Here is a 140979-nt window from a genome sequence, read left to right as displayed (position 1 = left end):
TTAAATCTAGAATTGGCTTCCTATTTCGCAACAAAGCATCCTTCACTCATGCTGCCAAACATACCCTTGTAAAATTGACCATCCTACCAATCCTCGACTTTGGCGATGTCATTTACAAAATAGCCTCCAATACCCTACTCAACAAATTGGATGCAGTCTATCACAGTGCTATCCGTTTTGTCACCAAAGCCCCATATACTACCCACCATTGCGACCTGTACGCTCTCGTTGGCTGGCCCTCGCTTCATACTCGTCGCCAAACCCACTGGCTCCATGTCATCTACAAGACCCTGCTAGGTAAAGTCCCCCTTATCTCAGCTCGCTGGTCACCATAGCATCTCCCACCTGTAGCACACGCTCCAGCAGGTATATCTCTCTAGTCACCCCCAAAACAAATTCTTTCTTTGGCCGCCTCTCCTTCCAGTTCTCTGCTGCCAATGACTGGAACGAACTACAAAAATCTCTTAAATTGGAAACACTTATCTCCCTCACTAGCTTTAAGCACCAACTGTCAGAGCATCTTACAGATTACTGCACCTGTACATAGCCCACCTATAATTTAGCCCAAACAACTACCTCTTTCCCAACTGTATTTAATTTATTTATTTATTTTGCTCCTTTGCACCCCATTATTTTTATTTCTACTTTGCACATTCTTCCATTGCAAAACTACCATTCCAGTGTTTTACTTGCTATATTGTATTTACTTTGCCACCATGGCCTTTTTTGCCTTTACCTCCCTTCTCACCTAATTTGCTCACATTGTATATAGACTTGTTTTTTTTTTATTTTTATTTTTTACTGTATTATTGACTGTATGTTTGTTTTACTCCATGTGTAACTCTGTGTCGTTGTATGTGTCGAACTGCTTTGCTTTATCTTGGCCAGGTCGCAATTGTAAATGAGAACTTGTTCTCAACTTGCTTACCTGGTTAAATAAAGGTGAAATAAATAAATAAAATAAAAAAGGATTGATGGATTATTTTAAATCCGATATTGGACAATAAACAGATATGGCTTATTAACCTATACGGTCCAAATAATGATGATCCAAGTTTCTTTGAAAATATATATAAGAATTGATCAAGACAAGCAACACTAGACTATATTATTATGGTGGGAGATTTTAATACGGTCTTAAATATCTCTATGGGACCGGAAAGGAAATCACACTACAAACTATCACCCTCAGGCACTTAAGGAAATCATGAATGTCATGGATATATTGGAATTAGTGGATATATGGAGACTTAAATACCCTGACCTAGTGAGATATACATGGCGGAGGCTTAATCAAGCTCGTCGCCTTGACTACTTTCTTATGTCATTCTCTCTGGCACCAAAAGTTTAAAAAGTGTTGATAGGGGACAGAATGCGGTCGGATCATCACATAATTGGCATATATATTACTATTACAGAATTTACACGTGGGCGAGGATATTGGAAATTTAATCAAAGCCTACTAGATTATAAATTGTTTAGAACTAGGACAGAAGAATTTAAAACTGAATTTCAGACATAACATAGGTAACGCAGATCTCCTTATTGTATGGGACACTTTTAAATGTGCCTTTAGAGGCCATGCAATTCAGTATTCATATATAAAACAAAAGTAGTTTAGATCAAAAGAGTCCATATTAACAAAGGAAATTGAAGGACTAACAGTACAGTAAGATAGCAATAAAAACGGTACTATAGAGGCACAGAATAAGTTAGAGGAAAAACACAAATACATGGAGGAACTTATTCAAGAAAGATCCAGTGTAATATATTATAAAAATAAAGCGAACTGGGTGGAATATGTGGAAAAATGCACCAAATTCTTTTTCAATCTTCAATACAACAAAATGTATTGAAACTTGTTACAAATGATGGAGTCACGTATGATTCACCGATTTATATTTTGAAAGAGGAAGTAATGTACTTTAAGAATATGTTTTCGTTTCAGGCTCCTCCATCTCCACTAACTGAAACTAATTGTATGGATATTTTTCCTAATAATAATGTAAAATTAACATCTGTACAGAAACTCATGTGAAGGCCAAATTATGGAGGAGGAACTTCTTGATGCAATTAAAGCCTTTAAGGATGGGAAAACTCCAGGGCTGGATGGCATACCAGTGGAAGTATACAAAACTTGTTTTGATATACTCAGAGGACCATTATTAGCATGTTTTAACCACTCCTATATAAATGGTAAATTATCAGACACGCAACAAGAAGGTCTGATATCATTATTATTGAGACAGGACCCAAGTGGTATATATAAAGATCCAGTCCATTTAAAAAATTGGAGACCTCTGTCACGGTTTTCTAATGGTGAAGGAGAGTCGGACCAAACTGCAGCGTGTCGATTGCGATCCATGTTTATTAAATAAACGTAAAACACGACTAAACACGAACACTACAAAACAATAAACAAAACGAAAACCGAAAACAGCCTATACATGTGTCAACTAACAAGGACATCAAGACACTCAGGACAATCACCCACAATACAACCAAAGAATATGGCTGCCTAAATATGGTTCCCAATCAGAGACAACGATAAACACCTGCCTCTAATTGAGAACCACTTCAGACAGCCATAGACTTTCCTAGAACACCCCACTAAGCTACAATCCCACTAAGCTACACACCACATACAAAAACCCATGTCACACCCTGGCCTGACCAAATACATGAAGAAAAACACAAAATACTTCGACCAGGGCGTGACAGAACCCCCCCCCCCTAAGGTGCGGACTCCCGAACGCACCTCAAATCAATAGGGAGGGTCCGGGTGGGTATCTGTCCATGGTGGCGGCTCCGGCGCGGGACGTGGACCCCACTCAGTTAATGTCTTAGTCCCCTCTCCTTGCGTCCCTGGATAGTCCAACCTCGCCACCAACCATGGCCTAGTAGTCCTCACCCAGAACCCCACTAGCCTGAGGAGCAGATCGGGACTGAGGTGAAGCTCGGGACTGAGGGGAAGCTCGGGAGTAAAATGAAGCTCGGGAGTAAAATGAAGCTCGGGAGTAAAATGAAGCTCGGGAGTAAAAGGAAGCTCGGGAGTAAAAGGAAGCTCGGGAGTAAAAGGAAGCTCGGGAGTAAAAGGAAGCTCGGGAGTAAAAGGAAGCTCGGGAGTAAAAGGAAGCTCATGCAGGTTGATGGATCTACCAGATCCTGGCTGACTGGCAGATCCTGGCCGACTGACAGATCCTGGCTGACTGGCAGTTCTGGCAGATCCCGGCTGACTGGCAGATCTGGAAGAGCCTGGTTGACTGGCAGATCTGGAAGAATCTGGCAGTTCTGGCAGATCCCGGCTGACTGGCAGATCTGGAAGAGTCTGGCTGACTGGCAGATCTGGAAGAATCTGGCTGACTGGCAGATCTGGAAGAGCCTGGTTGACTGGCAGATCTGGAAGATTCTGGCTGACTGGCAGATCTGGAAGATTCTGGCTGACTGGCAGATCTGGAAGAATCTGGCTGACTGGCAGATCTGGAAGAGCCTGGTTGACTGGCAGTTCTGGCAGATCCCGGCTGACTGGCAGATCTGGAAGAGTCTGGCTGACTGGCAGATCTGGAAGAGCCTGGTTGACTGGCAGATCTGGAAGAGTCTGGCTGACTGGCAGATCTGGAAGAATCTGACTGACCCATGCTGACTGGCGGCTCTGACTGCTCCATGCTGACTGGCGGATCTGGCTGCTCCATGTAGGCTGACAGCTCTGGCGGCTTCTTACAGACTAGCAGCTCTGGCGGCTCCTTGCAGACTGGCAGCTCCTTGCAGACTGGCAGCTCCTTGAAGACTGGCAGCTCCTTGCAGACTGGCAGCTCCTTGCAGACTGGCAGCTCCTTGGCAGCTCCTTGCAGACTGGCAGCTCCTTGCAGACTGGCAGCTCTGGCTGCTTCATGCAGACTGACAGCTCTGACTGCTCCATGCAGGCTGACAGCTCTGACTGCTCCATGCAGGCTGACAGCTCTGACTGCTCCATGCAGGCTGACAGCTCTGACTGCTCCATGCAGGCTGACAGCTCTGGCTGCACTGAACAGACAGGAGACTCCGGTAGCGCATGAGAGGAGAAAGGCTCCGACAGCGCTGGAGAGGCGGGAGACTCCGACAGCGCAGGAGAGGCGAGGCGCACTGTAGGCCTGATGCGTGGTGCTGGCACTGGTGGTACTGGGCCGAGGACACGCACAGGAAGCCTGGTGCAGGGAGCTGCTACCTGAGGGCTGGGGTGTGGAGGTGGTACTGGATAGACCGGACCGTGCAGGCGCACTGGAGCTCTTGAGCACTGAGCCTGCCCAACCTTACCTGGTTGAATACTCTCGGTCGCCCTGCCAGTGCAGCGAGGTGGAATAGCCCGCACTGGGCTGTGTAGGCGAACCGGAGACACTGAGCGCAAGGCTGGTGCCATGTAAGCCGGCTCAAGGAGACGCACTGGGGACCAGATGCGTAGAGCCAGCTTCATGGCATTTGGCTTGACGCTCAATCTAGCCCAGCCGTACTCCCTGTAAGCCCCCCAAGACATTTTTGTGGGGCTGATTCCCGGGCTTCCATCCACGTCGCCGTGCTGCCTCCTCTTACCAGCGCCTCTCCGCTTTTGCCGCCTCTAGTTCCTCCTTGGGGCGGCGATATTCCCCTGGTTTAGCCCAGGGTCCTCTCCCGTCGAGGATTTCCTCCCATGTCCAGAAATCCTTATTGCGCTTCTCTTTGGGCTGCTCCTGCCTGTTGACACGCTGCTTGGTCCTGTGGTGAGTGATTCTGTCACGGTTTTCTAATGGTGAAGGAGAGTCGGACCAAACTGCAGCGTGTCGATTGCGATCCATGTTTATTAAACAAACGTAAAACACGACTAAACACGAACACTACAAAACAATAAACGAAACGAAAACAGCCTATACATGTGTCAACTAACATCTAACAAGGACATCAAGACACTCAGGACAATCACCCACAATACAACCAAAGAATATGGCTGCCTAAATATGGTTCCCAATCAGAGACAACGATAAACACCTGCCTCTGATTAAGAACCACTTCAGACAGCCATAGACTTTCCTAGAACACCCCACTAAGCTACAATCCCACTAAGCTACACACCACATACAAAAACCCATGTCACACCCTGGCCTGACCAAATACATGACGAAAAACACAAAATACTTCGACCAGGGCGTGACAACCTCTTACACTTCAGTGTTGTGATGCAAAAATCCTAGCAAAATGGTTGGCACATAGAATTTAAAAAGTATTGTCAGATATTATTCATCCACCTTAAAAACTAAGGTGTCATTCATGTTGATGTATGTTGATGAATCATGTTTTCTTTTAAAACCACAATTAGAATCTCTCCACGGCCTCATTGAGGATCTAGAGACTTTTTCTATCGGAGATTTGGACATACTCGGTATACAAATCCCAAAAGAAAGAAATTATCTCACTCCAATACATTTTTATAGAAAGTTTGCAAAAAATAGATACAATCTTGCTACCATGGAAAGGAAAATACCTGTCTATTTGTGGAAAAATCACCCTGATAAACTCTTTAGTCATATCACAGTTGACCTATTTGCTTATGGTTTTGTGTACACCTAGTGACCTGCTTTTTAATTTTATGAACAAAAAATATTCCATTTGATTTGGAATGGCAAGCCAGACAAAATTAAAAGGGTCTATTTATATAACGAATATGAATTCGGAGGGCAGAAATGATTAAATATTAAAGCATTAGACCTCTCACTAAAGGCATCAGTCATACAAAAGTTACACTTAAATCCAAACGGGTTCTCTAGTAAATTGGTACGAATGTCTCATCCTATGTTCAGGAAAGGCCTTTTCCCCTTTATTCAGATTACACCTGCTCACTTTCGGTTGTTTGAAAAGGAAATCATCTCCAAAATATCGTTATTTTTTAAACAAGCCTTAGAAAGTTGGTTGCAATTTCAGTTTAATGCACCTGAAAAGACAGAACAAATAATACAACAAATATGGTGGTTAAACTCAAATATACTTATTGATAAAAAACATTTTTTTCGAACATTTATTTTCAAAAGGTATAATTTTAGTGAATGATATCATAAATAGGACTGGTGGAGTTATGTCACACATGCAGCTAACACAGACATATGGAAATGTCTGCTCTACCCAAAATTACCACCAACTAATTGCAGCATTACCACAAAAATGGAAGAGGGAAGTAGAAGGGGGAAAAGGAACTTGTATGTCGGCCCTGTATTAAAGAACATAAATGGTTAAATAAAAGTGTGATAATTAAAAACATATACCAATTTCATTTGGGGACCAAAAAACTGACAGCTGTGACATATAAATTGCAAAATAGTTTGGAAGAGATTTTCGATATACCCATTCCATGGCACATGGTTTATGAATTGATACGCAAAACAATGCCGGATTCAAAACTTCAATTTTTTTTTCAATTTAAATTTCTATACAAAATTCTTGCAACCAAAATAATGTTATGTATATGGGGGATACAATCTTCCCAGCTCTGCTGTGAGGAGGCAGACTCATTAGATAATTTATTTGGTTATTGTCCATATGTTGCTAGTTTTTGGTCACAGGTCTAGGAATGGCTGAAGAATTGTAACATTTGCCTAGAACTAACGCTGCAGATAGCAATACTGGGTGATTTGAAAAGCAATAGTCAATCAATCAATAATATAATCATTATTTTAGCAAAAATGTTTATTTTTAATTTACAATATGTAGAAGCTATGATAATAGAAAGGTTCAGTACTTATGGCAAGCATCACAGCACAGTTGAAAAATATATGGCAAATAGAAATCCAAAATGGATGGTGTTGAGAGATAGATGGGAGATGGGAGGGGTTGAATGGAGCTGAAGGATTGGACTAATAACAAGATAACCAATGTAAAAACTTACGGGGTCTGTAAAATGTATATAGGTTCAGGAATGTTGTGAAATAGCAGAGTTACAAATAGAAATCAAACTGGATGGACATCAGAAAAAGAGGAAGGACTAAAAACAAACTAAATATAAACAGAGCATGTTACAATCCCTGATGTCTCTCTGGAAGGAGATTCTCGACCTGAGCGTGTCTAATTTATTATCCAGAAAATGAACATTAGCAAGTAATACACTAGGGAGCAGTGGATGGTGTGTGCGCCTCCTGAGTCGGACTAGAAGTCCACTCTGAACACCTCTTCTCCGCCGGGCGGTGTTTTGGATTGGATCAGCCTCTGGAATCAGTTAAATTCCCCTGGGGGTACGAACAAAGGATACAATTTGGGAAAGTCGTATTCCCGGTGGTAATGCTGGTGAGTTACCGTCGCTCTGATATCCAAAAGTTATTTCCAGCTGTATGTAATAACACAAACATTTCCTGGTGTCACGACTTCGTCACCGTCCTACTAGCCACTACCGATCCCTTTTCGTGTATCTGTTGGTTTTGTCTGATTGGTTGCACCTGTGTGTTGTTTAGTTAATTACTGTCTGTATATAATGTAGGTTGTCCCACCCTTGTTTTGTGCGGGATTGTTTATGTTGTCATTCATTTTCGTCTATCGGTGTTTTTGTGTTTCTTGTTCTCGGTTAGTCTGTTATCCTGTGTTGGATAATTTCACCCTGTGTGTATTTGGGTTGACCGTGTTTGTTTTGTTCACCGGAGAATAAAACTTTATATCGCTATCTGCTCTCTGCGCCTGATTCCACCCACCTTGATTAGACGTGACAGAATCCCGCAACACCATGGAATCAGCAGGAGCAGCAGCGTCTCCTCTCCCATCGATGGAAGAGAGGGTCCTCCATCATACCAGCGTGCTTCACCGGATTGGTTCTGCTATGGACCAAATGATGGAGAGAATGGATTGATGGGAGAGGAGTGGCCTCCCCACCTCATCTCTAGCAACCCCTTCTCCAGCTCCTCCTGTTTCTGCGACCACATCTGGCTCTGGGGCTCTTCAGCTGACACTCCCACGGGAGTTTGACGGATCGGCGGCTGGGTGCCAGGGTTTCCTCCTTCAGCTGGAACTATACCTGGCTACCGTGCGTCCTGCTCCCTCTGGAGAGGAGAGCGTGTGCGCCCTCGTCTCCTGCTTGACTGGGCGAGCCTCGAGTGGGCCAACGCAGTGTGGAATGGTCCGGACTCGGCTAAGGATAATTACCCAGAGTTCACCCGCCGATTCCGAGCTGTTTTGACCATCCACCCGAGGGTCGGGCGGCGGGTGAACGGCTGTTTCACCTGCGTCAGGAGACGAGGAGCATACAGGATTTTGCCCTAGAGTTTAGGACTTTGGCAGCAGGAGCAGGATGGAACGACAGGGCCTTGATTGATCATTTTAGATGTAGTCTCAGTGAGGACGTCCGCAGGGAGCTGGCATGTCGGGACACCACATTCACACTGGATGGACTTATCGATCTGGCTATCCGTCTCGACAACCTGCTGGCTGCTCGCGGGCGTTCGGATCAGGTCCTGTCGTTTCCAATCCCCAGCCCTCCTGTTCCTATCCCTATGGAATTAGGAGGTACGGCTTCAAGGGGGACCGGAGGAGGAGTGTCCTCCTGCACCAGTTGTGGTCGACGAGGGCACACGTCCGACCGGTGCTGGAGGAACTCGTCTAGGAGTCGGGAGGACAGGCGGAACACTGCTCGATCACCCCAGGTGCGTAAGCACCAAACTCATTCAGAGCTTCCTGTCGGTCATGTGTTTGTATTGATTTCTTTCCCTGGGTTTTCCCCCTCTCTACAGCATAAGGCACTAGTCGATTCAGGCGCAGCTGGGAATTTTATGGATCGTGGGCTTGCGTTAAGGCTAGGGATTCCCCTGGTGTCGTTAGATCGACCTTTCCCCGTGCACTCCTTAGATAGCCGACCATTAGGGTCAGGAGTAATTAGGGAGGCTACGGTGCCACTGGACATGGTAACGCAGGGTGATCATAAGGAGCAGATTAGCCTGTTCCTTATAGATTCACCTGCGTTTCCAGTGGTGTTGGGGGTTCCCTGGTTAGCTCAACACAACCCGGTGATTTTCTGGCGACAGGGGGCTCTTAAGGGGTGGTCAGAGGAGTGTTCAGGTAGGTGTATAGGAGTTGCCGTTGGTGCGACTACGGTGGAGAGTCCAGACCAAGTTTCCACCGTGCGCATTCCCTCTGAATATGCCGATTTGGCTATCGCCTTCAGTAAAGGGAGGCGACCCAATTACCACCTCATCGTAGAGAGGACTGCGCGATAAACCTTCTGGAAAACGCTGCACTTCCTAGGAGTCACGTGTATCCATTGTCCCAGGAGGAGACAGTTGCGATGGAAACATATGTTTCGAATCACTGGGACAGGGGTACATTCAGCCCTCCATATCACCCGTCTCCTCAAGCTTCTTTTTGTGAAGAAGAAGGATGGAGGTCTGCGTCCGTGTATTGATTATAGAGGTCTAAATTCCATACAGTGGGGTTTAGTTACCCACTACCTCTCATCGCTACGGCAATGGAATCATTTCACGGGGCGCGATTCTTCACAAAACTGGACCTGAGGAGCGCGTATAATCTGGTACGTATCCGGGGAGGAGATGAGTGGAAAACCGCATTTAGTACTACTTCTGGTCATTATGAGTACTGCGTCATGCCATACGGGTTGAAGAATGCTCCAGCCGTTTTCCAATCCTTCGTAGATGAGATTCTCCGAGACCTGCTCGGGCAGGGAGTGGTAGTGTACATTGATGACATCTTGATCTATTCTGCCACACGCGCGGAGCATGTGTCTCTGGTGCGTAAGGTACTTGGGCGACTACTGGAGCATGACCTGTATTGCAAGGCAGAGAAATGTGAGTTTTTCAAACAGTCCGTTTCCTTCCTGGGGTATCGTATTTCCACCTCCGGGGTGGTGATGGAGGACGATCGCGTTACAGCCGTGCGTAATTGGCCGACTCCGACCACGGTGAAAGAAGTGCAGCGCTTTTTAGGGTTTGCCAATTACTACCGGAGGTTTAGCCGGGGTTTTGGTCAGGTGGCTGCTCCCATCACCTCACTGCTGAAGGGAGGACCGGTGCGCTTGCGCTGGTCAGCAGAGGCGGGCAGAGCTTTCAGTCGTCTGAAGGAGCTGTTCACCAATGCGCCCGTGTTGGCGCATCCAGACCCCTCTTTAGCGTTCATGCGTCCGAGGCTGGGGAGCGAAACTATGATGTGGGGGACCGGGAGTTGTTAGCTGTAGTCAAGGCTCTGAAGGTGTGGAGACATTGGCTTGAGGGGTCTAAATACCCCTTTCTCATCTGGACTGACCATCGTAATCTCGAGTACATCCGGGCAGCTAAGAGACTAAATCCACGTCAGGCTAGATGGGCCATGTTTTTTACTAGGTTCCAGTTTACCCTCACATATCGGCCAGGCTCCCAAAACACCAAAGCTGACGCACTGTCTCGCCTCTATGATACCGAGGAACGGTCAGTAGAGCCAACTCCCATCATTCCACCGTCATGTCTCGTGGCACCGGTGGTATGGGAGGTGGATGCTGAGATAGAGAGGGCCTCACGGTCAGAACCGGCTCCTCCTAACTGTCAGTAGGGACCAAGTACGTGCCGAGGTGGTCCGGGACAAGCTGATTAGGTGGGCTCATACTCTTCCCTCCTCGGGTCATCCTGGTATTAAGAGGACAGTGCAGAGTCTGAGAGGGAGATACTGGTGGCCCACACTGGCTAAAGACGTGAGATTTTATGTCTCCTCCTGCTCAGTGTGTGCTCAGAGCAAGGCTCCTCGGCACCTACCTAGAGGAAATTACAACCCCTCCCCGTTCCACAACGGCCGTGGACACATTTATCGGTGGATTTTCTTACCGACTTTCCCCCGTCCCAAGGAAGTACTACGATCCTGGTCGTTGTGGATCGGTTTTCTAAGTCCTGTCGTCTCATTCCGTTGTCCGGTCTTCCTACGGCCCTGCAGACTGCTGAGGCTTTGTTTACCCATGTCTTCCGGCACTATGGGGTGCCTGAGGACATCGTCTCTGATCGGGGTCCCCAATTCACGTCCAGAGTGTGGAGGGCGTTTATGGAGAGACTGGGGGTCTCGGTTAGCTTAACCTCAGGTTTTCCCCCCTAGAGTAATGGGCAGGTGGAGCGCGTTAACCAGGATGTGGGCAGGTTTCTGCGGTCCTATTGCCGGGACCGGCCTGGTGAGTGGGCTAGGTATGTTCCATGGGCCGAACTAGCCCAGAACTCCTTACGCCACTCCTCTACTAACTTGTCTCCTTTTGAGTGTGTGTTAGGTTACCAGCCGGTCCTGGCTCCATGGCATCAGAGTCAGACCGAGGCTCCTGCGGTGGAGGAATGGGTACAGCGCTCCAAGGACACCTGGAAAGCCGTTCAGGACTCATTACGGTTAGCGGGAGAACGGCAGAAGAGGAGCGCTGACCAACACCGCAGTGAGACCCCCATGTTTGCACCGGGGGACAGGGTCTGGCTCTCGACCTGAAACCTGTCTCTCCGCCTGCCCTGTCGGAAGCTGGGGCCGCAGTGTGTTGGGCCGTTCAAAGTCCTGAGGAGAATAAACGAGGTGTGTTATAGGTTACAACTTCCTAGGTATTACCGTATTAACCCCTCGTTTCATGTGTCTCTCCTCAGGCCGGTGGTGGCTGGTCCCCTGCAAGAAGGTGAGGTGTCTGAGGTCCCTCCGCCCCCTCTGGACATCGAGGGCCCCGGCGTATACAGTTCGAGGCATTCTGGATTCGAGACGCCGGGTGGGGGCCTACAGTACCTCGTGGACTGGGAGGGGTAAGGCCCGGAGGAGAGATGCTGGGTTCCGGTGAGGGACATTTTGGACCCTTCTCTCCTGATAGATTTCCGCCTCCACCCGGATCGCCCAGCACCTCGTCCTCCGGGTCGTCCTCGAGGGGGGCACTGTCACGACTTCCGCCGAGGTTGGCTCTCCTGCCCGTTCGGGCGGTGCTCGGCGGTTGTCGTCACCGTCCTACTAGCCACTACCGATCCCTTTTCGTGTATCTGTTGGTTTTGTCTGATTGGTTGCACCTGTGTGTTGTTTAGTTAATTAGTGTCTGTATATAATGTAGGTTGTCCCACCCTTGTTTTGTGCGGGATTGTTTATGTTGTCATTCATTTTCGTCTATCGGTGTTTTTGTGTTTCTTGTTCTCCGGTTAGTCTGTTATCCTGTGTTGGATAATTTCACCCTGTGTGTATTTGGGTTGACCGTGTTTGTCTTGTTCACCGGAGAATAAAACTTTATATCGCTATCTGCTCTCTGCGCCTGATTCCACCCACCTTGATTAGACGTGACACCTGGGCTAATAATATAAGAAATAACACACAAAAAGCAAAATACTGCAAAGTTGCTTGGGAACTAGAAGCAGAACTGCCCTATCTGTCAGGCGTCATCTTGCCTATCAACTGTTCAGAGGAGACTGCGTGAATCAGGCCTTTATGGTCGAATTACTGCAAAGAAACCACAACTAAAGGACACCAATAAGAAGAAGAGAGTTGCTTGGGCCAAGAAAAAATAGCAAAAGACATTAGACCAGTGGAAATCTGTCCTTAGGTCTGATGAGTCCACATTTTAGATTTTTGGTTCCAACTGGCGTGTCTTTGTGAGACGCAGAGTAGGTGAACAGATCATCTCCGCATGTGTAGTTCCCACCGTGAAGCATGGAGGATGAGGTGTGATGGTGCTTTGCTGGTGACACTGTCTGTGATTTATTTAGAATTCAAGGCACAGTTAACCAATATGGCTACCACAGCATTCTGCAGTGATACGCCATCACATCTGGTTTGTTCTTAGTGGGACTATCATTTGTTTTTCAACAGGACAATGAACCAAAACACACCTCCAGGCTGTGTAAGGGCTAGAAGGAGAGTGCTGCATCAGTGCTGCATCAGATGACCTAGCCTCCACAATCAGCCGACCTCAACCCATTTGAGATGGTTTGGGATGATTTGTAGTCAACGAGTGCTCAGCATATGTGGAACTCCTTCAAGACTGTTGTAAAAGCATTCCTCATGAAGCTGGTTGAGAGAATGCCAAGAGTGTGCAAAGCTGTCATCAAGGCAAAGGGTGGCTACTTTGAAGAATCTCAAATATAAAATATATTTGTTTAACACTTTGTTGGTTACTACATTATTTCATAGTGTCTTATTTCATAGTTTTGATGTCTTCACTATTATTCTACAATGTAGAAAGAGTCAAAATAAAGAAAACCCCTTGAATGAGTAGGTGTGTCCAAACTTTTGACTGGTACTGTATATAGTGAGAACACCCTGTATCATTTGTATGTGTGTGTTCATTGGCTTAGTTCGCAGTCCTGTATTCAGACATAGATCCCCATAAAGCAATCAGGCTTGTTATTGTTGGACCAAAACAGACCAGTCTATTCTCATGACCTGGCCCAAACTGGCTAGCTACTACAGTACCAAGGAAAGATCAACTGTAACAAACACCATAGTCAAGCTGATAAGAGCCTGTACGATAACAGGCTTAGAAAGGTGGAGAAGACTCTCCTGTCCTGACCCAGCGTCACTGGGGTAAGGTATACAGACTTCTGCAACCTGATTGGCTGAACGCAATATGCAACATCTGGGACTAACATTCTTAGCCACTTTGGCATGGTGGTAGAAAATAGTGTTTCATAAAGAAAGCAGTTTCCCCGTTTTTTTCTGCCTTCTCGCCATTAAATCAAATTACGGAGGAAATCGATGCCTTTGCAGCCTGAATGGAGAATGTTTCATGTAAGAACCGGTCCACCAGGGATACAAGTGTATATAACCGGCTTCATACAATGCCTTTGGACGGTGAGATGAAACCACTCAATATCGCCATCTGCCAGGCTTTGGGCTAAACTCTGTGGCTGTGACAGCTAGTGAGGACCCTGTCTGTCTCTATTAATGCAAGTTCTACTACACTAACTTAGTGGATACATGTCAGTCACACAGTCACTATAACATAAAGTCCACTTCCATCAACATGTCAGTCACACAGTCACTATAACATAAAGTCCACTTCCATCAACATGTCAGTTTATTCAAATAATCATTTCAATGTTGTTCATGTGTCAGATAATGACAAATTACAATAACTGGCAGTGCTTCACTCCAAAATGATTAAGACATATTCTATAAAGATTTATTTCAAATGTTAGAAATAGAACAGGACAACTGGACTAGCAGTTCTGGAGCTATATGAAAAATACAACTAACAAATCTGAAACATATCTGCTTTACGAAACAAATCACATTAATTGGTTGTCATCTGGCCATGCTAGAAAATATGGAATAAATGGCACTTTCTAACTATAAATTCTGCTTACTCTTACCCACACCCTAACCCCTGTTTGACTAAATCATGCAATTGCTCAACAGTTCTTCTGTATTAGCCAATTGTTTCCTTTCTGGCATGGTTATCTAGTGACTACTGCAGAAATGCCCTGACCGCTAATTCGGATTGGCCCACTGCCATCAGAGTAAAACCAAAATCAGGTGAGGAGGAATTTCCTCTTTCTGAGGTGTGGGGACTTGGTTGCCTTGGTGATGGCATTCATGAGCAGTCTGGAGAGGCAAATAGGGAGTCCTGGGAGAAGGAGGAGGAAGGGCAGGACTTCTGCAAGACAGAGGAAGAGGAAGGCTTCCCCTCAAGACAGCGTGTCTGCGACAGCATCACTAGCTGGGTTCACAGTCAAAGAGAGAAGTTATGAAAACAACAATATCAAAAAGCCTGCAACATGCAAAGAGTTACAATATAAAAATGATTGTTTCTAACTAACTTAACTCTCAGTCTAAGATCCTGTGGACACCTGAAGGCCAATCATGTTCATTTTATCCCAATGGGACAACCTGGTTAATATGAGATATGGGGTTGTCTGAGTGAACCTGCATTATTAAGTGTCAAACTCACCTGTATCTGAACACATGCAGTTCTCTGGTCTGCTGGCAGGGAGCAGCATTGGTCCACTAAGTTCTGGACAGGGAGAGCCACAGGGAAGCTGAGAGAGCAGATTGCAAGATCATCTCAGTATACTACATCTTTGTTTTACTCGATAATCAAACCAAATCAGTCAAAGGGCTTTGTTAGACAGATATGTACACATGTCCCTGGATTAAACTAGCTGCTGTAATAAGATACTTGTGAAAGTTATTGTATACTATTGTTTTTAAACCTTTGGTAATGTTTTTTGATAAAATCCAAATCTGGAATTTTAATGTCATTAACCACATTTCCATCCACAGTTTTATTGCAAGTAAGGACATACCGTATCAAATAAAACCACAACAACTGTAATGGAAACAGGAATTTTTGTAAAATTGTATAAATACTGACAGATAATTTGTTCGTTTGACATGGTGGGATCTTTTCGTCTGTAAAATGAGTTATGTGAGAAATGGCGATGGAAATTCCTTTATGCGCAACTATTGATATAATAACCATCATATCCACGTAAACTTGCAGTCACTCGATAATATGGTGTGTGGTCCTTCCACTACGACTCAGGAAACGATGCAGTTTATTAGGCTACAGATGAAATAAGTTATGATGAACTTCACAGGGTGGTGAAGATGCACAGTGATGCTCCTTTCCAGTAAATATTGAAGGTTTTATTCTGGTGACATTATGATTGATGCTTGACTGCCATTTGAAAAATGTAAATATTGGTCGCTGTTATCCATAATAAATCTCATCATGTAGACTAGCTTACCCACACTGTATCTGCTAGTTGTTGGCTCGAGCGAATGTGCCAAGACCAGAGTTGGCACATTTACTATTTATAACAACCGTTTCTGTGACAAATCTATCAGGAAAGTTGGAAATATGATGGAAACACACTGATCTTGTCACACCCTGACCATAGTTTGCTTTGTATGTTTCTATGTTTTGTTTGGTCAGGGTGTGATCTGAGTGGGCATTCTATGTTGTGTGTCTAGTTTGTCTGTTTCTGTGTTTGGCCTGATATGGTTCTCAATCAGAGGCAGGTGTTAGTCATTGTCTCTGATTGGGAACCATATTTAGGTAGCCTGTTTGGTGTTGGGTTTTGTGGGTGATTGTTCCTGTCTCTGTGTTTGCACCAGATAGGGCTGTTTTGGTTTTTCACGTTTCTTGTTTTGTTAGTTTGTTCATGTTTAGTTGCTTTATTAAAGAACCATGAATAGTAACCACGCTGCGTATTCGTCCGCCTCTCCATCAACTCAAGAAAACCGTTACAGATCTTTAGATTTTTATTCAGAAAAATGAAGAAAAAATACATTTTGTGTGCACTACAAAAAGCACTATACAAGTCAGTTTGGTGGAAACACACCACTTGTGGGTAAATGCGCAAATTTAAAATCTGTCGCCAGTCGGATGGAAACAGCTACAGTCACCATCTACTACAGTGAAATGTACCCTTTCTGAAAGGTCTGGTTCTGTCACCCAGAAAGATAAACAATCGGGCTGGGCAGCATAAAAATGTGACTGAGGAGGAAAAAGGTTAAATTAAACACACACACACACACACACACACAATAAACCTAAACAAACCCTTACTTCTTGATGATCTTGTATGTTTCACAGATGTGTCCGAGGTTGTGGGTCTGTGGTGCGTCAGAGGCAGAGTCAAGCTTTTGTTCATAGTCTGGATGAGGGGCGAGGAGGAGAAACAGGTATACCTGTCCTCACCTTCTCCCACATCACAACAGGAGGAGTTGTGAGGCCTCTCCTTCTGCTCTTCCTCACAGAACCTGTCAAGCACCTCACGCCACTAAGAGAGATGTGGAGAGATGTTCTGTAAGCACTTGAATTGATCAACACTTGAACTGTACACACACACACACACACACACACACACACACACACACACACACACACACACACACACACACACACACACACTCCTTACCTTTCCCTCAGCACACACACACACTCCTTACCTTTCCCTCAGCACAGGGTAGCACATTCTCCAGTCCCTTACAGCAGTGTGTGAACCCTCTCTCCAGGCGGTTCATGGCCTTTGATTGGCGGGCCAGCCAGCCAAAGCCTGTACGTGGCAGGCACTTGGTGGTGGAGAGGGGTCGGCTGTTGTGTAGGCAGCAGACCAATCCGATGTTGTCGAAAGTGGGGCGTCCAGGGGGGAAGCTGATGTCAGAGTCTCTGGGAGTAGCTTGGGGGCTCTTCTTGTGCTTCTCCCCTCTGACAGCACATGGACCAGACTGGGACCTGGGAGGAAAGGACACAATACATGTAGTCATTAGTTTCCAGGGCTGTAGCGGTCATGACATTTTGTCAGCCTGTGATTGTCATGCAAATGACTGCCAGTCTCATGGTAATTGACGTTAATTAACATCAACACGTTTAGCATCTCCTGGCTTACACACACAGTTTACAAGCCACTGATGCAGACCTTTGGAACATCTACATTTTAAGATGTCTAATAAATCCATTTAATATAGCCTACACCATCACAATAAATCCATTATTTATTTTAGACAGGTTTAAAAAAACATGATATGATGAAAATGTAGTCTATTTCAGAAGAACAGAATAGCATAATCTGAGTTGTCCTGAATAAAATAGAAAGGATATTTTCTCCAAATGATTTGAGGGAGTGAACACATGCTGCTATTCTGTGTTGAGCGGTTAACAAAGAAACAGGTCCTCCTGTATGCTTAATGTTTTGTTGTTAATGCATCTTTAGTTGTGATATACAGTACCAGTCAAAGGTTTGGACACACCTACTCATTCAGGGTTTTTCTTTAGTTTTTTTTTTTTACTATTTTCTACATTATAGAATAATAGTGAAGACAGCAAAACTATGAAATACCACATATGGAATCATGCAGTAACCAAAAAAGTGTTAAGCAAATCAAAATATATTTGATATTCTTCAAAGTAGCCACCCTATGCCTTGATTACAGCTTTGCACATTCTTAGCATTCTCTCAGCCAGCTTCATGAGGTTGTCATCTGGAATGCATTTAAATTAACAGGTGTGCCTTGATGCGTTTGAGCCAATCAGTTGTGTTGTGACAAGGTAGGGGTGGTATACAGAAGATAGCCATATTTGGTAAAAGGCCAAGTCCATATTATGACAAGAACAGCTCATATAAGCAAAGAGAAACAACAGTCCATCATTACTTTAAGACATGAAGGCCAATCAATCTGGAACATTTCAAGAACTTTAAAAGTTTCTTCAAGTGCAGTCGCAAAAGCCATCAAGCGCTATGATGAAACTGGCTCTCATGAGGACCGCCACAGGAAAGGAAGACCCAGAGTTACCTCTGCTGTAGATGATATGTTCATTAGAGTTACCAGCCTCAGAAATTGCAGCCCAAATAAATGCTTCACAGAGTTCTAGTAACAGACACATCTGAACATCAACTGTTCAGTGGAGACTCCTGAATCAGGTATTCATGGTCGAATTGCTGCAAATAAACCACTACTAAAGGACACCAATAAGAAGAAGAGACTTGATGGGCCAAGGAACACAAGACATGGACATTAGACCGGTGAAAATCTGTCCTTTGGTCTGATGAGTCCAAATTTGAGATTTTGGTTCCAACCGCCGTGTCGTTGTGAGACACAGAGTAGGTGAACGGATAATCTCTGCATTTGTGGTTCCTACCGTGACGCATGGAGAATGTGGTGTGACGGTGTGGGGGTGCTTTGCTGGTGACACTGTCAGTGATGTTTTTAGAATTCAAGGCACACTTAACCAGCATGGCTACCACAGCATTCTGTGGCGATCCGCCATCCCACCTGGATGGCGTACAGGACAATGACCCAAAACACACCTCCAGGCTGTGTAAGGGCTGTTTGACCAAGAAGGAAATTGATGGAGTGCTGCATTAGATGACCTGGCCTCCACAATCAGCCGACCTCAACCCAACTGAGATGGTTTGAGATGATTTGGACCGCAGAGTGAAGGAAAAGCAGCCAAATAAGTGCTCAGCATATGTGGGAACTCCTTCAAGACTGTTTTAAAGCGTTCCTAATGAAGCTAGTTGAGAGAATGCCAAGAGTGTGCAAAGCTGTCATCAATGCAAAGGGTGGCTACTTTGAAGAATCTCAAATATAAAATATATTTTGATTTATTTAACACTTTGTTGTTTACTACATGATTCCATATGTGTTATTTCATAGTTGAGATTTTTTTTTCTCACTATTATTCTACAATGTAGAAAATAGTCAAATAAAAAATTAAGACCCTGGAATGAGTAGGTGTCCAAACCTTTGACTGGCTATATGTTTTGATACATTCTAAGGCTGCATGATGTGACTAATGATGATTTGAATAAGAAAATACATGAAAGTTATGTGCTCTGCTCTGTTTCTTCCACAGGCTGCACACACTTCATCAGTCTCTCATTCACAATTTGACAAGCACTTGATCATATTCTCACCCATCAGACTATTCTCAATTTAATCTGGTGTGTACATGTAGCCTACCAATATGTGTGAAATTACTTTTGATTAGAATGCTCCACAAAACAAATGCATGTAATCCGTAGCCTGCACTTCATTAGTGAATAGCGAATGGAGGTTATGTGCACTTACTGTATGTTTTTAAAATGCAAGCATAGGCAGCGCATCCTGAAGGCTAGGATAAGCTTTTGCGAAAGTAAATTGAATTAAATTGCCAAAATTATATAGCCTAATTAGCCTACTCCTGTCTATACAGAAATACATTAAATCACTCAAAATAGGCTACTAAAGCATGATTTGGCCACAGAGGATATTTATTTTTGTGGATTGTTTTAAATAGACTTGCCTACAGTTGGAAGGAAAGGCAACGTGCAATTTGGGCAGATTATTGTTGAGTTGCGACTATCTGTGAAAGTAGAGGCCAAGCCAGGCATATCGCAATATTTCAAAATACAATTGCGGGAAAACATTTTGGACAGAAAATGGTTATCGCTGTAAAGAGAAGACAATGAAAGGACTAATCTGTCTTTTAGTTATCAAAATTCTCAATTAAACAAACAACAGAATAGAATTATACAACAGAATTATTGGCACCAGCCAGAGCAACAGCAATATCCTTGGTGAGTGCACATAGCGCATATTCACAATTTTTCAGTAATACTTTAAAGTTTGTTTTTGGACAATAATTTCCTCCTCCGACTTACGGTCCCTCTCCTTGTTCGTTGGTCCCTCTCCTTGTTCAGTGTCCAAACTATGGAACACTGGGAGAGACAGGGAGTTCTTCCAGCACCTCCACCAGCACAACCACCCCTTCCAGGGGTCTCCTCTGAGCGCCCCTCTCCCTCCTGGTCCCAGTGGGATTCGTCTCTCCCTTCCCCAGGAATAGGATAGAAAGGCTGCGAACTGCCAGGGACATTCCCAGCATAAGGCACTCGTCGATTGAGGCGCGGTTGGGAATTTTATTGATAGAGCGTTAGCCTATAGTTTAGGGATCCCCATTGTTTCCGTGGCTGTGCCTTTCCCGTTCACGCCTTAGATAATCGACCATTAGGGTCAGGGTTGATTAAGGAGGTCACCACTCCTTTGGGCATGGTGACGCAGGGGGGTCACAAGGAGAGAATTAGTATCTTCCTTATTGACTCTCCTGCATTTCCCATGGTGCTGGGCCTACTCTGGTTAGCTTGTCATAACCCCACAGTTTCTTGGCCGCAGAGGGCTCTCACGGGGTGGTCGCGAGAGTGCTCAGGTAGGTGTTTAGGGGTTTCCGTTGGTGCTAGTACGGTGGAGAGTGTGGTGGTGTATATTGATGACATTTTGATATTCCCTTCTCGTAGGCCTATTACATGGACAATGTCGTTTTTAATTGATATTTTTGTCACTGTCAGCAGAATAGACTACCCTTTAATTTGTCCTATTCAAAAAAGATTTTGATAATGTCTCCAGTCATATATAAAGTGTAGTAGAATGGCATGGAATGTGCTAATACATGGCACCAGCCTTACGCATGGTGTCCCCGGTTCGCCAGCACAGTCCAGTGCGGGCTATTCCACCTCGCCGCACTGGCCTGGCTACGGGAAGCATTCAACCAGGTAAGGTTGGGAAGGCTCGGTGCTCAAGAGCTCCAGTGCGCCTGCACGGTCCGGTCTACCCAGTGCCACCTCCACTCACCAGCCCTCCGGTGGCAGCCCCCCGCACCACGCTGTCTCTCTGTCTTCTCCCTACAGGTGCTCCCGCCTGTCCAGCACTGCCAGAGCCTTCCTCCTGCCCAGCGCTGTCAAAGTCTCCCGTCTGTCCTGAGCCGCCAGAGTCTCCCGTCTGTCCTGAGCCGCCAGAGTCTCCCGTCTGTCCTGAGCTGCCAGAGTCTCCCGTCTGTCCTGAGCCGCCAGTCTCCCGTCTGTCCTGAGCCACCAGAGCCGTCAGCCAGCCAGGAGCCACAAGAGCTGTCAGTCAGGCAGGAGCCGCCAGAGCCGTCAGCCAGCCAGGAGCCGCCAGAGTCGCCAGCCAGCCAGGAGCCGCCAGATCTGTCAGTCAGGCAGGCGATGCCAGAATCGCCCTTCACTCCAGAGCTGCCGGAGTCTCCCGCCTGTCCGGCCCTGCCGGAGTCTCCCGTCCATTCGGGACCCATGGCTAGGGTCCCCAGTCGGAGGTCGGCGGCGAGGGTCGCCGCTCATAAGAGGCCACTGGGGCAGTTCAGGAGGCGGAAAAAAACTGTGGTGAAGTGGGGTCCACGTCCCGCGCCAGAGCCGCCACCGCGGACAGATGCCCACCCAGACCCTCCCCTATAGGTTCAGGTTTTGCGGCCGGAGTCCGCACCTTTGGGGGGGTACTGTCACGTTCTGACCTTTATTTCCTTTGTTTTGTCTTTATTTAGTATGGTCAGGGCGTGAGTTGGGGTGGGAAGTCTATGTGTGTTTTTCTATGTTAGGGTTTTGAGTTCAGCCTAGTATGGTTCTCAATCAGAGGCAGGTGTCGTTAGTTGTCTCTGATTGAGAATCATACTTAGGTATCCTGGGTTTCACTTTTGGTTTGTGGGTGTTTGTTTCCGTGTGAGTGTTTGTTGCCTCACGGTACTGTTTCAGTTTTCGTTCATGTTCACGTTTATTGTTTTATATTTCATAGTGTTCAGTTTATATCTTAAAATAAACGTTATGGACACTTCCACGCTGCGCATTGGTCCTCCGATCCTTCTCGCTTCTCCTCCTCTTCTGAGGAGGAGGAATGCCGTTACAGTTTCATTGAGTTGTAAGATAGTACTTTTGCACATATAACACACTGTGGCTGAGGTAAGGCACTACTCCCAGTATACACTACTGTTCAAAAGTTTGGGGTCACTTAAATGTCCTTGTTTTTGAAAGAAAGCACATTTCTGTCCATTAAAATAACATAAAATGTATCAGAAATACAGTGTAGACATTGTTATTAGCCTTCATTTATCAGAACAAGAATATACTGATGAGTTTCAGAAGAAAGTTTTGTTTCTGGTCATTTTGAGCCTGTAATCGAACCCACAAATGCTGATGCTCCAGATACTCAACTAGTCTAAAGAATGCCAGTTTTATTGCTTCTTTAATCAGGACAACAGTTTTCAGCTGTGCTAACATAATTTCAAAAGGGTTTTCTAATGATCAATTAGCCTTTTTTAATTATACATTTGGATTAGCTAACACAACGTGCCATTGGAACATAGGAGTGATGGTTGCTGATAATGGGCCTCTGTATGCCTATGTAGACATTCCATGAAAGACCAGCCATTTCCAGCGACAATAGTTATTTACAACATTAACAATGTCTGCACTGTATTTCTGAAAATGTTTATGTTATTTTAATTGACAAAACAATGAGCTTTTCTTTCAAAACCCAGGATAATTCTAAGTGACCAAAACTTTTTAATGGTAGTGTACGTGAACCCCAAATCAATGTAGTCGTATTTGCACCTCTACGATGGTCCAATATCCCTGTCTGTTGTTCGGTGCTTTCCTGGGTAAGGGGCAGTAGCTCTTCGGCTGCATCAGATTCACAACTGTCAGTGTCCATGCTAGCTGGGCTAACAACAAATGTAGAATTACTGATGCTAGCATTGGATGTGCTCGTGGAAGCTGAACAACTTGTGTCGTCTGTCACGTCCTGACCTTAGTTCCTTTTTTATGTCTCTATTTTAGTTTGGTGAGGGCGTGAGTTGGGGTGGGCATTCTATGTTTTGTTCTGTGTGTTAGATTTCTATGTGTTTTGCCTGGTATGGCTCCCAATCAGAGGCAGCTGTAAATCGTTGTCTCTGATTGAGAACCATACTTAGGCAGCCTGTTTTCCCACTATGGGTTGTGGGTAGTTGTTTTCTGTCTTGTGTTTCTGCACCTGACAGGACTGTTTCGTTTTCGTTCATTCTCTTTGTTATTTTGTTTTGTGTTCAGTTTAAATAAAAATAACATGAACACTTACCACGCTGTGCTGTGGTCCACACCTCCTTCATACGACGACCGTTACATCATCGACAGGTGCAGGTGTAGTACTGTTGGTATGTGTCTCTATGGTCGCGGGCCTTACTTCTTTTGAACCATTTTTGAGCAAACGGAATGAGCAGAAGCTACGTTTGGCTATATACGGACCATTGGTGGAATTCCCGCAAGAGAGTAACGGTTAATGTGATTGGATGTTAATTATTTGACTAGGCTACCTGTATTTGACATTGTGTTATTTCGCTGAACAATAGATGGTTTAATTTTATTTTTGGCAGTGAAACGAGGCTACTAAGGCGAGAACAAACAACTCAACCAAATGTATAGCCCCGTTGGAAAATATAAAACGGACTGTTTGAAAATGTGGGAAGCTTTTTGGGAAATTCCATGCTATATACGCTCAGCCATGCGTTATTAGCCTAAATTATGACCATCAATCTACTCATCACATTTCCAATAGTAGGCTATTTTACATAAGAAACAGCATTATGCTTTATTATAAAGGTGCATTTTTATAGTGAAAAATATCTTCCTGAAATATGAAACTCACACACTGCCTATGTATGCCAGTTAGGCTACACCGGTTGTAAAGCAGATTAATGTGCTTAATTTTAAGAATTGAGACATAAATATATCAGCACAAGAAAGATGGGATCCTCTTTTATATAATGACCAGTCAAAACTCTGTTTTCACACGCAACTGCGCACTGACTGAGTTTATAAGAACACATGTTTCACTAGGCTCTGTAGGCTATGTGCTCTCTTGTGTCCCAGGGTTCTAAGTATGTAGGCTATGTGGTCTCTTACCGTGTCCCAGGGTTCTAGGTCTGTAGGCTATGTGGTCTCTAACCGTGTCCCAGGGGTTCTAGGTCTGTAGGCTATGTGGTCTCTTACCATGTCCCAGGGGTTCTAGGTCTGTAGGCTATGTGGTCTCTTACCGTGTCCCAGGGTTCTAGGCCTGTAGGCTATGTGGTCACTTACCGCGTCCCAGGGGTTCTAGGTCTGTAGGCTATGTGGTCTCTTAACGTGTCCCAGGGTTCTAGGCCTGCAGGCTGCGTTTGGAGTTATTTGGCCAGGTTAGTTATGATACAAACCTTGTCAGAACATATAGGCCTATGGGCTAGGCTACATGACATGCGCGACTATGATTTGAAAAAGTTGCACAAAAAAAAGCATGCGCTGTTTCTTGCCTTATGCACATACTGGGCACGATTAACATATTATAATATTGTCACCCATTAGACTAGTTCAATCTTGCCTTTACATATACTAAATAGGGATGCTCGATATATTGTGAACATATCGGAATCGGATGATATTAGCTAAAAATGCCAACATCGGTATCAGCCGATGTCTAGTTTAACGCCAAACGTGCAAAACCGATGTCAAAGCAGGCGTGCACACCTATATAACGAAGGTACATGACATAATGACGCCACGTAAAAGTTTGCACTATTTGTGCAACACAGCATTCCTAAACTAGCCCACAATGTATGCTGTGTGGATCGAGCAGTCAACAAGTAAAAATGTCAGCAAGACAACTCAAAGGTGAAATCCATTAAAGCCAAGATAATGGGATTCATTGCCCTTGACAATCAACCGTTCTCTGTCGTTGGTAATGTTGGCTTTTGCCAACTGGTCGAGCACCAGTTAACACTACCAAGTGCGCTATTTTTCTGACGTTGCCCTACCAGAGTTACACAGTAATCTCATCACTGCTATTATCTTGACGACATACATACTATGGAACGCCGCTTGAGTCTTTGCGTGTCAAAAAAATATATAGTAGCATTGTCAAAGCTGTACAAAAAAGTCTGCAAACAAGCAAACACTGGTCACGAACGATGTGTTTACAATACTGCATTGGTAATAAAGCATAATTTGTTCGACCGCAACTTCTGGGGTAGCTAGCTTTAGCTTGGTACATAGCTAGCACCAATTCAACCAGCCTGAACACAATGACCAGTAAAAACTGCTGTCATTTTCATTATTCTTAGCAATGATTTAGGAATCCTTGTAAGTATTAGCTAGGTTGACACATGTTGTTCGCCTATTGCAATTGAACATTAACATTAATCAAATAAGAAATGTCTTATAAATTAGGGTTATTTTAGATGCCACCTAGCTATATAGTTAGCTAGGTATCTATATAGTTAGCTAGGTATCTATATAGTTAGCTAGGTATCTATATAGTTACCTAGGTATCTATATAGTTAGCTAGGTATCTATAGCTACCGAAACAGATTATGTTGTGTTATTTGACACGTCAAATAGAGTCATTAGACGTGTATCTTTTTGACACGCAAAGACCCAAACGGCGTTCCATAGAAATCCTGGTTGAGATTGAAACGACTGAACATATTAACAACGAAACAGCACAGCAAATAAGTGAAAGAAATAGGTTTTGATTATGTTTTACTGGTAGTGGGGACAGACATAAATGCCAACAAAATAACATTTTGGTCAGTGTGGGGTGTGTGTAACCTTTATTTAACTAGGCAAGTCAGTTAAGAAAGAATTCTTATTTACAATGACGGCCTGGACAACGCAGGGCCAATTGTGCGCCGCCCTATGGGACTCCCAATCACGGCCGGATATGATACAGCCTGGATTCGAACTATGGACTGTAGAGACAGTCTTGCACTGAGGTTTTTTTGGGCAAGGAAAATATTGAATATCGCTATCTGCCAAAAATGTAATATCGGTATCGGTTTTTTTTTTTGGGCAAGGAAAATATTGAATATCGGTATCGGCCAAAAATGTAATATCGGTGCATCACTAGTACTAAATATTATATGTATGAAATTAGTTTGGATTATTATCATGCAGCTATCAGAATAGGGGCAGGGGGAAGAATAAATGTAATACATACTCTATGAAGATGGTGCCGAAGAACATGGCTGATGTTTTACTTTCTCCCGACCAATTGTGCTTTTTTGTTCGTTTTTTTGCAGTTTGAGTAACTTGTTTTTTTTACTCATTGTGTACATGATGTTGCTGCTACCATCTCTTATGACCAAAAATAACTTCTGGACAGAACAGCGATTACTCACCACGGACTGGAATAAACTTTTCCTTTAATGAGTCCGACGAAAGGATATCTTGCTTTCATTGGAACAGGACCAGATCCCGGCTATTGTGTGAAGAAAAGACGCAGGAAAAGGTGCTGCAGATCGGGCATCTTTCTGAGAATCAGTAGGCGGCGAGTAAACTCACACTGCCATCTGTTCTTCTTGCTAACGTGCAATCATTGGAAAATATAATGGATAACCTACAATTAAGATTATCCTACCAAGGGGACATTAAAAGCTGTAACATCTTATGTTTCACGAGACGTGGCTGAATGACAATATGGACAATATAGAGCTAGCGGGATTTTCCATGCACCGGCAGAACAGAGACGTTACCTCTGGTAAGACGAGGGGTGAGGGTGTGTGTCTAATAACAGCTGGTGCGCGATGTCTAATATTAAAGGAGTCTCGAGGTATTGCTCTCCTGAGGTAGAGTACCTTATGATAAGCTGTAGACCACACTATCTACCAAGAGAGTTCTCATCTATATTATACGTAACTGTCTACTTAACACCACAGAACGAAGCTGGCACTAAGACCGCTCTCAACCAACTCTATAAGGCCATAAGCAAAGAAGAAAATGCTCACCCAGAAGCGGTGCTCCTTGTGGCCGGGGACTTTAATGCAGGCAAACTTAAATCAGTTTTACCAAATTTTTAACATGACACGTGCAACCAGAGAAAAAAAAGTCCTAGACCACCTTTGCTTCACACACAGAGATGCATACAAAGCTCTCTTCCACCCTCCATTTGGCAAATCTGACCATAATTCTATCCTCCTGAGTCCTGCTTACAAGCAAAAACTAAAGCAGGAAGTACCAGTGACTCACTCAGGACTGTTTTGCTAGCACAGACTGGAATATGTCCTATGGTCCTTTGCTGTTGATCTGGGATTGACATAATAAACGGCTCTCTATCCACCGGATGTGTACCAAACTCACTAAAAGTGGCAGTAATAAAGCTTCTCTTGAAAAAGCCAAACCTTGACCCAGAAAAAATAAAAATAATAATCGGCTTACATCGAATCTTCCATTCCTCTCAAAATGTTTAGAAAAGGCTGTTGCGCAGCAACTCACTGCCTTCCTGAAGACAAACAATGTATACGAAATGCTTCAGTCTGGTTTTAGCACTGAGACTGCACTTGTGAAGGTGGTAAATTACCTTGTAACCTCTTGCTCCTACCTGGCACGCTGGCGTCCCATCTAGAGATCTGGAAATGCAAATACGCTACGCTAAATGCTAATAGTACTAGTTAAAACTCAAACGTTCATTAAAATACACATGCAGGGTATTGAATTAAAGCTACACTCGTTGTGAATCCAGGCAACAAGTCAGATTTTTAAAATGCTTTTTCGGCGAAATCATGAGAAGCTATTATCTGATAGCATGTAACACCCCAAAAGACCCGCAATGGACGTAAACAAAATAATTAGCATAGTCGGCGCTACACAAACCGCACAATAAAATATAAAACATTCATTACCTTTGACCATCTTCTTTGTTGGCACTCCTAGATGTCCCATAATCACTATTGGGTCTTTTTTTCGATTAAATCGGTCCATATATAGCCTAGATATCGATCTATGAAGACTGTGTGATAAACGGAAAAAAATAGCGTCTTATAACGTAACGTCATTTTTTTAAATTAAAAAAGTCGACGATAAACTTTCACAAAACACTTCGAAATACTTTTGTAATGCAACTTTAGGTATTAGTAAACGTTAATAAGCGATCAAATTAATCACAAGACGAAGTATATTCTATAGCTGTCCGTCTGAAAATACTGTCCGGGTAAATCTCAACCAAAATATCCGGTCCGAGACCTGAAGAACTGGGCTGCCTTGCATCTGTTTGACCAAGAAACAAAGAGTAGGCAAATGACAAGACTCTAGACATCGTGTGGAAGCTGTAGGTATTGCAACCTCAGCCCCATTAAATGTGGTTCACCTTTATCAATGGGTTCAAGTCGCGCAGGGATATATTTTTCCATTTTCAGTGATAAGATTTTCCTGCACTTTTCGATGAAAATGCACGTTCTGTTATAGTCACAGCCGTGATTTAACCAGTTTTATAAACGTCTGAGTGTTTTCTATCCACACATACTAATCATATGCATATACTATATTCCTGGCATGAGTAGCAGGGCGCTGAAATGTTGCGCGATTTTTAACAGAATGTTTGAAAAAGTAGGGGTAGGAGTAACAGGGTAATGGCATCAGACCAAAGCTCTGCATCTGTCCTCGTTCTCCTAGACCGTAGTGCTGCTTTTGATACCATCGATCACCACATTCTTTTGGAGAGATTGGGGAAACCCAAATTGGTCTACATGGACAAGTTCTGGCCTGGTTTAGATCTTATCTGTCGGAAAGATATCAGTTTGTCTCTGTGAATGGTTTGTCCTCTGACAAATCAACTGTAAATGTCGGTGTTCCTCAAGGTTCTGTTTTAGGACCACTATTGTTTTCACTATATATTTTACCTCTTGGGGATGTCATTCGAAAACATAATGTTAACTTTCACTGCTATGCGGATGACTTACAGCTTCACATTTCAATGAAACATGGTGAAGTCCCAAAATTGCCCTCGCTAGAAGCCTGTGTTTCAGACATAAGGAAGTGGATGGCTGCAAAATTTCTACTTGGACAAAACAGATATGCTTGTTCTAGGTCCCAAGAAACAAAGAGATCTTCTCTTGAATCTGACAATTAATCTTAATGGTTGTACAGTCGTCTCAAATAAAACTGTGAAGGACCTCGGCGTTACTCTGGACCCTGATCTCTCTTTTGACGAACATATCAAGACTGTTTCAAGGACAGCTTTTTTCCATCTACGTAACATTGCAAAAATCTGAAACTTTCTGTCCAAAAATGATGCAGAAAAATGTATCCATGCTTTTGTTACTTCTAGGTTAGACTACTGCAATGCTCTACTTTCCAGCTACCCGGATAAAGCACTAAATAAACTTCAGTTAGTGCTAAATACGGCTGCTAGAATTGGATCATATTACTCCAGTGCTAGCCTCCCTACACTGGCATCCTGTCAAGGCAAGGGCTGATTTCAAGGTTTTACTGCTAACCTACAAAGCATTACATGGGCTTGCTCCTACCTATATCTCTGATTTGGTCCTGCCGTACATACCTACACGTACGTTACGGTCACAAGACGCAGGCCTCCTAATTGTCCCTAGAATTTCTAAGCAAACAGCTGGAGGCAGGGCTTTCTCCTATAGAGCTCCATTTTTATGGAATGGTCTGCCTACCCATGTGAGAGATGCAAACTCTGTCTCAACCTTTAAGTCTTTACTGAAGACTCATCTCTTCAGTGGGTACTGTGATTGAGTGTAGTCTGGCCCAGGAGTGTGAAGGTGAACGGAAAGGCTCTGGAGCAATGAACCGCCCTTGCTGTCTCTGCCTGGCCGGTTTCCCTCTATCCACTGAGATTCTCTGCCTCTAACCCTATTACAGGGGCTGAGTCACTGGCTTACTGGTGCTCTTTCATGCCGTCCATAGCAGGGGTGCGTCACTTGAGTGGGTTGAGTCACTGATGTGATCTTCCTGTCTGGGTTGCCCCCCTTGGGTTGTGCCGTGGCGGAGATCTTTGTGGGCTATACTCGGCCTTGTCTCAGGATGGTAAGTTGGTGGTTGAATGTATCCCTCTAGTGGTGTGGGGGCTGTGCTTTGGCAAAGTGGGTGGGGTTATATACTTCCTGTTTGGCCCTGTCCGGGGTATCATTGGATGGGGCCACAGTGTCTCCTGACCCCTCCTGTCTCAGCCTCCAGTATTTATGCTGCAGTAGTAAGTGTCGGGGCTAGGGTCAGTTTGTTATATCTGGAGTACTTCTCAGTCTTATCCGGTGTCCTGTGTGAATTTAAGTATACTCTCTCTAATTCTCTCTTTCTCTCTTTCTTTCCCTCTCTCGGAGGACCTGAGCCCTAGGACCATGCCTCAGGACTACCTGGCATGATGACTCCTTGCTGTCCCCAGTCCACCTGGCCGTGCTGCTGCTCCATTTTCAACTGTTCTGCCTGCAGCTATAGAATCCTGACCTGTTCACCGGACGTGCTACCTGTCCCAGACCTATTATTTGACCATGCTGGTCATTTATGAACATTTGAACATCTTGGCCATGTTCTGTTATAATCTCCACCCGGCACAGCCAGAAGAGGACTGGCCACCCCTCATAGCCTGGTTCCTCTCTAGGTTTCTTCCTAGGTTTTGGCCTTTCTCGGGAGTTTTCCTAGCCAACGTGCTTCAACACCTGCATTGCTTGCTGTTTGGGGTTTTAGGCTGGATTTCTGTACAGCACTTTGAGATATCAGCTGATGTACGAAGGGCTATATAAATCCATTTGATTTGATTTGCACTTTTTGCACCAAAATACGTGCACCAAAATCTCTAGGAGACAGATCGCGTCTCCTTCCTGAGCAGTATGATGGCTGCGTGGTCCCATGGTGTTTATACTTGCGTACTATTGTTTGTACAGATGAACATGGTACCTTCAAGTGTTTGGAAATTGCTCTCAAGGATGAACCAGACTTGTGGAGGTCTCCATTTTTTTTCTGAGTTCTTGGCTGATTTCTTTGGATTTTCCCATGATGTCAAGCAAAGAGGCACTGAGTTTGAAGGTAGGCCTTGAAATACATCCACAGGTACACCTCCAATTGACATAAATGATGTCAATTAGCCTATCAGAAGCTTCTAAAGCCATGACATCATTTTCTGGAATTTTCCAAGCTGTTTAAAGGCACAGTCAACTTAGTGTATGTAAACTTCTGACCAACTGGAATTGTGATACAGTGAAATAATCTGTCTGTAAACAATTGTTGGAAAAATTACTTGTGTCATGCACAAAAGTAGATGTCCTAACCGACTTGCCCAAACTATAGTTTGTTAACAATACATTTGTGGAGTGGTTGAAATTAGTTTTAATGACTCCAACCTAAGTGTATGTAAACTTCCGACTTCAACTGTACATGCACAAATTACCTCAACTAACCTGTACCCCCACACACTGACTTAGTACGGTGCCCTGGTACATAACCTCATTATTGTTATTCTTATTGTGTTACCTTTTATTATTACTTTTTATTTTAGTCTATATGGTAAATATTTTTGAACTGCACTGTTGGTTAAGGGCTTGTAAGTAAGCATTTCAAAGTAAAGTCTACACTTGTTGTATTCTGCGCATGTGACAAATATAGTTTGATTTGATGTAAATACACTTAAATAGCAAATAGAGGGCGCATTTCCTATGGTTAATATTCATGCAGCCAAGTAGGCTATACTCCTGTTGTAAAAGCGAAGCAATGTGCTTAATATTAGGAACGTTGATAAATAAATATAGTTGGCTTAGCCTATAGAAAGCTGATGGGATCCTCTTTTTAAAAGAGGCCCAAAAAATTCCCACAATTGATTAGCCTATAGAACTGTTGCGCAACATGAGCTCATGGGCACTCATGAAGTGTTTGATTCGATTTTCGATTTACATTTCTATTGATGTCAGAGTGATTAGAGAGACAGTACGGTGCTGAGTACCAGCACATTAGCAACTGACTGTTAGCAAGTTTGGTACTCTACTAATGATCATCAGCACCATCAGAGCGCAGTTTTGGAGAAGCCTAGTTACCGTTAAACAGTCACGTGGAATTTGACTGCGCTCATGAATTTGACTGCGCTCACGCCACCAGTGTGGCGGTAATACCGTCACCATAACAGCCCTGCCCTAAAACTAAAGTAAACCTCTCTCCCTCCCTTACTTGTGACAAGTGTTGGGGTTAAAGGTGAAGCCAGGTTCAGGTATGGGGGTGGTCGGCAGGTAGGTGGGGTCTGGGTTTTCCCTATGGAAACAGCTCAGTCTGGCCTCGCCCTCCTTCTGGCAGCAGGGGTGTTGGAGTATCTTCAATCCGGACTCCTCAGTACAGAATGTGGACAGGGTCTGTTCCCACTGTAAGTGACATATACAAACATCAATTCACACATGAAAAATAGAGATAAAAGAAGTCCTAAAATAGTGAAGATACAACTTTAGTGGGCCTGACTCATGAATGCCTTCCCCTCTACACAGCTACACAGCTATAGAGATAGACTCAAGGCTAATCTGTTGTGTCTGTATGGGCTTTCCTTCTACTGAGTCTCATCTTCCCTGGGCATCCTCTGTCCTCATCACTACTGCATCTGTGCACCTAGAAGGTGGTTCTGTTGGTACACTAGGAGTGAATGGACCTAAACAGAACTGAACGCAACACAACACGAAAGGACAGAATCCAATGTTGCCGCAGAAACACTCACCGCCTGTGTAACGCAGCACAGCGTCACTTCCTGGACCTGCTGTGTCCCGTTCCCATGGCAACATGCGCTGTACCAGGACTCTACCCGGTTGACTGCTGCAGCTCGACGACTAAAGTGGCCTCCGCCGTTGCGGGGGAGGGAGTAGGAAGGGTACCGCGGACGATGGCTGCTATGGAGACAGATGGCCTGGAGGTTTTTATGGGAGGGCCGGCCGGGGGGGAAGAGGACACTGGGGTAGGACTGCCCAACCGAGCGAGGCACAGCCATTGGCCGAACTCCAGGTGTAAAGTCTGTGTCCGGGTACTCGGTGATCACCCCTGGAAGACAAATATACACACAGCACTGTGAGGGCATTGAAACACACACACACACACACACACACACACACACACACACACACACACACACACACACACACACACACACACACACACACACACACACACACACACACACACTACATGTCACACTAACTTTGCAGGAAATCCTCTCTGTCAAAGGAGGCCTGTCTCTGTAACATGTCAGGAAGGGATCTGTTATCTGTGGAAGGGATGAGAGAATGTAAACACACACGCCCACACGTACTAGTTAATAAATAAGCCATAGCACTCTGACCATGTGATGTCAGTACTGTTGTTTTCCACTTAGATTTGTGGAAATCATGAAATCAGAATACTTAAAGCTAATATGTAACTTTTTGGGTGACCCAATTCACATAGAAATGTGACTTATAGATCTGTTATTCTCATTGACAGCAAGTCTAAGAAGTGGAAGATCTGTTATAAGTGTACTATTTATATGATTCCCATTTCTTAAGTTACATTTTTGCCTCTGGTTTTGTATACCAGCTTCAAACAGCTAAAAATACAAATATTTTTGCCTATTGAAAATGTATTTCATAGCGGTTTAGATGGTACAATGATTCTCAACACTATACATTGCTTGTTTTGTCACAAACTGAAATGAGGCTAACTATTTGAATTGTATCAAGCAGGAAATTACGGAGCAACTTCTGCATATTGCACCTTTAATTAACATGGTGTGAATTCTCTAGTCTAGATGTTTGTTACACCTAGAATAATAGTTATACTGTTAGTAGACTTGGACAAAGTTGTTCTACACTAAACTGGTGGAATGGAATGTATCACGTCCAACAAATAATGTTTTTCTTCATGATCTTGATAGGGCATAAAAATGGCCTCTTCTGTGCACTTCTAACAGACCATGCACAAACAGAAGGGGAGCCATAAACACATACCAGGACATAAAACAAGGACAGAAAGAACTGATGACTACATGCAAAAACCTTGTAAGCTACAAACCTTCAGACGAGCACACCAGCACTAATGCACACCAGCACGCTAGAGCCCAAGACCAACCCATTTTGAGTACTGATACTGGAGTTATCCTTGTCCTCTTTCACTGGACTGTTTCAACTCCCTCTGTTTTGCCCTCTTTCACCCCCCACTCTCTTTCCCTGTGTTTAGCAAAGTTGTTCCAAAGCCACGCCAAGTTCAGGAAACGACTTGACAAACGACAGCTGGAATCCCTTCTTTTCAAACCGTTATGTCCTTATGGAGTGGTATGAAACAGAGAATGAGTGTGTGAGAGCTGTGAGAGAGCATAAATACATGTATGGTTGTTCTGTGATTGGAGGGAAAAGAGGGAGGTATTTTCCCACCATTAGTCAGCAGTGCTATGTATTCATGGATGGAAGCCAGTCTTCCCCCCCAATATTGGCCAATAACAAAATAAATAATTGTCCTTCATTTCGCAAGAGGTTGAATGTATCCTCACACTGTGGAAAGCAACTGATTGTGCAAAACAGCGCCTCTCTGTATGTGTAATATCGAATGCAAGGGAAGCTAGCAAGCATTTGGTCTCCCTTGATAAACACTTATAAAATAATAGCCAATCAGTGTTGAACTAAACCTAGTGAGCTCAACTGTGAATGGTCCTGGCACACCCAAAAAAGTGTCAAGGAAGCCAGTTTGGATTTGGCTGCAGTCCAATCACATCACATCATGTCATATCCAGAAACAATTTGAATCTTGTTGTGTTGTTGTCCTCCAGTGACTAGCTAGCTAAAATTGTCCTAAATTAGCCATGGATGAAGATAGGGATTTGGGCTTGTGGTTTTACTTAATTCTCCATACTGGCCAATGATTATGACAGCGATTCTGATCCAACCATAAAATGTATAGTGTCTCTTGCCTGAGAGGATGGAAGTTCAATACGTAGCCAGATGTAGAAGGCTAATGTTAACCAGCTGGCTCATTATTTCCCATGAGAGCAAGTTAGGCTAGCGAGCAAGCATTTTGCCAGGTAGCCTAGGACAACAAAAACTAAAAGCATGTACTGTATGACAGAGTCATAGAACGTTTCGTCCACATGAAAGGGAGGAGGCGTTGCTAGAAATGTGACTTATAGATCTGTTATTCTCATTGGACAGTGCAGTTAGATTAACAAGAATTTAAGCCTTCTGCCAATATCAAATATGTCTCGCATTAGCCTACGTTAGCTAAACCGGTTCATACACATATACAGTGGGGCAAAAAAGTATTTAGTCAGCCACCAATTGTGCAAGTTCTCCGACTTAAAAAGATGAGAGAGGCCTGTAATTTTCATCAAAGGTACACTTCAACTATGACAGACAAAATGAGGAAACAAAATCCAGAAAATCACATTGTAGGATTTTTTTATGAATTTATTTGCTAATTATGGTGGAAAATAAGTATTGGGTAGTCTATGAATCAAACACACACACCGTTGAGGACGGCTCAAAGCAGGAATGTCTTTGTGTTTTATCATAGATGTATCGTTAATACATGTACATTCTACCAGTGTGCAGCTGCATGCACTGAGCTCTCTCCCTTCCTAGCATGCAATTAAACATCCTATTTTGTACAATGGGAAAACAGACAATACAGGAACACCAGTCATTTTTTAAATCATATCAGCAGTTTATTGGAATCCTTTTCAATGGGAATCACCATGGTAACAATTAGGAGACAAACTAACAGAGAGAATGTTAAAGCAACAAATATAAGACAAATACCTAAGACAACAACATAGCAAGGCAGCAACACATGACAACACAGTATGGTAGCAACACAACATAACAACAACATGGTAGCAACACTACATGGTAGCAACACAAAACATGGTACAAACATTATTGGGCACAGACAACAGCACAAAGGGCAAGAAGGTAGAGACAACAATACATCACGCAAAGCAGTCACAACTCTCAGTAAGAGTGTCCATGACTGAGTCTTTGAATGAAGAGATTGAGAATAAACTGTCCCGTTTGAGTGTTTGTTGCAGCTCATTGCAGTGGCTAGCTAGAGCAAACTGAAAAGAGGAGCAACCCAGGGATGTGTGTGCTTTGGGGACCTTTAACAGAATGTGACTGGCAGAACTGGTGTTGTATGAGGGTTGCAGTAGATATCTCAGGTAGGGGGGGAGTGAGGCCTAAGAGGGTTTTATAAATAAGCATCAACCAGTGGGTCTTGCGATGGGTATACCGAGATGACCAGTTTACAGAGGAGTATAGAGAGCAGTGATGTGTCATATAAGGAGCACTGGTGACAAATCTGATGGCCGAATGGTACAGAACATCTATCCGCCCGAGAACACCCTTACCTGCCGATCTATAAATTATGTCTCTGTAATCTAGCATGGGTAGGATCATCATCTGAATCAGGGTTAGTTTGGCAGCTGGGGTGAAAGAGGAGTGATTATGATACAGAAAACCAAGTCTAGATTTAACTTTAGCCTGCAGCTTTGATATGTGCTGAGAGAAGGACAGTGCACCATCTAGCCATACTCCCAAGTACTTGTATGAGGTGACTAGCTCAAGCTCTAAACCCTCAAAGGTAGTAATAACACTTGTGGGAGGAGGGCATTCTTCTTACCAAACCACATTACCTTTGTTTTGGAGGTGTTCAGAACTTGGCTTGTTGGACACAAAGAAAGCTTTGTTGTAGAAAATGTAATACAAAATCTTGGGAGGAGCCAGCTGAGTATAAGACTATCATCTGCATATATTTATGGATGAGAGAGCTTCCTTTTGCCTGAGCTATGTTGTTTATGTAAATTGAGAAGAGTGTGGGGCCTAGGATTGAGCCTTGGGGTACTCCCTTGGTGACAAGCAGTGGCTGAGACAGCAGATTTTCTGACTTTATACACTGCACTCTTTGAGAGAGGTAATTAGCAAACCAGCCCAAAGACCCCTTCGAGACACCAATACTCCTTAGCCGGCCCACAAGAATGGAATGATCTACCGTATTAAAGGCTTTGGCCAAGTGAATAAAAATAGCAGCATAATATTGCTTAGAATCAAGGGCAATGGTGACATCATTGATGACCTTTAAGGTTGTAGTGACACATCCATAACCTGAGCAGAAACCAGATTGCATACCTGAGAGTACAGTACAGACATCAAGAAAGTCAGTCAGTTGATTATTGACAAGTTTTTCCAACACTTTTGACAAACAGGGCAAAAGATAAATAGGCCTATTTTTTATTTAACCTTTATTTAACCAGGTAGGGTAGTTGAGAACAAGTTCTCATTTACAACTGCGACTTGGCCAAGATAAAGCAAAGCAGTGCGCCACAAACAACAACACAGTTACACATGGAATTAACAAACATACAGTCAAGAATACAATAGAAAAAGTCTATATACAATGTGTGCAAAGGAGGTAAAGGCAATAAATAGGCCATAGTGGCAAAATAATTACAATAAATCAAATGTCTTTATATAGCCCTTCTTACATCAGCTGATATATCAAAGTGCTGTACAGAAACTCAGCCTATAACCCAAAACATCAAGCAATGCAGGTGTAGAAGCACAGTGGCTAGAAAAAACTCCAGAGAAAGGCCAAAACCTAGGAAGAAACCTACAGAGGAACCAGGCTATGAGGGGTGGCCAGTCCTCTTCTGGCTGTGGCAGGTGGAGATTATGACACGACATGGCCAAGATGTTCAAATGTTCATAAATGACCAGCATGGTCAAATAATAGTAATCACAGTGAACAGGTCAGGGTTCCATAGCTGCAGGCAGAACAGTTGAAACTGGAGCAGTAGCACAGCCAGGTGGACTGGGGACAACAAGGAGTCATCATGCCAGGTAGTCCTGAGGCATGGTCCTAGGGCTCAGGTCCTCCGAGAGAGAGAAAGAAAGAGAGAAAGAGACAAGATGAGAGAGCATACTTAAATTCACACAGGACACGGGATAAAACAGGAAAAAAACTCCAGATATAACAGACTGACCCGAGCCCCCCGACACATAAACTACTGCAGCATAAATACTGGAGGCTGAGACAGGAGGGGTCAGGAGACAATGTGACCCCATCCGATGATACCCCCGGACAGGGCCAAACAGGCAGGATATAGCCATTAAAACACTGGAGTGATAGATGTGCAGAAGATGAGTGTGCAAGTAGAGATATTCGAGTGCAAAGGAGCAAAATAAATAAAATAAATAACAGTATGTGGATGAGGTAGTTGGATGGGCTATTTACAGATGAGCTATGTACAGATGAGCTATGTACATGTGCAGTGATCTGAGAGCTGCTCTGACAGCTGGTGCTTAAAGCTAGTGAGGGAGATATGAGTCTCCAGCTTCAGTGATTTTTGCAGTTCGTTCCAATCATTGACAACAGAGAACTGGAAGGAAAGGCGGCCGAAGGAGGAATTGGCTTTGGTGGTGACCAGTGAAATATACCTGCTGGTGCGTGCTACGGGTGGGTGCTGCTATGGTGACCAGTGAGCTGGAAAGTGTGGCGTTGAGGGAGAAAGGAAATGGTTGCATATCCCAGAACCAATGTATTGCTGTGAGCGGAGGTGTGAGAGAGCTTTCAATGTTGTTCAGATGGTGGATATACTTTTTATAATGAATTATACATCGTATTTATTTATTTATTGTCCTATAAGATGGAACAGTCCACAACCCTATACCTTAGATACCCACCTGAATGACCCAGATACTATGGAGAAGTCCCTATCTGTTTTATGTGCCTGCTGTAAGTGGTCTGTATGCAGCCAAAATGCGGTCAGAGACCAAGAGCAGCACTGCCCCCTCAAGATTCTGAGCCTGCTTGGCAGGGTTGGTCCTGCAAAGCCAAAGCCCCCTAAAGGGACAGCATACTATACAAGGAAATTCTCAAAGCTGCTAATGAGAACCTTGACGACCTTGTACCTAGCCGGTGGGGATTCCGGTGGGGTGCCCCCACCCAGGTAGTGGCAGTGCTGGCAACACTAGCTGCAGTAACCCATGGGGAGGGGGTCACACTCGGACATTCAGAGAGGGGGGTATATTATTGTGGCCCTGGTGGCACAAAATCTAAAGTCTGACTGCATGGAGATGCTTGGGAATATGGTCAATACGGGGGACCGTGTTGTGGATATTTCAGGGAATAGGTGTACATTTGACCTCCATCATCCAGGACGTGACAATGGTTAATAAAATCTCTCCATTTCTGCCCATTTTTTTTGTTGCACAGTTTTGCAGGCCTTCTCATACAGCTGCAACTGTATATGCATTCGTAAATCAAGACCTTTCTTGAGTTGGGCTCTGAGATGGTGCAACTGTTGAGAATGTGAGCCTATAGTTGTGTGGGGGGAAAGGGTTGAGTGTGTGTGCATATCCCACAACTGTTGAGAAGGAGTAAAGATGTTAGGGACAATATAGGATTATTCGCAATAATTGTTTGCTAATATAATAATTGCTTGCAATAATGTAATTTTGGTAATGGCGAGACTGGTGAGAGGTAAAATCCTTTGCATAAATTGCCTACATTACTACAAATATGAATAGCTAATTGTGGAAATTAAGAAACAGGATTTGTTTTAATATATATATTTTTATGATTGCTGTATATAATGCAAATCAAGGTGAGGGTGATGGAAATGCATTTGGCGGTTGATCTACTTCTGTTCTGTAAATGTCACTGTGTGCTCTTTTCGAAGGATGGATCCCAGTCTTTTCAGGGCTATGGGATACGGGGGGTCGGGGGTCGTCTGTCGGGCATTGGGATGACAACACATCTCGGGATGAGGAGGGCTTTTAACGGGTGGAATAGTGAGGACCAATTGGAGGTTTACTTAGTAGCAATGAAAATATCATGGTACAGCTATATAGACACTCAATCATCATGTTATTTTTGAATGGTACATTTACAAACATATATTTTGATAAATATAATTGAAAGTTGTGTCTCATTATAGTAAGTGGTGAAATAAGTATAGCCAGTTACAACTGTAATGGCTTAGCAGATGATCAGTAGTTGCCTGGCTAAAAGAGAAGGAATATAATATATATTATTTACAGGAAACTCATTCAACAATTTTAGATGAAGTTTTGTGGAAAAAGGACTGGGGGGGGGAAATATATTTCTCCCATAGGCAAAGAAATTCAAAAGGGGTGATGGTTTTAATTAACAGTAATGTTGATCCAAATGTGCAAATTGTCCAAACAGATCATCAAGGAATGTGAGATCATCAAGCAGCTGCGGTCATCCCCCTCTTCAAAGGGGGACACTCTTGACCCAAACTGCTACAGACCTATATCTATCCTACCATGCCTTTCTAAGGTCTTGAAAGCCAAGTCAACAAACAGATTACCGACCATTTCGAATCTCACCATACCTTCTCTGCTATGCAATCTGGTTTCAGAGCTGGTCATGGGTGCACCTCAGCCACGCTCAAGGTCCTAAACGATATCTTAACCGCCATCGATAAGAAACATTACTGTGCAGCCGTATTCATTGATCTGGCCAAGGCTTTCGACTCTGTCAACCACCACATCCTCATCGGCAGACTCGACAGCCTTGGTTTCTCAAATGATTGCCTCGCCTGGTTCACCAACTACTTCTCTGATAGAGTTCAGTGTGTCAAATCGGAGGGTCTGCTGTCCGGACCTCTGGCAGTCTCTATGGGGGTGCCACAGGGTTCAATTCTTGGACCGACTCTCTTCTCTGTATACATCAATGAGGTCGCTCTTGCTGCTGGTGAGTCTCTGATCCACCTCTACGCAGACGACACCATTCTGTATACTTCCGGCCCTTCTTTGGACACTGTGTTAACAACCCTCCAGGCAAGCTTCAATGCCATACAACTCTCCTTCCGTGGCCTCCAATTGCTCTTAAATACAAGTAAAACTAAATGCATGCTCTTCAACCGATCACTACCTGCACCTACCCGCCTGTCCAACATCACTACTCTGGACGGCTCTGACTTAGAATACGTGGACAACTACAAATACTTAGGTGTCTGGTTAGACTGTAAACTCTCCTTCCAGACCCATATCAAACATCTCCAATCCAAAGTTAAATCTAGAATTGGCTTCCTATTTCGCAACAAAGCATCCTTCACTCATGCTGCCAAACATACCCTTGTAAAATTGACCATCCTACCAATCCTCGACTTTGGCGATGTCATTTACAAAATAGCCTCCAATACCCTACTCAACAAATTGGATGCAGTCTATCACAGTGCTATCCGTTTTGTCACCAAAGCCCCATATACTACCCACCATTGCGACCTGTACGCTCTCGTTGGCTGGCCCTCGCTTCATACTCGTCGCCAAACCCACTGGCTCCATGTCATCTACAAGACCCTGCTAGGTAAAGTCCCCCTTATCTCAGCTCGCTGGTCACCATAGCATCTCCCACCTGTAGCACACGCTCCAGCAGGTATATCTCTCTAGTCACCCCCAAAACAAATTCTTTCTTTGGCCGCCTCTCCTTCCAGTTCTCTGCTGCCAATGACTGGAACGAACTACAAAAATCTCTTAAATTGGAAACACTTATCTCCCTCACTAGCTTTAAGCACCAACTGTCAGAGCATCTTACAGATTACTGCACCTGTACATAGCCCACCTATAATTTAGCCCAAACAACTACCTCTTTCCCAACTGTATTTAATTTATTTATTTATTTTGCTCCTTTGCACCCCATTATTTTTATTTCTACTTTGCACATTCTTCCATTGCAAAACTACCATTCCAGTGTTTTACTTGCTATATTGTATTTACTTTGCCACCATGGCCTTTTTTTGCCTTTACCTCCCTTCTCACCTAATTTGCTCACATTGTATATAGACTTGTTTTTTATTTATTTATTTTTTTACTGTATTATTGACTGTATGTTTGTTTTACTCCATGTGTAACTCTGTGTCGTTGTATGTGTCGAACTGCTTTGCTTTATCTTGGCCAGGTCGCAATTGTAAATGAGAACTTGTTCTCAACTTGCTTACCTGGTTAAATAAAGGTGAAATAAATAAATAAAATAAAAAAGGATTGATGGATTATTTTAAATCCGATATTGGACAATAAACAGATATGGCTTATTAACCTATACGGTCCAAATAATGATGATCCAAGTTTCTTTGAAAATATATATAAGAATTGATCAAGACAAGCAACACTAGACTATATTATTATGGTGGGAGATTTTAATACGGTCTTAAATATCTCTATGGGACCGGAAAGGAAATCACACTACAAACTATCACCCTCAGGCACTTAAGGAAATCATGAATGTCATGGATATATTGGAATTAGTGGATATATGGAGACTTAAATACCCTGACCTAGTGAGATATACATGGCGGAGGCTTAATCAAGCTCGTCGCCTTGACTACTTTCTTATGTCATTCTCTCTGGCACCAAAAGTTTAAAAAGTGTTGATAGGGGACAGAATGCGGTCGGATCATCACATAATTGGCATATATATTACTATTACAGAATTTACACGTGGGCGAGGATATTGGAAATTTAATCAAAGCCTACTAGATTATAAATTGTTTAGAACTAGGACAGAAGAATTTAAAACTGAATTTCAGACATAACATAGGTAACGCAGATCTCCTTATTGTATGGGACACTTTTAAATGTGCCTTTAGAGGCCATGCAATTCAGTATTCATATATAAAACAAAAGTTGTTTAGATCAAAAGAGTCCATATTAACAAAGGAAATTGAAGGACTAACAGTACAGTAAGATAGCAATAAAAACGGTACTATAGAGGCACAGAATAAGTTAGAGGAAAAACACAAATACATGGAGGAACTTATTCAAGAAAGATCCAGTGTAATATATTATGAAAAATAAAGCGAACTGGGTGGAATATGTGGAAAAATGCACCAAATACTTTTTCAATCTTCAATACAACAAAATGTATTGAAACTTGTTACAAATGATGGAGTCACGTATGATTCACCGAATTATATTTTGAAAGAGGAAGTAATGTACTTTAAGAATATGTTTTCGTTTCAGGCTCCTCCATCTCCACTAACTGAAACTAATTGTATGGATATTTTTCCTAATAATAATGTAAAATTAACATCTGTACAGAAACTCATGTGAAGGCCAAATTATGGAGGAGGAACTTCTTGATGCAATTAAAGCCTTTAAGGATGGGAAAACTCCAGGGCTGGATGGCATACCAGTGGAAGTATACAAAACTTGTTTTGATATACTCAGAGGACCATTATTAGCATGTTTTAACCACTCCTATATAAATGGTAGATTATCAGACACGCAACAAGAAGGTCTGATATCATTATTATTGAGACAGGACCCAAGTGGTATATATAAAGATCCAGTCCATTTAAAAAATTGGAGACCTCTTACACTTCAGTGTTGTGATGCAAAAATCCTAACATAATGCTTGGCGCATAGAATTTAAAAAGTATTGTCAAATATTATTCATCCTAATCAGACAGGTTTTTTACATGGACGATACATTGGAGATAATATAAGATGAAGAAGTATTGGAAACAATAGAATACCATGAAATATCGGGAATACCATGCCTGGTTTTCATAGCTGATTTTGAAAAAGCTTTTGATAAAGTTTGACTGGAGTTTATATATAAATGTCTAGAATATTTCAATTTTGGATTGATGCACCTGTACTGACCTCGCCTTCTGGATGATAGCGGGGTGAACAGGCAGTGGCTCGGGTGGTTGCTGTCCTTGATGATCTCTATGGCCTTCCTGTGACATCGGGTGGTGTAGGTGTTCTGGAGGGCAGGTAGTTTGCCTCCGGTGATGCGTTGTGCAGACCTCACTACCCTCTGGAGAGCCTTACGGTTGTGGGTGGAGCAGTTGTCGTACCAGGTTAAAGTTATGTATAGTAACCCTAGGTGTAAAATAATTTAAAACTTTCTGAGATGTAGACATTATTTAGTATCTAGAGGAGTAAAACAAGATTGTCCACTATCGGCATATCTATGTATTATTGCCATCGAAATGTTAGCTGTTAAAATGAGATCAAACAATAATATTAAGGGATTAGAAATCCGTGGCTTAAAAACTAAGGTGTCATTCATGTTGATGTATGTTGATGAATCATGTTTTCTTTTAAAACCACAATTAGAATCTCTCCACGGCCTCATTGAGGATCTAGAGACTTTTTCTATCGGAGATTTGGACATACTCGGTATACAAATCCCAAAAGAAAGAAATTATCTCACTCCAATACATTTTTATAGAAAGTTCGCAAAAAATATATACAATCTTGCTACCATGGAAAGGAAAATACCTGTCTATTTGTGGAAAAATCACCCTGATAAACTCTTTAGTCATATCACAGTTGACCTATTTGCTTATGGTTTTGTGTACACCTAGTGACCTGCTTTTTAATTTTATGAACAAAAAATATTCCATTTTATTTGGAATGGCAAGCCAGACAAAATTAAAAGGGTCTATTTATATAAGGAATATGAATTCGGAGGGCAGAAATGATTAAATATTAAAGCATTAGACCTCTCACTAAAGGCATCAGTCATACAAAAGTTACACTTAAATCCAAACTGGTTCTCTAGTAAATTGGTACGAATGTCTCATCCTATGTTCAGGAAAGGCCTTTTCCCCTTTATTCAGATTACACCTGCTCACTTTCGGTTGTTTGAAAAGGAAATCATCTCCAAAATATCGTTATTTTTTAAACAAGCCTTAGAAAGTTGGTTGCAATTTCAGTTTAATGCACCTGAAAAGACAGAACAAATAATACAACAAATATGGTGGTTAAACTCAAATATACTTATTGATAAAAAACATATTTTTCGAATATTTATTTTCAAAAGGTATAATTTTAGTGAATGATATCATAAATAGGACTGGTGGAGTTATGTCACACATGCAGCTAACACAGACATATGGAAATGTCTGCTCTACCCAAAATTACCACCAACTAATTGCAGCATTACCACAAAAATGGAAGAGGGAAGTAGAAGGGGGAAAAGGAACTTGTATGTCGGCCCTGTATTAAAGAACATAAATGGTTAAATAAAAGTGTGATAAATAAAAACATATACCAATTTCATTTGGGGACCAAAAAACTGACAGCTGTGACATATAAATTGCAAAATAGTTTGGAAGAGATTTTCGATATACCCATTCCATGGCACATGGTTTATGAATTGATACGCAAAACAATGCCGGATTCAAAACTTCGATTTTATTTCAATTTAAATTTCTATACAAAATTCTTGCAAACCAAAATAATGTTATGTATATGGGGGATACAATCTTCCCAGCTCTGCTGTGAGGAGGCAGACTCATTAGATAATTTATTTGGTTATTGTCCATATGTTGCTAGTTTTTGGTCACAGGTCTAGGAATGGCTGAAGAATTGTAACATTTGCCTAGAACTAACGGGTGATTTGAAAAGCAATAGTCAATCAATCAATAATATAATCATTATTTTAGCAAAAATGTTTATTTTTAATTTACAATATGTAGAAGCTATGATAATAGAAAGGTTCAGTACTTATGGCAAGCATCACAGCACAGTTGAAAAATATATGGCAAATAGAAATCCAAAATGGATGGTGTTGAGAGATAGATGGGAGATGGGAGGGGTTGAATGGAGCTGAAGGATTGGACTAATAACAAGATAACAAATGTAAAAACTTACGGGGTCTGTAAAATGTATATAGGTTCAGGAATGTTGTGAAATAGCAGAGTTACAAATAGAAATCAAACTGGATGGACATCAGAAAAAGAGGAAGGACTAAAAACAAACTAAATATAAACAGAGCATGTTACAATCCCTGATGTCTCTCTGGAAGGAGATTCTCGACCTGAGCGTGTCTAATTTATTATCCAGAAAACGAACATTAGCAAGTAATACACTAGGGAGCAGTGGATGGTGTGTGCGCCTCCTGAGTCGGACTAGAAGTCCACTCTGAACACCTCTTCTCCGCCGGCGGTGTTTTGGATCAGCCTCTGGAATCAGTTAAATTCCCCTGGGGGTACGAACAAAGGATACAATTTGGGAAAGTCGTATTCCCGGTGGTAATGCTGGTGAGTGCTCTGATATCCAAAAGTTATTTCCAGCTGTATGTAATAACACAAACATTTCCTGGGCTAATAATGTAAGAAATAACACACAAAAAGCAAAATACTGCAAAGTTGCTTGGGAACTAGAAGCAGAACTGCCCTATCTGTCAGGCGTCATCTTGCCTATCAACTGTTCAGAGGAGACTGCGTGAATCAGGCCTTTATGGTCGAATTACTGCAAAGAAACCACGACTAAAGGACACCAATAAGAAGAAGAGAGTTGCTTGGGCCAAGAAAAAATAGCAAAAGACATTAGACCAGTGGAAATCTGTCCTTAGGTCTGATGAGTCCACATTTTAGATTTTTGGTTCCAACTGGCGTGTCTTTGTGAGACGCAGAGTAGGTGAACAGATCATCTCCGCATGTGTAGTTCCCACCGTGAAGCATGGAGGATGAGGTGTGATGGTGCTTTGCTGGTGACACTGTCTGTGATTTATTTAGAATTCAAGGCACAGTTAACCAATATGGCTACCACAGCATTCTGCAGTGATACGCCATCACATCTGGTTTGTTCTTAGTGGGACTATCATTTGTTTTTCAACAGGACAATGAACCAAAACACACCTCCAGGATGTGTAAGGGCTAGAAGGAGAGTGCTGCATCAGTGCTGCATCAGATGACCTAGCCTCCACAATCAGCCGACCTCAACCCATTTGAGATGGTTTGGGATGATTTGTAGTCAACGAGTGCTCAGCATATGTGGGAACTCCTTCAAGACTGTTGTAAAAGCATTCCTCATGAAGCTGGTTGAGAGAATGCCAAGAGTGTGCAAAGCTGTCATCAAGGCAAAGGGTGGCTACTTTGAAGAATCTCAAATATAAAATATATTTGTTTAACACTTTGTTGGTTACTACATTATTTCATAGTGTCTTATTTCATAGTTTTGATGTCTTCGCTATTATTCTACAATGTAGAAAGAGTCAAAATAAAGAAAACCCCTTGAATGAGTAGGTGTGTCCAAACTTTTGACTGGTACTGTATATAGTGAGAACACCCTGTATCATTTGTATGTGTGTGTTCATTGGCTTAGTTCGCAGTCCTGTATTCAGACATAGATCCCCATAAAGCAATCAGGCTTGATATTGTTGGACCAAAACAGACCAGTCTATTCTCATGACCTGGCCCAAACTGGCTAGCTACTACAGTACCAAGGAAAGATCAACTGTAACAAACACCATAGTCAAGCTGATAAGAGCCTGTACGATAACAGGCTTAGAAAGGTGGAGAAGACTCTCCTGTCCTGACCCAGCGTCACTGGGGTAAGGTATACAGACTTCTGCAACCTGATTGGCTGAACGCAATATGCAACATCTGGGACTAACATTCTTAGCCACTTTGGCATGGTGGTAGAAAATAGTGTCTCATAAAGAAAGCAGTTTCCCCGTTTTTTTTCTGCCTTCTCGCCATTAAATCAAATTACGGAGGAAATCGATGCCTTTGCAGCCTGAATGGAGAATGTTTCATGTAAGAACCGGTCCACCAGGGATACAAGTGTATATAACCGGCTTCATACAATGCCTTTGGACGGTGAGATGAAACCACTCAATATCACCATCTGCCAGGCTTTGGGCTAAACTCTGTGGCTGTGACAGCTAGTGAGGACCCTGTCTGTCTCTATTAATGCAAGTTCTACTACACTAACTTAGTGGATAAATGTCAGTCACACAGTCACTATAACATAAAGTCCACTTCCATCAACATGTCAGTCACACAGTCACTATAACATAAAGTCCACTTCCATCAACATGTCAGTCACACAGTCACTATAACATAAAGTCCACTTCCATCAACATGTCAGTCACACAGTCACTATAACATAAAGTCCACTTCCATCAACATGTCAGTTTATTCAAATAATCATTTCAATGTTGTTCATGTGTCAGATAATGACAAACTACAATAACTGGCAGTGCTTCACTCCAAAATGATTAAGACATATTCTATAAAGATTTATTTCAAATGTTAGAAATAGAACAGGACAACTGGACTAGCAGTTCTGGAGCTATATGAAAAATACAACTAACAAATCTGAAACATATCTGCTTTACGAAACAAATCACATTAATTGGTTGTCATCTGGCCATGCTAGAAAATATGGAATAAATGGCACTTTCTAACTATAAATTCTGCTTACTCTTACCCACACCCTAACCCCTGTTTGACTAAATCATGCAATTGCTCAACAGTTCTTCTGTATTAGCCAATTGTATCCTTTCTGGCATGGTTATCTAGTGACTACTGCAGAAATGCCCTGACCGCTAATTCGGACTGGCCCACTGCCATCAGAGTAAAACCAAAATCAGGTGAGGAGGAATATCCTCTTTCTGAGGTGTGGGGACTTGGTTGCCTTGGTGATGGCATTCATGAGCAGTCTGGAGAGGCAAATAGGGGAGTCCTGGGAGAAGGAGGAGGAAGGGCAGGACTTCTGCAAGACAGAGGAAGAGGAAGGCTTCCCCTCAAGACAGCGTGTCTGCGACAGCATCACTAGCTGGGTTCACAGTCAAAGAGAGAAGTTATGAAAACAACAATATCAAAAAGCCTGCAACATGCAAAGAGTTACAATATAAAAATGATTGTTTCTAACTAACTTAACTCTCAGTCTAAGATCCTGTGGACACCTGAAGGCCAATCATGTTCATTTTATCCCAATGGGACAACCTGGTTAATATGAGATATGGGGTTGTCTGAGTGAACCTGCATTATTAAGTGTCAAACTCACCTGTATCTGAACACATGCAGTTCTCTGGTCTGCTGGCAGGGAGCAGCATTGGTCCACTAAGTTCTGGACAGGGAGAGCCACAGGGAAGCTGAGAGAGCAGATTGCAAGATCATCTCAGTATACTACATCTTTGTTTTACTCGATAATCAAACCAAATCAGTCAAAGGGCTTTGTTAGACAGATATGTACACATGTCCCTGGATTAAACTAGCTGCTGTAATAAGATACTTGTGAAAGTTATTGTATACTATTGTTTTTAAACCTTTGGTAATGTTTTTTGATAAAATCCAAATCTGGAATTTTAATGTCATTAACCACATTTCCATCCACAGTTTTATTGCAAGTAAGGACATACCGTATCAAATAAAACCACAACAACTGTAATGGAAACAGGAATTTTTTGGTAAAATTGTATAAATACTGACAGATAATTTGTTCGTTTGACATGGTGGGATCTTTTCGTCTGTAAAATGAGTTATGTGAGAAATGGCGATGGAAATTCCTTTATGCGCAACTATTGATATAATAACCATCATATCCACGTAAACTTGCAGTCACTCGATAATATGGTGTGTGGTCCTTCCACTACGACTCAGGAAACGATGCAGTTTATTAGGCTACAGATGAAACAAGTTATGATGAACTTCACAGGGAGGTGAAGATGCACAGTGATTCTCCTTTCCAGTAAATATTTAAGGTTTTATTCTGGTGACATTATGATTGATGCTTGACTGCCATTTGAAAAATGTAAATATTGGTTGCTGTTATCCATAATACATCTCATCATGTAGACTAGCTTACCCACACTGTATCTGCTAGTTGTTGGCTCGAGCGAATGTGCCAAGACCAGAGTTGGCACATTTACTATTTATAACAACCGTTTCTGTGACAAATCTATCAGGAAAGTTGGAAATATGATGGAAACACACTGATCTTGTCACACCCTGACCATAGTTTGCTTTGTATGTTTCTATGTTTTGTTTGGTCAGGGTGTGATCTGAGTGGGCATTCTATGTTGTTTGTCTAGTTTGTCTGTTTCTGTGTTTGGCCTGATATGGTTCTCAATCAGAGGCAGGTGTTAGTCATTGTCTCTGATTGGGAACCATATTTAGGTAGCCTGTTTGGTGTTGGGTTTTGTGGGTGATTGTTCCTGTCTCTGTGTTTGCACCAGATAGGGCTGTTTTGGTTTTTCACGTTTCTTGTTTTGTTAGTTTGTTCATGTTTAGTTGCTTTATTAAAGAACCATGAATAGTAACCACGCTGCGTATTCGTCCGCCTCTCCATCAACTCAAGAAAACCGTTACAGATCTTTAGATTTTTATTCAGAAAAATGAAGAAAAAAATACATTTTGTGTGCACTACAAAAAAGCACTATACAAGTCAGTTTGGTGGAAACACACCACTTGTGGGTAAATGCGCAAATTTAAAATCTGTCGCCAGTCGGATGGAAACAGCTACAGTCACCATCTACTACAGTGAAATGTACCCTTTCTGAAAGGTCTGGTTCTGTCACCCAGAAAGATAAACAATCGGGCTGGGCAGCATAAAAATGTGACTGAGGAGGAAAAAGGTTAAATTAAACACACACACACACACACACACACAATAAACCTAAACAAACCCTTACTTCTTGATGATCTTGTATGTTTCACAGATGTGTCCGAGGTTGTGGGTCTGTGGTGCGTCAGAGGCAGAGTCAAGCTTTTGTTCATAGTCTGGATGAGGGGCGAGGGAGGAGAAACAGGTATACCTGTCCTCACCTTCTCCCACATCACAACAGGAGGAGTTGTGAGGCCTCTCCTTCTGCTCTTCCTCACAGAACCTGTCAAGCTCCTCACGCCACTAAGAGAGAGGTGGAGAGATGTTCTGTAAACACTTGAATTGATCAACACTCGAACTGTACACACACACACACACACACATACACACACACACACACACACACACACACACTCCTTACCTTTCCCTCAGCACACACACACACTCCTTACCTTTCCCTCAGCACAGGGTAGCATATTCTCCAGTCCCTTACAGCAGTGTGTGAACCCTCTCTCCAGGCGGTTCATGGCCTTTGATTGGCGGGCCAGCCAGCCAAAGCCTGTACGTGGCAGGCACTTGGTGGTGGAGAGGGGTCGGCTGTTGTGTAGGCAGCAGACCAATCCGATGTTGTCGAAAGTGGGGCGTCCAGGGGGGAAGCTGATGTCAGAGTCTCTGGGAGTAGCTTGGGGGCTCTTCTTGTGCTTCTCCCCTCTGACAGCACATGGACCAGACTGGGACCTGGGAGGAAAGGACACAATACATGTAGTCATTAGTTTCCAGGGCTGTAGCGGTCATGACATTTTGTCAGCCTGTGATTGTCATGCAAATGACTGCCAGTCTCATGGTAATTGACGTTAATTAACATCAACACGTTTAGCATCTCCTGGCTTACACACACAGTTTACAAGCCACTGATGCAGACCTTTGGAACATCTACATTTTAAGATGTCTAATAAATCCATTTAATATAGCCTACACCATCACAATAAATCCATTATTTATTTTAGACAGGTTTAAAAAAACATGATATGATGAAAATGTAGTCTATTTCAGAAGAACAGAATAGCATAATCTGAGTTGTCCTGAATAAAATAGAAAGGATATTTTCTCCAAATGATTTGAGGGAGTGAACACATGCTGCTATTCTGTGTTGAGCGGTTAACAAAGAAACAGGTCCTCCTGTATGCTTAATGTTTTGTTGTTAATGCATCTTTAGTTGTGATATACAGTACCAGTCAAAGGTTTGGACACACCTACTCATTCAGGGGTTTTCTTTAGTTTTTTTTTACTATTTTCTACATTATAGAATAATAGTGAAGACAGCAAAACTATGAAATACCACATATGGAATCATGCAGTAACCAAAAAAGTGTTAAGCAAATCAAAATATATTTGATATTCTTCAAAGTAGCCACCCTATGCCTTGATTACAGCTTTGCACATTCTTAGCATTCTCTCAGCCAGCTTCATGAGGTTGTCATCTGGAATGCATTTAAATTAACAGGTGTGCCTTGATGCGTTTGAGCCAATCAGTTGTGTTGTGACAAGGTAGGGGTGGTATACAGAAGATAGCCATATTTGGTAAAAGGCCAAGTCCATATTATGACAAGAACAGCTCATATAAGCAAAGAGAAACAACAGTCCATCATTACTTTAAGACATGAAGGCCAATCAATCTGGAACATTTCAAGAACTTTAAAAGTTTCTTCAAGTGCAGTCGCAAAAGCCATCAAGTGCTATGATGAAACTGGCTCTCATGAGGACCGCCACAGGAAAGGAAGACCCAGAGTTACCTCTGCTGTAGATGATATGTTCATTAGAGTTACCAGCCTCAGAAATTGCAGCCCAAATAAATGCTTCACAGAGTTCTAGTAACAGACACATCTGAACATCAACTGTTCAGTGGAGACTCCCTGAATCAGGTATTCATGGTCGAATTGCTGCAAATAAACCACTACTAAAGGACACCAATAAGAAGAAGAGACTTGATGGGCCAAGGAACACAAGACATGGACATTAGACCGGTGAAAATCTGTCCTTTGGTCTGATGAGTCCAAATTTGAGATTTTTGGTTCCAACCGCCGTGTCGTTGTGAGACACAGAGTAGGTGAACGGATAATCTCTGCATTTGTGGTTCCTACCGTGACGCATGGAGAATGTGGTGTGACGGTGTGGGGGTGCTTTGCTGGTGACACTGTCAGTGATGTTTTTAGAATTCAAGGCACACTTAACCAGCATGGCTACCACAGCATTCTGTGGCGATACGCCATCCCACCTGGATGGCGTACAGGACAATGACCCAAAACACACCTCCAGGCTGTGTAAGGGCTGTTTGACCAAGAAGGAAATTGATGGAGTGCTGTATTAGATGACCTGGCCTCCACAATCAGCCGACCTCAACCCAACTGAGATGGTTTGAGATGATTTGGACCGCAGAGTGAAGGAAAAGCAGCCAAATAAGTGCTCAGCATATGTGGGAACTCCTTCAAGACTGTTTTAAAAGCGTTCCTAATGAAGCTAGTTGAGAGAATGCCAAGAGTGTGCAAAGCTGTCATCAATGCAAAGGGTGGCTACTTTGAAGAATCTCAAATATAAAATATATTTTGATTTATTCAACACTTTGTTGTTTACTACATGATTCCATATGTGTTATTTCATAGTTGAGATTTTTTTTTCTCACTATTATTCTACAATGTAGAAAATAGTCAAATAAAAAATTAAGACCCTGGAATGAGTAGGTGTCCAAACCTTTGACTGGCTATATGTTTTGATACATTCTAAGGCTGCATGATGTGACTAATGATGATTTGAATACGAAAATACATGAAAGTTATGTGCTCTGCTCTGTTTCTTCCACAGGCTGCACACACTTCATCAGTCTCTCATTCACAATTTGACAAGCACTTGATCATATTCTCACCCATCAGACTATTCTCAATTTAATCTGGTGTGTACATGTAGCCTACCAATATGTGTGAAATTACTTTTGATTAGAATGCTCCACAAAACAAATGCATGTAATCCGTAGCCTGCACTTCATTAGTGAATAGCGAATGGAGGTTATGTGCACTTACTGTATGTTTTTAAAATGCAAGCATAGGCAGCGCATCCTGAAGGCTAGGATAAGCTTTTGCGAAAGTAAATTGAATTAAATTGCCAAAATTATATAGCCTAATTAGCCTACTCCTGTCTATACAGAAATACATTAAATCACTCAAAATAGGCTACTAAAGCATGATTTGGCCACAGAGGATATTTATTTTTTGTGGATTGTTTTAAATAGACTTGCCTACAGTTGGAAGGAAAGGCAACGTGCAATTTGGGCAGATTATTGTTGAGTTGCGACTATCTGTGAAAGTAGAGGCCAAGCCAGGCATATCGCAATATTTCAAAATACAATTGCGGGAAAACATTTTGGACAGAAAATGGTTATCGCTGTAAAGAGAAGACAATGAAAGGACTAATCTGTCTTTTAGTTATCAAAATTCTCAATTAAACAAACAACAGAATAGAATTATACAACAGAATTATTGGCACCAGCCAGAGCAACAGCAATATCCTTGGTGAGTGCACATAGCGCATATTCACAATTTTTCAGTAATACTTTAAAGTTTGTTTTTGGACAATAATTTCCTCCTCCGACTTACGCCGAAGTTGGTCCCTCTCCTTGTTCAGTGTCCAAACTATGGAACACTGGGAGAGACAGGGAGTTCTTCCAGCACCTCCACCAGCACAACCGGGGTCTCCTCTGAGCGCCCCTCTCCCTCCTGGTCCCAGTGGGATTCGTCTCTCCCTTCCCCAGGAATAGGATAGAAAGGCTGCGAACTGCCAGGGACATTCCCAGCATAAGGCACTCGTCGATTGAGGCGCGGTTGGGAATTTTATTGATAGAGCGTTAGCCTATAGTTTAGGGATCCCCATTGTTTCCGTGGCTGTGCCTTTCCCCGTTCACGCCTTAGATAATCGACCATTAGGGTCAGGGTTGATTAAGGAGGTCACCACTCCTTTGGGCATGGTGACGCAGGGGGGTCACAAGGAGAGAATTAGTATCTTCCTTATTGACTCTCCTGCATTTCCCATGGTGCTGGGCCTACTCTGGTTAGCTTGTCATAACCCCACAGTTTCTTGGCCGCAGAGGGCTCTCACGGGGTGGTCGCGAGAGTGCTCAGGTAGGTGTTTAGGGGTTTCCGTTGGTGCTAGTACGGTGGAGAGTGTGGTGGTGTATATTGATGACATTTTGATATTCCCTTCTCGTAGGCCTATTACATGGACAATGTCGTTTTTAATTGATATTTTTGTCACTGTCAGCAGAATAGACTACCCTTTAATTTGTCCTATTCAAAAAAGATTTTGGTAATGTCTCCAGTCATATATAAAGTGTAGTAGAAAGCATGAAATGTGCTAATACATGGCACCAGCCTTACGCATGGTGTCCCCGGTTCGCCAGCACAGTCCAGTGCGGGCTATTCCACCTCGTCGCACTGGCCTGGCTACGGGAAGCATTCAACCAGGTAAGGTTGGGAAGGCTCGGTGCTCAAGAGCTCCAGTGCGCCTGCACGGTCCGGTCTACCCAGTGCCACCTCCACTCACCAGCCCTCCGGTGGCAGCCACACCACGCTGTCTCTCTGTCTTCTCCCTACAGGTGCTCCCGCCTGTCCAACGCTGCCAGAGCCTTCCTCCTGCCCAGCGCTGTCAAAGTCTCCCGTCTGTCCTGAGCCGCCAGAGTCTCCCGTCTGTCCTGAGCCGCCAGAGTCTCCCGTCTGTCCTGAGCTGCCAGAGTCTCCCGTCTGTCCTGAGCCGCCAGTCTCCCGTCTGTCCTGAGCCACCAGAGCCGTCAGCCAGCCAGGAGCCACAAGAGCTGTCAGTCAGGCAGGAGCCGCCAGAGCCGTCAGCCAGCCAGGAGACGCAAGAGCCATCAGTCATCCAGGAGCCGCCAGAGCCGCCAGCCAGGAGCCGCCAGAGCCGTCAGTCAGCCAGGCGATGCAAGAATCGCCCTTCACTCCGGAGCTGCCGGAGTCTCCCGCCTGTCCGGCGCTGCCGGAGTCTCCCGCCTGTCCGGCGCTGCCTGTCCGGCGCTGCCGGAGTCTCCCGCCTGTCCGGCGCTGCCGGAGTCTCCCGTCCATTCGGGACCCATGGCTAGGGTCCCCAGTCGGAGGTCGGCGGCGAGGGTCGCCGCTCATAAGAGGCCACTGGGGCGGTTGAGGAGGCGGACAAAAACTGTGGTGAAGTGGGGTCCACGTCCCGCGCTAGAGCCGCCACCGCGGACAGATGCCCACCCAGACCCTCCCCTATAGGTTCAGGTTTTGCGGCCGGAGTCCGCACCTTTGGGGAGGGGGGGGGTACTGTCACGTTCTGACCTTTATTTCCTTTGTTTTGTCTTTATTTAGTATGGTCAGGGCGTGAGTTGGGGTGGGAAGTCTATGTGTGTTTTTCTATGTTAGGGTTTTGAGTTCAGCCTAGTATGGTTCTCAATCAGAGGCAGGTGTCGTTAGTTGTCTCTGATTGAGAATCATACTTAGGTATCCTGGGTTTCACTTTTGGTTTGTGGGTGTTTGTTTCCGTGTGAGTGTTTGTTGCCTCACGGTACTGTTTCGGTTTTCGTTCATGTTCACGTTTATTGTTTTATATTTCATAGTGTTCAGTTTATATCTTAAAATAAACGTTATGGACACTTCCCACGCTGCGCATTGGTCCTCCGATCCTTCTCGCTTCTCCTCCTCAGAAGAGGAGGAGGAATGCCGTTACAGTTTCATTGAGTTGTAAAGATAGTACTTTTGCACATATAACACACTGTGGCTGAGGTAAGGCACTACTCCCAGTATACACTACTGTTCAAAAGTTTGGGGTCACTTAAATGTCCTTGTTTTTGAAAGAAAGCACATTTCTGTCCATTAAAATAACATAAAATGTATCAGAAATACAGTGTAGACATTGTTATTAGCCTTCATTTACCAGAACAAGAATATACTGATGAGTTTCAGAAGAACGTTTTGTTTCTGGTCATTTTGAGCCTGTAATCGAACCCACAAATACTGATGCTCCAGATACTCAACTAGTCTAAAGAATGCCAGTTTTATTGCTTCTTTAATCAGGACAACAGTTTTCAGCTGTGCTAACATAATTTCAAAAGGGTTTTCTAATGATCAATTAGCCTTTTTTAATTATACATTTGGATTAGCTAACACAACGTGCCATTGGAACATAGGAGTGATGGTTGCTGATAATGGGCCTCTGTATGCCTATGTAGACATTCCATGAAAGACCAGCCATTTCCAGCGACAATAGTTATTTACAACATTAACAATGTCTGCACTGTATTTCTGAAAATGTTTATGTTATTTTAATTGACAAAACAATGAGCTTTTCTTTCAAAACCCAGGATAATTCTAAGTGACCAAAACTTTTTAATGGTAGTGTACGTGAACCCCAAATCAATGTAGTCGTATTTGCACCTCTACGATGGTCCAATGTCCCTGTCTGTTGTTCGGTGCTTTCCTGGGTAAGGGGCAGTAGCTCTTCGGCTGCATCAGATTCACAACTGTCAGTGTCCATGCTAGCTGGGCTAACAACAAATGTAGAATTACTGATGCTAGCATTGGATGTGCTCGTGGAAGCTGAACAACTTATGTTGTCTGTCACGTCCTGACCTTAGTTCCTTTTTTATGTCTCTATTTTAGTTTGGTCAGGGCGTGAGTTGGGGTGGGCATTCTATGTTTTGTTCTGTGTGTTAGATTTCTATGTGTTTTGCCTTGTATGGCTCCCAATCAGAGGCAGCTGTCAATCGTTGTCTCTGATTGAGAACCATACTTAGGCAGCCTGTTTTCCCACTATGGGTTGTGGGTAGTTGTTTTCTGTTTTGTGTTTCTGCACCTGACAGGACTGTTTCGTTTTCGTTCATTCTCTTTGTTATTTTGTTTTGTGTTCAGTTTAAATAAAAATAACATGAACACTTACCACGCTGTGCTTTGGTCCACACCTTCTTTATACGACGACCGTTACATCATCGACAGGTGCAGGTGTAGTACTGTTGGTATGTGTCTCTATGGTCGCGGGCCTTACTTCTTTTGAACCATTTTTGAGCAAACGGAATGAGCAGAAGCTACGTTTGGCTATATACGGACCATTGGTGGAATTCCCGCAAGAGAGTAACGGTTAATGTGATTGGATGTTAATTATTTGACTAGGCTACCTGTATTTGACATTGTGTTATTTCGCTGAACAATAGATGGTTTAATTTTATTTTTGGCAGTGAAACGAGGCTACTCAGTAGAGAAAAAAACACCAAAATGTATAGCCCTGTTGAAAAATATAATTCGACTGTTTGAAGATGTGGGAAGCTTTTTGGGAAGCTCCATGCTATACACGCTCAGCCATGCGTTATTAGCCTAAATTATGACCATCCAATCTACTCATCACATTTCCAATAGTAGGCTATTTTACATAAGAAACAGCATTATATGCATGTAATGCTTTATTATAAAAGGTGCATTTTTATAGTGAAAAATATCTTCCCGAAATATGAAACTCACACACTGCCTATTTTGCCAGTTAGGCTACACCGGTTGTAAAGCAGATTAATGGGCTTAATTTTAAGAATTGAGACATAAATATATCAGCACAAGAAAGCTGGGATCCTCTTTTATATAATGACCAGTCAAAACTCTGTTTTCACACGCAACTGCGCACTGACTGAGTTTATAAGAACACATGTTTCACTAGGCTCTGTAGGCTATGTGCTCTCTTGTGTCTCAGGGGTTCTAAGTATGTAGGCTATGTGGTCTCTTACCGTGTCCCAGGGGTTCTAGGTCTGTAGGCTATGTGGTCTCTAACCGTGTCCCAGGGGTTCTAGGTCTGTAGGCTATGTGGTCTCTTACCGTGTCCCAGGGGTTCTAAGTATGTAGGCTATGTGGTCTCTTGTGTCCCAGGGGTTCTAAGTATGTAGGCTATGTGGTATCTTGTGTCCCAGGGGTTCTAGGTCTGTAGGCTATGTGGTCTCTTGTGTCTCAGGGGTTCTAAGTATGTAGGCTATGTGGTCTCTTACCGTGTCCCAGGGGTTCTAGGTCTGTAGGCTATGTGGTCTCTAACCGTGTCCCAGGGGTTCTAGGTCTGTAGGCTATGTGGTCTCTAACCGTGTCACAGGGGTTCTAAGTATGTAGGCTATGTGGTCTCTAACCGTGTCCCAGGGGTTCTAGGTCTGTAGGCTATGTGGTCTCTAACCGTGTCCCAGGGGTTCTAAGTATGTAGGCTATGTGGTCTCTTACCGTGTCTCAGGGGTTCTAGGTCTGTAGGCTATGTGGTCTCTAACCGTGTCCCAGGGGTTCTAGGTCTGTAGGCTATGTGGTCTCTTACCGTGTCCCAGGGGTTCTAGGTCTGTAGGCTATGTGGTCTCTTACCGTGTCCCAGGGGTTCTAGGCCTGCAGGCTGCGTTTGGAGTTATTTGGCCAGGTTAGTTATGATACAAACCTTGTCAGAACATATAGGCCTATGGGCTAGGCTACATGACATGCGCGACTATGCGACTATGATTTGAAAAAGTTGCACAAAAAAAAGCATGCACTGTTTCTTGCCTTATGCACATACTGGGCACGATTAACATATTATAATATTGTCACCCATTAGACTAGTTTAATCTTGCCTTTACATATACTAAATAGGGATGCTCGATATATTGTGAACATATCGGAATCGGATGATATTAGCTAAAAATGCCAACATCGGTATCAGCCGATGTCTAGTTTAATGCCAAACGTGCAAAACCGATGTCAAAGCAGGCGTGCACACCTATATAATGAAGGTACATGACATAATGACGCCACGTAAAAGTTTGCACTATTTGTGCAACACAGCATTCCTAAACTAGCCCACAATGTATGCTGTGTGGATCGAGCAGTCAACAAGTAAAAATGTCAGCAAGACAACTCAAAGGTGAAATCCATTAAAGCCAAGATAATGGGATTCATTGCCCTTGACAATCAACCGTTCTCTGTCGTTGGTAATGTTGGCTTTTTCTAACTGGTCGAGCACCAGTTAACACTACCAAGTGCGCTATTTTTCTGACGTTGCCCTACCAGAGTTACACAGTAATCTCATCACTGCTATTATCTTGACGACATACATACTATGGAACGCCGCTTGAGTCTTTGCGTGTCAAAAAATATATAGTAGCATTGTCAAAGCTGTACAAAAAAGTCTGCAAACAAGCAAACACTGGCCACGAACGATGTGTTTACAATACTGCATTGGTAATAAAGCATCATTTGTTCGACCGCAAATTCTGGGGTAGCTAGCTTTAGCTTGGTACATAGCTAGCACCAATTCAACCAGCCTGAACACAATGACCAGTAAAAACTGCTGTCATTTTCATTATTCTTAGCAATGATTTAGGAATCCTTGTAAGTATTAGCTAGGTTGACACATGTTGTTCGCCTATTGCAATTGAACATTAACATTAATCAAATAAGAACTGTCTTATAAATTTGGGTTATTTTAGATGCCACCTAGCTATATAGTTAGCTAGGTATCTATATAGTTAGCTAGGTATCTATATAGTTAGCTAGGTATCTATATAGTTAGCTAGGTATCTATATAGTTAGCTAGGTATCTATATAGTTAGCTAGGTATCTATATAGTTAGCTAGGTATCTATATAGTTAGCTAGGTATCTATATAGTTAGCTAGATATCTATATAGTTAGCTAGGTATCTATAGCTACCGAAACAGATTATGTTGTGTTATTTGACACGTCAAATAGAGTCATTAGACGTGTATCTTTTTTGACACGCAAAGACCCAAACGGCGTTCCATAGAAATCCTGGTTGAGATTGAAACGACGGAACATATTAACAACGAAACAGCACAGCAAATAAGTGAAAGAAATAGGTTTTGATTATGTTTTACTGGTAGTGGGGACATACATAAATGCCAACAAAATAACATTTTGGTCAGTGTGGCGTGTGTGTAACCTTTATTTAACTAGGCAAGTCAGTTAAGAAAGAATTCTTATTTACAATGACGGCCTGGACAACGCTGGGCCAATTGTGCGCCGCCCTATGGGACTCCCAATCACGGCCGGATATGATACAGCCTGGATTCGAACTATGGACTGTAGAGACAGTCTTGCACTGAGGTTTTTTGGGCAAGGAAAATATTGAATATCGGTATCGGCCAAAAATGTAATATCGGTGCATCACTAATACTAAATATTATATGTATGAAATTAGTTTGGATTATTATCATGCAGCTATCAGAATAGGGGCAGGGGGAAGAATAAATGTAATACATACTCTATGAAGATGGTGCCGAAGAACATGGCTGACGTTTTACTTTCTCCCGACCAATTGTGCTTTTTTGTTCGTTTTTTTGCAGTTTGAGTAACTTATTTTTTTACTCATTGTGTACATAATGTTGCTGCTACCATCTCTTATGACCAAAAATAACTTCTGGACAGAACAGCGATTACTCACCACGGACTGGAATAAACTTTTCCTTTAATGAGTCCGACGAGAAGGATATCTTGCTTTCATTGGAACAGGAACAGATTCCCGGCTATTGTGTGAAGAAAAGACGCAGGAAAAGGTGCTGCAGATCGGGCATCCTTCTTAGAATCAGTAGGCGAGTGAGTAAACTCACACTGCCATCTGTTCTTCTTGCTAACGTGCAATCATTGGAAAATATAATGGATAACCTACAATTAAGATTATCCTACCAAGGGGACATTAAAAGCTGTAACATCTTATGTTTCACGAGACGTGGCTGAACGACAATATGGACAATATAGAGCTAGCGGGATTTTCCATGCACCGGCAGAACAGAGACGCTACCTCTGGTAAGACGAGGGGTGAGGGTGTGTGTCTAATAACAGCTGGTGCGCGATGTCTAATATTAAAGGAGTCTCGAGGTATTGCTCCCCTGAGGTAGAGTACCTTATGATAAGCTGTAGACCACACTATCTACATAGAGAGTTCTCATCTATATTATACGTAACTGTCTACTTAACACCACAGAACGAAGCTGGCACTAAGACCGCTCTCAACCAACTCTATAAGGTCATAAGCAAAGAAGAAAATGCTCACCCAGAAGCGGTGCTCCTTGTGGCCGGGGACTTTAATGCAGGCAAACTTAAATCAGTTTTACCAAATTTTTAACATGTCACGTGCAACCAGAGAAAAAAAAGTCCTAGACCACCTTTACTTCACACACAGAGATGCATACAAAGCTCTCTTCCACCCTCCATTTGGCAAATCTGACCATAATTCTATCCTCCCGAGTCCTGCTTACAAGCAAAAACTAAAGCAGGAAGTACCAGTGACTCACTCAGGACTGTTTTGCTAGCACAGACTGGAATATGTCCTATGGTCCTTTGCTGTTGATCTGGGATTGACATAATAAACGGCTCTCTATCCACCGGATGTGTACCAAACTCACTAAAAGTGGCAGTAATAAAGCTTCTCTTGAAAAAGCCAAACCTTGACCCAGAAAAAATAAAAATAATAATCGGCCTACATCAAATCTTCCATTCCTCTCAAAATGTTTAGAAAAGGCTGTTGCGCAGCAACTCACTGCCTTCCTGAAGACAAACGATGTATACGAAATGCTTCAGTCTGGTTTTAGCACTGAGACTGCACTTGTGAAGGTGGTAAATAAACTTTTAATGGCATCAGACCAAAGCTCTGCATCTGTCCTCGTTCTCCTAGACCGTAGTGCTGCTTTTGATACCATCGATCACCACATTCTTTTGGAGAGATTGGGGAAAGCCAAATTGGTCTACACGGACAAGTTCTGGCCTGGTTTAGATCTTATCTGTCGGAAAGATATCAGTTTGTCTCTGTGAATGGTTTGTCCTCTGACAAATCAACTGTAAATGTCGGTGTTCCTCAAGGTTCTGTTTTAGGACCACTATTGTTTTCACTATATATTTTACCTCTTGGGGATGTCATTCGAAAACATAATGTTAACTTTCACTGCTATGCGGATGACTCACAGCTGCACATTTCAATGAAACATGGTGAAGTCCCAAAATTGCCCTCGCTAGAAGCCTGTGTTTCAGACATAAGGAAGTGGATGGCTGCAAACTTTCTACTTGGACAAAACAGATATGCTTGTTCTAGGTCCCAAGAAACAAAGAGATCTTCTCTTGAATCTGACAATTAATCTTAATGGTTGTACAGTCGTCTCAAATAAAACTGTGAAGGACCTCGGCGTTACTCTGGACCCTGATCTCTCTTTTGACGAACATATCAAGACTGTTTCAAGGACAACTTTTTTCCATCTACGTAACATTGCAAAAATCTGAAACTTTCTGTCCAAAAATGATGCAGAAAAATGTATCCATGCTTTTGTTACTTCTAGGTTAGACTACTGCAATGCTCTACTTTCCGGCTACCCGGATAAAGCACTAAATAAACTTCAGTTCGTGCTAAATATGGCTGCTAGAATTGGATCATATTACTCCAGTGCTAGCCTCCCTACACTGGCATCCTGTCAAGGCAAGGGCTGATTTACATTTACATTACATTTAAGTCATTTAGCAGACGCTCTTATCCAGAGCGACTTACAAATTGGTGCTTTCACCTTATGACATCCAGTGGAACAGCCACTTTACAATAGTGCATCTAGGTCTTTTAAGGGGGGGGGTGAGAAGGATTACTTTATCCTATCCTAGGTATTCCTTAAAGAGGTGGGGTTTCAGGTGTCTCCGGAAGGTGGTGATTGACTCCGCTGTCCTGGCGTCGTGAGGGAGTTTGTTCCACCATTGGGGGGCCAGAGCAGCGAACAGTTTTGACTGGGCTGAGCGGGAACTGTACTTCCTCAGTGGTAGGGAGGCGAGCAGGCCAGAGGTGGATGAACGCAGTGCCCTTGTTTGGGTGTAGGGCCTGATCAGAGCCTGGAGGTACTGAGGTGCCGTTCTCACAGCTCCGTAGGCAAGCACCATGGTCTTGTAGCGAATGCGAGCTTCAACTGGAAGCCAGTGGAGAGAGCGGAGGAGCGGGGTGACGTGAGAGAACTTGGGAAGGTTGAACACCAGACGGGCTGCGGCGTTCTGGATGAGTTGTAGGGGTTTAATGGCACAGGCAGGGAGCCCAGCCAACAGCGAGTTGCAGTAATCCAGACGGGAGATGACAAGTGCCTGGATTAGGACCTGCGCCGCTTCCTGTGTGAGGCAGGGTCGTACTCTGCGGATGTTGTAGAGCATGAACCTACAGGAACGGGCCACCGCCTTGATGTTATTTGAGAACGACAGGGTGTTGTCCAGGATCACGCCAAGGTTCTTAGCGCTCTGGGATGAGGACACAATGGAGTTGTCAACCGTGATGGCGAGATCATGGAACGGGCAGTCCTTCCCGGGAGGAAGAGCAGCTCCGTCTTGCCGAGGTTCAGCTTGAGGTGATGATCCGTCATCCACACTGATATGTCTGCCAGACATGCAGAGATGCGATTCGCCACCTGGTCGTCAGAAGGGGGAAAGGAGAAGATTAATTGTGTGTCGTCTGCATAGCAATGATAGGAGAGACCATGTGAGGTTATGACAGAGCCAAGTGACTTGGTGTATAGCGAGAATAGGAGAGGGCCTAGAACAGAGCCCTGGGGGACACCAGTGGTGAGAGCACGTGGTGAGGAGACGGATTCTCGCCACGCCACCTGGTAGGAGCGACCTGTCAGGTAGGACGCAATCCAAGCGTGGGCCGCGCCGGAGATGCCCAACTCGGAGAGGGTGGAGAGGAGGATCTGATGGTTCACAGTATCGAAGGCAGCCGATAGGTCTAGAAGGATGAGAGCAGAGGAGAGAGAGTTAGCTTTAGCAGTGCGGAGCGCCTCCGTGATACAGAGAAGAGCAGTCTCAGTTGAATGACTAGTCTTGAAACCTGACTGATTTGGATCAAGAAGGTCATTCTGAGAGAGATAGCGGGAGAGCTGGCCAAGGTTCAAGAGTTTTGGAGAGAAAAGAAAGAAGGGATACTGGTCTGTAGTTGTTGACATCGGAGGGATCGAGTGTAGGTTTTTTCAGAAGGGGTGCAACTCTCGCTCTCTTGAAGACGGGAGGGACGTAGCCAGCGGTCAGGGATGAGTTGATGAGCGAGGTGAGGTAAGGGAGAAGGTCACCGGAGATGGTCTGGAGAAGAGAGGAGGGGATAGGGTCAAGCGGGCAGGTTGTTGGGCGGCCGGCCGTCACAAGACGCGAGATGTCATCTGGAGAGAGAGGGGAGAAAGAGGTCAGAGCACAGGGTAGGGCAGTGTGAGCAGAACCAGCAATGTCGTTTGACTTAGCAAACGAGGATCGGATGTCGTCGACCTTCTTTTCAAAATGGTTGACGAAGTCATCTGCAGAGAGGGAGGAGGGGGGAGGATTCAAGAGGGAGGAGAAGGTGGCAAAGAGCTTCCTAGGGTTAGAGGCAGATGCTTGGAATTTAGAGTGGTAGAAAGTGGCTTTAGCAGCAGAGACAGAGGAGGAAAATGTAGAGAGGAGGGAGTGAAAGGATGCCAGGTCCGCAGGGAGGCGAGTTTTCCTCCATTTCCGCTCGGCTGCCCGGAGCCCTGTTCTGTGAGCTCGCAATGAGTCGTCGAGCCACGGAGCGGGAGGGGAGGACCGAGCCGGCCTGGAGGATAGGGGACATAGAGAGTCAAAGGATGCAGAAAGGGAGGAGAGGAGGGTTGAGGAGGCAGAATCAGGAGATAGGTTGGAGAAGGTTTGAGCAGAGGGAAGAGATGATAGGATGGAAGAGGAGAGAGTAGCGGGGGAGAGAGAGCGAAGGTTGATTTCAAGGTTTTACTGCTAAGCTACAAAGCATTACATGGGCTTGCTCCTACCTATATCTCTGATTTGGTCCTGCCGTACATACCTACACGTACGCTACGGTCACAAGACGCAGGCCTCCTAATTGTCCATAGAATTTCTAAGCAAACAGCTGGAGCCAGGGCTTTCTCCTATAGAGCTCCATTTTTATGGAATGGTCTGCCTACCCATGTGAGAGACGCAAACTCTGTCTCAACCTTTAAGTCTTTACTGAAGACTCTTCAGTGGGTACTGTGATTGAGTGTAGTCTGGCCCAGGAGTGTGAAGGTGAACGGAAAGGCGCTGAGTCACTGGCTTACTGGTGCTCTTTCATGCCGTCCCTAGCAGGGGTGCGTCACTTGAGTGGGTTGAGTCACTGATGTGATCTTCCTGTCTGGGTTGCCCCCCCCCCCCCCCTTGGGTTGTGCCGTGGCGGAGATCTTTGTGGGCTATACTCGGCCTTGTCTCAGGATGGTAAGTTGGTGGTTGAATGTATCCCTCTAGTGGTGTGGGGGCTGTGCTTTGGCAAAGTGGGTGGGGTTATATACTTCCTGTTTGGCCCTGTCCGGGGGTATCATCGGATGGGGCCACAGTGTCTCCTGACCCCTCCTGTCTCAGCCTCCAGTATTTATGCTGCAGTAGTAAGTGTCGGGGGGCTAGGGTCAGTTTGTTATATCTGGAGTACTTCTCCAGTCTTATCCGGTGTCCTGTGTGAATTTAAGTATGCTCTCTCTAATTCTCTCTTTCTCTCTTTCTTTCCCTCTCTCGGAGGACCTGAGCCCTAGGACCATGCCTCAGGACTACCTGGCATGATGACTCCTTGCTGTCCCCAGTCCACCTGGCCGTGCTGCTGCTCCAGTTTCAACTGTTCTGCCTGCAGCTATAGAATCCTGACCTGTTCACCGGACGTGCTACCTGTCCCAGACCTATTATTTGACCATGCTGGTCATTTATGAACATTTGAACATCTTGGCCATGTTCTGTTATAATCTCCACCCGGCACAGCCAGAAGAGGACTGGCCACCCCTCATAGCCTGGTTCCTCTCTAGGTTTCTTCCTAGGTTTTGGCCTTTCTCTGGAGTTTTCCTAGCCAACGTGCTTCAACACCTGCATTGCTTGCTGTTTGGGGTTTTAGGCTGGATTTCTGTACAGCACTTTGAGATATCAGCTGATGTACGAAGGGCTATATAAATCCATTTGATTTGATTTGCACTTTTTGCACCAAAATACGTGCACCAAAATCTCTAGGAGACAGATCGCGTCTCCTTCCTGAGCAGTATGATGGCTGCGTGGTCCCATGGTGTTTATACTTGCGTACTATTGTTTGACAGATGAACGTGGTACCTTCAAGTGTTTGGAAATTGCTCTCAAGGATGAAGCAGACTTGTGGAGGTCTCCATTTTTTTTTCTGAGTTCTTGGCTGATTTCTTTGGATTTTCCCATGATGTCAAGCAAAGAGGCACTGAGTTTGAAGGTAGGCCTTGAAATACATCCACAGGTACACCTCCAATTGACTTAAATGATGTCAATTAGCCTATCAGAAGCTTCTAAAGCCATGACATCATTTTCTGGAATTTTCCAAGCTGTTTAAAGGCACAGTCAACTTAGTGTATGTAAACTTCTGACCAACTGGAATTGTGATACAGTGAAATAATCTGTCTGTAAACAATTGTTGGAAAAATTACTTGTGTCATGCACAAAAGTAGATGTCCTAACCGACTTGCCCAAACTATAGTTTGTTAACAATACATTTGTGGAGTGGTTGAAATTAGTTTTAATGACTCCAACCTAAGTGTATGTAAACTTCCGACTTCAACTGTACATGCACAAATTACCTCAACTAACCTGTACCCCCACACACTGACTCAGTACCGGTGCCCCTGGTACATAACCTCATTATTGTTATTCTTATTGTGTTACCTTTTATTATTACTTTTTATTTTAGTCTATATGGTAAATATTTTTGAACTGCACTGTTGGTTAAGGGCTTGTAAGTAAGCATTTCAAAGTAAAGTCTACACTTGTTGTATTCTGCGCATGTGACAAATATAGTTTGATTTGATGTAAATACACTTAAATAGCAAATCGAGGGCGCATTTCCTATGGTTAATATTCATGCAGCCAAGTAGGCTATACTCATTTGGAAAGCGAAGCAATGTGCTTAATATTAGGAACGTTGATAAATAAATATAGTTGGCTTAGCCTATAGAAAGCTGATGGGATCCTCTTTTTAAAAGAGGCCCAAAAAATTCCCACAATTGATTAGCCTATAGAAATGTTACGCAACATGAGCTCATGGGCACTCATGAAGTGTTTGATTCGATTTTTGATTTACATTTCTATTGATGTCAGAGTGATTAGAGAGACAGTACGGTGCTGAGTACCAGCACATTAGCAACTGACTGTTAGCAAGTTTGGTACTCTACTAATGATCATCAGCACCATCAGAGCGCAGTTTTGGAGAAGCCTAGTTACCGTTAAACAGTCATGTGGAATTTGACTGCGCTCATGACTCGTAACCACCAGTGTGGCGGTAATACCGTCACCATAACAGCCCTGCCCTAAAACTAAAGTAAACCTCTCTCCCTCCCTTACTTGTGACAAGTGTTGGGGTTAAAGGTGAAGCCAGGTTCAGGTATGGGGGTGATTGGCAGGTAGGTGGGGTCTGGGTTTTCCCTATGGAAACAGCTCAGTCTGGCCTCGCCCTCCTTCTGGCAGCAGGGGTGTTGGCGTGTCTTCACTCGGGACTCCTCAGTACAGAATGTGGACAGGGTCTGTTTCCACTGTAAGTGACATATACAAACATCAATTCACACATGAAAAATAGAGATAAAAGAAGTCCTAAAATAGTGAAGATACAACTTTAGTGGGCCTGACTCATGAATGCCTTCCCCTCTACACAGCTACACAGCTATAGAGATAGACTCCAAGGCTAATCTGTTGTGTCTGTATGGGCTTTCCTTCTACTGAGTCTCATCTTCCCTGGGCATCCTCTGTCCTCATCACTACTGCATCTGTGCACCTAGAAGGTGGTTCTGTTGGTACACTAGGAGTGAATGGACCTAAACAGAACTGAACGCAACACAACACGAAAGGACAGAATCCAATGTTGCCGCAGAAACACTCACCGCCTGTGTAACGCAGCACAGCGTCACTTCCTGGACCTGCTGTGTCCCGTTCCCATGGCAACATGCGCTGTACCAGGACTCTACCCGGTTGACTGCTGCAGCTCGACGACTAAAGTGGCCTCCGCCGTTGCGGGGGAGGGAGTAGGAAGGGTACCGCGGACGATGGCTGCTATGGAGACAGATGGCCTGGAGGTTTTTATGGGAGGGCCGGCCGGGCGGGAAGAGGACACTGGGGTAGGACTCCCCAACCGAGCGAGGCCCAGCCATTGGCCGAACTCCAGGTGTAAAGTCTATGTCCGGGTACTGTGTGATCTCCCCTGGAATACAAATATACACACAGCACTGTGAGGGCATTGAAACACACACACACACACACACACACACACACACACACACACACACACAGTACATGTCACACTAACTTTGCAGGAAATCCTCTATGTCAAATGAGGCCTGTCTCTGTAACATGTCAGGAAGGGATCTGTTATCTGTGGAAGGGATGAGAGAATGTAAACACACACACCCACACATACTAGTTAATAAATAAGCCATAGCACTCTGACCATGTGATGTCAGTACTGTTGTTTTCCACTTAGATTTGTGGAAATCATGAAATCAGAATACTTAAAGCTAATATGTAACTTTTTGTGTGACCCAATTCACATAGAAATATGACTTATAGATCTGTTATTCTCATTGACAGCAAGTCTAAGAAGCGGGAGATCTGTTCTAAGTGTACTATTTCTATGATTCCCATTTCTTAAGTTACATTTTTGCTTCTGGTTTTGTATACCAGCTTCAAACATCTGAAAATACAAATATTTTTGCCTATTGAAAATGTATTTCATAGCGGTTTAGATGGTACAATGATTCTCAACACTGTATGTACATTGCTTGTTTTGTCACAAACTGAAATTAACTATTTGAATTGTATCAAGCAGGAAATTGCGGAGCGACTTTTGCATATTGCACCTTTAATTAACATGGTGTGAATTCTCTAGTCTAGATGTTTGTTATACCTAGAATAATAGTTATACTGTTAGTAGATTTGGACAAAGTTGTTCCACACTAAACTGGTGGAATGGAATGTATCATGTCCAACAAATAATGTTTTTCTTCATGATCTTGATAGGGCATAAAAATGGCCTCTTCTGTGCACTTCTAACAGACCATGCACAAACAGAAGGGGAGCCATAAACACATACCAGGACATAAAACAAGGACAGAAAGAACTGATGACTACATGCAAAAACCTTGTAAGCTACAAACCTTCAGACGAGCACACCAGCACTAATGCACACCAGCACGCTAGAGCCCAAGACCAACCCATTTTGAGTACTGATACTGGAGTTATCCTTGTCCTCTTTCACTGGACTGTTTCAACTCCCTCTGTTTTGCCCTCTTTCACCCCCCACTCTCTTTCCCGGTGTTTAGCAAAGTTGTTCCAAAGCCACGCCAAGTTCAGGAAACGACTTGACAAACGACAGCTGGAATCCCTTCTTTTCAAACCGTTATGTCCTTATGGAGTGGTATGAAACAGAGAATGAGTGTGTGAGAGCTGTGAGAGAGCATAAATACATGTATGGTTGTTCTGTGATTGGAGGGAAAAGAGGGAGGTATTTTCCCACCATTAGTCAGCAGTGCTATGTATTCATGGATGGAAGCCAGTCTCCCCCCCCAAAAAAGTGGCCAATAACAAAATAAATAATTGTCCTTCATTTCGCAAGAGGTTGAATGTATCACACTACGGAAAGCAACTGATTGTGCAAAACAGCGCCTCTCTGTATGTGTAATATCGAATGCAAGGGAAGCCAGCAAGCATTTGGTCTCCCTTGATAAAACACTTGTAAAATAATAGCCAATCAGTGTTGAACTAAACCCAGTGAGCTCAACTGTGAATGGTCCTGGCACACCCAAAAAAGTGTCAAGGAAGCCAGTTTGGATTTGGCTGCAGTCCAATCACATCACATCATGTCACATCCAGAAACAATTTGAATCTTGTAGTGTTGTTGTCCTCCAGTGACCTAAATTAGCCATGGATGAAGATAGGGTTTTGGGCTTGTGGTTTTACTTAATTCTCCATACTGGCCAATGATTATGACAGCGATTCTGATCCAACCATAAAATGTATAGTGTCTCTTGCCTGAGAGGATGGAAGTTCAATACGTAGCCAGATGTAGAAGGCTAATGTTAACCAGCTGGCTCATCATTTCCCATGAGAGCAAGTTAGGCTAGCGAGCAAGCATTTTGCCAGGTAGCCTAGGACAACAAAAACTAAAAGCATGTACTGTATGACAGAGTCATAGAACGTTTCGTCCACATGAAAGGGAGGAGGCGTTGCTAGAAATGTGACTTATAGATCTGTTATTCTCATTGGACAGTGCAGTTAGATTAACAAGAATTTAAGCCTTCTGCCAATATCAGATATGTCTCGCATTAGCCTACGTTAGCTAAACCGGTTCATACACATATACAGTGGGGCAAAAAAGTATTTAGTCAGCCACCAATTGTGCAAGTTCTCCCACTTAAAAAGATGAGAGAGGCCTGTAATTTTCATCATAGAAAAAAATCCAGAAAATCACATTGTAGGATTTTTTAATGAATTTATTTGCTAATTATGGTGGAAAATAAATATTTGGTCAATAACAAAAGTTAATCTCAATACTTTGTTATATACCCTTTATTGGCAATAACAGTCTTCACAAGGTTTTCACACACTGTTGCTGGTATTTTGGCCCATTCCTCCATGCAGATCTCCTCTAGAGCAGTGATGTTTTGGGGCTGTTGCTGGGCAACACGGACTTTCAACTCCCTCCAAAGATTTTCTATGGGGTTGAGATCTGGAGACTGGCTAGGCCACTCCAGGACTTTGAAATGCTTCTTACGAAGCCACTCCTTCGTTGCCCGGGCGGTGTGTTTGGGATCATTGTCATGCTGAAAGACCCAGCCACGTTTCATCTTCAATGCCCTTGCTGATGGAAGGAGGTTTTCACTCAAAATCTCACGATACATGGCCCCATTCATTCTTTCCTTTACACGGATCAGTCGTCCTGGTCCCTTTGCAGAAAAACAGCCCCAAAGCATGATTTTTCCACCCCCATGCTTCACAGTAGGTATGGGGTTCTTTGGATGCAACTCAGCATTCTTTGTCCTCCAAACACGACGAGTTGAGTTTTCACAAAAAAATTATATTTTGGTTTAATCTGACCATATGACATTCTCCCAATCTTCTTCTGGATCATCCAAATGCTCTCTAGCAAACTTCAGACGGACCTGGACATGTACTGGCTTAAGCAGGGGGACACGTCTGGCACTGCAGGATTTGAGTCCCTGGCGGCGTAGTGTGTTACTGATGGCAGGCTTTGTTACTTTGGTCCCAGCTCTCTTCAGGTCATTCACTAGGTCCCCCCGTGTGGTTCTGGGATTTTTGCTCACCGTTCTTGTGATCATTTTGACCCCACGGGGTGAGATCTTGCGTGGAGCCCCAGATCGAGGGAGATTATCAGTGGTCTTGTATGTCTTCCATTTCCTAATAATTGCTCACACAGTTGATTTCTTCAAACCGAGCTGCTTACCTGTTGCAGATTCAGTCTTCCCAGCCTGGTGCAGGTCTACAATTTTGTTTCTGGTGTCCTTTGACAGCTCTTTGGTCTTGGCCATAGTGGAGTTTGGAGTGTGACTGTTTGGGGTTGTGGACAGGTATCTTTTATACAGGTAACGAGTGGAGGACAGAGGAGCCTCTTAAATAATAAGTTACAGGTCTGCTTGTTTGTTGGTGACCAAATACTTATTTTCCACCATAATTTTCAAATAAATTCATAAAAAATCCTACAATGTGATTTTCTGGATTTCTTTTTCTAATTTTGTCTGTCATAGTTGAAGTGTGCCTATGATGAAAATGACAGGCCTCTCTCATCTTTTTAAGTGGGAGAATTTGCACAATTGGTGGCTGACTAAATACTTTTTTGCCCCACTGTACTTATGAGATGAGTCATGTAGGGTATGTAAACATTATATTATATTATACCAGACCACGATACTGCCAGTCTGCAGCTGCACGTGTAAAGTGCTTCAAACTCTGACTAAAGTCACAAGGTGGGAAGGAGAAAATCGCATCTCAGACAGTCATTGCTGCATCTGAAAATCTGCTCTGAAAACAGCCCATACAAGCCAGGACAACTAAGAAGAAGGACATTTTGACCTCTGGTGGACAACCAGAGTCTTACACCAATCAACATCTTCCCTGTAGAAGGATTGATTGGTTTCAACAGAGATAGACGACGAACAAAGGCATCCACACATAAATACATTCATTACTTATTTTCCCAAAACAGGCAGTTTTAGACGGAACAAAAGTCTTCCCATACACACAACGAAGCTCAGCTGAGTGTCAGCCACTGCCACTCTCACACACAGTTAAGAAGTGGTGTCCTGTACCCACATCCAGTTAGGCTACTTTCAGCTACAAGGTACCGAAGGTGAAGTCATACAATAAAAACAGACATCCGCACACTGTTGATACACACAGATGTCGATAGAACACACTCAGCTCATTTGGGTAGTCTATGAATCAAACACACACACTGCTGATACACACAGATGTCGATAGAACACACTCAGCTCATTGGGTAGTCTATGAATCAAACACACACACTGCTGATACACACAGATGTCGATAGAACACACTCAGCTCATTGGGTAGTCTATGAATCAAACACACACACTGCTGATACACACAGATGTCGATAGAACACACTCAGCTCATTGGGTAGTCTATGAATCAAACACACACACTGTTGAGGACGGCTCAAAGCAGGAATGTCTGTGTGTGTTTTATCATAGATGTGTCGTTAAAACATGTACATTCTACCAGTGTGCAGCTGCGTGCACTGAGCTCTCTCCCTTCCTGGCATGCAATTAAACATCCTATTTTGTACAATGGGAAAACAGACAATACAGGAACACCAGTCCTTTTTTAAATCATGTCAGCAGTTTATTGGAAGCCTTTTCAATGGGAATCACCATGGTAACACTTAGGAGACAAACTAACAGAGAGAATGTTAAAGCAACTAATCTGACACGTTTACAATAACAGTCATGCCCAAAGTTTGTCATTCAAATGCCTACATACTGTAGTCCTACAGCAATATTACCCAGCATCCAAGTTTATGTTCTAGATGATTCATATTTACATTTCTGCCTGTCTAGGATTTCTGACTCTGTTTTAATGCAACACACAGACTCTTTTAAAGCTGGATAGAGACAGATAGGATTGTTGGTCAAATTCGATCCACACACAGTTCATTGAGAAGACTAGCTATATACTTGACTGTGTGTTTGGGTCCTGAACCGTGGGGCCCATTGGCTATAGCTCAGGTACTCAGTCTGATGGGTTAGCCAACTCTGTAAAGTCACACATTTAAAAACAACTCAGAAAACACCCATTAGATTTCATAGTGATCATCTAAATATGGTCATTTATACCAGCTAGCAACTGGTCTGGATACAGTCACAACAGCCGCCCCAACAGTCACAACAGCCGCCCTGAGTCAAAATAACATCATCTCAAGGACGAAATAACATTCTCAAAAAGGAAAAACAAAACAACAATCTATAAAACATTTTTTTGCATGAAAAATCGCTTCAATGTCCAATCACTAAAAGGCTACTGAAATAATTTCATCAAATCAAATCATTGCTCTCTGAAATGACAAAAATATATTTATTCAACAAGTGAGGCATTCAAAGTAATTTCCTCTCATGTTATCAATGCATTCTCATGTGTCTGTGTCTCTGTGTGTCTAAGTTTGTGTGTCTGTGTCTCTGTGTATGTGTCTCTGAGTGTGTGTGTGTCTGTGTGTGTCTGTGTCTCTGTGTGTCTAAGTTTGTGTGTCTGTGTCTCTGTGTATGTGTCTGTGTGTGTCTGTGTGTGTTTGTGTGCGTGTCTGTCTACTTCTGTATGCATGTTTCTTTGTCTAATTGTCTGTCAACATGTACGGTGCAGTTCAGAGGGAGTTCACAGGGAGTCCACAGAAGGCAGGTCAGAGGTGAACAGCTCCTTGTATAGAGGAGGGAAGACAGAGTGGACGGTGAGCGGGTAGCGCTGGCTGAACCAGTGCAGCTTCTCCACATGAAGACTGCACAGAGACCGCAACACTGACACCTTCTGGTAGAGCTGGGAACATCACACACACAGCTTGTCAATGACAGTTCTACACAATGTCCAGTGATGTCATAGAGGGTAAACAGCAGTGGTGGAAAAAGTACTCAATTGTCATACTTGAGTAAAAGTATAGATACCTTAACAGAAAATGACTCAAGTAAAAGTTAAAGTCACCCAGAAAAATACTACTTGAGTAAAAGTCCAAAAGTATGATAAAAAATATACCCAAGTATCAAAAGTAAATGGAATTGCTCAAATGTTCTTAGGTATCAAAAGTAAAAGAAGAAACCATTTCAATGTCCTTATATTAAGCAAACCAGATGGCAACATAAAAAAAACATTTACAGATAGCCAGGGGCACACTCCAACACTCAGACATCATTTACATATGTAGCATTTGTGTTTAGGGAGTCCGCCAGATCAGTGGCAGTATGGATGACCAGGGATGTTCTCTTGATAAGTGTGTGAATTGGAACATTTTTCTGTCAAAATGTAACGAGTACTTTTGGGTGTCAGGGAAAATGTATGGAGTAAAAAGTACATTATTTTCTTTAGGAATGTAGTGAAGTAAAAGTAAAAGTTGACAAAAATAGAAATAGTAAAGTAAAGTACAGATACCCCAAAAAACTACTTAAGTTGTACTTTAAAGTATTTTTACTTAAGTACTTTACACCACTGGTAAACACTCTCCACTCACTACTCCCTCAAACTTAAATGAATGAGTGTGTGTGCACGTATTTACGTGCAAGTGCTTGTGTGTGTGCGTGTATGTGCAAGTGCCTGTGTGTGTGCGTGTATGTGCAAGTGCCTGTGTGTGTGCGTGTATGTGCAAGTGCTTGTGTGTGTGCGTGTATGTGCAAGTGCCTGTGTGTGTGCGTGTATGTGCAAGTGCCTGTGTGTGTGCGTGTATGTGCAAGTGCCTGTGTGTGTGTGTGTATGTGCAAGTGCCTGTGTGTGTGCGTGTATGTGCAAGTGCCTGTGTGTGTGCGTGTATGTGCAAGTGCTTGTGTGTGTGCGTGTATGTGCAAGTGCCTGTGTGTGTGCGTGTATGTGCAAGTGCCTGTGTGTGTACGTGTATGTGCAAGTGCCTGTGTGTGTGCGTGTATGTGCAAGTGCCTGTGTATGTTACCTTGTGCTGAAGGCTCTCCTGGTTGTCTCTGCGTAGCATGTGGCTGAGGCATTCCTCCAAGTCTCTTCTCATTCTATATACTCTGCCTCTATCCTCAAGACAGGGGCGATCTACACACACACACACAAACAAAAATACACACGAAAAAAGATTAAAAGAGATAAAATAGAATATTTTATACCATTAATCAGCTTATTATGTTCTATGACTTTACAGATCTATGACTCCATGGATCTATGACTCCATGGATCTATGACTATGACTCCATGGATCTATGACTATGACTCCATGGATCTATGACTCCATGGATCTATGACTATGACTCCATGGATCTATGACTATGACTCCATGGATCTATGACTATGACTCCATGGATCTATGACTCCATGGATATATGGCTATGACTCCATGGATCTATGACTATGACTTTATGGATCTATGACTATGACTTTATGGATCTATGACTATGACTCCATGGATCTATGACTATGACTCCATGGATCTATGACTATGACTCCATGGATCTATGACTATGACTTTATGGATATATGGCTATGACTCCATGGATCTATGACTATGACTTTATGGATATATGGCTATGACTCCATGGATCTATGACTATGACTTTATGGATCTATGACTATGACTTTATGGATCTGTGACTTTACGGATCTATGACTTTATGGATCTATGACTTTACGGATCTGTGACTTTACGGATCTATGACTTTATGGATCTGTGACTTTACGGATCTGTGACTTTACGGATCTATGACTTTACGGATCTATGACTTTACGGATCTATGACTTTATGGATCTATGACTTTACGGATCTATGACTTTACGGATCTGTGACTTTATGGATCTATGACTTTATGGATCTGTGACTTTACGGATCTGTGACTTTACGGATCTGTGACTTTATGGATCTATGACTTTATGGATCTGTGACTTTACGGATCTGTGACTTTACGGATCTGTGACTTTGCTGATCTATAACTTTATTGTACTAAGATTATCTGCAGTATCATTTTACAGAATGTGTGTGCATTTGTGTGTCTTACCGGGGTTAATGAGCACCAGTGAGCTGAAGAGAGCCATCTGCTGCTCAGTCAGTCTCAGGGCACACATTCTGTGAGCGAAGTCAAACACCGCCACCATCAGATCACCACAGCCTGGAACAACACAGTTAGCAGAGTTAGCATCACTAAGACTAGGAACCAATTGGCAAAGTTAATATGAGATCGTGTCCTCCGTAATTATTGGGACAGTGAAGGATTTAAAAAAATATTTTGGCTCTATACTCCAAAAGTTTGTATTTGAAGATACAGTTCAGAAGGTTAGACACACAAATATCATACAGCCTCCACATTAACGTAGAAGTGTTAGCAAACATATTCTATTCTTTACAATAAAAGTGACTCCAAAATGACACAAAGCATTATTTACCATTCATTTCTATTGGGCACAAAATAATCTGAAACAGAACCAAAACAAACAACAAATGCATCCAACAAATGTTTTGAGTCACAAGCTTGATGTAATCATTGTGTGCTATGAATATGGGACCAAGTACTTAACGTTTTACTATTTTAATACACATATAAGTTCATTCTTCCCAATCATTTTGGTCCCCTAAAATGGGCGTGCTATGTACCCTCAAATTAAAGAGGACAGTCTGCACTTTAAACTCAGTCATTGTTTGATTTCAAAATCCAAACTTTTGGAGCATAGCCATAAGAATAAAAAATACTTCACTGTCCCAATAATTATGGAGGGCAGTGTAGCATCCATTCAACAGCTAAGACTAGGAACCAATGGACTAACCCAGAGACTTGAAAAGTTCACTGTAGCATCCATTCAACAGCTAAGACTAGGAACCAATGGACTAACCCAGAGACTTGAAAAGTTCACTGTAGCATCCATTCAACAGCTAAGACTAGGAACCAATGGACTAACCCAGAGACTTGAAAAGTTCACTGTAGCATCCATTCAACAGCTAAGACTAGGAACCAATGGACTAACCCAGAGACTTGAAAAGTTCACTGTAGCATCCATTCAACAGCTAAGACTAGGAACCAATGGACTAACCCAGAGACTTGAAAAGTTCACTGTAGCATCCATTCAACAGCTAAGACTAGGAACCAATGGACTAACCCAGAGACTTGAAAAGTTCACTGTAGCATCCATTCAACAGCTAAGACTAGGAACCAATGGACTAACCCAGAGACTTGAAAAGTTCACTGTAGCATCCATTCAACAGCTAAGACTAGGAACCAATGGACTAACCCAGAGACTTGAAAAGTTCACTGTAGCATCCATTCAACAGCTAAGACTAGGAACCAATGGACTAACCCAGAGACTTGAAAAGTTCACTGTAGCATCCATTCAACAGCTAAGACTAGGAACCAATGGACTAACCCAGAGACTTGAAAAGTTCACTGTAGCATCCATTCAACAGCTAAGACTAGGAACCAATGGACTAACCCAGAGACTTGAAAAGTTCACTGTAGCATCCATTCAACAGCTAAGACTAGGAACTAATGGACTAACCCAGAGACTTGAAAAGTTCACTGTAGCATCCATTCAACAGCTAAGAATAGGAACCAATGGATTAACCCAGAGACTTGAAAAGTTCACTGTAGCATCCATTCAACAGCTAAGACTAGGAACCAATGGACTAACCCAGAGACTTGAAAAGTTCACTGTAGCATCCATTCAACAGCTAAGTCTAGGAACCAATGGACTAACCCAGAGACTTGAAAAGTTCACTGTAGCATCCATTCAACAGCTAAGACTAGGAACCAATGGACTAACCCAGAGACTTGAAAAGTTCACTGTAGCATCCATTCAACAGCTAAGACTAGGAACCAATGGACTAACCCAGAGACTTGAAAAGTTCACTGTAGCATCCATTCAACAGCTAAAACTAGGAACCAATGGACTAACCCAGAGACTTGGAAAGTTCACTGTAGCATCCATTCAACAGCTAAGACTAGGAACCAATGGACCAACCCAGAGACTTGAAAAGTTCACTGTAGCATCCATTCAACAGCTAAGACTAGGAACCAATGGACTAACCCAGAGACTTGAAAAGTTCATTGTAGCATCCATTCAACAGCTAAGACTAGGAACCAATGGACTAACCCAGAGACTTGAAAAGTTCACTGTAGCATCCATTCAACAGCTAAGACTAGGAACCAATGGACTAACCCAGAGACTTGAAAAGTTCACTGTAGCATCCATTCAACAGCTAAGACTAGGAACCAATGGACTAACCCAGAGACTTGAAAAGTTCACTGTAGCATCCATTCAACAGCTAAGACTAGGAACCAATGGACTAACCCAGAGACTTGAAAAGTTCACTGTAGCATCCATTCAACAGCTAAGACTAGGAACCAATGGACTAACCCAGAGACTTGAAAAGTTCACTGTAGCATCCATTCAACAGCTAAGACTAGGAACCAATGGACTAACCCAGAGACTTGAAAAGTTCAGTGCTGCCAAACTTCCCATCGAAGAAGACGGTGCTGTTCTCTGTGTTAAAACACCTGCTCATTCTAACCAGAACCACCTCCATCGATCCTGAGAGAGAGAGATGGAGAGAGGGAGAGAGGGAGCGAGAGAGAGAGATGGTGGGTAGAGAGAGAGATGGAGGGGAGAGAGAGATGGAGAGAGGGAGAGAGGGAGAGAGAGAGAGAGAGAGATGGTGGGTAGAGAGAGAGATGGAGGGGAGAGAGAGAGATGGAGAGATGGAGAGAGGGAGAGAGAGAGAGAGAGAGAGAGAGAGATGGTGGGTAGAGAGAGAGATGGAGGGGAGAGAGAGATGGAGAGAGGGAGAGAGAGAGAGAGAGAGAGAGAGAGAGAGAGATGGTGGGTAGAGAGAGAGATGGAGGGGAGAGAGAGAGATGGAGAGATGGAGAGAGAGAGAGGGTGAAGAATGTTTAATAATGGCAATGTGCACTTCTTACAGGAAGACTTTTCTTGAGAGAGGACAGTGTAGTAAGTAGTGATTGACAGGTGGATTCGGCTCACCAGTCTTGAGCAGGGTGATCTGGTCGTTCTGTCCAAGCCCACGGAACCCTGGGATGCTTTTGGCAAACTCCACCACGTACTGTACCGCTTCAGTCAGCCTCACGGCACAGTGCTGCCACATCTCATCTACTGACTGGAGACAGGGAGGGAGGGAGGGAGACAAGGAGGGAGACAGGGAGGGAGACAAGGAGGGAGACAGGGAGGGAGGGAGGAAGACAGGGAGGGAGGGAGACAGGGAGGGAGGGAGACAGGGAGAGAGGGAGGGAGGGAGGGAGGGAGGGAGGGAGGGAGGGAGGGAGGGAGGGAGGAAGACAGGGAGGGAGGGAGGGAGGGAGGAGGGAGGGAGGGAGGGAGGGAGGGAAAAACAAGAGAAAAAGAGAAATGTGAGGGGAGCGGGAATACCAAAAAGAGGTGAGAAGGAGAAGAGAGAGACAAGATGCCTTCACATCTGGTGCGGCAGGTAGCCTAGTGGTTAGAGCATTGTACTAGTAACTGAAAGGTTGCAAGATCAAGTCCATGAGCTGACTAGGCAAACATCTGTAGTTCTGCCACTGAACAAGGCAGTTACCCACTGTTCCTAGGCCATCATTGAAAATAAGAATTTGTTCTTAACTGACTAGTTAAATAAATGTCAAATAAACAATCAAATTAAAAACTTGATTTCAGGGGTCAGACTTCTTTTAACTTATTAATGAAACTGATTTATAAGAGACCAGTGATGTGTTGGTACAGTACCTTGCTCTGGTAGGCATGGATCTCCTCTCTGCTGAACAACTTCCATCTCAGAGCCTGTAGTTCCTCTAGTCTGAACTGACTGTTGTCCCTATGGGACCGCACGATACTGTCACACAGCTCCTCTATGTGTAGCAGGGAGTGGGAGGGGGGGTAAGGGCAGTAGGGGTCTTCTGGGTCATACGATCTAATTCCCATCCCTATCGTCTGGTCAGGAGACGGCTGACGGGAATCGAACCCTGAAGAAGACGGAGTGAGAAGGAGGAAGGGGTCATTGATATTAAACAGTGTTGGTCTGATTATGTGTTTTGAGTGTGTGTACAGTATGTATCCACTGCCTTACCTCTTTCGTCTGAGTGCCCACTACCAGGAGACACACAGGAGCCCTGGTAGGCCAGACCTGGAGCCTGGGACTCGCCTGGGGAGCACACCAGGTAGGGGAGCACATCTGTCGGGCAGGGTGGCAGCTCTGGCTCTCCAGGGAAGGAGTAGGCCGGAGCCGGGGCCTGGAGCAGGTGGGGTGTCCGGAAACGGCATGCCTTGCTGGGGTAGGGCAGGGCGAGTTGGGCCTCTGCCTGGAGATGCTGCTGTTGCTGCTGCTGACGGTGTCTCTCCACCTCGGCATTCAGAGACTCCCGCTGACGTTTCGACATCCGACCAAACTTCACCGCTGGGGAAACAAAAACAGTTTGTGGTGGAATTGAGTTGAATTACCCTCATATAAGGTTAAATAAATAAATACAAAATAAGTAAATTGACATGAAAAGTGTGTATTTATTCAACCTTTACTTTACCAGGAGACATCTTTTTTTTATGTGTGTGCGTGTCTCACCATCCCGGCTCATGCCCTGGGTCACACACTTCTGCAGTCGGCAGCTCTGGCAGCGGTTGCGGCTGGCTCTGTCTATAGGACAGTTACTCTGTCTGGAACAGGAGTAGGACACGGACGGCAGCTGGCTACGCCGGTAAAAACCCTGAGGGGGAGAGAGGACCATTGAAATAACCAATGAAATCCCTGGAAATAAGTCATCTGACCACACGGTTAGTTATGTCTGCTTGGTCAGAAAGAAATCGGGTGTGTAGTGCTGCAGTCTCACCTTGCAGCCCTCGCAGGTGATGACTCCATAGTGAACTCCTGATGATTTATCACCACAGATCTTACAGGGAATCACCTCAATCTGAGCTACACACACAATAACACACACATTACAGTTCACACACATTACAGTTAACAGTAACATAATACAGTTAACACACACATTACAGTTAACACACACACATTACAGTTAACACACACACATTACAGTTCACAGTAACACAAACACCTGTGGACTACGTTGGCCAGCAGAGCCAATGTAGCCAATGTCCAAACCCAGATCTTTCAGAACTACAGTGTGAGCCCATTCAGAACTGTCTATCAAGGAGACTTAGGGAGACTTAGGGGGACTTAGGGGGACTTAGGGAGACTTAGTGGGACTTAGGGGGATTTAGGGACACTTAGGGAAGACTTAGAGAGACTTAGGGAGACTTAGGGAGACTTAGGGAGACTTAGGGGGACTTAGGGGGACTTAGGGAGACTTAGGGAGACTTAGGGGACTTAGGGAAGACTTAGGGAGACTTAGGGGGACTTAGGGAGACTTAGGGAGACTTAGAGAGACTTAGGGAAGACTTAGGGAGACTTAGGAGAGAAGAGAAAGTGAAATATAGATGATGGTAAAGAGAATTGAGGGCAGGAAGGGGAAAGAGAAACCTAGACTGCAGAGAGGTAACATTAACACAAAATCAGACTGAGAAAGTTGGTTGACCACAAATATGGAGTGGAAAAGGGGTTTTTGGTCTGTGTACGTGACACCTGATTACGTGACACCTGCGTTGTGTGTGTTCAGGTATGTCAGTATATCTATCCCATTGAGGTTTGACCATTCCCCTAACAAATCAACAACACTTCACATGAACACACACACACAAACACACATACTGCAACTTTGCTACAATAATACGGGGTTTAAAAAGAGACAATTTGCTTGGTTGTCATCAAACTTTGCAATCAGAGTGAAAGAATGAACACTCTGTTTTCCTCTCATTAGCATTTCTTACATTGTTAAAAATGAACCGAATGACATCAAATACACAGCGACAGACAGAAGAGACAACAGTAGAGGGGGAATATTTGCGAATGGAGAGAGGAGGAGGAGGTGAAGGTGTCAACCTCAGTCTTTTCAAGTGGTTAACTGGCTTCTCTTTTGCTCTGACTATACTTCTTTCATCTCACCTCTCGCTCTCTCCATCCCTCTCTCTCTATCTGTCTCATAAAGGATAGTGCTGCCAGTAATAGAGTCTTTCATCTTGGTTGACACTGCCAGGAATGTCCATCCCCCCTCCACCCCCCACCCTCTTCCTCCCCATCATTCAACAAATCATACATTATTACATTCAGAACATATGAAAATAAATACGCTATTCTGTTGTGATTTTAGAGTTCGGGAAGAGTGTTTGTCTTTCTTTTTGTTGGTGTGTAAGTTAGTTTGTCAAGCGGTGAGACAATCCCTTGTGTTTACAGTACAGCAATTAATTGTGTGAAATGTGTGTGTCAGTGTGTCAAGTTTTTGTGCCCTCTTTTCAGGTGCCACAGGAATCTCCCAGAGGCCGTAAGAGGTCAGTCAGCGGTGAAACTGAGAAACCCCCTGCACATCTGATATAATACACACTATACTGCACATCTGATAGAATACACACTAAACTGCACATCTGATAGAATACACACTATACTGCACATCTGATAGAATACACACTATACTGCACATCTGATATAATACACACTATACTGCACATCTGATAGAAAACACACTAAACTGCACATCTGATAGAAAACACACTATACTGCACATCTGATAGAAAACACACTATACTGCACATCTGATAGAAAACGCACTATACTGCACATCTGGTTGAATACACACTATACTGCACATCTGATAGAAAACACACTATACTGCACATCTGGTTGAATACACACTATACTGCACATCTGATAGAAAACACACTATACTGCACATCTGATATAATACACACTAAACTGCACATCTGATAGAATACACACTATACTGCACATCTGATATAATACACACTAAACTGCACATCTGATAGAATACACACTAAACTGCACATCTGATAGAATACACACTATACTGCACATCTGATATAATACACACTAAACTGCACATCTGATAGAAAACACACTATACTGCACATCTGATATAATACACACTAAACTGCACATCTGATAGAATACACACTATACTGCACATCTGGTTGAATACACACTATACTGCACATCTGATAGAAAACACACTATACTGCACATCTGATATAATACACACTATACTGCACATCTGATAGAATACACACTATACTGCACATCTGATAGAAAACACACTATACTGCACATCTGGTAGAATACACACTATACTGCACATCTGATAGAATACACACTATACTGCACATCTGATAGAAAACGCACTATACTGCACATCTGATATAATAGACACTAAACTGCACATCTGATAGAATACACACTATACTGCACATCTGATAGAAAACACACTATACTGCACATCTGGTAGAATACACACTATACTGCACATCTGATAGAATACACACTATACTGCACATCTGATAGAATACACACTAAACTGCACATCTGATATAATACACACTATACTGCACATCTGATAGAAAACACACTATACTGCACATCTGATAGAATACACACTATACTGCACATCTGATAGAATACACACTATACTGCACATCTGATATAATACACACTAAACTGCACATCTGAAAAGAGTAACAAACTATAACCCTAAAGACTGCATGCATGGTATTGTCTATATACAGTAAAACACCTGAACAACACTTCATGAAGACTGGCTAATTGTGTGAGAATGTTAATGGGAAAGTGTATAGATGGGTGGGTAGATAAAACAAGTAGAGTGACTGCCTGCAAAACTGTATAGAGAGAGAGAGAGCAAGAGAGAGAGAGCAAGAGAGAGAGAGAGAGCTAGAGAGAGAGAGCTAAAGAGAGAGAGAGAGAGAGAGCAAGAGAGAGAGAGCTAGAGAGAGAGAGCTAAAGAGAGAGAGAGAGCAAGAGAGAGAGAGAGCTAGAGAGAGAAAGAGCTAAAGAGAGAGAGAGCAAGAGAGAGAGAGCTAAAGAAAGAGAGAGCTAGAGAGAGAGAGAGCAAGAGAGAGAAAGAGCTAAAGAGAGTGAGAGCTAGAGAGAGAGAGCTAGAGAGAGAGAGCTAAAGAAAGAGAGAGCAAGAGAGAGAGAGCTAAAGAGAGTGAGAGCTAGAGAGAGAGAGAGCTAAAGAGAGTGAGAGCTAGAGAGAGAGAGAGCTAAAGAGAGAGAGAGCTAGAGAGAGAGAGAGCTAGAGAGAGAGAGAGCAAGATAGAGAGAGCTAAAGAGAGTGAGAGCTAGAGAGAGAGAGCTAAAGAGAGAGAGAGAGCTAGAGAGAGAGAGAGCTAAAGAGAGAGAGAGCTAGAGAGAGAGAGAGCTAGAGAGAGAGAGAGCAAGAGAGAGAAAGAGCTAAAGAGAGTGAGAGCTAGAGAGAGAGAGCTAGAGAGAGAGAGCTAAAGAAAGAGAGAGCAAGAGAGAGAGAGCTAGAGAGAGAGCTAAAGAAAGAGAGAGCAAGAGAGAGAGAGCTAGAGAGAGAGAGCTAAAGAGAGAAAGAGCTAAAGATAGAGAGAGCTAAAGAGAGAGAGAGCTAGAGAGAGAGAGAGCTAAAGAGAGAGAGAGCTAAAGAAAGAGAGAGCAAGAGAGAGAGAGAGCTAGAGAGAGAGAGCTAGAGAGAGAGAGCTAAAGAAAGAGAGAGCTAAAGAAAGAGAGAGCAAGAGAGAGAGAGCTAGAGAGAGAGCTAAAGAGAGTGAGAGCTAGAGAGAGAGAGCTAGAGAGAGAGAGCTAAAGAAAGAGAGAGCAAGAGAGTGAGAGCTAGAGAAAGAGCTAAAGAAAGAGAGAGCAAGAGAGAGAGAGCTAAAGAGAGTGAGAGCAAGAGAGAGAGCAAGAGAGAGAGAGAGCTAAAGAGAGAGAGAGCAAGAGAGTGAGAGCTAGAGAAAGAGCTAAAGAAAGAGAGAGCAAGAGAGAGAGAGCTAAAGAGAGTGAGAGCAAGAGAGAGAGAGAGCTAAAGAGAGAGAGAGCAAGAGAGAGAGCTAAAGAGAGAGAGAAAGCTAAAGAGAGAAAGCTAAAGAGAGAGAGCTAAAGAGAGAGAGCTAGAGAGAGAGAGGGCTAAAGAGAGAGAGAGAGCTAAAGAGAGAGAGCTAAAGAGAGAGAGAGAGCTAAAGAGAGAGAGCTAAAGAGAGAGAGAGCTAGAGAGAGAGAGAGCTAAAGAGAGAGAGAGGGCTAAAGAGAGAGAGCTAAAGAGAGAGAGAGCTAGAGAGAGAGAGGGCTAAAGAGAGAGAGAGCTAAAGAGAGAGAGAGGGCTAAAGAGAGAGAGAGAGCTAAAGAGAGAGAGAGGGCTAAAGAGAGAGAGAGCTAGAGAGAGAGAGAGCTAAAGAGAGAGAGAGAGCTAAAGAGAGAGAGCTAAAGAGAGAGAGAGCTAGAGAGAGAGAGGGCTAAAGAGAGAGAGAGCTAAAGAGAGAGAGAGGGCTAAAGAGAGAGAGAGAGCTAAAGAGAGAGAGCTAAAGAGAGAGAGAGCTAGAGAGAGAGAGGGCTAAAGAGAGAGAGAGCTAAAGAGAGAGAGAGCAAGAGAGAGAGAGAGAGCTAAAGAGAGAGAGAGCTAAAGAAAGAGAGAGCAAGAGTGAGAGCTAGAGAAAGAGCTAAAGAAAGAGAGAGCAAGAGAGTGAGAGCTAGAGAAAGAGCTAAAGAAAGAGAGAGCAAGAGAGAGAGAGCTAAAGAGAGAGAGAGAGCTAAAGAGAGAGAGCTAAAGAGAGAGAGAAAGCTAAAGAGAGAAAGCTAAAGAGAGAGAGCTAAAGAGAGAGAGCTAGAGAGAGAGAGGGCTAAAGAGAGAGAGAGAGCTAAAGAGAGAGAGCTAAAGAGAGAGAGAGAGCTAGAGAGAGAGAGGGCTAAAGAGAGAGAGAGCTAAAGAGAGAGAGAGGGCTAAAGAGAGAGAGAGAGCTAAAGAGAGAGAGCTAAAGAGAGAGAGAGCAAGAGAGAGAGAGGGCTAAAGAGAGAGAGAGCTAAAGAGAGAGAGAGCAAGAGAGAGAGAGAGAGCTAAAGAGAGAGAGAGCTAAAGAGAGAGAGAGCAAGAGAGAGAGAGAGAGCTAAAGAGAGAAAGAGAGCTAGAGAGAGAGAGGGCTAAAGAGAGAGAGAGCTAAAGAGAAAGAGAGCAAGAGAGAGAGAGAGCTAGAGAGAGAGAGAGCAAGAGAGAGAGAGCTAAAGAGAGAGAGAGCAAGAGAGAGAGAGAGCTAAAAGAGAGAGAGAGCAAGAGAGAGAGAGAGCTAGAGAGAGAGAGGGCTAAAGAGAGAGAGAGCTAGAGAGAGAGAGCAAGAGAGAGAGAGAGAGCTAAAGAGAGAGAGAGCTAAAGAGAGAGAGAGCAAGAGAGAGAGAGAGCTAAAGAGAGAAAGAGCTAAAGAGAGAGAGAGCAAGAGAGAGAGAGCTAAAGAGAGAGAGAGCAAGAGAGAGAGAGAGCTAAAAGAGAGAGAGAGCAAGAGAGAGAGAGAGCTAGAGAGAGAGAGGGCTAAAGAGAGAGAGAGCTAAAGAGAGAGAGAGCAAGAGAGAGAGAGAGAGAGCTAAAGAGAGAGAGAGCTAGAGAGAGAGAGAGCAAGAGAGAGAGAGCTAAAGAGAGAGAGAGCAAGAGAGAGAGAGAGTTAAAAGAGAGAGAGAGCAAGAGAGAGAGAGCTAAAGAAAGAGAGAGCTAGAGAGAGAGAGGGCTAAAGAGAGAGAGAGCTAAAGAGAGAGAGAGCGAGAGAGAGAGAGAGAGCTAAAGAGAGAAAGAGCTAAAGATAGAGAGAGCTAAAGAGAGAGAGAGCTAGAGAGAGAGAGAGCTAAAGAGAGAGAGCTAAAGAGAGAGAGAGCAAGAGAGAGAGAGAGAGAGCTAAAGAGAGAGAGAGAGCTAGAGAGAGAGAGAGCTAAAGAGAGAGAGAGAGCTAGAGAGAGAGAGGGCTAAAGAGAGAGAGAGCTAAAGAGAGAGAGAGCAAGAGAGAGAGAGAGAGCTAAAGAGAGAGAGAGAGCTAGAGAGAGAGAGCTAAAGAGAGAGAGAGAGCTAGAGAGAGAGAGAGCTAAAGAGAGAGAGAGCTAAAGAGAGAGAGCTAAAGAGAGAGAGAGCAAGAGAAAGAGAGAGAGCTAAAGAGAGAAAGAGCTAAAGATAGAGAGAGCTAAAGAGAGAGAGAGCAAGAGAGAGAGAGAGCTAAAGAGAGAGAGAGCTAAAGAGAGAGAGAGCAAGAGAGAGAGAGAGAGCTAAAGAGAGAAAGAGCTAAAGAGAGAGAGAGCAAGAGAGAGAGAGCTAAAGAGAGAGAGAGCAAGAGAGAGAGAGCTAAAAGAGAGAGAGAGCAAGAGAGAGAGAGAGCTAGAGAGAGAGAGGGCTAAAGAGAGAGAGAGCTAAAGAGAGAGAGAGCAAGAGAGAGAGAGAGAGAGCTAAAGAGAGAGAGAGAGCTAGAGAGAGAGAGAGCAAGAGAGAGAGAGCTAAAGAGAGAGAGAGCAAGAGAGAGAGAGAGTTAAAAGAGAGAGAGAGCAAGAGAGAGAGAGCTAAAGAAAGAGAGAGCTAGAGAGAGAGAGGGCTAAAGAGAGAGAGAGCTAAAGAGAGAGAGAGCGAGAGAGAGAGAGAGAGCTAAAGAGAGAAAGAGCTAAAGATAGAGAGAGCTAAAGAGAGAGAGAGCTAGAGAGAGAGAGAGCTAAAGAGAGAGAGCTAAAGAGAGAGAGAGCAAGAGAGAGAGAGAGAGAGCTAAAGAGAGAGAGAGAGCTAGAGAGAGAGAGAGCTAAAGAGAGAGAGAGAGCTAGAGAGAGAGAGGGCTAAAGAGAGAGAGAGCTAAAGAGAGAGAGAGCAAGAGAGAGAGAGAGAGAGCTAAAGAGAGAGAGAGAGCTAGAGAGAGAGAGAGCTAAAGAGAGAGAGAGAGCTAGAGAGAGAGAGAGCTAAAGAGAGAGAGAGCTAAAGAGAGAGAGAGCAAGAGAAAGAGAGAGAGCTAAAGAGAGAAAGAGCTAAAGATAGAGAGAGCTAAAGAGAGAGAGAGCAAGAGAGAGAGAGAGCTAAAGAGAGAGAGAGCTAAAGAGAGAGAGAGCAAGAGAGAGAGAGAGTGTCAGTGGTCTCTGTTTTTTTCTCTCTCAGTTCTGATTCTCAACCTCAAACAACAGGAAACCAACCTGACCCACAACCTTTCACCGTTGACGCACATACACACATGTATGTTTCTATCTTTTCCATTCATTTGGGATTGAGGACCAGTATGTACTGCAGGGCTGTATGAGGATCAGCAATACCATAGACAACATATGGTGTGGGATGTGACTCATCTCCACATTAGATCATTGATGATTGAAAACACTTAGGAATAATTTGCAACTGCCACAGCAAACTGTGTTTCCATCTCGGTCCCTATCTCTTAAACTCACCCTGTATCTCTCTATTCTCTTTCTTCATCTTATTCTGAAGCCACATTGCTGATATTGGTCGATTTCCTCTATGTGTCCTTTATTCTCATATCTCTCCACCTACACAGACCACAGGGCTCTAGATAAATCTCTCTCTCAAATATATCTATAGATCTCCATCCCCTAGACCAGTCAGTGATCTTCTGTGATGTGCACAGCATCCCTATCTTTAACTGTTACAGGCATCCCTACCCCAGGCAACCCTACCCATCTAGTTAAGATCAACAGCTAACCTGGCTAACAGCTCACCTGGCTAACTGCTGACCTGGCTAACTGCTAACCTGGCTAACAGCTAACCTGGCTCCAACTTCATCAGAGCCGTCATTTACCCAGCCTCCTTCACATCTGTTGATAGCACCAGTGGTGGTATTGCTGGAACGGATGAGGAGCGATGGCAGCTAGCTAATATAACATGACCTCTTACACTTCTGTCTCCTCTGACTAGTCACCATGGTAGTGTCTGCTACGGCACTATGGGCCTGGGACATCCTACACACTAACAAACAGCAGCTCGTCAAGGGATGGCAGGTGGATCCATGTTACTGTTCTCAACCTTTACTTGACTTTTCAATCTCCCCTCAGTGTAGTAAATGATGACATGGTCTCGACAGTTACTGAAATGATACTATTGACACTGAGTTCTCAGTCCCCCCTCATCCCATCCCTGATCTCTTTAGCCGAACCAGCTATAGGCCAGATACAGAAAAGAGAGGGAATTACTGATCTAAATTAAGAAAGAAAAGCGGGAGAGAGAGAGATAATAGAAGATGAGAGTAACAGTGAGCGAGAGAGAAGTGACTCATAAGGAGAGAGGGAGAGTGGGGATAGTGAGGGAGAGCAAGAAATACTGTAGAGAGAGTGAGAGAGATAAATGTTATGCAACACTAGTCCACAGATAAATAATGTATAGATCGGCAGGTAAAGGTGCTCTCGAACGGCTAGATGTTCTTTACCATTCGGCCATCAGATTTGCCACCAATGCTCCTTATAGGACACATCACTGCACTCTATAAACTGGTCATCTCTGTATACCCGTCGCAAGACCCACTGGTTGATGCTTATTTATAAAACCCTCTTAGGCCTCACTCCCCCCCTACCTGAGATATCTACTGCACTCAAATTGGACAGTTTTATCTCAATCTCTTCATTCAAAGACTCAATCATGGACAATCCTACTGACAGTTGTGGCTGCTTTGTGTGATATATTGTAGTCTCTACCTTCTTGCCCTTTGTGCTGTTGTTTGTGCCCAATAATGTTTGTACCGTGTTTTGTGCTGCTACCATGTTATGCTGCTACCGTGTTGCTGCCTTGGGTCTCTCTTCATGTAGTGTTGTGTTGTCTCTCTTGTCGTGACGTGTGTTTTGTCCTATATTTATATTTTATTTATTTATTATTTTCAATCCCAGCCCCCATCCCCGTAGGAGGCCTTTTGTCGTTTGGTCATCATTGTAAATAAGAATTTGTTCTTAACCGACTTGCCTCATTAAATAAAGGTTCATTCATAACCCTTGACTTATTCCACATTTGGTTGTGTTACAACCTAAATTCAAAAATGGATGAATTATATTTTATTTTCACACATCGACACACAATACCCCATGTTGACAACATGTAAATATGTTTTCAGAAATTCTTGCAATTTTGAGGGAAATGCAATAGAGAAATATCTCATTTACATACAGTTGAAGTCGGAAGTTTACATATACCTTAGCCAAATACATTTAAACTCAGTTTTTCAAACTTCATGACATTTAATCCTAGTAAAAATTCCCTGTCTTAGGTCAGTTAGGATCACGACTTTATTTAAGAATGTGAAATATCAGAATAATAGTAGAGAATTATTTCTTTCATCTTCTATTTCTTTCACATTCCCTGTGGGTCAGAAGTTTACATACACTCAATTAGTATTTGGTAGCATTGCCTTTAAATTGCTTAACTTGGGTCAAACGTTTCATGTAGCCTTCCACAAACTTCCCACAATAAGTTGGGTGAATTCTGGCCCATTCCTCCTGACAGAGCTGGTGTAACTGAGTCAGGTTTGTAGGCCTCCTTGCTCGCACACACTTTTCAGTTCTGCCCACAAATGTTCTATAGGATTGAGGTCAGGGCTTTGTGATGGTCACTCCAATACCTTGACTTTGTTGTCCTTAAGCCATTTTGCCACAACTTTGGAAGTATGCTTGGAGTCATTGTCCATTTGGAAGACCCATTTGTGACCAAGCTTTAACTTCCTGACTGATGTCTTGAGATGTTTCTTCAATATATCCACATAATTTTCCTCCCTCATGATGCCATATATTTTGTGAAGTGCACCAGTCCCTCCTGCAGCAAAGCACCCCCACAACATGAGGCTGCCACCCACGTGCTTCACGGTTGGGATGGTGTTTTTCGGCTTGCAAGCCGCCCCCTTTTTCCTCCAAACATGGTCATGATGGCCAAACAGTTCTATTTTTGTTTCATCAGACCAGAGGTCATTTCTCCAAAAAGTACCATCTTTGTCCCCATGTGCAGTTGTAAACCGTAGTCTGGCTTTTTTATGGCAGTTTTGCAGCAGTGGCTTCTTCCTTTCAGGTTATGTCGATATAGGACTCGTTTTTACTGTGGATATAGATACTTTTGTACCTGATTCCTTCAGCATCTTCACAAGTGCAAATCGATTCTGGGATTGATTTGCAATTTTTGCACCAAAGTTCGTTAATCTCTAGGAGACAGAACGCGTCTCCTTCCTGAGCGGCATGACGGCTGCGTGGTCCCATGGTGTTTATACTTGCGTACTATTGTTTGTACAGATGAACGTGGTACCTTCACGCATTTGTAAATTGCTCCCAAGGATAAACCAGACTTGTGAAGGTCTACAATAATTTTCTGAGGTCTTGGCTGATTTCTTTGGATTTTCCCATGATGTCAAGAGAGGCACTGAGTTTGAAGGTAGGCCTTGAAACACATTCACAGGTACACCTCCAATTGACTCAAATTATGTCAATTAGCCAATCAGAAGCTTCTAAAGCCATGACATCATTTTCTGGAATTTTCCAAGCTGTTTAAAGGTACAGTCAATTTAGTATGTAAACTTCTGACCAACTGGAATTATGATACAGTGAATTATAAGTTAAATAATCTGTCTGTAAACAATTGTTGGAAAAATTACTTGTATCATGCACAAAGTAGATGTCCTCACGGACTTGCCAAAACTATAGTTTGTTAACAATAAATTTGTGGAGCGGTTGAAAGACTAGTTTTAATGACTCCAACCTAAGTGTATGTAAACTTCCCACTTCAACTGTAAGTATTCACACCCATGAGTCAATACTTGGAAAACCTTCCTGGTCTTTGTGGTTGAATCTGTGTTTGAAATTCACTGCTCGGCTGAGGGACATTACAGATAATTATATGTGTGGGGTACAGAGATGAGGTAGTCATTCAAAAAACATGTTAAACACTATTATTGTACACAGAGTGAGTCCATGCAACTTATTATATGACTTGTTAAGCAAATCTTTACTCATGAACTTATTTAGGCTTGTCATAACAAATGGGTTGTATACTTGACTTAAGACACTTCAGATTTTCATTTTAATTCATTTGTAAAAATGTCTTACACTTTGACTTTATGGGGTATTGTATGTAGGACAGTGACAAAACATCTTACTTGAATCCATGTTGAATTTAGGCTGTAACACAACAACATGTGGTGTGAATACTTTCTGAAGGCCCTGTATTATACATAAAGAGAGACAAATCAAATACAGTGAGGTTGTGATGGTTTCCACGACTACGTTCATTGAGCTAATGCAGAAGGGCAGTAGAAAGCCACTATCAGAGGCTATGCAGCCTAACAAAAAAGGGCCTTTTATATAAAATGTCCATTGGCTTTCACAAGGGGTTGAATATCTCTGAGCAGCGAGTGCCATTCAGCACCTTTCCATTGTCTTTCACAGGGGGTTGAATATCTCTGAGCAGCGAGTGCCATTCAGCACCTTTCCATTGGCCTTCACAGGGGGTTGAATATCTCTGAGCAGCGAGTGCCATTCAGCACCTTTCCATTGGCCTTCACAAGGGGTTGAATATCTCTGTGCAGCGAGTGCCATTCAGCACCTTTCCATTTGCCTTCCCAAGGGGTTAAATATCTCTGAGCAGCGAGTGCCATTCAGCACCTTTCCATTGGCCTTCACAAGGGGTTGAATATCTCTGAGCAGCGAGTGCCATTCAGCACCTTTCCATTGGCTTTCACAAGGGGTTGAATATCTCTGAGCAGCGAGTGCCATTCAGCACCTTTCCATTGGCTTTCACAAGGGGTTGAATATCTCTGAGCAGCGAGTGCCATTCAGCACCTTTCCATTGGCTTTCACAAGGGGTTGAATATCTCTGAGCAGCGAGTGCCATTCAGCACCTTTCCATTGGCTTTCACAAGGGGTTGAATATCTCTGAGCAGCGAGTGCCATTCAGCACCTTTCCATTGGCTTTCACAAGGGGTTGAATATCTCTGAGCAGCGAGTGCCATTCAGCACCTTTCCATTGGCTTTCACAAGGGGTTGAATATCTCTGAGCAGCGAGTGCCATTCAGCACCTTTCCATTGGCTTTCACAAGGGGTTGAATATCTCTGAGCAGCGAGTGCCATTCAGTACCTTTCCATTGGCCTTCACAAGGGGTTGAATATCTCTGAGCAGCGAGTGCCATTCAGCACCTTTCCATTGTCTTTCACAAGGGGTTGAATATCTCTGAGCAGCGAGTGCCATTCAGCACCTTTCCATTTGCCTTCACAAGGGGTTAAATATCTCTGAGCAGCGAGTGCCATTCAGCACCTTTCCATTGTCTTTCACAAGGGGTTGAATATCTCTGAGCAGCGAGTGCCATTCAGCACCTTTCCATTGTCTTTGTATAAAGTCCCCTGTCAGCATTCTGCATTTTGCTCTGTAAACGGACGAAAAACCTCAACTTTCCTCCACCGGAAACACCCTGCTAAATGACACCCGCCAACATACAGATGCATGACAAAGAGAATACGGTTATCCTTAGAGAGTAAGACATTTACTTGAGATAACATTGGAACATTGTGTGAATACTTTGAAATAAAATCTCAAATCTAATCGATGGCACACTGACATATTTCAACCAAAAATAACTCATGTTGCATCAGGTTTTTCTGTCAAAAAATGTTGGTCTAGATAACGATTACTTGATATGATTTTTATTCATATAAATATGAATAGATTTCTTATTTTTTGACAAGCAGTATTTGGACAAATTTGACTATAAAATGTTACAAAGGGAATAAGAAATGTTTATTAAATATGATCAAAGAATAAAATGAGCAGCGAGTGCCATAAATGTAAATATATTTTGAGTGATTATTGATCCTTAACGTTACTTACTTCTTGGTAGATATTGAACAATTTGCTATAAATGAATCAATTCCACATTTGACAAACCTTAACATGAAATATTACAAAATATAGAAGCAAATATCATAATTAGAATGAAATTACTTTAAATGAAACATCTGAGACTAAGAAATATATATACTGTAAATGTCAAATACGTATCCATCAGACTTTAACCTTAATATAAATCTCTTAATGCTTTACAATTAAAACATTGTGCTATAACATATTTATAATACTAATATAACTTCATTAGTAAAGGAATCTCTGGAATTTAAGACACATTTAATTTCATGTATTTTTCAAGGTTTATTGAGCTGTTTGAGACTGATTTAATGTATTTGTTATTGGTAGGTTATTGAGCTGTTTGAGACCCATTTAATGTATTTGTTATTGGGAGGTTATTGAGCTGTTTGAGACCCATTTAATGCAAGGTATTTGTTATTGGTAGGTTATTGAGCTGTTTGAGACCCATTTAATGCAAGGTATTTGTTATTGGGAGGTTATTGAGCTGTTTGAGACCCATTTAATGCAAGGTATTTGTTATTGGTAGGTTATTGAGCGGTGACAGCTGATGGGGGGACAGTATGCCTCAAAATGGAAGTTGTGCATCACCCAGATGGGTGCTATATTGAAAGTGGATGTGGAAGCTATACAATTGAAAGCGCTTTGAGAGATAGTGTAAAACAACATTTTTATGCAAGATAATCCTAGATAAATAACACTGTTTTTTTACAGTATTGGCATGAGAATTCTCTACATGACAAGCTTGAAGACTATATCTTACATTAAATGATAACCATCACACTGAATTTGTTTTGAGTGGAGCATCTGAATAGTTATTTTGGAATGTGTCATTTCTGAGTAATACCATGTCTAGTAAGTAAAATAACTGAAATCTTCACAATCAATAACAAAGGCAGCTTACGTATTTCAACATAAGCATTTTAGAAAGGCTGTTTTGAACCCCAGACTGAGTCCAAGGGGAACAATAATGAGTTGTGAGGTAAACCAAGTCATGTTGATGGGTGTGTGACCGTGTGACTGTGTGACTGCTCTCTTTCATTTGTCATGTTTGGGGGTGAATGTGTTACTTCAGATTTTGGTATCAACTCTTTGAAGTAAAGTGAGGTGCTTTGGAAGTGTGTATGTGTGTGCAGCTGTCTGTACGCCCAAAAGCGTAAGGAAAGCCTTTGAAGTAAGAGAACATCAATCTGAACAGGAATCCCCCAGAAGCATCAGCAGACTGTTTGTGAATGGAGAACGCCGCCTGAACCAAGCCTATATGGCTATGGTGGTGGGCCACTCTCAGAGAAAAATGAAAGATTCGAAATGCAGAAATGTTCACTGTTGTATTTAAGTAATGTCATCATTGTAAAACAGTCTACAGTTGTGTTAATTATTCTAACAGGGTTTTGGAGCAAAGGTGAAACCTCTCCTTCTTTGACATTAAAATTGGAACCCAGTGTGTGTAATATTAGAAATGACATCTGCAGCATGTTATATTCAGTGACAAACACACAGGAGATATATACTGAGTGTACAAACATTCAGAACACCTTCCTAATATTGAGTTGCACCCCCTTTGCCCTCAGAACAGCCTCAATTCGTTGGGGCATGGATTCTACAAGGTGTCGAATGCATTCCACAGGGATGCTGGCCCATATTGACTCCAATGCTACCCAAAGTTGTGCCAAGTTGTCTGGATGTCCTTCGGGTGGTGGTCCATTCTTGATACACACGGGAAACTGATGAGTGTGAAAAACCCAGCTGTGATGCAGTTCTTGACACAAACCGGTGCACCAGGCACCTACTACCATACTCCGTTAAAAGGCAATTAAATATTTTAACTTGCCCATTCGCCCTCTGAATGGCACACACACAATCCATGTCTCAGGGCTTAAAAATCCTTCCTCCCATAAATCTACACTGATAGAAGTGGATTTGACAAGTGACATAAGGGTTGGTAGCTTTCACCTGGTAATGTTTTGTACACTCAGTGTATATCACACTACCACACACACACACTATGGCGCCAACCACAGAGGGGCAGCTGTGCTACGGTGTGTGTGTGTGTGTGTGTGTGTGTGTGTGTGTGTGTGTGTGTGTGTGTGTGTGTGTGTGTGTGTGTGTGTGTGTGTGTGTGTGTGTGTGTGTGTGTGTGTGTGTGTGCGTGTGTGTGTTTTTCAGCACAGGTGCTAACGTGTGCAAATACTAGCGATCCTGGCATAACCACACTGCATGCTCATATATCTAGCACACACATAACACATGGGCATGAACAGACAGGCATATTGACACATAACCAAACACACACAAACACAAACACTTACTCAAATGGGTCTTCTTGGACACAGTGTCTCCTGTAGTAAAGAAAAGACAAGTTAAATTCTGCTTGAACACAAGACACACTTCCTCTCTCACATCTTAGTTCAATGCTCTACTGTAGCTTCAGCCCCATGTCCCTCATCATCCCAACTGGGCTCATTTCAGTCTCTCTGACAGAGGAGGACTGAGTCTATGTTTCTCTGGCAATAACAATAGGGCTCCCGAGAGGCACAGCCGTCTAAGGCACTGCATCTCAGTGCAATTTGTAAGTCGCTCTGGATAAGAGCGTCTGCTAAATGACTTAAATGTAAATGTAAATGCTTGAGGCGTCACTACAGATACGCTGGTTCGATTCCAGGCTGTATCACAACCGGCCGTGATTGGGAGTTCCATAGGGCGGCGCACAATTGGCCCAGCGTCGTCCGGTCTTGGCCGGTGTAGGCCGCCATTATAAATAATCATTTGTTCTTAACTGACTTGCCTAATTAAATAAAGGTTACATTACAGACTGTGTGAGTGGTAGTTCTCGTGTGTCACATCACAGACTGTGTGAGTGGTAGTTCTCGTGTGTCACATCACAGACTGTGTGAGTGGTAGTTCTCGTGTGTCACATCACAGACTGTGTGAGTGGTAGTTCTCGTGTGTCACATCACAGACTGTGTGAGTGGTAGTTCTCGTGTGTCACATCACAGACTGTGTGAGTGGTAGTTCTCGTGTGTCACATCACAGACTGTGTGAGTGGTAGTTCTCGTGTGTCACATCAGACTGTGTGAGTGGTAGTTCTCGTGTGTCACATCACAGACTGTGTGACTGGTAGTTCTCGTGTGTCACATCACAGACTGTGTGAGTGGTAGTTCTCGTGTGTCACATCAGACTGTGTGAGTGGTAGTTCTCGTGTGTCACATCACAGACTGTGTGAGTGGTAGTTCTCATGTGTCACATCAGACTGTGTGAGTGGTAGTTCTCGTGTGTCACATCACAGACTGTGTGAGTGGTAGTTCTCTTGTGTCACATCACAGACTGTGTGAGTGGTAGTTCTCGTGTGTTACATTACAGACTGTGTGAGTGGTAGTTCTCTTGTGTCACATCACAGACTGTGTGAGTGGTAGTTCTCATGTGTCACATCAGACTGTGTGAGTGGTAGTTCTCGTGTGTCACATCACAGACTGTGTGAGTGGTAGTTCTCGTGTGTCACATCACAGACTGTGTGAGTGGTAGTTCTCGTGTGTCACATCACAGACTGTGTGAGTGGTAGTTCTCGTGTGTCACATCACAGACTGTGTGAGTGGTAGTTCTCGTGTGTCACATCACAGACTGTGTGAGTGGTAGTTCTCGTGTGTCACATTACAGACTGTGTGAGTGGTAGTTCTCGTGTGTCACATTACAGACTGTGTGAGTGGTAGTTCTCGTGTGTCACATCACAGACTGTGTGAGTGGTAGTTTTCGTGTGTCACATCACAGACTGTGTGAGTGGTAGTTCTCGTGTGTCACATCACAGACTGTGTGAGTGGTAGTTCTCGTGTGTCACATCACAGACTGTGTGAGTGGTAGTTCTCGTGTGTCACATCACAGACTGTGTGAGTGGTAGTTCTCGTGTGTCACGTCACAGACTGTGTGAGTGGTAGTTCTCGTGTGTCACGTCACAGACTGTGTGAGTGGTAGTTCTCGTGTGTCACATCACAGACTGTGTGAGTGGTAGTGAGAGAACATGGTAATGTGTTGCTGTAATTTAAGTCTTTGAAACATAAGCAGGTAAAATACTTAGTCATATCAGGACAGTATCCATGACCACAGTAATGACACATAAATGTCCTCGTGCCGACTTACTAACCAATTAGACGCTTCAAAGATCCCTCATTTGGTTTCAAAACAACCTAAACAAGTAGTCATAGTTAACCATTTACATATTTAGACAAAAACGACCAACTATTTTGAAGACTGATTAGGCCCAACTTCCACATTGACATTTTTATAACTATATCACTTGTGTATATTTACAATAAGTGATAATGCTGTGCAAGATGTTTTGAAATATATACATTATTCTCAAAGTAAATGGTTACATTATATCACTTCTACAGCCCTGTAGAATCAGACGAAACAGTTCTATTCGGACTCCATTATGCTTCAAGAAGAACTAGAACAAAAATAAGCAGACACTTGGGAGGGCAGGTAGCCTAGAGGTTATGAGTTGGGGGGCAGGTAGCCTAGAGGTTATGAGTTGGGGGGCAGGTAGCCTAGCGGTTATGAGTTGGGGGCAGGTAGCCTAGAGGTTATGAGTTGGGGGGGCAGGTAGCCTAGCGTCGGGGGGCAGGTAGCCTATGAGTTGAGTTGGGGGGGGCAGGTGGCCTAGGGGGCAGGTTATGAGTTGGGGGGCAGGTAGCCTAGAGGTTATGAGTTGGGGGGGCAGGTAGCCTAGAGGTTATGAGTTGGGGGCAGGTAGTCTAGCGGTTATGAGTTGGGGGGCAGGTAGCCTAGAGGTTATGAGTTGGGGGGCAGGTAGCCTTGGGGGGCAGAGGGTTATGAGTTGGGGGGTAGCCAGGTAGCCTTGCGGTTATGAGTTGGGGGAGGTTATGAGTTGGGGGCAGGTAGCCTAGCAGGTAGCCTAGCGGTTATGAGTTGGGGGCAGGTAGCCTAGCGGTTATGAGTTGGGGGTTATGAGTTGGGGGCAGGTAGCCTAGCGGTTATGAGTTGGGGGCAGGTAGCCTAGCGGTTATGAGTTGGGGGCAGGTAGCCTAGCGGTTATGAGTTGGGGGCAGGTAGCCTAGCGGTTATGAGTTGGGGGGCAGGTAGCCTAGCGAGTTGGGGGGGGCAGGTGAGTTATGAGTTGGGGGCAGGTAGCCTAGCTTATGAGTTGGGGGCAGGTAGCCTAGCGGTTATGAGTTGGGGGGCAGGGGCATGAGTTGGGGGGCAGGTAGCCTAGCGGTTATGAGTTGGGGGCAGGTAGCCTGAGTTGGGGGGCAGGTTATGAGTTGGGGGCAGGTAGCCTAGCGGTTATGAGTTGGGGGGCAGGTATGAGTTGGGGGGGCAGGGTTATGAGTTGGGGGGCAGGTAGCCTAGAGGTTATGAGTTGGGGGGCAGGTAGTCTAGCGGTTATGAGTTGGGGGCAGGTAGCCTAGCGGTTATGAGTTGGGGGCAGGTAGCAGGTAGCCTTGGGGGTTATGAGTTATGAGTTGGGGGGCAGGTAGCCTAGCGGTTATGAGTTGGGGGCAGGTAGCCTAGCGGTTATGAGTTGGGGGCAGGTAGCCTAGCGGTTATGAGTTGGGGGCAGGTAGCCTAGCGGTTATGAGTTGGGGGGCAGGTAGCCTAGCGGTTATGAGTTGGGGGCAGGTAGCCTAGCGGTTATGAGTTGGGGGCAGGTAGCCTAGCGGTTATGAGTTGGGGGGGCAGGTAGCCTAGCGGTTATGAGTTGGGGGGGCAGGTAGCCTAGCGGTTATGAGTTGGGGGGGCAGGTAGCCTAGCGGTTATGAGTTGGGTTCTTAACCACTTGTTCAAATCCCCAAGCCGACTAGGTGAACAATCTGTCCCTTGAGCAAGACACTTAACCCTGATTGCTCCTGTAAGTGGCTCTGGATAAGAGCGTCTGCTAAATGACTCAAATGTCAAATGTAAACTTGAAGAGCAGCTACAGAGTCAAGTTGTTGGAGGTTTTGGAAAGAAACAGTTCCAGGATCTGGTGAGGATGTTGGACATGCCAACAGGCTGAAACACAGTGCACTATAATCATTCTGGAAAATCTAATTACATGATCATGTTTTGAGTTAAGAAATGAATATGACTGTGAGCGGATACGTTGCTGTACTTGAAGAGTTGGAGGAATACGGAAGGAGAATGGGGGACGAAAAAAAGCCAAACAAACATACTTCAAATGTAGGCTACAGTATACACTCTCTCTCTCTCACACACACAGAGAAACGGTACTGTACCGAGTAACACACATTAAATCAAGGCCATCACTCCTACCTCGCATCGTCTTCACTCCACTTCTCAGTCTTCTTGTCCCACTTTCACAAACTCTATTTCTCTCTCTTTCTTGTTGTCACCCTCAATTCACAATCACTGTCAAATTGTCACTGTCACTGTCTTGATCTCTTTCTCTCCTCTCTCTCTGTCTGTCCTTTCTCTTGCCGAGTGACTATCTTAGTGCGCCTACAGCATGGTTAGGCCTCAGAGTCTCCGCTAGTCACTGCTCAAGCGCTCTGTCAGTCACACAGTGCGTGTGAAAGACAGAGGGCCTTTCCCCTTTCGCTCTCTCTCTTTTCATACGGTACTTTTTTCCCATTCTTTGTTGTGCGTAACCCCCTCACCTAGTCACCCTCAAAGCCTTAACTGCTCTCTGTACCCACCAGTCTATCTCCCTCAAATATACATTGAAACACAAAAAAGTTTTATTGGCATGAAAGGACATATACTGTACATCTCTAACATGTCTAGAGGATAGGACTGTACCCACAGCACAGAGTGACAGCCTAACTAGCCAATTGAGTATGGACTGACATCTGAAACAGCCAATAAAGAGAGAGCTTTCTGATGATACACATCCCATCATCGGTCTGATTATTATTCAAAGTGAAAACTAGTATCATGAAAACCAACCAGACATTTTTCAATGTTCTCCCTACACTCAAAACTAACAGGTGTGTTGTAGTCAGGAGCAGAAACAGCCCAGAAACACCACCACATGTGAAGGAGATGCTATCTGATACCATCTGCATCCAGATGCCAGAATACCAATATAGAGTTTATCTCCAAACCTAAATCCAGCAAACAGGAGAATACTGTCTACACAAAGTACCACAGGTGCATAACAGAGCTATAATGTTGATGTTGGAACCACAGAGAAACCTGTGTGTGTGTGTGTGTGTGTGTGTGTGTGTGTGTGTGTGTGTGTGTGTGTGTGTGTGTGTGTGTGTGTGTGTGTGTGTGTGTGTGTGTGTGTGTGTGTGTGTGTGTGTGTGTGTGTGTGTGCGTTTTTCAGCACAGGTGCTAACGTGTGCAAATACTAGCGATCCTGGCATAACCACACTGCATGCTCATATAACTAGCACACACATAACACATGGGCATGAACAGACAGGCATATTGACACATAACCAAACACACACAAACACAAACACTTACTCAAATGAGTCTTCTTGGACACAGTGTCTCCTGTAGTAAAGAAAAGACAAGTTAAATTCTGCTTGAACACAAGACACACTTCCTCTCTCACATCTTAGTTCAATGCTCTACTGTAGCTTCAGCCCCATGTCCCTCATCATCCCAACTGGGCTCATTTCAGTCTCTCTGACAGAGGAGGACTGAGTCTATGTTTCTCTGGCAATAACAATAGGGCTCCCGAGAGGCGCAGCCGTCTAAGGCACTGCATCTCAGTGCTTGAGGCGTCACTACAGATACGCTGGTTCGATTCCAGGCTGTATCACAACCGGCCGTGATTGGGAGTTCCATAGGGCGGCGCACAATTGGCCCAGCGTCGTCCGGTCTTGGCCGGTGTAGGCCGCCATTATAAATAATCATTTGTTCTTAACTGACTTGCCTAATTAAATAAAGGTTACATTTCAAGTAAAAAATAACAGAGGACGACTGAGTCTATGTCTCTCTAACACAACAGAGGACTGAGTCTATGTCTCTCTGACACAACAGAGGACTGAGTCTATGTCTCTCTAACACAACAGAGGACTGAGTCTATGTCTCTCTAACACAACAGAGGACTGAGTCTATGTCTCTCTAACACAACAGAGGACTGAGTCTATGTCTCTCTGACACAACAGAGGACTGAGTCTATGTCTCTCTAACACAACAGAGGACTGAGTCTATGTCTCTCTGACACAACAGAGGACTGAGTCTATGTCTCTCTGACACAACAGAGGACTGAGTCTATGTCAATTCAATTCAATTCAATTCAATTCAATTCAAGGGCTTTATTGGCATGGGAAACATGTGTTAACATTGCCAAAGCAAGTGAGGTAGACAACATACAAAGTGAATATATAAGGTGAAAAACAACAAAAATGAACAGTAAACATTACACATACAGAAGTTTCAAAACAGTAAAGACATTACAAATGTCATATTATATATATATATATATATATATATATATATATATATATATACAATGTACAAATAGTTAAAGGACACAAGATAAAATAAATAAGCATAAATATGGGTTGTACATTTACATTTACATTTAAGTCATTTAGCAGACGCTCTTATCCAGAGCGACTTATTTACAATGGTGTTTGTTCTTCACTGGTTGCCCTTTTCTCGTGGCAACAGGTCACAAATCTTGCTTCTGTGATGGCACACTGTGGAATTTCACCCAGTAGATATGGGAGTTTTTCAAAATTGGATTTGTTTTCGAATTCTTTGTGGATCTGTGTGATCTGGGGGAAATATGTATCTCTAATATGGTCATACATTGGACAGGAGGTTAGGAAGTGCAGCTCAGTTTCCACCTCATTTTGTGGGCAGTGAGCACATAGCCTGTCTTCTCTTGAGAGCCATGTCTGCCTACGGCGGCCTTTCTCAATAGCAAGGCTATGCTCACTGAGTCTGTACATAGTCAAAGCTTTTCTTAATTTTGGGTCAGTCACAGTGGTCAGGTATTCTGCCGCTGTGTACTCTCTGTTTAGGGCCAAATAGCATTCTAGTTTGCTCTGTTTTTTGGTTAATTCTTTCCAATGTGTTAAGTAATTATCTTTTTGTTTTCTCATGATTTGGTTGGGTCTAATTGTGCTGTTGTCCTGGGGCTCTGTAGGGTGTGTTTGTGTTTGTGAACAGAGCCCCAGGACCAGCTTGCTTAGGGAACTCTTCTCCAGGTTCATCTCTCTGTAGGTGATGGCTTTGTTATGGAAGGTTTGTGAATCGCTTCCTTTTAGGTGGTTGTAGAATTTAATGGCTCTTTTCTGGATTTTGATAATTAGTGGGTATCGGCCTAATTCTGCTCTGCATGCATTATTTGGTGTTTTACGTTGTACACGGAGGATATTTTTGCAGAATTCTGCGTGCAGAGTCTCAATTTGGTGTTTGTCCCATTTTGTGAAGTCTTGGTTGGTGAGCGGACCCCAGACCTCACAACCATAAAGGGCAATGGGCTCTATGACTGATTCAAGTATTTTTAGCCAAATCCTAATTGGTATGTTGAAATTTATGTTTCTTTTGATGGCATAGAATGCCCTTCTTGCCTTGTCTCTCAGATCGTTCACAGCTTTGTGGAAGTTACCTGTGGCACTGATGTTTAGGCCAAGGTATGTATAGTTTTTTGTGTGCTCTAGGGCAACAGTGTCTAGATGGAATTTGTATTTGTGGTCCTGGTGACTGGACCTTTTTTGGAACACCATTATTTTGGTCTTACTGAGATTTACTGTCAGGGCCCAGGTCTGACAGAATCTGTGCATAAGATCTAGGTGCTGCTGTAGGCCCTCCTTGGTTGGTGACAGAAGCACCAGATCATCAGCAAACAGCAGACAGCAGTATGTCTCTCTGACACAACAGAAGACTGAGTCTATGTCTCTCTGACACAACAGAGGACTGAGTCTATGTCTCTCTGACACAACAGAAGACTGAGTCTATGTCTCTCTGACACAACAGAGGACTGAGTCTATGTCTCTCTGACACAACAGAGGACTGAGTCTATGTCTCTCTGACACAACAGAGGAGAACTGAATCTATGCCAGGATGATGCTGGGCCTCTGCGCACAGGTGTGTCTGTTGTATGAAATTGTTGTATGAAATTAATTGGTGTGGAAGAGCCTTGAGAAAGAGACAGTTGGGAGAGTAGGAGCTGACACAAGCAGAGTTTCAACTCTCTCTCAGGCACACGCAGACACGCAGACACACACACACACACACACACAGACAAACACACACATATTTATACACACACACCTTGGTGAGTAAAAGACAGACACAGTTATAGTGGAGGAAGGTGGGAGTCCAGCTTTCTGACCACAATTGTGAGAAAGTTCATATTAGACTGGGTGTGTGTATGGGTTGTTTCCAAGCTGAGGTGTGTATTTTTAGTGTGTGTGCGTGTGTGTTGAGAGAGGGCAGGGGAGATAAGCATCACTGGGTGGAGGCAGACAGAGGCAGAGGTAGCCTGGGTCTTTGTGTCTGGGGTAGAGAAGGTCTGCTGTGGCTGTCGCTGCTTCCCTCTGTTTCCCCTCCTCATCAAATCACGTTTGCTTCATAAGCAGAACACAGAGGTCTGGTGAGAGCAGAGCACTTGACACACACACACACACACTGCCGTTTGCGATTGTACACAAAAAGAAAGGATTTGCGTCGCTTTTCAACCTTCAGTGGACTAAGAACGTCAGCCATGCTGTCGGATCATGAGTCAATTTCATGTGATTCCAAACTAAACTAAATCCTAAACCTAAGTGCTAATGATCTGATTCCAGTGAGAACTGCAGTGACACCTGACCCATGCCACTGAGTATCAGCCCAAACCACAGTGTGGGGACTAAGAGGCCATGTTACACAAGACCAACATGAAGGAAATGGAAACCGCTATCTTCTTCCAACTCCTCAATGTGCTCTACTTTTCAAAAAGACTGGTATGTCAGCATCAATACCACCCCATCTTATCTCTCTCTGTCGCTCTCTTTCTCTCCTTATCTGTCATCTCCCTTGCTCTCTCAATCCAATCAAACAGCAGCATTCTGTCTTTTTCAATCAATGCTTTATCTGACAATGGAAGTCTTGCTAAGATTTAGGCGGCGCTATTTAATCAAAAGCGGTTTCCAAGGGTTTCTCTTCTCCCCGTCTCTCTATCCTGCTCTGTATGGAGATATAGCAGCTGCAGGCTGGAGAGTGACAGAAGAACACACACAGAGATAACTGCTGCATGTTACACACACACTCCACACATAATGGGATGTAATAAGGGAGCGACTGCTGGCGCATTTACGTGTGTGTGGGTGTGTGTGTTTGTGTGTGCGTGTTTGTATGTACACAGTATAGAAGAGAGTAGCTCTCTGGTGCATAACTGTATAGCTATCATGATGTCCTGTCAATGAGTAACGGAGAGAGTAATATGCAGTGTCACGGCACCGTGAGAAAGGGGTTGAATGTGTTCTAAAGCCTGATAAGTATCTAGAGGACAACTGCGGCATCATTGCAGGATATTTGTATCAGTGCACCCTCTCAGCCAGACCTGGTTAAATTTAGGGAATAAAGATGAAAATATAAATCTGAGTCTGTAGCCTATATTTAGCTGAGGTGTCCATCTCACTCCATGGAGAGCCCAGTGTCTGCTGATTCTTGTTATTGAATTTCAATTTGTGTCCAATTAAGACCTAGAGTAGACAACCAGGTGAGGGGAGCTTCTAACTAATCAGTGACCTTCATTGTTTAATCAAGTACAAGGGAGAAGTTAAAACCCACAGACACTCGGCCCACCATAGAATGAGTTTGACACCTGTGGTTTAGGCCTGTTGGATGACGTATGGAGTACGTGTGATAGAGACTGAAGGAATCTAAGTTGTAAGCCATGGTTTGATTTTAGACTGTGTAGTGCTGGGAAATGCAGCAGGCCCAAAACAGGCCCACACAGCTAAGAGCTAATCCCTGGTTTTATAGAGGATTACTGCCATGTTTACCCTCAAGGAGAGTTACACCATCAGCTGGACAGCAGAAGAGAGGTGAGTTAATGAGAGAGGGGGAGGAGGTAGAGAGGGAGGGGAGGAGAGTGAATGGGGTAAGAAGAAAAAGAGAGGGATAGGGAAGATGGGAGGAGGGAGAGTGAATGAGGCAGGATGTGAGGGGGAAGGCAGAGAAAGAACTTGGAGGGAGAGAACCTTGGTGATCTGACAAAGACAGAGTGAGGGGGGTAAGAGAGAGAGAACGAGACAACTAATGTGTAACAGAGAGACATAGTGACGGGGATAGATAAGAGATAAAAAGAGAGAAGGAGCTAAAGATAGAGAGAAACGGGAGGAGAAAGGGGAGAGATAAGCATTAGAAGGAGGCTCTCTTAAAGGAGGGGACAGGGTGATGGGGGAGGAGAGGGAGAAGGGGACAGGGTGATGGGGGAGGAGAGGGAGAAGGGGACAGGGTGATGGGGGAGGAGAGGGAGAAGGGGACAGGTTGATGGGGGAGGAGAGGGAGAAGGGGACAGGGTGATGGGGGAGGAGAGGGAGAAGGGGACAGGTTGATGGGGGAGGAGAGGGAGAAGGGGACAGGGTGATGGGGGAGGAGAGGGAGAAGGGGACAGGGTGATGGGGGAGGAGAGGGAGAAGGGGACAAGGTGATGGGGGAGGAGAGGGAGAAGGGGACAGTGACTGAATACCAACACTCATACAGCACTTCTGTAATCCCTAGGTGTGCTCCCACTACACAATAGTCAATGCTATAGACTGGCAAACACGTGTGTCTGTGTGTGTGCATACATGTGCATCCACGCACACACACACACACACACACACACACACACACACACACACACACACACACACACACACACACACACACACAGATAGTATATTGCAATGTGCACACATACACATGCATTCACCTTTAAATGTGCATTAATTTATAATGCTAACCTGTGACCTTTTCATTTCACCCAATCCACAATGTATAGCTAAAACACTAATAGTTGCATCTGCAAATAATTTACATTGTGAAATGTAAATGACTGAATAGACTAGGCCTAGCCTACCACGACTACACATGAATACACTAGGCCTAGCCTATCAATAATCAAGATAATATATCTCACCTCTTTTGATTGGTTCTTCTGTAGTGATGTGTTCGGGTGAATCGTGCTCCTCAAATTCCATAACTCCCCCCGTCAAAACAAACTGCGTGTGTTTACACCTGGCTCTGACACACACTACGCCACTTCACACTCCTGGGACAAGCGTCTACACACCCCTTTTTATTGTATATTCTACCGCGCGTTTTGCTGTGCACTTAGTATGCAATGCAACATAAATAACTTCAAAAACTTTGGATCTTTAATTCTAAATATATAGAACTACCTGCTGTTCTAGAGGCAGGGACAGCGCATGCGCTATAAAACATGCACTACCATCTCTGTTAGAGTCAGTACGCTCATTTACTCTGACAACGTCTTTGTCATTTTGTCATTCTCTGTTGTCACTCTCTCTTCATATTCCGTGTTGTCTTCACGTGAGGATAATATCAGCCAACTTCATTTTTGCAACGAACTTCCTTGTACAAGCAGTTCAGGCTACTCCGGTTTCAACCCGCTTGCTCTTTGCGCCCTGGCTGTCGGCCCGAGCTCCGCTCAGAGGTTATGTCACCAGGACTTATGTAATAACTCACGGCCGTTTGTTTGTTGCAGCGGGTCGGTCTTTATTCTGTAGTGCCCGGTTAAAACATAGCCCAACCAACGCATTTGCCTAAATAAATATGAGGGCAGGCAAGCAAAACCCAAAACGTTTAGGCCTATATATTTGTCTGGAGGTTTTTTTCAGTAGCTTGACTTCTGTAATCCCTAGGTGTGCTCCCACTACACAATAGTCAATGCTATAGACTGGCAAACACGTGTGTCTGTGTGTGTGCATACATGTGCATCCACGCACACACGCGCAATACGGCCTCTGGAAATATGAAGAAGAAAGAAAATGTGTAATTATAGACTCATTATCAAACGTTTAATTTAATTTTATTGCTTTACATTTCGGTTTTAATTACGGTCATTAATAGAAGCGCATGTAGTCTCCAGCAGTGTGCATGGTAAAGGGTTACCAAGAACCGGTTTACCCGCTACATAATCTACAACGCACTGAATTATCCGGTGTAAACAAAGTACTGTATTTAAACACTACAGTTACTTAACCTGCTTGTTGTTGATGGTTCTAACTCAGGTCATATCAGATCAAGCTGATTTATGCTATAAAAAAAAATGTGTGGGCTGTAAATAGCTACAATACTTGGGAGCAAATTGTAACCAACCGTCCTAAACTAAAGCAACAGTGGTGATCTGCGCATGCGCTTTGCAACATGCACTATCATCTCTGTTATAGTTACTAAACTCATTTACGCTGAGAACGTCTTTGTCATTTTGTCATTCTCTGTTTGTCACTCTCCATATTTCGCCTTGTCTTCAGGCAAATATAACAATCGCCAACTTCATCTTCAGTTCAGTTCAGGCTACTCAGGTTTCACCCGGGATGAACAGTGTGTTTCGGTTCATTTTGGTGTGGTCTCAAGAAGATGACCGTGGAAATCTTGACCTCTGCGTTTGAAGCTCTGCGGTAAAGCGACTGTTGCGCTTTTGGAAATTTGATTGCGCAAGAAAGGTGCGTCAGTGCTATCCTTTTTCAATTACCGCCGAGCGGTTCAGCAACTGTCGGTTTCCTTCGGCTGGACCAGAGATATAGGTTTAACTGTCTGAGTGAGGTGATCTGCTTATTATTTAGTCTATATGATATGGCATTTGTGTGAGCAAGGCCATCAATCTGTAAAGAGATAAATCAGATCAATACATAACTGACAATATGCCAGGGCCACAGATTATGGCAATCAAATATGAGATAAAATATGACAAAAATCTAATCTCTCACAGTGAAAGAAAGCTTTTACTACTCTCTGGACATACAATGTATGTGTGTGTTTGTGGTTTCAACAAAATGAAATGACTGGAAAGTTGTCCACCTCAGTTCCACTGCGCCCTCGCTCCTCACAGCCCATCTGACCACACCTGAGTCTCAGGCTCTCCCTACCGCAGCTCTGGCTGTGTCTTCCACACACGCATGCACACATACACGCACACACAGCTGCTCTGCAGCCATCTCTCTCCAATATAAGGACAGAAACTCGAGGGGCCTAAGGGAGGGGGGATGGGGGAGTTCACACCTAACCACACACACACACACACACAGCAAAATACTCCAAAACCACACCAGTAAACTGTGTGTATGTATTTCATGAGGAGGGACACTGTAGGGTTCCCATGAAACACGAATTAAATCAGAAACTCCAGAGAAATGGGCCACTAGTATCAGTTAGTTACCAGACATATTATTTTCAGTTAGCAATCATGCCTAGTATTATCACTTAGTTACCATGCATAGTATTATCAGTTAGTTACCATGCCTACTAGTATCAGTTCATTACCATGCCATCTAGTATCAGTTAGTTACCATGCCTAGTATTATCAGTTAGTTACCATGCCTACAAGTATCAGTTAGTTACCATGCCTAGTATTATCAGTTAGTTACCATGCCTACTAGTATCAGTTAGTTACCATGCCTAGTATTATCAGTTAGTTACTATGCCTAGTATTATCAGTTAGTTACCATGCCTACAAGTATCAGTTAGTTACCATGCCTAGTATTATCAGTTAGTTACCATGCCTAGTATTATCAGTTAGTTACCATGCCTACTAGTATCAGTTAGTTACCATGCCTACTGGTATCAGTTAGTTACCATGCCTGGTATTATCAGTTAGTTGCCATGCCTACTAGTATCAGTTAGTTACCATGCCTACTAGTATCAGTTAGTTACCATGCCTACTAGTATCAGTTCATTACCATGCCTAGTAGTATCCGTTAGTTATCATGCCTAGTATTATGAGTTAGTTACCATGCCTGATAGTATCAGTTAGTTATCAGGCCTACTAGTATTAGTCCATTGCCATGCCTATTAGTTTCAGTTCATTACCATGCCTAGTATTATCAGTTAGTTACCAGGCCTACGAGTATTCATTCATTGCCATGCCTACTAGTATCAGTTAGTTACCATGTCTAGTATTATCAGTAAGTTACCATGCCTACTACTATCAGTTAGTTACCATGCCAACTAGTATCAGTTAGTTACCAGGCCAACTAGTATTAGTTCATTACCTTGCCTACTAGTATCAGTTAGTTACCATTATAACGGCATATTTCCTCCTCTTCGTCGGACCAATACGCAGCGTGGTAAGTGTTCATGACGATTTTAATAAGAAAAGCCTGAACACTATGAAATACAAAACAATAAACAATAACGTGAAATAAACCAAACCGAAATAGTCCCGTGTGGCACAAACACTGACACAGGAAACAAACACCCACAAACCAACAGTGAAACCCAGGCTACCTAAGTATGATTCTCAATCAGAGACAACTAATGACACCTAACTCTGATTGAGAACCATACTAGGCCGAACACAGAAATAGAAAAACATAGAAACACAAAACATAGACTGCCCACCCCAACTCACGCCCTGGCCATACTAAATAAAGACAAAACAAAGGAAAATAAAGGTCAGAACGTGACAGTACCTCCCCCCCAAAGGTGAGTTGGGGGGGAGAACCTGAACCTATAGGGGAGGGTCTGGGTGGGCGTCTGTCCGCGGTGGCGGCTCTGGCGCGGGACGTGGACCCCACTTCACCATAGTTTTGGTGCGCCTCTTAGCCCGCCTCCGTGGCCTCTTTAGAGCGGCGACCCTCGCCGCCGATCTTGGACTGTGGACCCACGCCACGGGTCCCGATTGGATGGTAGACTCTGGCAGCGCCGGACAAGCGGGAGACTCCGGCAGCGACTCCGGCAGCGCCGGACAGGCGGGAGTATCCGGCAGCGCCGGACAGGCGGGAGACTCCGGCAGCTCCGGAGTGAAGGGCGGCTCCGGCCGCTCCTGACTGGCTGACGGCTCTGGCCACTCCTGGCTGGCTGACGGCTCTGGCAGCTCCTGGCTGGCTGATGGCTCTGGCAGCTCCTGGCTGACTGACGGCTCTGGCAGCTCCTGGCTGACTGACGGCTCTGGCAGCTCCTGGCTGGCTGACTGCTCTGGCAGCTCCTGGCTGACTGACGGCTCTGGCAGCTTCTGGCTGACTGATGGCTCTGGCAGGTCCTGGCTGACTGACGGCTCTGGCAGGTCCTGGCTCACTGACGGCTCAGGACAGACTGGCGGCTCTGACGGCTCAGGACAGACGGGCGAATCTGACGGCTCAGGAAGGACTGGTGGTTCTAGCAGCTCAGGACAGACGAGAGACTCTAGCAGCTCAGGACAGACGGGAGACTCTAGCAGCTCAGGACAGATGGGAGACTCTAGCAGCTCTGGAAAGACGGAAGACTCTAGCAGCTCTGGAGAGACGGGAGACTCTAGCAGCTCTGGAGAGACGGGAGACTCTAGCAGCTCTGGAGAGACGGGAGACTCTAGCAGCTCTGGAGAGACGGGAGACTCTAGCAGCTCTGGAGAGACGGGAGACTCTAGCAGCTCTGGAGAGACGGGAGACTCTAGCAGCTCTGGAGAGACGGGAGACTCTAGCAGCTCTGGAGAGACGGGAGACTCTGGCGGCTCTGGAGAGGAGGAAGGCTCTAGCAGCGCTGGACAGGCGGGAGCACCTGTAGGCAAAAGACGGAGAGACAGCCTGGTGCGGGGGGCTGCCACCGGAGGGCTGGTGCGTGGAGGTGGCAATGGATAGACCGGACCATTCAGGCGCACTGGAGCTCTTGAGCACCGAGCCTGCCCAACCTTACCTGGTTGAATGCTCCCGGTAGCCATGCCAGTGCGGCGAGGTGGAATAGCCCGCACTGGGCTGTGCTGGCGAACCGGGGACACCATGCGTAAGGCTGGTGCCATGTACACCGGCCCAAGGAGACGCACTGGAGACCAGATGCGTAGAGCCGGCTTCATGGCACCTGGCTTGATGCCTTCTCTAGCCAGGCCGATACGAGGAGCTGGAATGTACCGCACCGGGCTATGCACCCGCACCAGGGACACCGTGCGCTCCACAGCATAACACGGTGCCTGCCCGGTCCCTCTCGCTCTCCGGTAAGCACAGGAAGTTGGCGCAGGTCTCCTACCTGGCTTCGCCACACTCCCTGTGTGCCACCCCCCAAGACATTTTTGGGGCTGCCTCTCGGGCTTCCTTGCCAGCCGTGTTCCCTCATATCGCTGGCTCCTCTCTCCGGCTGCCTCTCCTCTCCTCTCCTAGCTGCCTCCACCTGTTCCCATGGGAGGCGATCCCTTCCAGCCAGGATCTCCTCCCATGTGTAGCAACCCTTGCCGTTCAAAACGTCCTCCCATGTCCAGGAGTCCTGATATCGCTGCCTCTCCTGCTGCTGCTGCCTGTTACGATGCCGCTTGGTCCTTGGTTGGTGGGTGTTTCTGTCACGGCTGTCTTTGTCCTACTCATCTGACGAGGAGAAGTGAGAAGGATCGGAGGACCAATACGCTGCGTGGTAACTGTTCATGACGATTTTAATAAGAAAAGCCTGAACACTATGAAATACAAAACAATAAACGATAACGTGAAATAAACCAAACCGAAACAGTCCCGTGTGGCACAGTCACTGACACAGGTAACAAACACCCACAAACCAACAGTGAAACCCAGGCTACCTAAGTAGCAACAGTGAAACCCAGGCTACCTAACTAATGACACCTGCCTCTGATTGAGAACCACACTTGGCCGAACACAGATATAGAAAAACATAGAAACACAAAACATAGACTGCCCACCCCAACTCACGCCCTGACCATACTAAATAAAGACAAAACAAAGGAAAATAAAGGTCAGAACGTAACAACCATGCCTAGTATTATCAGTTATTTGCCATGCCTACTAGTAGTAATTAGTTACCATGCCTAGTGTAATCAGTTAGTTACAATGCCTACTAGTATCAGTTAGTTACCATAACTACTAGTATCAGTTCATTACCATGCCTAGTATTTTCAGTTAGTTACCATGCCTACAAGTATCAGTTAGTTACCATGCCTAGTATTATCAGTTAGTTACCATGCCTACTAGTATCAGTTCATTACCATGCCTAGCATTATCAGTTAGTTACCAGGCCGACTAGTATCAGTTAGTTACCATGCCTACTAGTATCAGTTCAATACCATGCCTGCTACTATCAGTTATTTACCATGCCTACTAGTATAAATTAGTTACCATGCCTACTAGTATCAGTTCATTACCATGCCTACTTGTATCAGTTAGTTACTATGCCTACGAGTATAAATTAGTTACCATGCTAACTAGTATCAGTTAGTTACCATTCCTAGTATTATCAGTTAGTTACCATGCCTACTAGTATCATATGGATACCATGCCTACTAGTATCAGTTAGTTACCATGTCTAGTATTATCAGTTAGTTACCATGCCTACTAGTATCAGTTCATTACCATGCCTACTAATATCAGTTAGTTACCATGCCTACGAGTGTCAATTAGTTACCATTCCTACTTGTATCGGTTAATTACCATGTATAATAGTATCAGTTATTATGCCTACTAGTATCAGTTAGTTACCATGCCTACTACTATCAGTTTGTTACCATGCCTACTAGTACCAGTTCATTACCATGCCTACTAGTATCAGTTAGTTACCATGCCTACGAGTAGCAGTTAGTTACCATGCCTACTAGTATCAGTTCATTACCATGCCTACTTGTATCAGTTCATTACCATGCCTACTAGTATCAGTTAGTTTACCATGCCTACTAGTATCAGTTCATTACCATGCCTACTAGTATCAGTTAGTTACCATGCCTACTAGTATCAGTTCAATACCATGCCTGCTACTATCAGTTAGTTACCATGCCTACGAGTATAAGTTAGTTACCATGCTAACTAGTATCAGTTAGTTACCATGCCTAGTATTATCAGTTAGTTACCATGCCTACTAGTATCATATGGATACCATGCCTACTAGTATCAGTTAGTTACAATGCATACTAGTATCAGTTAGTTACCATGCCTACTAGTACCAGTTCATTACCATGCCTACTAGTATCAGTTAGTTACCATGCCTACGAGTAGCAGTTAGTTACCATGCCTACTAGTATCAGTTCATTACCATGCCTACTTGTATCAGTTCATTACCATGCCTACTAGTATCAGTTAGTTTACCATGCCTACTAGTGTCAGTTAGTTACCACGCCTACTACTATCAGTTTGTTACCATGCCTACTAGTACCAGTTCATTACCATGCCTACTAGTATCAGTTAGTTACCATGCCTACGAGTAGCAGTTAGTTACCATGCCTACTAGTATCAGTTCATTACCATGCCTACTTGTATCAGTTCATTACCATGCCTACTAGTATCAGTTAGTTTACCATGCCTACTAGTATCAGTTAGTTACCATGCCTACTAGTATCAGTTAGTTGACCATGCCTACTAGTGTCAGTTAGTTACCATGCCTACTAGTATCCGTTACTAGTATCAGTTAGTTACCATGCCTACTAGTATCAGTTCATTACCATGCCTGCTAGTATCAGTTAGTTACCATGCCTGCTAGCATCAGTTAGTTACCATGTCTACTACTATCAGTTAGTTACCATTCCTAGAATTATCAGTTAGTTACCATGCCTACTAGTATCAGTTAGTTACCATGCCTACTAGTATCAGTTCATTACCATGCCTACTAGTATCAGTTAGTTACCATGCCTACTAGTATAAGTTCATTACCATGCCTACTTTTATCAGTTCATTACCATGCCTACTAGTATCAGTTCGTTACCATGCCTACTAGTATCAGTTAGTTACCCTGCCTACTAGTATCAGTACATTACCATGACTACTAGCATATGTTCATTACCATGCCTACTCCTATCAGTTCAATACCATGCCTGCTACTATCAGTTAGTTACCATGCCTGCTAGTATCAGTTCGTTACCATGCCTAGTGTTATCAGTTAGTTACCATGCTTACTGGTATCAGTTAGTTACCATGCCTACTAGTATCGGTTAGTTACCATGCCTGCTATTATCAGTTAGTTACCATGGTTTTATGCTGACAGAATCCTCTGAACTCTGTGATGTGGTCAACGTGTCAGTTTTTACCATAATGCTGCCTGTCATTCATTTCTTACTGGAAGGGGATCATTCACAAAGAGGGAGGGGTCAGAGACAAGACAGACTGACAAATAAAGAAAGAGAGAAGAAAGAAGGGCTGAGGGAGACAGACAGCGACAGAGAGAGGAAGGAAATAAGAGGGGAAAGAAGGGGTGAGAGGGAGACAGACAGCGACAGAGAGAGAGGAAAGAAGAGGGGAAAGAAGGAAGGGGTGAGAGGGAGACAGACAGCGACAAGAGAGAGAGAGGAAGGAAAGAAGAGGGGAAAGAAGGAAGAAGGGGTGAGAGGGAGACAGACAGCGACAGAGAGAGGAAAGAAGAGGGGAAAGAAGGAAGAAGGGGTGAGAGGGAGACAGACAGCGACAGAGAGGATGGAAAGAAGAGGGGAAAGAAGGAAGAAGGGGTGAGAGGGAGACAGACAGAGACAGAGAGAGGAAAGAAGAGGGGAAAGAAGGAAGAAGGGGTGAGGGAGAGACAGCGACAGAGAGAGGAAAGAAGAGGGGAAAGAAGGAAGAAGGGGTGAGAGGGAGACAGACAGCGACAGAGAGAGAGAGGAAGGAAAGAAGAGGGGAAAGAAGGAAGGGGTGAGAGGGAGACAGAGAGAGAGAGAGGAAAGAAGAGGGGAAAGAAGGAAGAAGGGGTGAGAGGGAGACAGACAGCGTCAGAGAGAGAGGAAAGAAGAGGGGAAAGAAGGAAGAAGGGGTGAGATGTAGATTCGTAGAGAGAAGTCGACAGATGAAGAGAAAAGGGTCTGTATGACATCAGTCTGTCTGAAGGTTGTTTATAACACATGGACCAGTGAGAATGGAAAAGTTATCCCACATTGAGCCAGATACCATTGAAAAACAGTCTACAGTACCCAAGAGGTAAAGCTTTATTCAAGAGGTCATAATGGTCACATAATAACGTATCAGCAATGATTCAAACCTCAAACTGTAAAAGACCTAATAAATTATTCAGAATTATATAAATAAAAAATAAACGATCTATTAAATATATGGGAGTGGCTGTGGATCCAACTTTTCTGGACCCCTCATTCTGACGGCTAAAGGTCCCGAAGCTTCTTTACACACAGTCTCTGTTCTACTAGAGAACAAGCTACTCAGGTGAATGGTGCTCGTTTAATAAAGTTAGATCAAATCTGAATCAATGTCTGCCAGATCACATAATGATGGTATTCTACATAACAGAACCCAATATAATAGCGTAGTATCAAATTACTGTAAAACAAAAACACCACCTCATTTTTTACGAGATTTTAGGATGATTGTGCAAATAGGCACATTTTTCTCTCATGTGGCCAAAACTCAACAGCACGTGCCACTAGGCAAAATATGTCCTATGATTGAAACTAGACACAGGTATGCAGATGCTGCATGGACGTTTCACCGGTAAAACATGAAGATTATCAGTCACAATTGACTGAGAAATGTGAAGGGAGGTGCGTAAAGTAGAGAATCTTGCACATGCAGAAGTGTCGGGACCTTTAGCTGTCGGGAAGAAGGGTTCAGAAAAGCTGTATCTACAGCCTCGACCTGAATATAATATACCAGAGGTTATGAGCTTCACTCTGACTGGAGCTGGTTGTCCAGGAGTGTGTAACAGTGGAGAAAGAGAGGTACAATATCCACCACCGGTTGTGTCTATAATATACAGTATCTGTAGGCTATGTCAGTGGAGCGCAAGGCATCAGGTGTCTCAGGCAAACTGCTAGAGTTAAGAAGATTACTGGATCTGACAGTCAGAACCACACACACACACACACTCAAACATACACACTCCCACACTCAGGTACTGATGTACACCCAAACATTTGTGTGCAGACAAACACACCCCCTAGGAAGTCAGTGCTGTTTCTGATGTTGTGTGTTTGTAGCATCTGGTTGGTCGATGAGCTGGCCTATCCATCATCCTCCTAATAGGTGTCCCATTGTGATTGACAGAAACAGCCCTGAGAGAAGGAGAAGGAGAGAGAGCGAGAGAGGAGAGAGAGGGAGGGAGAGAGAAAGAGAGGGAGAAGGAGAGAGAAAGAGAGGGAGAAGGAGAGAGAGAGAAGGATGAGGGAAAAGAACCAAACATACTAAGACTGAGAGAATACTTCAGACTGACTGAAAGTCCAATGACACACGTCTATAACACAACCAACACGTGAGGGTGGGAGGCAGTACCTGTGGCCTCTGTGTGTAGTTTGGAGCTGTCCGTGTTGGTCACTTGACAGGAAACAAAGGTTTTCCGTCCCTCCTTCTTATCCAATGAGCAGGTGAGCAGCACTGTACTACCCAAAGAGATGGGGCTTTGGGGAGGAGAGGAGGGATACAGTATGTGTCATAACCAGGAAATGTGGTCAGGAATAATCTAGAACCTCACTTAGAACCCTACAATAATGACCACAATACCATGAAAACATGTTTTTAGAGCTTAATAAGCCATGAGTGAGTGATGGAGAGAGTGAGGGAGAGAGTGAGGAAGGGAGTGAGGAAGGGAGTGAGGGAGAAAGTGTGTGTACCTGCGGTAGTTGATGTTGAGGTTGGCAGTCATGACAGGCCCAGAGAGGTAGGTGGCGTGGGTCCCCGTTACAGTGTCAATCATGGTAGCTATTGCCCCCCCATGGACGTGCCTGGAATCGCACACATAATTTATAAACATTATACTTCAGACTAAATATGATGTTTGAATGCTAGCAGTTGATTGTGTCATTTTTACAGAGATACACACACAAGGACAAACATTGTCACAGTATACACATGCCATCAGCACACACACACACACACACACACACACACACACACACACACACACACACACACAAAACAGCTCACCCCGGGGGTCCCTCCAGTAGGTGGCCAGCCTGGAACACACACACACACTTCTGCTCCTGCTTGTTGACAAACACGACGTACTCGAACCCTGCTCCCTGCTCCCTGATGTTCCGCGTGAACAGACGAGCCTTCGACTGAATGATCTTACTCAAATACACCCCACCTTGGAAGGAGAAACACACATACAGACAACATCTTACTCAAATACACCCCACCTTGGAAGGAGAAACACACATATAGACAACATTACTCAAATACACCCCACCTTGGAAGGAGAAACATACATACAGACAACATCTTACTCAGATACACCCAACCTTGGAAGGAGAGACACACAGAGTTACACACATACACACAACATCTTACTCAAATACACCCCACCTTGGAAGGAGAAACACACATACAGACAACATTACTCAGATACACCCAACCTTGGAAGGAGAAACACACATACAGACATCTTACTCAAATACACCCCACCTTGGAAGGAGAAACACACATACAGACATCTTACTCAAATACACCCCACCTTGGAAGGAGAAACACACATACAGACATCTTACTCAGATACACCCAACCTTGGAAGGAGAGACACACAGAGTTACACACATACACACAACATCTTACTCAGACACTATGCCCAGGACTTGAGAGACAGGGTCATACAAACACGTTACATTTTAGTCATTTATCTTGTCCAGAGTGACTTACAGTAGTGAGTGCATGCATTTTCGTACACACACACACCATCCATATGTGGAAGAAACCCTTCCTTACTGTACCTGTGGCGTACTTGAGGGAGCGGTTATAGCTGGGCAGTCTTCTCCAGACCCCCCACTTCTTCTCTCCGTCATCTGTCTCTACCTCACACTGGCTGTTATAGTGCTCATACAAACGCCTCATGTCGGAGCCCCAGGACGAGTTGGGCAGGCTGAAGTCCCGTGGCTGGAAAGAGAAAGGCCAGGGCAGCACCTAGTGGACAAACACTACTATTACACCCTCATACATACTTTATTACAGTATTATCTGACCGAGTACAGGGGGTCCCACTCTATGACAACAGAACAGCATGACACGGCAGAAACATCCAGAACGAAATACATTACTGCATAGTTGACAATGCACATTGTGGGAAAATAAATACAGTTTCTATCGGCAGTAACGTTCAGGAAAGGGGAACCATGACAAATGTTTAGGTAAGATGAATCATGACTCACATGTTCTCACTCATATTGTCCTTGACAGTAGGCTACACTAATGTTATGGCTGTTTGTAGTTAGCTAAATATGTGTGGCTGTGTGTGTGTTTCTGGACCTACCGCAATGGTTCGGACACTGTTGATAGAGGACCAGGGAAGCTGGAGAGTCCCTCTTGGAGTCATTTGTCTGATGTTGGTGTTGAAATTTCCCTTTGAGATTTCACGTCCCATTATTTGGCATAGTCCCCTGGCCATCTGCTGCACTCCTCCTGTTCGTATCATGATGACAATGCTGGGGTAAGATTGCCAAGCCCTATTCTGATGTAACTATAAGTAAATTAGCTGATGTAACCTAGCTAACGTTAGCTACTGTAACGTTACGGTTACTACTATAGCTAGCCCTTTAGCTTTACTGACTAATGGCTGAGGTATGATAGCAATACACATTCAGAATCAAACCTAACATCGCACTATAACGTTCTACTGTAACAAACTAACAACAGGAGGATAAATACGGAGCTTTTGTCAATTTTGTCTCGCCTCTGGTTTTTGCCGGTAGAATGACTTTCATGTGTATGTAACCACTTCCTTCACAAGGAACGACGACGGGCAACACGCGTCATGCTGGTCATGTGATCTGTATCGTTCAATGTACATAGGTTAGTTACCATGCCAACGTAGACAGACTCTGCTTCATCCTTTGAGACGCTGACATTTTTTTTAACCATTTATTCGTTTATTGTGCAGTCTTTGTTAAAGCACGATACTTGTGACTATTTACTTCAAATAAACTGCCAGCAGGATGTTTGGTTGTGAGGAACGACGTTCCAAAAACAAACTTGTGCAGAGGGCGAGAGACAGAATCAAGGTAAGCATGTCACTACTAAGCAACACACAGACAAAAAAGTGGTCACATACCTATAGCTAAGTGGCTGGAAATGTGTTATAGTCTGCATTTTCCCTCTTTTATAGAAAGATGGCGAGATGACGAACCGCTTTGCAGAGCTGGACAGGTGTGTAAACTATTCCGTTCTGTACTGTTGGGCTAATTGTAACTGCAACGTTTGATACGTTTTCCCTGAAATATCTTGAAGTTACAGTCCTTTCACTTCTCAATGTAGTGAACTGTAGTGAAAGGACCCCCCCCCCTCTCTCTCTTTCTCAGTATCTGTGGTGAAATGCAAAATGCTGAGTTTGAGGGCTCCACCCAGGCTGGTTCCATGAGGACCCTGAAGCTGAGAGAACTGACCCAGCAGAGAGAGACAGAGCTGGGAAAGACTGCTCTGACGATGGTGAGGGAGTGGAGGGGTGCTGAAACAGGGCCCTGTCTCCTCAGCAACACTAAAAAAGTACTTTCGGGTCACAGAATTTCAGAATGTCAATAGCCTAAATGCCCCCAATGCAAAGCAATGTGTATGGAAGACATATTGGCTTATAGAGCAAATACTATTCTAGGTGCCACAGTAGAAGTGTTGTAGGGAATACTCAGTAGGGTCTGTAGAATGTATATATGGTGTAATTCCATAGGCTCTTAATAATACAGATCAAGATAGCTCAGCATTCAACGCCATAGTAGCCTCCAAGCTCATCATTAAGCTTGAGGCCCTGGGTCTGAACCCCACCCTGTGCAACTGGGTCCTGGTCTTCCTGACGGGCCGCTCGCAGGTGGTGAATGTACTGTATGAAAAAACACCTCCACTTCGCTGTTACTCAACACTGGGGCCCCACAAGGATGCGTGCTCAGCCCCCTCCTGTACTCCCTGTTCACCCATGACTGCGTGGCCATGCATGCCTCCAACTCAATCATCAAGTCTGCAGATGACACAACAGTAGTAGGCCTGATTACCAACAATAAAGAGACAGCCTACAGGGAGGAGGTGAGGGCCCTGGGAGTGTGGTGCCAGGAAAATAACCTCTCACCAAATGTCAACAAAACAAAGGAGCTGATCGTGGAATTCAGGAAACAGCAGAGGGAGCACCCCCCTATCCACATCGATGTGACCTCAGTGGAGAAGGTGGAAAGCTTCTTGTTAGTCGTGTACACATCACTGACAAACTGAAATGGTCCACCTACACGGACAGTGTGGTGAAGAAGGCGCAACAGCACCTCTTCAACCTCAGGAGGCTGAAGAAATTTGGCTTGGTACCTAAAACCCTCACAAACTTGTACAGATGACAATTGAGAGCATCCTGTCAGGCTGTATCACTGCCTGGTACGGCAACTGCACCGCCCGCAACCACAGGGCTCTCCAGAGGGTGGTGCGGTCTGCCCAACGCATCACCGGGGGCAAACTACCTGCCCTCCAGGACACTTACAGCACCCGATGTCACAGGAAGGGCAAAAAGGACAAGGACAACAACCACCCGACCCACTGCCTGTTCACCCCGCTATCATCCAGAAGGCGAGGTCAGTACAGGTGCATCAAAGCTGGGACTGAGAGACTGAAAAACAGCTTCTATCTCAAGGCCATCAAACTGTTAGATACTGTTAGAGGCCACTTTAATAATGGAACACTAGTCACTTTAATAATGTTTACATATTTTGCATTACTCATCTCATATGTATATACTATATTCTACTGTATCTTAGTCTATGCTGTTCTGACATTGTTCGCCCAAATATGTATTAATTCTTAATTCCTTTACTTTAGATTGTGTGTATTGTTGTGAAATTGTTAGATATTACTGTTAGATATTACTGTTAGATATTACTGTTAGATATTACTGTTAGATATTACTGCACTGTTAGAGCTAGAAATACAAGCATTTCGCTACATCCACAATAACATCTGCTAAACACGTGTATGTGACAAATCATATTTAATTTCATTTAATTTTCACTGTTGTCAAACAGCTTAAAATGGGGTGCCTGTACACTATAAGGTACAAATATAGCACTGTTCAGGAAGGAACACTCCGTATTATTCAGAGCTCAATGAAATGACACCATATATACATTCTACTGAGTATTCCCTACAATGCTTCTACTGCAACACCTAGAATAGTTTTTGCTCTATAAGCCAACATGTATTCCTTATACAGTGATTTGCATCGTGGCCAATGGAATGGGTGGGGTAAAAGGCCAGCAACACTCTGTATTATTCAGTCCCATGAAATGACACCATTACATTCTACAGACCCTGAGCACTCCCCACCCCATTTTTACATCTGCACAAATAATTGTATTGTGTCCAGGCACCCCAATTTAAGATGTTTGACCACAGTAACAGTACAGCAACTCTTCCTATGACCTAGCTTTTTGTTCTAACTCATCTGATGTGTGTTCTAGGAACTCTAGTGAGTAGACTGGGCCCTGGTTTTATGGACACACAATCAATCGCTTTTCCTGTGTGCAATTTGTCTGTGCAATACAACAAAAATACAGTACTTTTTTCTTAAACATTACATTTCAAATTGCATCCTTAAACAATAGCACCAGTAAATTAACAAGAATCATACAATCAAAAAAAATATATATATATTATGTTTAATGTATATTTCTTTACCAGTAGGCTATTATTAAGCCCCAACCATTTTCTCAATATGCTCCACCTTATAATATTCTTTATCTTACTGTACATTGACTCTGTAACAGTACCCCTGTATAGCCTCGCTATTGTTATTTTACTGCTGCTCTTTAATTATTTGTTACTTTTATTTGTTATTTGATTTTAAAATTTTAATTGTATCAATTAATTAATTATTCAACTTTTTTATTTATATATATTCGTTTTTTAATTATTATTATTATTTTTTTTTAAACTGCATTGTTGGTTAGGGCTTGTAAGTAAGCATTTCACTGTACAACACCTGTTGTATTTGGCGCATGTTTGATTTGATTTATATAAAGTACTAATTCTCTTTAGTGTAGATTTTTACCCCATGTAGTTATTATATTTCACCTAATTGTAACATTATGCACTATGCAAAGCTGCCAAAAAAATATTATTTTGTGCAGATACAGCATTTTACCAGACACAGCATTTTACTGCAGACTTTTATTTTGAAGGCAAAATCAGGAAACCTGATGTATAAATTCATGTGGATAGGATCCAGCTAGTGTTGTTGCCATGAAGCTCATCCCTGTCTCCATACCGTTTTAGAGACCTTGTTCTCTTAGGGGACGTTATTAAATAACCTATTATCAGCCCTTTCATGAAGGTTCGTAGCATCATATCTCTAACCTATTCCTCTGAGGAAAATTAATGGTCTTATTCTTGTTAATTTGTGTTGCAGTGTCCTTCACACACGTACACTATCAAAGCAATCACACATTTGTAACACCAGGCAGGGGTAAAAGTAGACTACACATTGTCAGGTTTTCCATATAGGACACACCAACTTATCAAACTTATGAATTGCTTGCATTGTCCATATTTGTACCAGAACTTCAACTACGGCTTCCCTTGTACAGTACATGCTCTCCATGATGTCTGCTTTCTGTGTGTGTACAGGTCCGTAGAGCAGCACTGCAGGCCCTCCTGGAGCATGAGAGACAGCAGTACGTCATAGAGCTCAACAGACTGGGCAAGACCATCTACAAACAGAGAGTCTAGACTCTAGTCTCTACTAGACCATAACAACACCAAAGACCATCTGAAGTTTATGCTGAAAGCCATCTAGCAGCTAGGATGTGTGAACAAATATAGAATACTTTGAAGTATTAATGTGAAAACATTTACTCACAGCCATCTACAAGCACCTTGTTTACAATTTAATATTTGCTTTTTCTTTAGGATTACAGTTTTACATCGTTGTATTTACATAAATAAAAAAAGGTCTGATCTGTACTTCTTCTTCTGCAGAGTGGATAAACTGCTTCTGTAAAAGTACACTTTTAAGCAATTGACATTCCAGTAACGAATTACTGGGCCTCATGTCACCTTAACAAAACAGGAATTTGTGTGACAGTCAGGGAGGTAGCACTGTACATAAACAAAACACATATTTGGTTAACAAACAGGTCTCCTTGTCAACAGTAAGCAAGACCAAAAAAATCAACCTATACACAGTCTGGCATTTGTCCATTCAGTAGAACTTTCTACTGGTCATTTGCTTCAGTCTTTGAGGAGTAATTATGTAACATATGAGCTCACTACGTTTAACATACTGTATTGTAGCTCACAATGACAGGTCCAATCTCTCTAGCCATATCTGGTACACTTGGTCATGCAGGGTTGGAGACTGTAACACAGACTGAGAAAGTAACTGGAATTTCCAGATAAACAAAAAGGAGAGCAGTCGTTGATAATATCAATCAGATCGATCCAGTTTAATACAATCATTCAGGGAGACACCTCCAGAACAGAAGCATAGAAAATGTCCAACGGGGCTCTTGGAGACAGAACCTTCCTATTCTAATCAGACAGTACCAAATGTTCTCTAAAATATCAGCCAGAGAGGCTTGGAGTCAATACAAAGACAGTGACTTTGCCGGCTGCTACAGAATCACTCAGTGTTCATAATGTCATCAATACAATAATAATCTGTGTGTTCTCTGTCCTTGTACCTTCAGTAGCTCAGGTCTAGTGACCATCAACCCATACAAAAGTGAGTCTCACAAATAGAACATTGGAAATCATGTGTATTATAGAAAGAGAAAACATAAATATGCTAATCATTGTGTTAATTACTGTTAACTGAATATTCACTTTATTCATCTTACATTTTCCCATTACCCACACAGGGCAATGTTATACTCTGATTAACGCACACCACACCCAAATGCTATAAAGGCCAATCATACATCTATGCACTATAAAGGTCAATCATAGATCTATGCACTATAAAGGTCAATCATAGATCTATGCACTATAATGGTCAATCATACATCTATGCATAATAAATATTTAATAGACAATTGAACCAGATGGGCATGCACCTGCACTCTTCTCTAGAACTCTTCTCTAGAACCTTTGCAACATTCAGAAGTCACCTCAGAGACACCTTGCTCCATCTCTAAGGGAATTAGCCCTAACCTCTTTCAGTCGTTCCTACATTAATGTACTGTACCATAGGATGAAACTCACTAATTAAAAAATGTAATGTCTCCCTTCCTTACCTGCATACATAAACTAACAGTGTACTGTATGTAATGAAGACATGACATTCAGACTGGGTTTTCCAAACCCTTCTTGTTTTTTATTTTCCTGAGTATTGAGAGGTACAGTGAAGTGAAGGTGGTTGTAGGTGGGGAATGTTATGAGCTGCACAACGATGATGTGTATGGGTGTGTGTGCATCACGGCAAGCATGAGGGAGGGAAGGAGAGAGGGATGGAGGCTGATAGTGTTGTCCAAGTCTTCATTTTGGGGCCTCTGTGATTCCACACAGCTTCCTGCAAAACAACAAAGAAAATAACAATAACAACCATTAGTTATCGATAGCATGTGAGCACCCAGTAACCACAGAACTACATGACACACAGTACACCGTGACCATAGAAGTCTTTCATAATGGTGACCACAAGCCTGTGTTACTGGGTGTGTGTGAGTGTGCCTGAATGCCTGTGTGTGTATCTGCTCTTTTACCGTCCTTCCTCATTGGTCTGGTCCACAAAGGCACACAGTGCCTTGTCCCGCTCCAGAATCTGCTGTTTCAACGCCTGGATCTCCTCCTGAGCTTTCTTCTTCTGTGCTTCTTGGTCATCTAGAGGGGGAGCGAGGAATAATGAGAGAGGGGTGGAAAGCGGGAGGGTAGGAAAAAAGGGTAGATAAGGAAGAAAGGGTATTGAGAGAGAGGTGGTAAGGAGGAGAGAAAGAGGAGGAGAGAAAGACATGGAGGGAAATGGGGAGGGCAGGAAAAAATGTATTGAGAGAGAGAAAGGTTGTGAGGTCTGGGGTCAGCTCAACAACCAAGAATTCACAAAATGGAACAAACACCAAATTGAGACTTTGCATGCAGAATTCTGCAAAAATATCCCCCGTGTAAAATGTAAAACACCAAATAATTCATGCAGAGCAGAATTAGGCTGATACCCACTAATGATCAAAATCCAGAAAAGAGATGTTAAATTCTACAACCACCTAAAAGGGAGCAATTCATGACTGAGCTGACGGTATCCCATCACTGCAGTAAAATAGCCATCGTACCTTTAACTTTCTGAAGGGCCACCGACGCCTCAGTCTTCTTTTTCTCCGCATCGGCCTGAGGAGAAAAAAAGAGGGGGGATGAGGACCGGTATTTGAAGCATTGTGGGCCTTGTCTAGCTAGGCCTTATTAAGGGCTACATAAGGCATACAATAAGTCCTTCATAATATGCACTTTGTTTAAAGTGTGACTAATAATATTTGTGACTAATAAGTGAGAACAAAATTTAATTGCTGACTGATCACTGCTAAGAGAATACCTGGCAGAATTCCTCTCACATGCCACATAACACAAAACATACCTTCAGAAAGTATTCACACCCCTTGACTTTTTCCAAATTTTGTTGTGATACAAAGTCGGATTCAAATAGGTTTAATTGTATTTTTTTGCCAACGATCTACACAAAATACTCTGTAATTCAAAAAGGAAAATAAAAAAGTAATAATGGAAAAATAAACCACTAATATATCTTGATTAGATACTGTACGTATTCAATCCCCCTGCCAAAACATGTTAGAATCCCCTTCAGCAGCGATTACAGTGTGAGCACACAGCTTTGCACATCTGATTGTACAATATTTGCCCATTATTCTTTAAAACATTGTTAAAGCTCTTTCAACTTGTTTGTTGATCATTGCTAGACAGCCATTTTCATGTCTTGCCATAGATTTTCAAGACGATTCAAGTCAAAACTGTAACTAGGCCACTCAGGAACATTCAATGGCGTCATGGTAAGCAACTCCAGTGTATATTTGGCCTTGTGTTTTAGGTTATTGTGCTGCTGAAAGGTGAATTTGTCTCCCAGTGTCTGTTGGAAAGCAGACTGAACCAGGTTTTCCTATAGGATTTTGCCTGTGCTTAGCACTATTCCATACATTTTTATCATAATAAACTCCCTAGTCCTTGCCGATGACAAGCACACCCATAACATGATGCAGCCACCAACATGCTTGAAAATATGAAGAGTGGCGATGTATGGTGATGTGTTTTGTTAAAAAAAAAAAAGAAGCTTTGTATTCAGGAGACAAATGTAATTTCTTTGCCTCATTATTTGCAGTATTGCTAAAGTGCCTTATTGGAAACAGGATTCCTGTTTTGGAATATTTTTTATTCTGTACAGACTTCCTTCTTTTCACTCTGTCCTTGAGGCTAGTTTTGTGGAGTAACTACACCGTTGTTGATCCATCCTCAGTTTTCTCCTATCACAGCCAATAAACTCTGTTTCATGGTGTTGAGCAGTTTCCTTCCTCTACAGCCACTGAGGACACCTGTATCTTTGTAGTGACTGGGTGTATTGATACACCATCCAAAATGTAATTAATAACTTCACCACGTCAAAGGTGTCCTACCAAAAGGTGTCCTTCTTTGCGAGGCACTGGAAAACCTCCTTGGTCTTTGCGGTTGAATCTGTGCTTGAAATTCACTGCTGGACTGAGAGACCTTACAAATAATTGTATGTGTGGGGTACTTAGATGGGGTAATCATTATGTGGGGTAATCATGTTAAACACTTGTGGCACACAGAGTGAGTCCATGCAAAATCCCCATCAAAATCTGTCTGTTTAAGATAGAGGTACTGTATGGGCGGTGTCTCAATCCATTGCATCCACCTTGTGCATCTGCAGTGGAAAGTGGCAGAGCTACAATGCTGTTTGTCAGATCAGCATACATCCCGAAAATCGGTCTCCTCACGAAAACATCTGTAGTGTCCGAACAAGTGTCATGGGGCTCATCTGAACGTAACCCTGTAAACGGAGGTATGGAAGTAGTTTTGTGCCAAAAAAATTTTTATTTCCTGAGTTTTCTTATATCTCCTAGATATAGGACAGACACTTCAAAACCTTATTCCTTATGATCTATTTTTTGACTGTCTGTTTTGCCATTTATGAATGCGTTATTCAATGCGTTTCTATGTGCTATATTTTCTTTATATACCTAAAGATATAAACAATTCCAAACAAATAGCTAAATAATCCATGGTATGACCATCTTAAAACAATTAGCTTAGCAGGAGCAGATTTTTACTCCTCAATTTATTTGGGCTTGCCATATTTAAAAAATTGTTTTTATTATTTAACCTTTATTTTACTAGGCAAGTCAGTTACGAACAAATTCTTATTTTCAATGACGGCCTAGGAACAGTGGGTTAACTGCCTGTTCAGGGGCAGAACGACAAATTTTGTACCTTGTCAGCTCGGGGATTTGAACTTGCAACCTTTCGGTTACTAGTCCAATGCTCTAACCACCCTGCCGCCCCATAACAAAGGTGCTGAATACTTATTGACTAAGACATTTCAGCTTTTCATTTTTTACATATTTTTTTTTACAATTTCAGAACACATAATATCATCTTTACATTTTGAGGTATTGTGTGTAGTTCAGTGACACAAAATCTCAATTCAATCCATTTTAACTTCAGGTTGTAAAACAACAAAAAGTGAAGGAGTGTGAAAACTTTCTGAAGGCAATGTAATACAGTGGGGCAAAAAAGTATTTTGTCAGCCACCAATTGTGCAAGTTCTCCAACTTAAAAAGATGAGAGAGGCCTGTAATTTTCATCATAGGTACACTTCAACTATGACAGACAAAATTAGGAAAAAATATCCAGAAAATCACAGTAGGATTTTTTATGAATTTATTTGCAAATTATGGTGGAAAATAAGTATTTGGTCACCTACAAACAAGCAAGATTTCTGGCTCTCACAGACCTGTAACTTCTTCTTTAAGAGGCTCCTCTGTCCTCCACTCGTTACCTGTATTAATGGCACCTGTTTGAATTTGTTATCAGTATAAAAGACACCTGTCCACAACCCCAAACAGTCACACTCCAAACTCCACTATGGCCAAGACCAAAGAGCTGTCAAAGGACACCAGAAACAAAATTGTAGACCTGCACCAGGCTGGGAAGACTGAGTCTGCAACAGGTAAGCAGCTTGGTTTGAAGAAATCAACTGTGGGAGCAATTATTAGGAAATGGAAGACATACAAGACCACTAATAATCTCCCTCGATCTGAGGCTCCACGCAAGATCTCACCCCGTGGGGTCAAAATGATCACAAGAACGGTAAGCAAAAATCCCAGAACCACACGGGGGGACCTAGTGAATGACCTGCAGAGAGCTGGGACCAAAGTAACAAAGCCTACCATCAGTAACACACTACGCCGCCAGGGACTCAAATCCTGCAGTGCCAGACCTGTCCCCCTGCTTAAGCCAGTACATGTCCAGGCCCGTCTGAAGTTTGCTAGAGAGCATTTGGATGATCCAGAAGAAGATTGGGAGAATGTCATATGGTCAGATGAAACCAAAATATAACTTTTTGGTAAAAACTCAACTCGTCTTGTTTGGAGGACAAAGAATGCTGAGTTGCATCCAAAGAACACCATACCTACTGTGAAGCATGGGGTGGAAACATCATGCTTTGGGGCTGTTTTTCTGCAAAGGGACCAGGACGACTGATCCGTGTAAAGGAAAGAATGAATGGGGCCATGTATCGTGAGATTTTGAGTGAAAACCTCCTTCCATCAGCAAGGGCATTGAAGATGAAACGTGGCTGGGTCTTTCAGCATGACAATGATCCCAAACACACCGCCCGGGCAACGAAGGAGTGGCTTCGTAAGAAGCATTTCAAGGTCCTGGAGTGGCCTAGCCAGTCTCCAGATCTCAACCCCATAGAAAATCTTTGGAGGGAGTTGAAAGTCCGTGTTGCCCAGCAACAGCCCCAAAACATCACTGCTCTAGAGGAGATCTGCATGGAGGAATGGGCCAAAATACCAGCAACAGTGTGTGAAAACCTTGTGAAGACTTACAGAACACAGTATTGAGATAAACTTTTGTTATTGACCAAATACTTATTTTCCACCATAATTTGCAAATAAATTCATTAAAAATCCTACAATGTGATTTTCTGGATTGTTTTCCCTCATTTTGTCTGTCATAGTTGAAGTGTACCTATGATGAAAATTACAGGCCTCTTTCATCTTTTTAAGTGGGAGAACTTGCACAATTGGTTGCTGGCTAAATACTTTTTTGCCCCACTGTATATCCCATGTCAGTTTACCTTCTAGTGTGTGTAATCTGCCACAGTGGTGAATGATGTGGTGATGTGGTAATCAGATCAAGTTGCCCTCTAGTATGAAACACAAAACATTAACACACCTCACCTGATATACACCTCTACATGTAAAAATGTACGTATTACCTTGACTAACCTGTACCCCCGCCCATTGACTTGGTACCGGTACAACCTGTATATAGCCTTGTTATTGTTATGTAATTTTCTTGTGTTACTTTTGATAAAAACATTTTTACTTGAGTTTATTTAGTAAATATTTTCTTAACTCTATTTCTGGAACTGCATTGTTGGTTAGGGCTGGTGAGACTTGGTACAGGCATTCTGTTAATGGATTATTATAGACCATAACACGAGTATAAACAGTGCTGTACCTTCTCTATGTAGCAGGTGTCTGTTTACATAGTGTGTGTGTGTGTGAGAGCCTACCTTCTCTGTATGACAGGTCTTTAGACTCTTGTCCGCCTCGCCTGTGGCTTTAGCAGACTGCTCCTTCTTCTTAGTCAGCTCCTCTCTCTTGGTGTTGATGGGCTCCAGCTCACCATTCAGCTTCTGGATCTTCATCTTGACCTGGACGATGTCGTTCTCCTTCTGCTTGACCTGAGAGGAGCTCTCCAGAGCGCGGGCTTTAAGACCCCGCAGAGTCAGCTCCTGGCGGACCGCCTGGTACATCAACACCACCATCACACCCACGGCCAGGATCACTAGCGCAGACACAGCCCGCATACTGCTGGGACAGGACAGAGAGAAGGAAGGAGGTAGAGAAAGAGAGAGGGAGAGAGATGAGGCTCAAGTCAGGTCCAGTTTGTCCTTCTTGGTTGCTGTCTTGATCGGTCACTTCTCAACCATCCCCGTAGTCAGCCTGTGTGTGTTGGAGAGTGTGTGTGTTCAAATTCCCTCCCTCTGGTTGCTGATGGTAGTCTGTCCACCTGTAACTGGTTCGTCCTGCTAGGTGGAATGTTTGGTAGACAAAGCGAATTCTACTTCCTTGTTTAACTACCACACTCCCACCGCTTTTATCTCCCTCCCTCCCCACTTCTCTCTCTCCCTCCCTTCCTCTCTTGCTCTCACCTTCTGTTTCAGGGGTCATGTTTTATTACTAACAGATATGCTCTCTCTATTGTTTATCTATCTCATTCATTTGCATTTAATTTCTCCTCCCTCTTCCTCTTAGAGGGTACACAGACAACCAGAGATTATGAAATTGTTCCATGTAGTAAGTCATCATTTAGGGTGCAGTGTGTGCTATGGGGAGATTTAAGATCATTAAAGTTCATATTCAGTTTAGAGTGATTAACACAATGTTTAGCATATTAGTATATATTATGTTCCTTCTGTAAAACACATGATATCCAGTGTATGTGACACTCAAGGTGCGGGTTGATGGTCACTAGACTTGATACTGAATGTTATGGATTATTCTCATATCTATTGATAGTGATTAACACCAGCCTGGATGTACAAGGACCGAGGACACACTGATTATTCATATTGTATTGATGACATTGTGTAAACACTGTATGATTCTGTAGCAGCTGGCAAAGTAGCAGCCTTTTGTTTTGACTTCCTACCAGCCTCACGGGCTGGTGTTTACTCTGGTGCTGTCTGATTAGGATATAAAGGTCCTGTCTCCAAGAGGCTGGTGTTTACTCTGGTGCTGTCTGATTAGGATATAAAGGTCCTGTCTCCAAGAGACTGGTGTTTACTCTGGTGCTGTCTGATTAGGATATAAAGGGCCTGTCTCCAAGAGGCTGGTGTTTACTCTGGTGCTGTCTGATTAGGATATAAAGGGCCTGTCTCCAAGAGGCTGGTGTTTACTCTGGTGCTGTCTGATTAGGATATAAAGGGCCTGTCTCCAAGAGGCTGGTGTTTACTCTGGTGCTGTCTGATTAGGATATAAAGGGCCTGTCTCCAAGAGGCTGGTGTTTACTCTGGTGCTGTCTGATAAGGATATAAAGGGCCTGTCTCCAAGAGGCTGGTGTTTACTCTGGTGCTGTCTGATTAGGATATAAAGGGCCTGTCTCCAAGAGGCTGGTGTTTACTCTGGTGCTGTCTGATTAGGATATAAAGGGCCTGTCTCCAAGAGGCTGGTGTTTACTCTGGTGCTGTCGGATTAGGATATAAAGGGCCTGTCTCCAAGAGGCTGGTGTTTACTCTGGTGCTGTCTGATTAGGATATAAAGGGCCTGTCTCCAAGAGGCTGGTGTTTACTCTGGTGCTGTCTGATTAGGATATAAAGGGCCTGTCTCCACAAGGCCGGTGTTTACTCTGGTGCTGTCTGATTAGGATATAAAGGGCCTGTCTCCAAGAGGCTGGTGTTTACTCTGGTGCTGTCTGATTAGGATATAAAGGGCCTGTCTCCAAGAGGCTGGTGTTTACTCTGGTGCTGTCTGATTAGGATATAAAGGGCCTGTCTCCAAGAGGCCGGTGTTTACTCTGGTGCTGTCTGATTAGGATATAAAGGGCCTGTCTCCAAGAGGCTGGTGTTTACTCTGGTGCTGTCTGATTAGGATATAAAGGGCCTGTCTCTAAGAGGCTGGTGTTTACTCTGGTGCTGTCTGATTAGGATATAAAGGGCCTGTCTCCAATAGGCTGGTGTTTACTCTGGTGCTGTCTGATTAGGATATAAAGGGCCTGTCTCGAAGAGGCCAGTAAGACATTGGGATCATTTGAGTGGGAAAGGGAAAGCAACCGACTGTAGACAAAAGTTGAGGGGTGAGGTCGGGGGAGGTGCATCTGTGACAGCCGAAAGTCAGAAACTGATGTGGTTTTTCAAACAGAAAAGCTCAGTGCAACATGGCAGTGTTCCTATTGTTTATAAAAGTTGTTCTTTATTATGTCAAAATAAACATGTCTCCAACCCGCATTTCACACACTTACAAACTGAAAATATACAGTGCATTCGGAAAGTATTCAGACCCCTTGACTTTTTCCTAATTTTGTTACGTTACAGCCTTATTCTAATATAGATTACATTTTTTTTCTCCAATTCATCAATAAGCATGTGTGGCTGATGTGAAATGGCTAGCTAGTTAGCGGTGGTGGGCGCTAATAGTGTTTCAGTCGGTGATGTCACTCGCTCCAAGACCTAGAAGTAGTTGATCCCCTTGCTCTGCAAGGGACACGGATTTTGTGGCGCGATGGGTAACGATGCTTCGTGGTTGATGTGTGCAGAGGGTCCCTGGTTTGAGCCCAGGTTTGGGCGAGGAGAGGGACGGAAGCTATACTGTTACACATGCACCCTGTAAGGCAGTCCAGGATCCAGTTGCAGAGGGAGGTGTTTAGTCCCAGGGTCCTTAGCTTGGTACATTTATATATTTCCTTACATATTTTTTACAACGGCGGGGGAGTTCCAAGATGGAGGCGCAGGTGGCTTCAACACAGCGCCCCATGTCAGTCATCTACTGTATATAAATTATTGGTTGTAACCAGATTACATTTTTTTTATTGACTTTACCAACGATTTTGCTCTGCTTTTTGTTTTACTGTAAATTCCTAGTTAATTGACTGGAAACATAGCTAGAGTGTGGCCTTACCTCAAACTGGCAGAGCTTTATAGGTTAATATGTTTGTCATGACTAAATGTTTATACTGGAACTAAATCAAAGGTAGCCGTAGCCTATAGGCTAGGGCGTGTTTAACAAATTATGATATCATTCCTAATTCGAGTTGCGCATGTTATACAGTATTATCACGTTACCTTTTTACGTTTATATTCCCTTGAATTCCGGAGTGCTGATGACTATTTTGCATTCATCCACTTACTTCCGCGTAGCAGTGCCAGGTTTGCTAGTGCTATCTGGGAGCCTTGGGACGTCCATACCCTAAATCCTAACCTTAAACCCTACTCTAACCTTAACCATAATTCTTACCTAACTTTAAGAATTATTAACAATTTTAAAAGTCAACTTCAAAGGGAGGTAGGCCCATCCCAAGGGTCCCAGATAGCATGACAGACCGTGACAGGTGGGCGGGCACGGGGATGAAAGATCTCTCCAAAAGAAAAAAGAATAAGAATAAGTGCGCTCTCCGCGGAGTCGACAGAAGCAGATGTTTCTGTTTTTCAGGGATATAGTATTTTCAACCTGACTTCCGTTTCACCTGAAAGCTGAAGCACGGACTCCGCTCAAGTACAGTGGGTGGCCACCTGTCCTTTCACACTCCATTGGTACTTCCGCTGTAAGTCTGCGAGGACGTCGTCAACACTTCCGCGGAGCAGTCGACAGGGACCAGCGAACACGAATGTTCCTTGGTCAAACTCCACGGCATGATGAAGACACCGGGTGTATTGGTGGGGGTGTCTCTGCTGACTAGCGTAGCTCTGCTGGGGCTGATAAACGTGCGGCAGAAAGAAGAGATGAAGGAGCAGAAACATGTATCGTTCGAGACGATTAAACTGCGTGTGACCAGAGACGTACTGGGAGAGTACCAACACGAGGTGATCAGAGCTCACAACCTGCTGGACAAGACCAAGGCGCAGGTGGATACTCTGGGGTCAGAACTCCCCCCACTGCAGGCTGCAGAGGCCAAGAAGAAGAGTGAACTGGAGGCATGTCAGGGAGAAAAGGTAAGGAAGGAGGGGTATGTCTGGGGTTTAGAGTTTACACAATTGATTTCCTGTGTGTGTGTGTGTGTGTGTGTGTGTGTGTGTGTGTGTGTGTGTGTGTGTGTGTGTGTTCTCTCTCCTGTCACAGAAACATGTTGCGGATGAGGTGGGGGCCGTTGAGGCAGAGAACAGTAACTCTAAAAGTGAGTGTTTAAACACCTGAAACTATGGTTACATCAACACTTCTGAAAGGCTCTTCGCCTTTTATTACTGATACGACTATGATAACATGTATGATAGTTCACTGCTCCTCAATGAAGTGGACGTCGATTAAGACGGCTCCCCGCACCTCTGATTCAGAGGGGTTGGGTTAAATGCACAGCTCCCCGCACCTCTGATTCAGAGGGGTTGGGTTAAATGCACAGCTCCCCGCACCTCTGATTCAGAGGGGTTGGGTTAAATGCACAGCTCCCCGCACCTCTGATTCAGAGGGGTTGGGTTAAATGCACAGCTCCCCGCACCTCTGATTCAGAGGGGTTGGGTTAAATGCACAGCTCCCGCACCTCTGATTCAGAGGGTTGGGTTAAATGCACAGCTCCCCTGCACCTCTGATTCAGAGGGGTTGGGTTAAATGCACAGCTCCCGCACCCCTGATTCAGAGGGGATTCAGAGGGGTTTAAATGCACAGCTCCCGCACCTCTGATTCAGAGGGGTTGGGTTAAATGCACAGCTCCCGCACCCTGATTCAGAGGGGTTGGGTTAAATGCACAGCTCCCCGCACCCTGATTCAGAGGGGTTGGGTTAAATGCACAGCTCCCCGCACCCCTGATTCAGAGGGGTTGGGTTAAATGCACAGCTCCCCGCACCCCTGATTCAGAGGGGTTGGGTTAAATGCACAGCTCCCCGCACCCCTGATTCAGAGGGGTTGGGTTAAATGCACAGCTCCCCGCACCCCTGATTCAGAGGGGTTGGGTTATTCAGAGGGGTTGGGTTAAATGCACAGCTCCCCGCACCCCTGATTCAGAGGGGTTGGGTTAAATGCACAGCTCCCCGCACCTCTGATTCAGAGGGGTTGGGTTAAATGCACAGCTCCCCGCACCTCTGATTCAGAGGGGTTGGGTTAAATGCACAGCTCCCTGCACCTCTGATTCAGAGGGGTTGGGTTAAATGCACAGCTCCCCGCACCTCTGATTCAGAGGGGTTGGGTTAAACGCACAGCTCCCCGCACCTCTGATTCAGAGGGGTTGGGTTAAATGCACAGCTCCCCGCACCTCTGATTCAGAGGGGTTGGGTTAAACGCACAGAGGGGTTCCCCGCACCTCTGATTCAGAGGGGTTGGGTTAAACGCACAGCTCCCCGCACCTCTGATTCAGAGGGGTTGGGTTAAATGCACAGCTCCCCGCACCTCTGATTCAGAGGGGTTGGGTTAAACGCACAGCTCCCCGCACCTCTGATTCAGAGGGGTTGGGTTAAACGCACAGCTCCCCGCACCTCTGATTCAGAGGGGTTGGGTTAAATGCACAGCTCCCCGCACCTCTGATTCAGAGGGGTTGGGTTAAATGCACAGCTCCCCGCACCTCTGATTCAGAGGGGTTGGGTTAAACGCACAGCTCCCCGCACCTCTGATTCAGAGGGGTTGGGTTAAATGCAGAAGACACATTTCTGTTAAATGCATTCAGTTCTGCAACTAACTAGGTATTCCCTTTCACAGTGAACTAGAACATAAAAACAGGTTTAAAACCGGTCCATGACCAGTTCTAGGTGCAAGGTTTTACTCTTCTAAATATTTTGGTGTATGAGAGACATCTTGTGGTGGAATAAGCTCATTGCAGGCCGCTGGGATTAAGAGTAGTATTAGTGGTATTCTGTATATGCGACTGGTCTTATTGAATATGTTTTATTCACTAACCTGTCTTTAAGTATCCGCCTCTCGGTCCTGTAGCCTCTAGCTCCATGTTCTGTCTCTGTCCTGTAGCCCCTAGCTCCATGTTCTGTCCTGTAGCCCCTAGCTCCATGTTCTGTCCTGTAGCCTCTAGCTCCATGTTCTGTCCTGTAGCCTCTAGCTCCATGTTCTGTCCTGTAGCCCCTAGCTCCATGTTCTGTCCTGTAACCCCTAGCTCCATGTTCTGTCCTGTAGCCCCTAGCTCCATGTTCTGTCCTGTAGCCCCTAGCTCCATGTTCTGTCCTGTAGCCCCTAGCTCCATGTTCTGTCCTGTAGCCCCTAGCTCCATGTTCTGTCCTGTAGCCCCTAGCTCCATGTTCTGTCCTGTAGCCCCTAGCTCCATGTTCTGTCCTGTAGCCCCTAGCTCCATGTTCTGTCCTGTAGCCCCTAGCTCCATGTTCTGTCCTGTAGCCCCTAGCTCCATGTTCTGTCCTGTAGCCCCTAGCTCCATGTTCTGTCCTGTAGCCCCTAGCTCCATGTTCTGTCCTGTAGCCCCTAGCTCCATGTTCTGTCCTGTAGCCCCTAGCTCCATGTTCTGTCCTGTAACCCCTAGCTCCATGTTCTGTCCTGTAGCCCATAGCTCCATGTTCTGTCCTGTAGCCCCTAGCTCCATGTTCTGTCCTGTAGCCCCTAGCTCCATGTTCTGTCCTGTAGCCCCTAGCTCCATGTTCTGTCCTGTAGCCCCTAGCTCCATGTTCTGTCCTGTAGCCCCTAGCTCCATGTTCTGTCCTGTAGCCCCTAGCTCCATGTTCTGTCCTGTAGCCCCTAGCTCCATGTTCTGTCCTGTAGCCCCTAGCTCCATGTTCTGTCCTGTAGCCCCTAGCTCCATGTTCTGTCCTGTAACCCCTAGCTCCATGTTCTGTCCTGTAGCCTCTAGCTCCATGTTCTGTCCTGTAGCCTCTAGCTCCATGTTCTGTCTCTGTCCTGTAGCCCCTAGCTCCATGTTCTGTCCTGTAGCCCCTAGCTCCATGTTCTGTCCTGTAGCCTCTAGCCCCATGTTGTGTCCTGTAGCCTCGAACCCCCTGTTCTGTCTCTGTCCTGTAGCCCCTAGCTCCATGTTCTGTCCTGTAACCCCTAGCTCCATGTTCTGTCCTGTAGCCCCTAGCTCCATGTTCTGTCCTGTAGCCCCTAGCTCCATGTTCTGTCCTGTAGCCCCTAGCTCCATGTTCTGTCCTGTTCTGCCCCCCTAGCTCCATGTTCTGTCCTGTAGCCCCTAGCTCCATGTTCTGTCCTGTAGCCCCTAGCTCCATGTTCTGTCCTGTAACCCCTAGCTCCATGTTCTGTCCTGTAGCCTCTAGCTCCATGTTCTGTCCTGTAGCCTCTAGCTCCATGTTCTGTCCTGTAGCCTCTAGCTCCATGTTCTGTCTCTGTCCTGTAGCCCCTAGCTCCATGTTCTGTCCTGTAGCCCCTAGCTCCATGTTCTGTCCTGTAGCCTCTAGCCCCATGTTGTGTCCTGTAGCCTCGAACCCCCTGTTCTGTCTCTGTCCTGTAGCCTCTAGCCCTGTGTTCTGTCCTGTAGCCTCTAACCCCCTGTTCTGTCTCTGTCCTGTAGCCTCTAGCCCCATGTTCTGTCCTGTAGCCTCTAGCCCCATGTTGTGTCTCTGTCCTGTAGCCTGTAGCCCCATGTTGTGTCCTGTAGCCTCTAACCCCATGTTGTGTCCTGTAGCCTCTAACCCCATGTTGTGTCCTGTAGCCTCTAGCCCCATGTTGTGTCCTGTAGCCTCTAACCCCATGTTGTGTCCTGTAGCCTCTAGCCCCATGTTGTGTCCTGTAGCCTCTAACCCCTTGTTCTGCCTCTGTCCTGTAGCCTCTAGCCCCGTGTTCTGTCCTGTAGCCTCTAGCCCCATGTTGTGTCCTGTAGCATCTAACCCCCTCTCTGTCTCTGTCCTGTAGCCTCTAGCCCCATGTTGTGTCTCTGTCCTGTAGCCTCTAGCCCCATGTTGTGTCCTGTAGCCTCTAGCCCCATGTTGTGTCCTGTAGCCTCTAGCCCCATGTTGTGTCCTGTAGCCTCTAACCCCATGTTGTGTCCTGTAGCCTCTAACCCCATGTTGTGTCCTGTAGCCTCTAACCCCATGTTGTGTCCTGTAGCATCTAACCCCCTCGCTGTCTCTGTCCTGTAGCCTCTAGCCCCGTGTTGTGTCCTGTAGCATCTAACCCCCTCTCTGTCTGGTCCTGTAGCCTCTAACCCCATGTTGTGTCCTGTAGCCTCTAACCCCCTCTCTGTCTGGTCCTGTAGCTGAGTTTGAGAAGCAAAACGCTGCCTGGGTAGCAGAGATGACGTCTCTCAAACAGCAGGTGGTGCAGCGCAGCAAAGTGTGTGTCTTTGTGAAGAAGGACTCTGTAGAGGGAAGGTAAGAGACTGGGACTGGAGCCCTGAACATGGAACACCTCTATACATGTCCATCTGTATGTATACCTGTACACCACAGGCATATGGACACTTGCACACACTAGCTCTATCTGTCTCTGACTCCCAAAGGAAACTGTGTGGAGATGAACCGCCTAAACAAGAGGACGCTCCAAAACCAGATGCCCCCAAACCAGAAGAATCCAAACCAGATGCTCCCAAACCTGATTCTCCTAAAGAAGCCCCCAAACCAGACGAACCCAAACCTGATTCTCCTAAAGAAGCCCCCAAACCAGACGAACCCAAACCTGATTCTCCTAAAGAAGCCCCTAAACAAGAGGATGCCCCCAAACCAGAAGAACCCAAACCTGAGGCCCCAAAGATGAGATGAGCTGAGCTGGGTATCGTCTGTTCTGTCTTTTTCTGTTCGCATTCCACTGATTGGTTTTCTCTTGGTAGCATTAGGAAACAGCTTATAGCAGTGAAGATACATGGTATTATGTAGAAATGCCAGATAAGACTCAAAAACACCATCATAAAAAAAGTATTCTATCATTTAAAAGGATAGTATTTCAGTCAAATACAGTGTCACTATCTTTTGAGTCTTGCTGTCTGGGACTGTATTAGAGTTGACTGTGGTGTCAGTATGATGTTGTTAACCAGCTTTATGATGTCCTAGTTATTATCCCCATCTATCATGTCTTCTCTGGAACAATGTCTCATCTGTCAATCAGGATGTTGGTTCTATTTGCCTTTATTGTGTGAAGGATGACTGACTCTTTCATTTTGACCTTTGTTTGTTTTTAGGGATGGACGAAGAGAACGGGAAGAGCAACGTGGAATCAAAGAAAAGACATAAGGAAGGCAGAGACCTTCTGCAGGACATTTCTCTGTTCCTTTTTAAACTCGTTAGAACTTGTCCTTCATGCTACTTTAGAGTGTCTATTAACTACCATCTAACATGAGTGGATATTGAATACTGTTTGTTAACCTTGTCCATTCCTCTCTCTCAGTATGACCCTCCCTCAGGGGGTGTTTGTGTGTGTGATTTGAACAAATGTGTATGTGTCACCAGTATCGACCAATCGGAAAGTCCAGAGCCTCTCTCTGTCACTCCTCATCATCCTCACTCTGTTACCCCGGTGACGGTATTTTGCAGTGGTGGCAACCATAGCATTGACCAATCAAAAGTCGTGGATTAAACTAATGGTATTTCTGTTTGTCTGATTCTGATGTAATAAAGCTTAACCCTAAAGGAAAGTTTTGAATGTGGATTTGATTATCTGTTGATACAGAACCATTTCATATTTAATGTGAGCACAAACATTGGCATTGTTTACTGTATGTTCTGATTCCCTCCATCTTTAAACATTTCAAGACAAATAACTAATAACAGCTGCTCATATAGAATGAAGTCACCTCAAATTTATTGGCACCCTTGATAAAGATGAGCAAAAAGTACTATATAATAAATAATACATGTATTGCGTAATTGTATATTGTATGCTCAAATAAAGAAAATATTTATAGGAATACAATTGCTCAGAGAGAAATATTTATTTATTTTTATCTCAAAGACAAGTGTCAAAGTTGTCACACCTGTTTTCAATGCTTTGTGTACCCACACCTAGCCAGGATAACGTCTCAGCCTTTTTCTGGAATGTTTTATGAGATTGAATGATCTTAGGCCATTCCTCTATATATA

The 140979-nt window shown here is 43.8% G+C and overlaps 4 protein-coding genes and 1 pseudogene across 6 annotated transcripts; 1 reads left to right on the top strand and 4 right to left on the bottom strand.

Moving 5' to 3' along the window:
* Nucleotides 1-13951: 13951 nt before the first annotated feature.
* LOC115146891 (extracellular matrix protein 1-like) lies at nucleotides 13952-34257 on the bottom strand (annotated as a pseudogene).
* A 13670-nt stretch (nucleotides 34258-47927) lies between these two features.
* Nucleotides 47928-69725, bottom strand: LOC115120153 (extracellular matrix protein 1-like). Of its 2 annotated transcripts, XM_065006792.1 has the most exons (8): nucleotides 69427-69725; nucleotides 68580-68645; nucleotides 68158-68474; nucleotides 67625-67812; nucleotides 50713-50998; nucleotides 50349-50563; nucleotides 48722-48809; nucleotides 47928-48490 (listed from the first exon to the last, which is right to left on the bottom strand). In XM_065006792.1, the coding sequence occupies exons 1-8, from the start codon at nucleotides 69485-69487 to the stop codon at nucleotides 48302-48304; spliced, it is 1410 nt and encodes a 469-aa protein (XP_064862864.1). In that variant the 5' UTR covers nucleotides 69488-69725; the 3' UTR covers nucleotides 47928-48301. The 2 variants fall into 2 exon arrangements, with proteins under 2 accessions (XP_064862864.1, XP_064862870.1); XM_065006798.1 differs by lacking the exon at nucleotides 68580-68645 and having other exon boundaries at nucleotides 69427-69723.
* A 3400-nt stretch (nucleotides 69726-73125) lies between these two features.
* LOC115127057 (nuclear receptor ROR-gamma-like) lies at nucleotides 73126-107962 on the bottom strand. Of its 2 annotated transcripts, XM_065006785.1 has the most exons (12): nucleotides 107231-107962; nucleotides 101626-101655; nucleotides 96510-96539; nucleotides 81313-81398; nucleotides 81048-81189; nucleotides 80559-80885; nucleotides 80219-80454; nucleotides 79484-79616; nucleotides 78926-79033; nucleotides 76513-76623; nucleotides 75450-75559; nucleotides 73126-74332 (listed from the first exon to the last, which is right to left on the bottom strand). In XM_065006785.1, exons 1-12 carry the CDS (start codon nucleotides 107289-107291, stop codon nucleotides 74174-74176), a joined length of 1533 nt encoding a protein of 510 aa, XP_064862857.1. In that variant the 5' UTR covers nucleotides 107292-107962; the 3' UTR covers nucleotides 73126-74173. The 2 variants fall into 2 exon arrangements, with proteins under 2 accessions (XP_064862857.1, XP_064862858.1); XM_065006786.1 differs by lacking the exons at nucleotides 101626-101655; nucleotides 107231-107962 and adding an exon at nucleotides 100468-100642.
* An 8160-nt stretch (nucleotides 107963-116122) lies between these two features.
* On the bottom strand, nucleotides 116123-119892 carry LOC115118970 (acyl-coenzyme A thioesterase THEM4-like). The gene is made up of 6 exons (XM_029647694.2): nucleotides 119404-119892; nucleotides 118868-119057; nucleotides 118086-118248; nucleotides 117773-117883; nucleotides 117435-117559; nucleotides 116123-117217 (listed from the first exon to the last, which is right to left on the bottom strand). The coding sequence occupies exons 1-6, from the start codon at nucleotides 119563-119565 to the stop codon at nucleotides 117174-117176; spliced, it is 795 nt and encodes a 264-aa protein (XP_029503554.1). The 5' UTR covers nucleotides 119566-119892; the 3' UTR covers nucleotides 116123-117173.
* Nucleotides 119893-134706: 14814 nt separating this feature from the next.
* On the top strand, nucleotides 134707-140534 carry LOC115118971 (proteoglycan 4-like). The gene is made up of 5 exons (XM_029647696.2): nucleotides 134707-135006; nucleotides 135134-135188; nucleotides 139164-139278; nucleotides 139407-139675; nucleotides 140082-140534. The coding sequence occupies exons 1-4, from the start codon at nucleotides 134707-134709 to the stop codon at nucleotides 139663-139665; spliced, it is 729 nt and encodes a 242-aa protein (XP_029503556.1). The 3' UTR covers nucleotides 139666-139675; nucleotides 140082-140534.
* Nucleotides 140535-140979: the final 445 nt, after the last annotated feature.

Source organism: Oncorhynchus nerka, linkage group LG3 (genome assembly GCF_034236695.1).
Source record: "Oncorhynchus nerka isolate Pitt River linkage group LG3, Oner_Uvic_2.0, whole genome shotgun sequence".
Taxonomy (NCBI): Eukaryota; Metazoa; Chordata; class Actinopteri; order Salmoniformes; family Salmonidae; genus Oncorhynchus; species Oncorhynchus nerka.
Note: the sequence above shows the minus strand (reverse complement) of the source record. Positions and strands in the feature narration are given on the sequence as shown.

Bases quoted from the DNA above. Each gene is read 5' to 3' on its own strand.
- LOC115120153 (XM_065006792.1), bottom strand. From the start codon at position 69,487: ATGGGTTGGTCTTGGGCTCTAGCGTGCTGGTGTGCATTAGTGCTGGTG. The intron at 67,813-68,157 runs GTGAGTGTTTCT...TGTCACTTACAG, and splicing joins TGTGCTGCGTTACACAGGCG to TGGAAACAGACCCTGTCCAC. The intron at 50,564-50,712 runs GTAAGGAGTGTG...CCTCTCTCTTAG, and splicing joins TACCCTGTGCTGAGGGAAAG to TGGCGTGAGGAGCTTGACAG.
- LOC115127057 (XM_065006785.1), bottom strand. From the start codon at position 107,291: ATGGAATTTGAGGAGCACGATTCACCCGAACACATCACTACAGAAGAA. The intron at 79,617-80,218 runs GTACTGTACCAA...CCCTGTCTCCAG, and splicing joins TCCATGCCTACCAGAGCAAG to TCAGTAGATGAGATGTGGCA. The intron at 75,560-76,512 runs GTAAGACACACA...GTGTGTGTGTAG, and splicing joins ACTGGTGCTCATTAACCCCG to ATCGCCCCTGTCTTGAGGAT.
- LOC115118970 (XM_029647694.2), bottom strand. From the start codon at position 119,565: ATGATACGAACAGGAGGAGTGCAGCAGATGGCCAGGGGACTATGCCAA. The intron at 117,560-117,772 runs GTACACACACTT...TCCTCCCCAAAG, and splicing joins CTCAACATCAACTACCGCAG to CCCCATCTCTTTGGGTAGTA. The intron at 117,218-117,434 runs GTACTGCCTCCC...TCCTTCTCTCAG, and splicing joins ACTACACACAGAGGCCACAG to GGCTGTTTCTGTCAATCACA.
- LOC115118971 (XM_029647696.2), top strand. From the start codon at position 134,707: ATGATGAAGACACCGGGTGTATTGGTGGGGGTGTCTCTGCTGACTAGC. The intron at 135,007-135,133 runs GTAAGGAAGGAG...CTCCTGTCACAG, and splicing joins AGGCATGTCAGGGAGAAAAG to AAACATGTTGCGGATGAGGT. The intron at 139,279-139,406 runs GTAAGAGACTGG...TGACTCCCAAAG, and splicing joins AAGGACTCTGTAGAGGGAAG to GAAACTGTGTGGAGATGAAC.